The sequence below is a fragment of the Rhodamnia argentea genome, chromosome 11, assembly GCF_020921035.1.
Source record: "Rhodamnia argentea isolate NSW1041297 chromosome 11, ASM2092103v1, whole genome shotgun sequence".
NCBI lineage: Eukaryota > Viridiplantae > Streptophyta > Magnoliopsida > Myrtales > Myrtaceae > Rhodamnia > Rhodamnia argentea.
The window spans coordinates 803,831-944,451 of record NC_063160.1 but is presented as its reverse complement, the minus strand read 5'-3'; the positions used below and the strand labels follow the sequence as shown (position 1 = coordinate 944,451).

The 140,621-nt window shown below is 39.9% G+C and overlaps 12 protein-coding genes across 25 annotated transcripts; 6 read left to right on the top strand and 6 right to left on the bottom strand.

Annotated features, from left to right (window-relative positions):
- Positions 1-30,339: 30,339 nt before the first annotated feature.
- On the top strand, positions 30,340-34,236 carry LOC115755939 (farnesylcysteine lyase). Its single transcript, XM_048272035.1, has 6 exons — positions 30,340-30,401; positions 30,434-30,959; positions 31,141-31,314; positions 32,710-33,069; positions 33,202-33,377; positions 33,867-34,236. The coding sequence occupies exons 2-6, from the start codon at positions 30,438-30,440 to the stop codon at positions 34,129-34,131; spliced, it is 1,497 nt and encodes a 498-aa protein (XP_048127992.1). The 5' UTR covers positions 30,340-30,401; positions 30,434-30,437; the 3' UTR covers positions 34,132-34,236.
- Positions 34,237-34,965: 729 nt separating this feature from the next.
- Positions 34,966-36,912, top strand: LOC115755940 (RNA polymerase II transcriptional coactivator KIWI-like). Of its 3 annotated transcripts, XM_030695563.2 has the most exons (4): positions 34,971-35,200; positions 35,292-35,397; positions 36,394-36,416; positions 36,507-36,912. In XM_030695563.2, exons 1-4 carry the CDS (start codon positions 35,075-35,077, stop codon positions 36,561-36,563), a joined length of 312 nt encoding a protein of 103 aa, XP_030551423.2. In that variant the 5' UTR covers positions 34,971-35,074; the 3' UTR covers positions 36,564-36,912. The 3 variants fall into 3 exon arrangements, with proteins under 3 accessions (XP_030551424.2, XP_030551425.2, XP_030551423.2); XM_030695564.2 differs by lacking the exons at positions 36,394-36,416; positions 36,507-36,912 and adding an exon at positions 35,990-36,334 and having other exon boundaries at positions 34,966-35,200; XM_030695565.2 differs by lacking the exon at positions 36,394-36,416 and having other exon boundaries at positions 34,967-35,200.
- Positions 36,913-37,414: 502 nt separating this feature from the next.
- Positions 37,415-43,084, bottom strand: LOC115755891 (NAD-dependent protein deacylase SRT2). Of its 4 annotated transcripts, none has more exons than XR_004017163.2 (12): positions 42,993-43,084; positions 42,738-42,780; positions 42,408-42,633; positions 42,223-42,288; positions 41,705-41,750; positions 40,907-41,067; positions 40,694-40,823; positions 40,307-40,471; positions 39,450-39,577; positions 38,684-38,783; positions 38,475-38,593; positions 37,415-37,736 (listed from the first exon to the last, which is right to left on the bottom strand). XR_004017163.2 is itself a non-coding variant. In XM_030695474.2 (12 exons), exons 1-11 carry the CDS (start codon positions 43,038-43,040, stop codon positions 38,540-38,542), a joined length of 1,167 nt encoding a protein of 388 aa, XP_030551334.2. In that variant the 5' UTR covers positions 43,041-43,084; the 3' UTR covers positions 37,415-37,733; positions 38,530-38,539. The 4 variants fall into 4 exon arrangements, 3 of the variants coding, with proteins under 3 accessions (XP_030551334.2, XP_030551335.2, XP_030551333.2); XM_030695474.2 differs by having other exon boundaries at positions 37,415-37,733; positions 38,530-38,593; XM_030695475.2 differs by having other exon boundaries at positions 38,530-38,593; positions 42,750-42,780; positions 42,993-43,055.
- Positions 43,085-43,920: 836 nt separating this feature from the next.
- Positions 43,921-46,664, bottom strand: LOC115755890 (lipase-like PAD4). 3 transcript variants are annotated; one of them, XM_048272033.1, is made up of 5 exons: positions 46,540-46,574; positions 46,400-46,446; positions 46,107-46,354; positions 44,892-45,623; positions 43,921-44,743 (listed from the first exon to the last, which is right to left on the bottom strand). In XM_048272033.1, the coding sequence occupies exons 1-5, from the start codon at positions 46,557-46,559 to the stop codon at positions 43,922-43,924; spliced, it is 1,869 nt and encodes a 622-aa protein (XP_048127990.1). In that variant the 5' UTR covers positions 46,560-46,574; the 3' UTR covers position 43,921. The 3 variants fall into 3 exon arrangements, with proteins under 3 accessions (XP_048127990.1, XP_048127991.1, XP_030551330.2); XM_048272034.1 differs by having other exon boundaries at positions 46,107-46,340; positions 46,413-46,446; XM_030695470.2 differs by having other exon boundaries at positions 46,107-46,446; positions 46,540-46,664.
- A 12,801-nt stretch (positions 46,665-59,465) lies between these two features.
- Positions 59,466-67,439, top strand: LOC115755889 (auxilin-related protein 2-like). Of its 3 annotated transcripts, none has more exons than XM_048272249.1 (9): positions 59,466-59,585; positions 59,619-59,697; positions 60,552-62,031; positions 62,104-62,241; positions 62,331-62,429; positions 62,552-62,617; positions 63,448-63,537; positions 65,376-65,552; positions 66,550-67,439. In XM_048272249.1, exons 2-9 carry the CDS (start codon positions 59,639-59,641, stop codon positions 66,586-66,588), a joined length of 2,148 nt encoding a protein of 715 aa, XP_048128206.1. In that variant the 5' UTR covers positions 59,466-59,585; positions 59,619-59,638; the 3' UTR covers positions 66,589-67,439. The 3 variants fall into 3 exon arrangements, with proteins under 3 accessions (XP_048128206.1, XP_048128207.1, XP_048128208.1); XM_048272250.1 differs by having other exon boundaries at positions 59,498-59,697; positions 60,552-60,673; positions 60,866-62,031; XM_048272251.1 differs by having other exon boundaries at positions 59,573-59,697; positions 60,674-62,031.
- Positions 67,440-69,613: 2,174 nt separating this feature from the next.
- LOC115755910 (probable glucan 1,3-alpha-glucosidase) lies at positions 69,614-75,566 on the bottom strand. Of its 3 annotated transcripts, none has more exons than XR_004017166.2 (8): positions 73,818-75,566; positions 72,373-72,646; positions 72,149-72,284; positions 71,670-71,880; positions 71,358-71,564; positions 70,294-70,668; positions 69,915-69,973; positions 69,614-69,883 (listed from the first exon to the last, which is right to left on the bottom strand). XR_004017166.2 is itself a non-coding variant. In XM_030695508.2 (7 exons), the coding sequence occupies exons 1-6, from the start codon at positions 75,399-75,401 to the stop codon at positions 70,300-70,302; spliced, it is 2,781 nt and encodes a 926-aa protein (XP_030551368.2). In that variant the 5' UTR covers positions 75,402-75,565; the 3' UTR covers positions 69,614-69,853; positions 70,294-70,299. The 3 variants fall into 3 exon arrangements, 1 of the variants encoding a protein (XP_030551368.2); XR_004017167.2 differs by having other exon boundaries at positions 69,915-69,961; XM_030695508.2 differs by lacking the exon at positions 69,915-69,973 and having other exon boundaries at positions 69,614-69,853; positions 73,818-75,565.
- A 1,751-nt stretch (positions 75,567-77,317) lies between these two features.
- Positions 77,318-83,244, bottom strand: LOC115755938. Its single transcript, XM_030695559.2, has 10 exons — positions 82,718-83,244; positions 81,629-81,726; positions 81,492-81,537; positions 80,447-80,529; positions 80,295-80,359; positions 79,710-79,771; positions 79,414-79,473; positions 79,160-79,192; positions 77,926-77,991; positions 77,318-77,853 (listed from the first exon to the last, which is right to left on the bottom strand). Exons 1-10 carry the CDS (start codon positions 83,126-83,128, stop codon positions 77,809-77,811), a joined length of 969 nt encoding a protein of 322 aa, XP_030551419.2. The 5' UTR covers positions 83,129-83,244; the 3' UTR covers positions 77,318-77,808.
- A 1,003-nt stretch (positions 83,245-84,247) lies between these two features.
- LOC115755916 (beta-galactosidase 10) lies at positions 84,248-93,416 on the bottom strand. Of its 2 annotated transcripts, XM_048272320.1 has the most exons (19): positions 93,125-93,416; positions 92,608-92,703; positions 92,398-92,510; positions 92,183-92,249; positions 91,945-92,037; positions 91,629-91,772; positions 91,266-91,354; positions 89,943-90,048; positions 89,336-89,423; positions 89,109-89,227; positions 88,393-88,554; positions 88,006-88,214; positions 87,453-87,562; positions 86,938-87,047; positions 86,516-86,623; positions 86,058-86,162; positions 85,732-85,943; positions 85,213-85,555; positions 84,248-84,916 (listed from the first exon to the last, which is right to left on the bottom strand). In XM_048272320.1, exons 1-19 carry the CDS (start codon positions 93,356-93,358, stop codon positions 84,806-84,808), a joined length of 2,619 nt encoding a protein of 872 aa, XP_048128277.1. In that variant the 5' UTR covers positions 93,359-93,416; the 3' UTR covers positions 84,248-84,805. The 2 variants fall into 2 exon arrangements, with proteins under 2 accessions (XP_048128277.1, XP_048128278.1); XM_048272321.1 differs by lacking the exons at positions 84,248-84,916; positions 85,732-85,943 and having other exon boundaries at positions 85,236-85,555.
- Positions 93,417-97,659: 4,243 nt separating this feature from the next.
- Positions 97,660-101,205, bottom strand: LOC115755920. The gene is made up of 8 exons (XM_048272435.1): positions 101,118-101,205; positions 100,942-100,951; positions 99,903-100,176; positions 99,764-99,835; positions 99,307-99,490; positions 99,096-99,218; positions 98,689-98,755; positions 97,660-98,342 (listed from the first exon to the last, which is right to left on the bottom strand). The coding sequence occupies exons 1-8, from the start codon at positions 101,184-101,186 to the stop codon at positions 97,660-97,662; spliced, it is 1,482 nt and encodes a 493-aa protein (XP_048128392.1). The 5' UTR covers positions 101,187-101,205.
- A 4,002-nt stretch (positions 101,206-105,207) lies between these two features.
- LOC115755907 (NAC domain-containing protein 2-like) lies at positions 105,208-135,504 on the top strand. Its single transcript, XM_030695506.2, has 5 exons — positions 105,208-105,239; positions 111,005-111,220; positions 111,635-111,912; positions 112,026-112,487; positions 135,458-135,504. The coding sequence occupies exons 2-4, from the start codon at positions 111,058-111,060 to the stop codon at positions 112,467-112,469; spliced, it is 885 nt and encodes a 294-aa protein (XP_030551366.1). The 5' UTR covers positions 105,208-105,239; positions 111,005-111,057; the 3' UTR covers positions 112,470-112,487; positions 135,458-135,504.
- On the top strand, positions 105,246-106,645 carry LOC125312435 (NAC domain-containing protein 2-like). 2 transcript variants are annotated; one of them, XM_048271985.1, is made up of 4 exons: positions 105,246-105,449; positions 105,571-105,848; positions 105,962-106,419; positions 106,470-106,645. In XM_048271985.1, exons 1-3 carry the CDS (start codon positions 105,287-105,289, stop codon positions 106,403-106,405), a joined length of 885 nt encoding a protein of 294 aa, XP_048127942.1. In that variant the 5' UTR covers positions 105,246-105,286; the 3' UTR covers positions 106,406-106,419; positions 106,470-106,645. The 2 variants fall into 2 exon arrangements, with proteins under 2 accessions (XP_048127942.1, XP_048127941.1); XM_048271984.1 differs by having other exon boundaries at positions 105,962-106,645.
- On the top strand, positions 134,272-135,590 carry LOC115755908 (NAC domain-containing protein 2-like). The gene is made up of 3 exons (XM_030695507.2): positions 134,272-134,508; positions 134,630-134,907; positions 135,021-135,590. The coding sequence occupies exons 1-3, from the start codon at positions 134,346-134,348 to the stop codon at positions 135,453-135,455; spliced, it is 876 nt and encodes a 291-aa protein (XP_030551367.1). The 5' UTR covers positions 134,272-134,345; the 3' UTR covers positions 135,456-135,590.
- Positions 135,591-140,621: the final 5,031 nt, after the last annotated feature.

The following is a 140,621-nucleotide window of genomic DNA, read 5'->3' as shown; positions in this document are numbered from 1 at the left end:
TACACTTTGGGTTAGTACTTCTAAAATGGGCATCATCATCATCACAAGATGTGGCTTTCTTGTAAAGCTTCTCCCTTGTTCTCTTTGCCTTGGTATTCTCCTCCTATTCTATCCTCTGTTTTTTTAACAATTAACCATTGCTTGTTTGCAAACATTAGTAAATCATGATGACCCAACTTTCCATAGTCGACCAAAATATCTTTCTATGTGTTAGGGTAGATCGCTGTGATTTTGATTACGCGTTTTTTTTTTTCATTTATTGTCCTTTTCTCCATAAATTTTCTACCCGTTTTGTCCTTCTAATCGAACCCGAGGGGCATCATAGAAATTGAACGTAAACAATCGTGCGTGGGCAGGATTTTCTCTTTAGCTCGATCTCTCCAATCTCCATGTCTTGATTTCTCCTCTCGCCCATGAGAACCTCCGTTCTTATCGAGCAAACAAGTATGTTAACGTTAAGATCATTTTCGTGATTTGCTAATTTAGTCATAAACTTCTTAATTGTGTCAAATTTAGCATTAAACCTTTTGATAATTTGTCAATTTAGTCCTAAATCTTCTAAAAGTTTGCCAAAAATATAGTCGGTTCGATCAATTATCCAAATAATAGGTTTATTGACAAATTTTCAAAATGTTTATGACTAAATTGACATAATTAACAGGTATAGGACTAAATTGACATATTATCAAAAAGTTTAGGACTAAATTGGCACAATTGAAAGATAGAGGTAAGTCGTTTCAAGGTCGATGTTGGTTCCACCTAGAACTTACCCGTCGAAATCGGTTCCCTAGATTTTTTAAACTTGAAACCTACCATTCATACCTTAGGATCCGGAACCTACCTTGTCATAGGTTTTAGAGTCTATCTGTATTTTTAATTGAACAATTATAGTGAATCATCACCTTTGATGACTATCATTTGTTGCTACAACCCATTGATCACAACTCATATTTAAACACATGAAGAATGTAAAACATTAACAAAGTAAGAGTAGCGGACATGAATATCATCAAAAACAAAAGCTTAGACGAGTTATGTCATATTATACACTCATCATCAAATACCAAGGAATACTGCAAAATCGCATGAAGACATAGACAAGAAATACACAAAGAGACTTATTTCGGGTTTCGGGTTCAATGAACTTAGCATGGAACTTGGACCCTACCCGTTGGAATCGATTCTCCAAATTTTATAACTCGGAACCTACCATGTATATTCTGGCACCATGCTCGCCCGTATTAAAAGGTTTAGGACTGAATCGAGCGATGTACAATAGGTTTAGGACTTTTTAGACAATCAACCCTAAATCGAGTTGAATATTTGCAAAGACAAGGCCTCAAAGGTATACCCATTAACTATCAATGCATCTATAATCAATCTACAGCAGACCGCGTAAGCTTATCATGGCAGAAATGTCCAAAAAAGTAGGAAGCATTTTCCACCAAACTAAAGTTTTTTTTTATAAGAATTATTTTTTTTTCTCAGCATTGTTTTTGTACAGAATAGCTTAGCATTGGCATAGCCTATTACACACAATGGGTCATGAAAAATGTTCAAACCCACCTCGATCCTCTTACAACAACCTAGTTTTAGGAGTTTTTGCTCGATCCTTTTGTTTCATGTCGTTGACTATCCAAGTCAAATCAAAACAAACCGATATCCATTATCTCACTAATAAAGAGAAAAGATCACAACAACCTATATAAACTCGAAAATAAAAGGAAGACTACGAGCACAAGACGTAAGCCAAGGATTATCTTAAAGTCAACCGAGTACAGAGGCTTAGGGAAATCAAACCATTCGTATGTGTTCCCAGCCTCCACACTAATTTTATTTTTAAACGGGTATTACAAGATATATGTTCTCGACAAGCTTTGCCGGACCGAAATTTCCTGTCGATTCACGTTGCGGCGGGATGATTCACAAGTTAAATATGAAAGAAGTACGTATTGACTTTGAGATGATGCCGTCCTCAAATTGACCATCGAAAGATGGTAAGTGGCGTGGAATTTGGCCTCATGAAAGTGAAAGAACTAGTAATGTATTTATGCAGGTAATTCTTTTCTTGCTTTTTCTTGAAAATGTGAAAATTATATAGGCTGATTTGATTGTGATGAGAAGTGTCGAAAATTGGGCGGTTTGTCCGTTCGCGAGTTGCCGAATTGCCACGGCCAAACACACGTGTATGTGTGTGTGTGTGTGTGTGTTTTGCATGCTTGCTGACATGGTCTCTTCCTAGCAAGAAATTAAATAGATTTAAGTGTGATAAATTATGAACATTATTGCTCATCACGGGTCATCAGGATGATGTTGATTGAGATAGATTAACACTTTAATTAGGTAAGATCTCTTAAGCAAAGATTAACCAAGAAGTCCTACTCGATTACGCAAAGCGGGGGAGATGCATAGGAGATCCATTTTGTCATCATATTGATAGAGATGTCGCATGTTCAATAGCACTCTTAGCACGAGGGCTCATAATGTAGCTGTGGGTACAAAAGGATGAACTAGTTTAGGATGGTAGTTACGTTGGATTATAACAGTTTCTTTTCTTTGTTTTTTCCCCTTCCCGGCGAAAAGCAATAAAAATTTAAAAAATGAAAAAACAATAAAAAAAAAAGTGTTAAAAAAATGCACATCAACGCCGGTCATGCCACGTAAAACGGTCGATGTCCATGTTAGCAATTTTCAGCCGTAATTGATCGAATGGATTGAATTGAGACAATTCAATATTTTAAAACTCAAGTAGCACAAAAAAAAAAGGAGTTAAAACTGAATTAACACAATTACAATAGGTTTAGAATTTTTTTGATAATTTTTTCAAAAAAATAAGTGGGAATGATTGAAATATAAAATTATGGTCTCTAGTAATGATACTATGTTAGACAAACTTAAACTATCGAGAGAGGAATCGATAATGCTATTTTACCCTTATTCTCGGCGCTTACTCGAAATATATCACAAGTTTTCAAGCTTTTGTGTTGCGTTTGGTTGTTTGAACACGATCGGGATGGGATGGAGTAAGCAGAGATTAGAAATCTTCCCCATTTTGAAAAATTATGTAGTGCCTTAAGATAGGCCCGTGCTCGAGTCCATTGCGCGACATCCTCGTAACCACCACCCTCGACGCCTTCCGGAAGGTCGCTTCGATCTCTTGGGGCAATATGCGCCACGGCTGGGCGGCGGACTGAACGACGGCGTCGGGGTAGAGGCGAACAAGTAAGGAATGTGATTTTTATTCAATGAAACTCATAAATTATTTTTAAATATTTAATTTAACCCTAAATTTTCGATTTATTCGACTTTGACTCCTCAGCAAGGCAAGGGGAGCATCACATCGACTCACGCACAGGACAAGGCACTTTGCATGCGACACATGAAAGAAGGGCATCAATACAATTGTACAATATTCGTGGATGTCCTTTTTTTTTTGTCCAATCGTGGATGTCCTTTAGTTCATACTTTTAAGCATAAATTGAGGAACAATTTATTTACTAATTTTTATGTCCTTTATATTTCATATGATTAAGCTATGTCCCAAAATAATTTTCTTAAATGAAACTAATCTATTCCGGAATTTCGGGTGGCCAACACGTGTCTGTACCTGCCTTGTCGTCACCTAATGTGGGACAATTGAGTGCATGTGATATTTTAATTTAATTAGTGGTGCTAAAGAAGGTGATGGCACTTTCCAGAGATTAGAAAGATAACAAAAATAATAATAATTGTTGACACCTAAATTTTGGCTATTCTCTTTAGTCATGAAATTTTGCATAAAAATTAGGGACTAACTTTAGTCCCTAGAAAAAAAATATTCAAATCATTTTCATATAGTCTAGTTTAATTTAGCATAGGACTGGTAGCGGATATGCTTAAATGTTCAATTTAGAACCTATTTAATTTTGCTCGAGATCGATGCAGGAAATTGTTGAATGAAAGCAACCATAGGAAAAAGAACATTGAAAATCTAGTAAGATAGAGCATATCTTCGATATTCAAAATCAATGAGAATGCGGTTGGAGAAATATCAGCAAAAGATCAATTCTCGTGAATGGGCCAACGGTGATGAACGTAGACACGTTCGCGGCAATATGAGCGAAACAGAATAGATTGCGTTGAAAGAGCTCAAGTGGTCTTTGTCGAAATTCTCGGAAAATCTCCACGGATCAAAACAGCTCCAACAGCTCCGTACTTTCAAAAAAAGATACGAAGAGAGATTTGATTTGTTTTGAAGAAGCTCAAGCCGTCTTGGTCTATAAAAGGCATTCACGTTCTTCTTCAAAGGGGGCTCGACTACTGCACAAGCACAAAGAGAGAAAGGCGAGGGGTCTCGTCTAGGGTGAATAGGAAAAAAGGCGTGATGGTACAAAGAGAGCAGAAAAGTGAGGGGGAAGACTTCCTTAAAAAAAAAGTGAGTCTCGTCTAGGTAGAAAAAGAGAGAAGTGTCAGGGGGGAGGAGTCGTCCAAGCGAGGTTTATAGGGAAAGCTGGACGGTAACAGAGGGAGCAGAAAAAGTGAAGCCATGTTCAGAGAGTTTTTGATCTTAGAGGAAAAAGAAAAGAAAGCCTGAGAGGAGTCAGCCAATTGTTTTCTCCATAAACACCTCTATGGCTTCAACAGGATATGCATTCAACGCCAAAAAGGATCCATGCTGATAAAACCACGAAGCCTCTCGATTTCGCCCTGCACCGTCGCTACTTCTCTTACCCCGGCTTGTTCGAGTCAACAACCTAGCAGATCATTCATTGCGACCATTCAAGTGCCGAGCTCCCTATCCGAACCGGTCCAATCCGCAAATCCACCATGAGGAAGCCAAATTGAGTTGCGGTTCCAAAGCCGTACGAATCCTCACGAAAATCGGTTCCATCCGCGACGTATTGGGTTTAAGCGGGAGGCCACGAATCTGAAATTGCTTCAGATCAGGTAAAAATCCATTTCATTCATATTTTATTTCTCGTTTTTGAATTGATGCAAATATTGTGTTGATATTTCAGTTAGGCAAACTTTATCTGTTGATATCGCAATATATATTAGTTGCCTATTTGAGTTTTTCGATATCTCCGGCATCGTTAGCATGTATTATAGATTAGAAAACCGTTTCGAATTATAGGGGTGATTCCCTATTGACAACGTGCAAATTCGGACTAATCTCGACCCCGAGATTTGTCTCGATGGCACGGGGATCGAGATATCTAATCTTAACCACCAGATTTGATTCCTCGATCCAATCCGTTATCTAATTCGAATCGGAAGATATTTTCATAAATGATCATGCATGATTTGATTTGTCACGTAAAAAATAAAAAAATATTATAAAAAAAAATCATTCAAAACACCAAAAAATATCTCATTCATGTAGATTGCATATAGTTTAGAACATTCTATTCATGTAGATTGAACACATTCATTTTACATATGCACGTTGTTTAGGCCTAATCGCATAACTACTATGTCATCTTCATATCGCATTGATTAGTCATGTCATATATTTTGCCACGTCATTGAAGTTTGACATATCTTATAGTTCGGCATGTCATTTTGTCATATTATTTTTACGTGTCGCATTATTCGTCATGTCATAAATTTGATAAGTCATTGATGTCATGTCGCATTCACACGTCGTTTAGAATGAGGCTCGTTTTTTGCATAACATGTAGATTAGAAGTCATGTTGTTCTGCATGTCACTAGGATAAAAAAATCATGCATTCATGTCATATTAGAATAGTTGTCACTAGAATAATTGTATTCTCACAATACAATTATATTCATGCATTGCATCATTCATTTAAAATAATAAAAAATAAAAAATAATTACACTTTTGGAACTTTAAATCACAATCTTCAAAAGTTGCCGACTCAGATAATGGATTATTAAGCTAATTATCTAATTAACTTAACTCGGACTCTCCCAAGTCCATACCAAATCGCAACTTATGGTTCACTATTTAACCAGCAAAAAGATTTTCAAATTAGACTCGCCACTAATCATTTTATGGTAGGCTGATTAGTCACCTAAATAAAGTATCGGGAGAAATAGTTATTTCTCCCGATACTTTATTTAGTTAATTAGATAATTAGCTTAATAATCCATTAGCCTGGAAACCTGATTTTTTAGGTGGCAACAATAATAACAATAAAAAGAGAGTAAAGGTGATAATTGTGAATTAATTGACAGAGTCATGAAAGGTGCACATCTTCTTTTGCTAAAGCGACGAGCTCACGCAATTGAAATGGTTTTAAGAAACCAAGCCCGTGATATTAATTAAATAAAAGTTGTCGATTAGTACTCGAAATCCTCCGTATCGACTCAACCCGATCCAAATCCTTCTTGCCCTTGCATCGAGCTGTTCAATTTCAATAAGTGAATTCTCAAGTTCGACCACGAATGAATTTGACCTTATGGTGACAAGAGGAAAAGGGATTCTCAAGCTCGACCAACTCGTGTTCGACATGTCATGTGGGATGAGTAGAGATGTTGAGCTCGAGCAATCTGATTCGTGCGTCGTCCTAAACGATAATTTTAACTTTCCCTTGCCTACGAACTTTGAAGCGTAACTCAATGCTACTCATCAACTAAGTAAGCGGAGAAAGATTTTTCATCGCCGAATCAATCGCCGTAGTTGGTGACCACGACGTGTTTAATCAACACTCAAAAAATGAGATCGATTCTTATCGAGTATGCTTAATAAGTCCGCGAATGATACTTGCTAACGTGATCCCGATCTACAGATACATTACCTTGTATTCGGGTCATTGATTTATCGGCGATACATATGAGGAAATTATATGACTCGAAATCCGGTCTTTTGAGCATAAAAAGGGAAAAACAAAAGCACGCATAATACAGTTAGAAGAATAAATAGTCATAATCGGGTTAAATGAGGGTCGTTTTCAGCAAGAGTCATTTCGGACTTGACCGATTAGAGAACACACGTTCTCTCTTGAGGAACCGCACATGCTCTTCACATTAATCGCTCGATGCACGCCCCCACTATTCCCGCCGCCGCACGTGCTCGGCCATTTCCCGTGGCCCTACTTTCCGGGAAAGTGGAGGGATAGAAAAATACAGGACACATTTCTTCCCGCTTCTTTCTTTGTTAGAAAGATGGTATAAATGATCTATAAAGTTTGACGCAACATAACATAACGTAATTTATAAATTTTTAATTTATTCAATATGATTTTTGAATTTTTTATATAGGCACAATCTAATCCATAGACTGTACGAAAACATTCAATATTGTTTTCAAATTTGAATTAGTAGAAGGATAATATTGAACATTTTCATATGGTCAATATATTACATTGAACATGTAATTAAAGTTCGTGAACCATACTGGACAAATTAAAATTTTAAAGACTTTATTGCGAAAAAGAGCCAAAATTTAGAGACGATTTATGTCATTATCCCTTATTGTTGGAGAGCTGAATTCCAATAAGAGAAGTGACGTACAGTTCATAGTGCGTATAAACTGAAAATTTTAGCAATCTTCAGCTTTATATTTTTTTTTCTCTTATGGTTAACGACGCCGTCTTCTTTATGTTGGTAAGACAAGCCGATTTTCATGAGCAGGGTTCTTGCCAATTCTGGTTTTTTTATCCCACGAAATTGTTTAGATGAAAACATAAAACACAACCGTGGAAGTTTTCGTCACCAGCCTCGTGTTTTTGGTGAGGTTCAAATTCATCTCTATATGCATCCGGTATCCTTTTCAAGCGGGGGATGTAGAAATTGTAGCCCGTTCGCTTGTGACCAATATTCAATTTGATCTTTGAATTTTTACTTTTTCAATTTGATTACCATATCATTTGAATCGAGCTAATTTGTTATTTCACGTCGACTACGACGTGACAATCCCAATCACCTGTCGGCACCCATACTCGGATCAATAGCCATATTCATTTACACATTATCATTTGCTCACTCAACATAAATATCAATAAGGGTAATTCCATGTAAATCCATTTTCTCCGTTGATCCCATGTTAAACTCAATTTCTCCAATAACCCCCCTCTCTCTCTACACCTGTCCACGTTGCATCAATGAATTTCCTTTTTTTTTTTTTTTTTTTATCAAAGTGGGACCATCTCTCACTGCAGCCACCAGAGCCGACACTCTACCCCGAATAACGAACTGGAGGCGGCTAATCTCATCTAGGGAGTGCCCGGTCCACGTGATCGGTCGGCTATGATTACACTAATCTCCATCCAATGTCGTGGAGCACATCGTTGTCTTGCTGATATTAACTCCCCGCTGTGTCTTTGTCCTTGCCTAGCCTCATCCTAGACGGGGAACTCAAAAGGATCTTTGTTCATGCCGTTTATGTCATCGCGCGACTCGGGTCTAGGCCTCATAATTCATGCACGATTACCCAATTTCATATGTCGCACAATTTGGGTACCTAATTTCGAAATCCGTCCGGACTATGCGCAATGAGTGCGCATAGAAATAGCATTGGAGTTGATGGTTGATTCGTATTTTATCGATTTGGGGTTTGATAAGAGATCGAATCATCCGACCCCTAAATAGGTGTGGCAAGTTAGGGCCATCGAGCGATTTTCAGCTCGACGCTAGAGATCATTTTGGCTTAAATCTTGCCAACTGTTCTGCAAGTTGCAATTGATCAGGGATTGCTTGACGAGTAATTGCGTTTCTCGGTATAGCTACGACGCAATACGACTACGACAGGCTTACAATTATAGCAAGCATAAGCTCGAGTGTTAATTTTTTTTCAAGGAGGAGAAAGAGGGTCCTACTCTGGATATTGAAGTCTCCGATTGCATCCAATGCGCGGGAGGGGGTCCCACTTTGGAAAATTTGGAAAGTTGTGCCTGGACTCATGCGCACGGATTTTACGAGCTCCTTTCCCTCTCGACCGTCGGATGGCGTTTTGAGAGGATCTGATTTCCAGATTTTGCTGGCCATTAGCGCGGGTCCCGCCTTACTGCTCTCCCCACTATCTTCGTATCGCAGGCACGAGACTTTTGTATCCGGAAACAAACAAAGAAGTTTGTACTTAAAAGACAATAGCGAACATCTATTCAATAATCTTTCTTCCTTCGACCAAAAAAATAAATAAAATAAATAAAAACAATAATAATCTTTCTTTTTTTTTCGAAAAAGATAAATAATATTTTCCAATTCATCCTTGTCTGAAATTGGTTTTAGAATTGTCCTTATTTTTTTTAAATAAAAGCATGAAATGACCATATCAGTCTAAAAGAAAAGCATGACATCACCAACTAGTTAATGATATTTTCGTCATTTTTTTTTATTTTTTCATCTTTATTAATTAAATTAAATTAAAAAAAATAATTAAAAAAAAAACAGTTGAGGGCTATATGCCCTCATCGCCGCCGCTGCCCCAATTGTTAGGACCATCATCGAACGGTTCGACGATAGTGGGGAGAGAGTCGGCTTGGGTCACCGGGCCTTGGCTAGTGGTTAGTGACCCTCACCAAATCTGAATGAGGACCTTCCGGCGATGGTGGGAGGGAAGGCTTTTTTTTATTATTAATTTTTATTTCTCTAATTTAATTGAACTAGTAAAGTCGAAAAAAATTAAACGACGAAAATGCCCTTAACTAACTAGTGAGGTCAAGCCCTTTTTTGAGACTGGTATGGCCATTTTAGGCTTTTATTCGAGAAAATGATGACACTTTAGGCCGTTATTTGAAAAAATAATGACACTTTAGACCCTTATTTGAAATTTTCTCAAAAAATTAATTCTCGATTTTTTTTTTAAATTTTCGTATATAATTTCTTTTTATGAAAATATCCTAAATATCTATAGAACATATTTATTTTATTCACATGTATCAACGACAGTTAAATGGTCGAAATATCAATGAAAACATCTCACGGTATAAAATCCCAAATATTTCTTAAGTGGGACATCAAAATTTTTTATTCTGATTTTCAATAACAATTTTAATGCTATTCTATCCCGAGTGCTCAATGGTCATGACCATCAATAAATTTGATTATGAAATGGATGTAACAACTCGTGACATAGTTTCTTGTGCTTTCTGGCGCTTAGGATGCTCAAGCTTCTTTAGATACATAAAGAAAGCTTTAACCGTATGAGCGGCAAGAGAATCTCACATTCACAAGGACAAAGAAGGGTAAACCAAGAGCCTGTTTGGACATCGGACAAGCAATAACATGCGTTTCTAAGATGGTGCCATGCTTTGCACGCCAGCTTTCTAGGATGCACGCATGCCTCTCCATCTCGAGCGAGGTACTGCGATCGTGCCGTAACGCCTCGGTTCATTTTTTTTCACTCGACCCGGATGGTGAAGTGGACGTGTCTAAATCTTGTCCTCTCAAGCAAAAGAGCGTGGCTTGCAGCAAAGGTGTCTCGCGTTGCTTGAAAAGGAATTTGGAAGAAAGCGCTTGTGAAATTGCGTTTGGGGGGAGGAGGCAGAAGCCAAGATCCAACATGATGTTGACCAGAATCCCACTCCCGCCCCCCATGTTCATGTTCGTTTTCATGGTCATGCTCGTGAACATGTTCTTGCCTTGTTATTGTTTAGAGAACAAATCATGTGTTGGGGGTTGTGGGGCCCATTGAGGTTGTGGGGCTGTTCGGACGGTTGTGGCCCTTGTGGGGACGACGCCACCAACTTTTTTTTGCGCATCATGTGCTTTTGCCTGCCGATGTAAGATCGCGTATAACGAGGAAAATTGTTTAAAAAGTCACAAATTTATGAATTAATATGATTTAAAAAAAAATTGATATATTTATATTAAATTTATCTTAATTTAATTGTTTTGTCCAAAAAATCATAAATTAGTATCAACAAATTTACCCCATATCACTTTTTTATCACAAAAAATTTCAAACCGATATACCTTCGATAAATTTATTCTTCGTTAGTTTTCGTAAAATCGAGTTAATACCATGAAATATCACAATTAGTTCTCATGAAATTCTGAGTTTGGGGGAAGTTCCATTAGCAAGAGCAAGGCAATGGGAGCGTTGTTAAATTGAGTCTTGAAGTACGACTATTTACAACCTGAAATAATTTCTGTCATCTGTTCTTTGCTCATATCGAAGTAGTTTGCCCTACCTCTGAGATTAATGCGCATTTATGCTTGTGGCTCGTGAGATTGCTTCCATTGTAAGTTTTTTGTTGTTGTCGAAAATAGAGTGCATTAACGAAACATTAAAGGTTTTTTTTTTAATAAGAAAAGCCCAACGAAAAGGCATCAAAAGCAAAACAAATTCCGTAGGGCTGGGGTGGTTTAGAGACCTAAGAATCGTGACACAATTTGAGTGATGGGATTGTGCTAACCAATCAGCTACTTGGTTGGGCCCTACGATCATAGTGGGCCACGGAGACATTCGGGCCAGAAAGGATTGGGCTTCGTTGATATGGGCTTCGGCCTCCCAGCTTGACTCACCCACTTCATAGTTGTCAGTACTCAGTAATGCAACATCAGTCACTGGACATAGTGAAGAACCATTACCTTAAAACTAGCAGTGTGGCGATCCCCGCATCTGACAAGGCTAGAGAGTCCTGTTTTAAAAATACAGGAATTGAATTGTTTTGTAGATAGCCAAATGATTTAATCTTGCTTGATACTGTGATCATAAACAACAAAGAAATAACATTGCAAAGATGTATTGGGAACCCTATTTATACGAAGACTTCCTCGATTACAATCGCAGATCTCTCCTCATCAAACGGTGGAGGTTGCGCCTCCTTATGTACCGATTAGAGTACAACGCCAATTGGATTTACAATAACACTCTAGAATATGACACATTTACAATCTCATTCTTTCCTAAAAACATTCTAGGGAACTCGAGAGATATGTCTATTTGGATGGTTCACCGCCCCGTGACTAGTGGTTGTTGTTGCAGCTGTTTTGGACAGCAAGTGATGCTCGAACTCTGGTTTGCCGTCAATTTGATGGTTCAAATTTCAATTCTCTGGTTTCCCGTCAATTTGTTGGTTCAAATTTCAATTCTGAGCAGGTGCAATTGCTGGAAGTAGAAGAAGGAATCGCATGAATTTCTTTGTTCCCATGTCTGTTGATTACTTCTCTGTCCTATGTCCAAAGCTACTCTCTGCTACTCTAGGTGTTTGGGCAGACATCTTCCTTCATCCAAATTGTGGTGGAAATTTTAAAAAAATCACCACAAGCAATTCGTATGTGAATGGAATTTGTTTTCGCAACAATGTGTGGATGCACATTGTTACCTTTTGTCGATGATATGTGGGGACATTGTTACTCTTGTCCTTTGCAGCTTGCCCGTTTGGATATATCCCCTGTTCTCCGTTTATGTTCCTCTTGATGCAATTCTTTTTTTTTTTTCTAAGGAAATCCGCCAAGGGTCGCCGGTCGACCCTCGAGAATTCAGTAGTAACTACTCTCTAAACCCTGCACAACTTCAACGATTTAATCGCTGGGGCGACATGTATCTTCAGCCCGAGCGGGAATAGAACTCCCTCTAATTATGCTTCTGAGCGGTAAGTTCCAAGTCATGGATGTCGCCTACATGCAAACTCAACATGGTGGTGTTGATGCTTGTAACAGCTGATCAAAGGCATGACCTGGAAGAAGGTACAATACCACTGAACCTGTCGTCTGCTGAGTTCCTGCAAAGGTATGAGATAGAAAGGGTACAAAAATTCACTTTGGATAATGTAAATCCATGAAATAAAAAGGAGCGCTTCGGTTGAGACATCATCGACTCACATAAGTTGCAGACCGGGTAACATGCCGAGAAAATCAGGAATAGAGCCATCCAAGCTGTTGTTTTGCACGTTGCTGCCGTTTTGAAACCGAGAAAATCGAGTGTCCATGTTTAATATGGTCACCGGAAACTAAGTACTTCCATGTCACCGGGTCATGAACTTACATTGTTTGAAGTGCATCCATGACACTAAAGTCTGGAAGTGTACCGGCGAGGCCAAACCCACCAAGTGACCTGCGTGTAAGAGCAATTCCTTAACTTCGTTCTTTCGATATTATATAAGTTGTCATTCTCGAGAACTCGAAACACAAAGGCTTGTACTCACAATGCTGTTACATGAGGGCTGGCGTCGGTGCTGCAAATGACCCAATCCCGGGCATATGCCGACGGTAGACATGGGTCCCTGGTCCACTGCTGCAGTACACTGAATCGGCTTGGTAACGTAGATAATCCCTCCACTGCACAAGTAGAGAAAACTAGTCCATTAAAGACTTGGGTATGAGCTAGTTTATATGTCGCTGTCTCGGTTTGATCAAGCATTCGAGATGAAGCTTGTGTAACAAGTAACTGCAGAGCAGGGAAGATTCGTACTCATGAGGGGTTTGAAAACTACCATACCGTCTGTGGTGTTGGTTCCAGCAGCGAGCGGATCACTGACGGTGTAAATCTCAAACGTGTTGATCAGAGGGAAAAGCGACGAATCTGCAGTCGGCTGGAGAGTGAAGTTGGGGTTCAAGGATGCCGTTCTGTTAGCAAGATAGAATTCTGCTGTGCTTCCATAAGGCAGGATGATGGGATTCGAGACTGGGTTGTTGTTCATGTACATCTGAAAGGACCGTTTTTTATTCGAGCCGAGCAGAGCTACTTCGGAGAGTAGGTGGTCGTGTAGACGGGAGCCTCGGTGAGGCTGAGGCTAGAGGAGTCTTAACATTATGTTTGGCCTGAAGGGCACCACCAGTGGGCGTCGTTGTCGTCACTGCATTCCAAAAAACTGTCTCCGGCGGCATCAACTTAAGCAGCATAATTTGAAGTTACATTCAATCCTAAATGTAATGTTAGTGATCCGAGCTCAGGATTCCATACACGATCCTAAACATCATGCGGATACCCGAATCAAGTTCGAGCCGTTTGAGGCGCATCGGTCAACACTATTTGAGAGTTTGTCATGAATTTTGCCCGAAGTTTACAAGAACTAGACTGATCGAATAATGCTTACAAGTTACAACCATGAAGAGAACATAGACTGCACAAACAAACTGAAATGTCAATGATAATATAAAGTCGAAAGAAAAAATCTGAAAATCAATCTCGAGTAAATAATTGAGGAATTTATAGAAAACCGGTGTACCCGTCACCAGATCGGAGTATCATTCGCAGTAGCAGCGACTTGCTTAGCCAACAGCAAAGCTTGATCCGAATCAACATGGCTACACATGGAACTTGACAAGCTCCTTATCCGAGTACGGCCTCCGTGGTCGATGTATTGACGGTTGCCCACCGGTTCCCTTCGAGCAAAAGGTCGAAAGTAGTGATAGCACTTGTCGTGGTGTTACAAACTAGACGATCAAAAGTTAGTCTATAAGTATGTGTTTGTGGTGCAAAAGGAGCCTCATGTACCCTTAACCAAAAGTTGTGTTTGTGGTGCAAAAGGAGTTACATATACTCTTAACCAAAAGTTAACTTTGACGAATATGAATGGATTGCAATTTGCAGTACAATGGAATCTTGAATATTTTCAATTTATATGAAAAAATGAGGAAGAGCTAGGGGGAGCTCCCTACTACCTAATGAGCTCACCCGATCTGCATTAGGCGAGGGTTGTGGCGCCCTCCTTGGCCCTAAGCCCAGACAAAAAAACTTAACGGGGGAAAGAAGATGTGAATAAATTATAAAAAAAATAATTAAATGTCGTAGGGGGTGAATATGTTGCAGCCTTAGTATGTGAGGGTGTTGTAGTATGTAATTCATCTTTCAATCGAATGAGAGGCACGGAGTCCCTGTTGTGAACAGCTACTTCGGGTGTTGTGCCGTAACAATTCTATTCTGGATATAGTTTGGATCAGTATTTTATTGGTGGTTTCGGCTTAAGCACATAAATAGCTATTGAGTGGCCAATACATAATCTATTTCTCTTGTAATTGAGAGTTTTAATAGAGGGTGGACTGTTAATTATAATGGGATCGTCTGCTGGATATAGCTTTAGTTTAAGGTGCACCAGGATAATATTGTGTATCGATTTCTCTTTCTCGCCTTTACTCTATATTTCGTTGTGGTAGTACGCATAATTTTGACATGTATCGTGATGGCAAATCATATATCCCGATGGTGCTGAGCAATGCAATCTCGATTGGGTGGTCTCCGAAGGCTTCGCTCGCATCTAGGTATAATTTCTACCCCATCATGACATCTAGATCTTCGCTCGAAGTCAACCAAAGTAACACTTGATTTTCAATTATTAACTATGAAACTCCCAAAAATAATCTTTCGAGAGGATTATGCATGATTTACATGTAAATTCATTGAATCTTCGTACCACAAACATAAGCCTTTTCAATGCATGTAGACACCATGAAGGTTGCACGAAACACAAAGAAAGTCGAAGCATGTGCATATTCATGTTAACGAGATTGCCGGAAGTCTCATTCACCGCAATAGGATTTCGAAATATAGTCTAGTCAAAGAAGTGCGTGAGCAATAACAACCGCTACCATTTTTGTTGCTTGAAGCTAGAAATAGGTTTAACAAAGGTCCTCCCTTTTGACAATGGTGATTATGGACTCGATATGTAAGATTAAAGACAAAGAATTGAACTTCTTTGCTAACTTATTGTCCATGAATTAAGAGAAGCATCACAAGCCCCTAATGGTGCTTGGGGTAAAAAGATTTCTCCACAAGCAGATTCTCACCACCATTTTAAAAATACCTCTTGCGACGGAGATATCGGCCACTACATAAAAAAAAAAATTACTTGATGTAAGTGTTTCGCCGGAATTGTTCCGTGACAAAATATCCTTCATCGAAATGCATGCTTCGAATTTGAAATGTGATATGGGGTTTTGTGATGATTATGAACAGGAGAGTTCTAGATTGTGAGAGGAATGTACGCATGAAATTTTTACAGAATCCAATAGAACTACGCAAATATTGTCTTGACCACAGTTTAACTTGAAGGTAAGAGTACAAGTACAAAGCCAAGGGAATCGATACAGATGAAATTGAAAGAAAGTGCACAAACGTATAATCAAACTAAAGTTTGGCTTGATGGTACGGCCTGGCAAGCACAATTACTTTCAAGATTCCCAACGCACCCAGAACCTTGTCAAAGTTTGACTGAATGACAGAGCCTTAAATAAGCCTCGATAATACACCAGAGTTTGACTCGAGAGCATAGTATTTGGGATAAAGCTAGACGTTGGAGTTTGACTAGACGACGAGAATCTGAAAGCTGCAGCTAAGAAAAATAAATGGTGTAAGACAAGTAAAGATAAGATAAAAATTTTCATTTGTTTAGGGTGCTTTTCGCTATGGATGCTTCGTGATATTCATAATGGTTGGAGTGGAAAGTGCTCTTCGGCGGTTACAATATTAGAGCACCAACAATTGCTGCCTTCCGCAGTCCTTCCGAAATCTTTTAACCTAATCTTTGAGCAGTTATTTTATTACGCACAATTGATGTTGTTAGTGTCTTTCTTCGATTTCCATTTTTGTTAGTCGTGCCCATGTTTTTTGCATCTGCGAGCTCGGAAGTACGACAATCTAGTAAGTGTTGACAGGACTCTTACCAGCTCTCTCTCGATCGTGAGGGTTATGCTTAGGTGCTCCGCATTCTATGAATTCATTGGCCTGTTCCTCATGTCTACCCAAAACTTATTCGCCTCAAATCTATCCTCCCGCCATGGAAGTCGATGAGATATTTTTCATATTCTTTGGGGCTCCTAAAAAACCTTGAATTTGGTGGGATTGCTTATTGTTGATGCTCAATGTGCTAACTGGTTCGATGACATCTTCAAATGACGCATATTGAGCCTTCTTTATCCTCTACGAAATGTCTTCTCCACACGTGTTTATCACGTTTGTCGATTATTTACGTGTCCAGCTAAAATATCTACTCCTCACGAGCTTTGCACATGTATTGATTCCTAACTGATCCGCACATGTATCAATCTCTCACGTGTGCAGCACGTGTTTCTGCGGGAGATTTATTTTGGGTGGCAACAGTAAGACTTTGACAGTGTGAATACAAAAGAAAAATGACGTACACTATCTGAAATTAGGGAACAAATGCAACCTTATTTTTTGGGCCTCCATCAATAAAGTCATGGTTTCGTAAAATCAGTTCAATTTGGCCCTCGATGCATGTGATACAGTGTTCAAAGAATAAGACAATGTAGCAAGGACTCAAAAGCAAAAAAGAAAAGGAATAAAAAAAAACCTTTGTTTATTCGCTGAAGGGACTTCCTCAAGGCGATTTGCTGTGGACTAGAATCAAATAACTTGTCAGGGATTAAGTTGAATATTTTTAAGAAAACAAGGGTCCTTTAGAAAGAAACTTATTGATGAGATTAAATTTGACAGGTACTTGCATATAAGAGAAAAAATCTCACCAAACATGGCAACTTATCATCACCTTTTTATTGGACCCTAAAATTTGTTAAAATATCCACCGGATGGTATATCATCTGTATACTCATTAAATGTACATGATACCCTTTCTCCTCTTGATACCTTTATAATCATCTACTCATTCGGCAACTTGAATGGATCTTGAAGTATATAAAGGTGGTGCACTTGTTCATCTCAACACATCACTGCACTGGCTCACAAAGCTGTCAAGACTCATTGAGAAAGAGAGAGAGAGAGAGAGAGAGAGAGAGGCTACAAGCTGTTTACGCGGGAATAGCCATGGAAGTAATAGCCTCCAAGAGAATGGGGTCGATGATGTTCGTGGCGGCTCTGATACTGTGGTCTTCCATCGGCGCCCATGCGGGATCTACGTCATGCAAGGTGAAATGTGCATTGGGGTGTGCTCTCCACCACTTTCCAGTTCTATGTGTTATCAAATGCCTCAAGAACTGCTCCGAAGAGTCTTTGACGTCCTCGGTATCAGAGCACTGCGATGTCGGTTGTTTCTTGTCTACTTGCATTGACTACTATTCAGGTAAAAATCTTCGTATCAAGATCGAAGATTTGACGTAGCTTCTCATGAGATCTATAAAACCAAGATGCATAATCTTGTTACTTTAAGAGTTTTTCATTGGTATATTGTAATTATGAGATGAGGGTTGCAACTAAATCATTTCATTTCCTTGGACTTCGTCATGTGCTCTTTGATATGAGTGACATTTTCAATTTCATGTTTCATTTTTGAACTCATGTAGAGACCAAAAATGTTGGAGTGGACGTGAAGAAGGTTGGAGCTTGTGCAGATTCGTGCTCTCGGGATTGCCAGAAGACCTATCCATTGAACTGAAATTTCAAAATCTTCCTTTTTTATAATCAAACGAAGGCAATGGATGTGCACAATGTCTTTGTGATTTCATACCACCACTAATAAATATTGCCATTTCAATTATCTGATTGCCCAGGGGTGAAGTACATTTCCTTTATATTTGATTCGTGGTCAAATGAGTCCGTTCTCTATTACCCGAATTTAGATTATGAGATATCACTATAAAAGGAAATGTAACATTTGACGTTGGGTTTATCATGAAAATGTTTCACACAACCAAAATCCGGCGGTGTGAAAAAAAAATTGCTATGTGCAAAAGAATGTCAGTCACTTACATGACATGACGTGAGAGCACTTGTCTAGTGGTGTTACAAACTAGACGATCAAAAGTTAGTCTATAAGTATGTGTTTGTGGTGCAAAAGGAGCCACATATACCCTTAACCAAAAGTTAACTTTGACGAATATGAATGGATTGCAATTTGTAGTACAATGGAATCTTGAATATTTTCAATTTATATGAAAAAATGAGGAAGAGCTAGGGGGAGCTCCCTACCACCTAATGAGCTCACCTGATTTGCATTAGGCGAGGGTTGTGGCGCCCTTCGTAGCCCTAAGTCCAGACAAAAAAACTTAACGGGGGAAAAGAAGATGTGAAGAAATTATAAAAAATAATTATTAAATGTCGTAGGGGGTGAATATGTGGTAGCCCTAGTATGTGAGGGTGTTGTAGTACGTAATTCATACTTTCAATCGAATGAGAGGCACGGAGTCCCTATTGTGAACAGCTACTTCGGGTGTTGTGCCGTAACAATTCTGTTCTGGATATAGTTTGGATTAGTATTTTATTGGTGGTTTCGGCTTAAGCACATAAATAGCTATTGAGTGGCCAATACATAATCTATTTCTCTTGTAATTGAGAGTTTTAATAGAGGGTGGACTATTAATTATAATAGGATCGTTTGCTGGATATAACTCTAGTTTAAGGTGCACCAGGATAATATTGTGTATCGATTTCTCTTTCTCGCCTTTACTTTGTATTTCGTTGTGGTAGTACGCATAATTTTGACATGTATCGTGATGGCAAATCATATATCCCGATGGTGCTGAGCAATGCAATCTCGATTGTGTGGTGTCCGAAGGCTTCGCTCGCATCTAGGTATAATTTCTACCCCATCATGACATCTAGATCTTCGCTCGAAGTCAACCAAAGTAACACTTGATTTTCAATTATTAACTATGAAACTCCCAAAAATAATCTTTCGAGAGGATTATGCATGATTTACATGTAAATTCATTGAATCTTCATACCACAAACATAAGCCTTTTCAATGCATGTAGACACCATGAAGGTTGCACGAAACACAAAGAAAGTCGAAGCATGTGCATATTCATGTTAACGAGATTGCCGGAAGTCTCATTCACCGCAATAGGGTTTCGAAATATAGTCTAGTCAAAGAAGTGCGTGAGCAAATAACAACCGCAAGCATTTTTGTTGCTTGAAGCTAGAAATAGGTTTAACAAAGGTCCTCCCTTTCGACAATGGTGATTATGGACTCGATAAGTAAGGTTAAAGACAACGAATTGAACTTCTCCGCTAACTTATTGTCCATGAATTAAGAGAAGCACCACAAGCCCCTAATGGTGCTTGGGGTGAAAAGATTTCTCCACAGGCGGATTCTCACCGCCATTTTAAAAAGACCTCTTGCGACGGAGATACCGGCCACTACATAAAAAAAAATTACTTGATGTAAGTGTTTCGCCGGAATTGTTCCGTGACAAAATATCCTTCATCGAAATGCATGCTTCGAATTTGAAATGTGATAAGGGGTTATGTGATGATTATGGACAGGAGAGTTCTAGATTGTGAGAAGAATGTACGCATTAAATTTTTACAGAATCCAATAGAACTACACAAATATTGTCTCGACCACGGTTTAACTTGAAGGTAAGAGTACAAGTACAAAGCCAAGGGAATCGATACAGATGAAATTGAAAGAAAGTGCACAAACGTATAATCAAACTAGAGTTTGGCTTGATGGTACAGCCTGGCAAGCACAATTACTTTCAAGATTCCCAACGCACCCAGAATCTTGTCAAAGTTTGACTGAATGACAGAGCCTTAAATAAGCCTTGATAATACACCAGAGTTTGACTCGAGAGCATAGTATTTGGGATAAAGCTAGACGTTGGAGTTTGACTAGACGACGAGAATCCGAAAGCTGCAGCTAAGAAAAATAAATGGTGTAAGACAAGTAAAGATAAGATAAAAATTTTCATTTGTTTAGGGTGCTTTTCGCTATGGATGCTTCGTGATATTCATAATGGTTGGAGTGGAAAGTGCTCTTCGGCGGTTACAATATTAGAGCACTAACAATTGCCGCCTTCTGTAGTCCTTCCGAAATCTTTTAACCTAGTCTTTGAGCAGTTATTTTATTACGGACAATTGATGATGTTAGTGTCTTTCTTCGATTTCCATTTTTGTCGGTCGTGCCCATGTTTTTCGCATCTGCGAGCTTAGAAGTACGACAATCTAGTAAGTGTTGATAGGACTCTTACCAGCCGTCTCTCGATCGTGAGGGTTATGCTCGGGTGCTCCGCATTCTATGAATTCATTGGCCTGTTCCTCATGTCTACCCGAAACTTATTCGCCTCAAATCTATCCTCCCGCCATGGAAGACGATGAGATATTTTTCATATTCTTTGGGGTTCCTAAAAAACCTTGAATTTGGTGGGGTTGCTTATTGTTGATGCTCAATGTGCTAACTGGTTCGATGACATCTTCAAATGACGCCTATCGAGCCTTCTTTATCCTCTACGAAACGTCTTCTCCACACGTGTTTATCACGTTTGTCGACTGTTTACATGTCCAGCTGAAGTATCTACTCCTCACGAGCTTTGCACATGTATTGACTCCTAACTGATCCGCACATGTGTCAATCTCTCACGTGTGCAGCACGTGTTTCTGCGGGAGATTTATTTTGGGTGGCAAAAGTAAGACTTTGATAGTGTGAATACAAAAGAAAAATGACGTACGCTATTTGAAATTAGGGAACAAATGCAGCGTTATTTTTTGGGCCTCCATCAATAAAGTCATGGTTTCGTAAAATCAGTTCAATTTGGCCCTCGATGCATGTGATACAGTGTTCAAAGAATAAGACAATGTATCAAGGACTCAAAAGCAAAAAAGAAAAGGAATAAAAAAAAAACCTTTGTTTATTTGCTTAAGGGACTCACTCAAGGCGCTTTGCTGTGGACTAGAATCAAATAACTTGTCAGCGGTTAAGTTGAATATTTTTTAGAAAACAATGGTCCTTTAGAAAGAAACTTATTGATGAGATTAATTTTGACAGGTACTTGCATATAAGAGAAAAAATCTCACCAAACATGGCAACTTATCATCACCTTTTTATTGGACCCTAAAATTTGTTAAAATATCCACCGGAAGGTATATCATCGGTATACTCATTAAATGTACATGATACCCTTTCTCCTCTTGATACCTTTATAATCATCTACTCATTCGGCAACTTGAATGGATCTTGAAGTATATAAAGGTAGTGCATTTGTTCATCTCAACACATCACTGCACTGGCTCACAAAGCTGTCAAGACTCATTGAGAAAGAGAGAGAGAGAGAGAGAGAGAGAAGGCTAAAGCTGTTTACGCGGGAATAGCCATGGAAGTAATAGCCTCCAAGAGAATGGGGTCGATGATGTTCGTGGCGACTACGATCTTGTGGTCTTCCATCGGCGCCCATGCGGGATCTACGTCATGCAAGGTGAAATGTGCATTGGGGTGTGCTCTCCACCACTTTCCAGTTCTATGTGTTATCAAATGCCTCAAGAACTGCTCCGAAGAGTCTTTGACGTCCTCGGTATTAGAGCACTGCGATGTCGGTTGTTTCTTGTCTACTTGCATTGACTACTATTCAGGTAAAAATCTTCGTATCAAGATCGAAGATTTGACGTAGCTTCTCATGAGATCTATAAAACCAAGATGCATAATCTTGTTCCTTTAAGAGTTTTTCATTGGTATATTGTAATTATGAGATGAGGGTTGCAACTAAATCATTTCATTTCCTTGGACTTCGTCATGTGCTCTTTGATATGAGTGACATTTTCAATTTCATGTTTCATTTTTGAACTCATGTAGAGACCAAAAATGTTGGAGTGGACGTGAAGAAGGTTGGAGCTTGTGCAGATTCGTGCTCTCGGGATTGCCAGAAGACCTATCCACTGAACTGAAATTTCGAAATCTTCCTTTTTTATAATCAAATGAAGGCAACGGATGTGTGCAATGTCTTTGTGATTTCATACCGCCACTAATAAATATTGCCATTTCAATTATCGGATTGCCTAGGAGTGAAGTACATTTCCTTGAAATTTAATTTGTGATCAAATGAGTCCGTTCTCTATTACCCGAATTTAGATTATGAGATATCACTATAAAAGGAAATGTAACATTTGACGTTGGGTTTATCATGTAAATGTCGTAATCTCCATGGTAAAAGCTCGTGCGGACAAGGATTTTGTCGCCATTGTCGCCCTGGCGGGGAACGCGCGCAATGTGCCGAGGACCTCAGATGGCGGAACATAGGCTTCTTTGGGGTCGTACGGTCTGGATGTTGGCATCGTCACCAACCCATTGGATTGAATTCTCTGTCAATGTGCCGGTTGCACCACAGCTGATGCTGATGAACGCTGCACGTCCCATGCTTGCATCAATACCATTCTATGGTCAAACGAACTACACGCCACATATCACAAGATCATAACATTGAGTTAGGTTGTGAATGAGAATACATATTTCAGCTGTGATTTACCTGCGGAAATTGGGGTGATTGAACAAAATAGAGAGAGCATACCGGAAATTCAAAGTGTTCATCGTCATGATCGAGAGAGAGAACGACAAATGACGATGTTATTGGTACAGGATCCACTTGAATTTGTACGCTTTGAATGGTTGACTTTACCATCGAGTTCATGGTGGTGCATAACTCTTTTCAAATTGTTAATTAAGACTATAACAATCCAGTCTGACGAGGGTGGGCAATGGTTGTCGAGGTTAGGGGATTCGCACAAGGAGTGACTCCCGACAGGTTTTTAAAATGACGAATGAGACGAGAATGAACTGAATTGCACATCGAACATGAGGAGAGCATGCATTGGTGAAAATTAGAATCAACTCACAATGCGCCTTTTAACGTAATGACAAGTTTTGCTTTGGAGTATCAAAGTTAAGGGTGCTTAGGCTAGAGCATTATCATGATGGGTGATCTCCAGGAAAAGTTCTTGCCCGCACGCTAAAGAATAAAACCGTGAGACTCAAAATGAGACGACAAAAGCGGATAACACCTCGAACGAGTTAATTTGGGAACGTAACAAAGACGGTGATTAACTCCTTAAATTCCTGCCAATGGTAGCAAGGTGATCATTCTTAAGGAGGCGGACATTATATAGGACTTTTATGTTCCCAAGTCCCAGGTCACTAAATGTTGAAGGATATGTGCACTGAGGGTCCTAAAATTTGTCACGAAAGTGCAATAAAGTCCTAAAATTTATAAAAAATGCAATCAAATTCTAAAACTTGTCAAGTTAGTTCAATCCGAGTCCTTCCGTTAACTTTGATCATTTAGACTAACAAAAAATGATGACGTGACTTTCATTTTCATATTCTTTTTTCTCTTACGTGGCGATGACATGGCTAAAACATGTAACATGAAACTAAAATGACATTGTATTGGCTCAAATTTTAATTTTTTAAAACAAACTTAATTAAATAAAAATGATTATCAAGGAGAACCATCAAGTTCCACCCATCATACCTAATGCATAACAGACTCTCGAAGCTAAGCTGGACTAGAAATGCACAAAAGAGAAACCAAAAAAAAAAGGCAAGAGCAAGGTGGTAGGCCCTTGCCACCGTTGCCTCTGTGTGGAGAAAAAAAAAGGCAAGAGCAAGGTGATAGGCCCTTGCCACCGTAGCCTCTGTGTGGAGAAAGGCCGACGGGGGCTTGGCAAAGGCCAGTGGGGGATAGCAAGGGTCCACGACTACCGCCGATTGCAGGCGAGAGCTCGGCAACCTTCCACCTAGATCCGGGCGAGAGTCGTTGGCCCTCGTCCAGCTATGGTGGCCCTTGGCTAGCTCGTCCAGATCAGGGTTGAAGGTCACAACCCTCGTCAAGTCCTCCTCGATCCTTGCCTATCCTTGCCGATCCCTTGCTGGCCCTTTCAAACAACGGGCGCCACGACGAGGCCCTTGCCTTTGGTTTTTTTTTTTGTTGTCCTTTGTTATCTTTTTGTTAAAATACCTTTTTCAATGTTTTAAAGTTATTAAATTAAGATTTTGGTTAAAAAAATTAGAATTTAGGGCAAAAGACGTCATTTTAGCCTTATATTTCATATTTTAGTTACGTTATCATCACATAGAAGAGAGAAAATATTTAAAAAAACCCATGTTAACATTATCTATTACTCTAAATAGACAGAATTAACTGAAGGATTTGATTGTACAAACTTGATAAATTTTAAGACTTGATTACAATTTTTGTAAATTTTAGAATTCAATTGCACTTTCGTAATAAATTGCATAACTTTCGTTGCACGTGTCAAAACCATGCGCGAGTTTGGTAGGTACATGCCAAAAAGGTGGCGAGCATTTCGGGCACTTTGTTTTTAATTCACAAAACTATATTTATTTTCAGCTTAATACGAATAAATTCGACACCTGTCCGAAGGGCCGGCCGAAATATAAGTTTGAACAAACAGGTACCAAAGTCAAAACAATTGTAATGCTCTCGGCTTGAGGTTAATGGTAAACTGAAACTCGATCAATTGAACTCGGATGACAACAATTGTATGCGACAGTCCCATCTCTTTTTTGTTTGACTACTAGATATTGGGTACAAAAAAATTGTCTCTGCTCACAAAAACACATTAATGTCCGGAAGGTGTTGATTACACTTTTTATGGAGGAATTTTATTAGGTCCATTGTCGATATAATAAGGATCATTCTTTTAAAGGATTTGATAATGACGGATTTGGCTAACCAATGGATATGCACCACATGTCACCTTATAACGAAATGTTGTAGGTTTATACTCAACATTGTAATGAAAATGTGGAAAATTATCCAAAAAGCCATAAATTTATTACACTTTTGCCAATTTAAACCTTTTAATCTTGTCAATTGAGTCCTAAACATTTTTATATTTTACCAACTTAGTTTATCTGGCCAATTTTGAATGGAAATTGCTAAAGTGGATAATTTTTAATAATATTTTAATACTTTTGTTCGAATTTTTAATGATTTTTTTTGTTTTTATTTCTTTTTCCTTTTTTTATTTTCTTTTCTCTATTTTTCTTTACTTAGAGATCAACAAGGGTCACCGGGCCCTCACCAAGCACCAGTTGAGGATTGGTTGGCCCTCACCCACGGCTAGCGAGGACCAGGCTACCCTCACCGGCCATTGAGAAAAGAAAAGAAAATAAAAAAATAATGAAAATCCATATGTGCCACGTTAGTGATTTTCGGCTAAATTGGTCGGAAGGACTCAGTTGGTAAAAAATGAAAAGGCTTATGACTCAATTGATAAATCTAAAATGTTTATGATGGAATCGGTAAAAGTATAATAAATTTAGGAGTTTCTAGACAATTTTCTCAATCAAAATGAACTTCTCTTGAAGTTGTCAATCCTCGATTGACTGATTTCCCGACAGAATCTCCACTCAAAGCCCACCCATCGTGGATGAAACCACCAAGCGCAACACTTGTTGGGTCGTAAGTTGGGCTTTGTTTTGGAAGCAACACACCGTCGCGCAAGACTACGCCGAGGATATTGAAAAAGAAAGCGGTAAAATGTCGCCAAGAGTCCTAAAAGTCATGTACCCGCTCATTTTAGTACCAATAATTTTTTCTAGATCACTTAAGGCATATATGGCAACCATTTTGATTCAAAAAAGTGATTTTAATTAAAATGACTTTTTTTATTCTAATCTATGAATGAGTTTTAGAGAATCGGAATGCGTTTGATAGCTGCATAAAATTTCTATTCTTGAAATAAAAACACGTTTGGTAATTACGCATAATTTTTGTTCCCGAGAATAATTGCTCTTCCCAATTTTTGTCATTTAAGTCAAATAATTACGTAATTATTTTGTGAAATTTCATCCTACATTTCGAATTAATCGAAGATCTATTCATATTGATTCCCTTATATAACAAATTGCATATTAACATGTAAAAATAAATATCAAGAATCATCATCACAAGTCATTTTCGCCATTTATTGTGGGGTTTCATCCAACTTTTGTGAGCGAGCGAACGACCGACACAAGTGACACCCTCGTTTGTGCAAGGAAAGTGCACTGCACTACCCTACATTAGCGTGCATTTTTTGTTCTAGGAAATCAAATCTCAGTCTTAATTCATCCAAAACTTAAGAACGAAAGTTTGTTAAGTGTTCAAGCTGGTGATTTTTGTCTTTTTCCTAAATTTTCTAAAACTAGACTAAGTCTAAAGTACATAAACCAATGCAAATCACAACCAATGAAATCAAGTGCACAATCAAGTAATCATGGCATTGAATTGCATTGTAAAACCCTAACGAAGCACTAAGGGCTTAGAGAAATGTGGTTCGGGTTTAATTTCAACGGTGTTTGTGATTTTCCGAAAAAAGAACAAAATCTATGAAATCTAGGCCTAAATTTATGAAAATGAGGTCAAACTAGCATAATCTAAGCTTCTTCTATTTTTAAGGATTTTTCTGAAATTTTTCTGATTTTTGAGAATTTTTCCAATTTTTTCAATTTTTTATTTTTATTATCTTCTATATTTTTCTTTGAAAATGAGACCTCGTTTTGTTTTAGGTGGAGAGAAAAGTGATGAGAAAACTAAAAGAGAAAAGTGAGAGATGTGCGATTTCATTTTGTTTTGTTTTTCTCAAAAGTGATTTTTTTTTTCCGTAATCAACTTTTTTTTTGTTCTTGTTTTTGCTCCAAAACTTTTTTCAAAAACAAAATCAGAATTAGAATCATTTATGTTATCAAACATGATTCTCATCTTTTTTGTTCGGGGAAACAGAATCAAAGAACCAGAATGGTTGCCATAGAGGCCCTTATGTATCAATTTTTTTTAAACGTTTACTTAAATGCTAACACCGATCTACTTGGCTGGAAATCCTATGAGGCCTTATTTATTTATTTATTTATTTATTAATATCTAAAATCGACGTGGCTCACTGGACGTCCAGTTAATATCTATCTAAGGCATAAAACGACGTCATTTTCCCAGCCTTTTTTATTTTATTTTCATTTTATCTTCTTTTTTTTCTCCGTCGTCCGACCGGCCTTGGAGAGGGCGAGGTCGGCCTCGCCTAGCCATGATGAGGTTGACCTCACCCTTGCCGACCCTCCGCCCTTGCTCTGGCTTGTTGCCGAACCGGCGACTAATAAGATGAAGAAGATAAGAAAAACAAAAGATAACTGACATGTCACTTAAAAAAATTAAAATTCCATGTTACTCAAAAAAAAAAAAAATTGCATCTCACTTAAAAAAATAATTACGAATGCCACATTTTTTGGCCGGAATTTCTCGCCGTATGCACTTACATGATCATTTTTTTTTTTGATTTGACACTTTAGTAAGCTAACAAAAATTTTTGGTACTAAATTGAGCGCCGTACATAATTTTTCTCACTTCTGGTGTCCATCCGCCAAAAGTAAACACAGCATCTTTATGAACTCAATGACAAAGTAGACCGACTGCAGTGTTTGGAAGGAGGCGATCCGGACCGACTGGGGCGCTTACCCCCATTACAAGGCTCCTGTAGCGTTTGTCCCCTTCATTTTGGATGGATAGCATTTATACTACTTCAATGGCTTTGAGAACGCCGCGGCCACGGCGGAGACGGGCATGGTTGCAGCCCAAAACGTCTCGCGCCTCATCCTGTCGAGACATTTCGGGCTCGGAGACGAGCATGGTTGCAGAACGGTCGACACGAGTTTGCATTTGGAACTTTTGACGAGGGTTCACATACACTGATGATTTGTGTAAATTCTGTAGCATGCAAACTCATGCTTAAAGTGCCATGACTCAAGGAGCACTGGAATGCGAAATATATTCCGTGATGGATAGCCGGGTGTTTTCATTTTCCGAGACACTTTCGAAAATGTCTAATGGATAAATATTATTTTGTAATTGAGAATTGATTAAATAACAGTTTTTGAGTGATTGTTATGCTAACATTCTGTTTTGAATCGCAAAAAATAAAATTTAATTAATTAATAACTATTAGGATCCACTCTTTTAAGAATTTGTGGTTCACAACATATTGTTATTCTGACAATTATGTAAAGACCGTTATGCTAGTAAAGTCCTTTCATAATTAGATGATTGCATTATCCGGATGAAAACAGAAGCTTCTAAATTTGCCCATGTGTCTTTGTTTCGAAAAAAATTTCATGATAAAACAAAATATATTTTCTAAAAGTCATTTTTAAGAAAAATACTTTCGCCATTTTAGGTCAATGGACTTATTTTTTTATTTTAAGTATAGATATATTTTTATGATTTTCATAGATTAATTGCTTTCAGCAAATCAAGCTAGTGAAAGTCTGAAAAATTATTTGCAAAAAATTCTTTTACTAAAATAAACACACCCTAAATTGGCCGTGCTATCCACTAAATCATCCATATGTGAAAAGAGGAAAATCATTTTTTGGCTAGCTCGATTTGGGTGCTAATTGATCCTTTGAATTGTGTGTTTTTAACGCAAGTGTTAACATTTTTGGAAATGAATTTTCTGCTCCGAAGTGCTTCTAGAAAAGAAATTCGTCTAGTAATGCAACTTTTAAAGCAGAAATCCGTTTGATAACAAAACATTACATTTCTACATTTGAAGTTATTTTTGAGCCAATTCTAAAAGCTAAAAAAAGTTATTTCACTTTCACTAGTAAAAATTTCTTAATATCAATATCTGTCTCACTTTGACTTCATTTTATTTTCAACGCCTTTCTCTCTCTCTCAATCATACCTCCGCCGTTGCTACCAATTGCCGCCCCTCGTGCCCACCGCTGACCTTTGTCGACCGCCGTTGCCCACCGTCGCCCGCCGACCTTTGTCGCGACAACCACCGACTACTACCCACTGCTAACCGCTTACCACCGCCCACCGTCGACCTCCACCGTGACCACCATTGGTGCCCACCACCGCCGACCACCGCATTCTACGGGCGTGACCACCACTAGCTGCCATCGCCCACCTTCATCGCTAGATTGCCATCTCCGGTGGCCGGACTAAAAAATAAATACTAATTTTTTAAAAAGTACATAATATTTTTTACTAATAAAAATTATTTTTTTTTAAAGAAACTTAAAAAAATAAATAAAAATGAAGTAGAGATTTTTGGGTCGCCGACAATAATTTTCGTAAAGGATTATGTGTTAATAATGTTATAGAAGTAGAAATTTTCAATCGTTACCAAACGAATTTGTGTTCCAAAAGCAGAATTTTCTCATATTATCAAATGTTTTTCTCTGATAAGAAATTAACTTGTGGAGCAAAACTAAAAAAAATCAACCTTTACTCAAAGGTAGAAAGAGAAAAATCAATTTCCGATCAGAAGTTGATTTACGAAACAAAAGTGTTGTCATGCGCGCCCTAAAGCATCAAACGAGCTTACAAAAAAATCTCATCAAAAGCGGATAACTCATGAATGAATAGTGATGGTATCTTTAATTTTAGGTAAATAACACAAATGATATTTGAATTTTGCTTCAATATATAATGTGGTTCATGAACTTTAACCTAATGTTTAATATTGTTTTTGAAATTTTAATTTATTTAATGTGGCCTTTAGATATTTTGTACATGTTCAATTTAATCTATGAATCAAATTTATAATATTTAAGGATTAAATTGAATATCTATCAATAGTCTAAAGATCATATTAAAGAAATTAAAAATTCAAGGATGGTACGGCTTATAGTCCAATGGACCATCCATTTGCTGTGATTATCCTTAATCTTGCCGTGGACGAAGACTAGTTCAAACCTTACGGCAGCCCGTAAAACACTGCAAAACCACGGCGGAGTCAACGGATTTCGTAGTAGACATTCTTCGACCCACGATGTCAGTGTGACCCCTCAACAACCCACGAGCCTCTTCCTTCGCTTCTTCCAAAGATTCTGATCACGAAAGCTCAAACCAAACTTGAGGAAGAAGAAGAAGAAGAAGAAGCGAGAACAAGAGAGAGTGAAACTCGACAAGCAGCCAAAAATGGTGGCCCGCACCGCCGCACTCTTCATCCTACTCGTTTCGCTCCCTATCATCACGTCGTCGTCGTCGTCGTCGTCCTCCCTCTCGGTCTGCATTGTCGGAAGCGGAATCGGCGGCTCCTCGGTGGCCCACTTCCTCCGCGAGTACTCCGCCCCGTCCGCCTCCATCTCCATCCGCGTCTTCGAGCGGCACGGCGTCGTTGGGGGCCGCATGGCGAGGGTCAACGTCGGTGGCGACAGCTTCGAGGCCGGCGGGTCGATTCTCCACCCCAAGAACTACCACGCCTTGAATTACACCAAATTGATCGGCTTGAAGATCAGATGGCCCAATGCCACGCGGGATAGCGACGGCCGTGACGATGATAGCGATTTTGGGATTTGGGATGGGAAGGGCTTCGTCTTCAAGACGTGGAGGGTCAACTCCAAGCTTCCGTTCGTTGACAAGATTGTGTCGTTCGCCAACACGGCGCTCTTGTTCTGGCGTTACGGGTTTTCTCTCATTCGCATGGACAACTTCGTTCAGGTTTTTCTCTGTCAATCAATTTTGTCCATCCCCATTCTGAACAGAGCGTTTGAATGCAGAAGTGGAGTGAAATTGAATGATGCGTTGATTTTTCTAGAGTGTCTGTCTGGTTTAGTCAATTTGCATAATGGATGTTGATTTCCTTTTGACAAATGAAATTGGCTACATCTCCACGTTGCAGAGGACTGTGAATAACTTCTTGAAGTACTATGAAAGCACCGACTCAAGACCCGTTTTTGAGACGGTGGATGAGATGCTCAAATGGGCAGGGCTCTACAAACTCACCGGGCATACTTTAGAGGAAGAATTAATCAGTATTGGGTTGTCTCCCTTGCTGATAAGGGAACTCATCACTGTAAGAATTCTCATAAATTTCACAATTGATATATATTGATAGTACAGCACTTTTCCCTCTATAGTGTGGATCTGCTCGAGATCTATTTAGCGACTTACTTCAAATTTTGTACGTCATATGGATGCCTTTACTTGAATGAAATGCAAGTTCTAACTGCCAACTCTTAGTGGCAAAGGCTTTGTGAAGTGACTGCAGCCTAAGTCTGTGCGGAGAACTTCGCTAACAGGTGCATCTGGGATTGAGATAGTGTGAATTGAAATAGTATGTCTTTCAGGGATAGGCATAAATTGTACTTGTCCAAGAGGTTGAGCGACTGCTAGGTAGACTGACTTCAATTATAGTGATTTTATGAAGCGAGATTCGACGTGGCTCTTACTTGATGCAGCTCTACTTTAGCAGTGGTCTGCTAGAAGCATGTTTTGGAGCATCCCTGCAGGTCTAAGTACACTGATTTGTGGGCACAATTCTTTCAATGCTAATTTATGTTATGTGCACCGGATGTTCCAGACATTATGTTCTGATTGAACGGCTAATATATGCCTGCTTGTAGCATTTATCAGTCTATTTACCTTGTCATGCACTTACTGGAGTATATTAAACTCTCCAACCCGAGGCTCACGCGAATGATGGTTCTGAGTGTCTGATTATATGACTTTTAACCTTTTTCAACTGTCTCATTCCAACTTTCATGTATAAAAGAAATATGGTTTCCTGCATGACCTGTCCATTTTGCTTTTTGTGGAATTTCAAATTTCCATTTCGAAATTTTCACGAATATAGCCTTTCTGTTAATTATGTGTGAAACTTGACATACATATTTTCATTGGCGAAAGAATACGTAGCTGTTTATATCAGTTGGGTTTTGGAAGCTATGAGGAAATTGGCCAAATATCATCTGATTTTTGGTTTTGGTTCGAGGTTTTTATTAGTAGCATTGCTAAAGTCCCTTGCTTCTCTTGCTATAGTCTTCATCAATTGCCAATATGACAATGATATTGTGGCATGTAGTCTTTGATCAATCTTTAAATTTGAAGCAGAGAGGGGTCAATTGAACTAGAAAAGAAAGAAAAATGTAAAATTTTCAGTTTAGCATAGCCAACAGTACATTGCTTGAAGATCTTAAACGATCTGTTCAAGCTTTGTGTGGATATGTGTTGGATGCTTCAATTAATTCCCATAGCAATCGACACGTAGTAGAACATGGTGATCTTATAGATGAAATGAACTCAGGGAGGAGATGGAGATGTAATATCGAGTTTGCTCTTCATGAAGTGAAGAACTTGTCTATGATTGAAACTCGACATGTCAAACTTAGTATCCTAGCGGACCATCTATTTTGTTCTTCATAATTTGTTATTATTTGTACTTTGAAACATCTAGCTTGGTATGCTGTAGGTCATCACAAGGGTTAATTATGGTCAGAGTGTAAGCATCAGCGGACTTGCTGGCGCTGTTTCCTTGGCAGGATCAGGGGGTGATTTATGGTCCGTCCAAGGAGGAAACTGGCAGATGGCTGCTGGTTTACTCAATCATTCGAATGTCGCTCTGCACCTTCGTGAGGAGATAGAGTCTATTTCTAATCTTGGAAACTATTATGAGCTCAACTCCTCCCAAGGCAACAGTTATGAGTGCGAGGTTGCAGTTGTCGCCACACCTTTGGATGAGGTGGACATACGCTTTGACCCTTCAGTTTCAATTCCTCCAAGGAAGCTACAGCATACACATGCGACTTTCGTGAGGGGTCTTTTAAATCCTGTGAGCATTTTGCTTGTTACTGTCTCAATCATCTACCTATATCTTTTTTCTTGTGTCTTTGATCCAGTTATTTATCAAGTTTCATCTTTCCTTTTTTTGTCTTTTAAATGGGAATGCCATCGTGTGCAAAAGGCATACTTTGGGTTCGGCTCTGTGGAAGAAATTCCAGAACTGGTTGGTACAATCGAGGATCCTGGAATTCCATTCTCGAGCATTTCAGTTCTCAAGCGACACAACGCAAAGGAGGCGACTTATAAGGTTTTCTCCCGCGAAGCCATGTTAGACACGTTGCTGGATCAGATATTCAGGTAACACTTCAAAGTTTTTTTGCCCAAGTTATCATGGTTTGTTTCGATGGGCAGGCACATGCTATTTCATGGTCTGGCTAGCTTTATATTTTTTGTTCCACTTAAAGGATGTGTTCACTCCGTCTGCTGAGAGATAGCAGGATCTGTCATCTATGCATAGATCCTCACCAGGCGATAAAATCTTGAGGTTGTCTACATCTATGATCTCATGTTTGACAGTTTAAGAGGTTAGGAGTATCCTCACAGCTACAAAAAGTTCCTGATCATTGCTCGGATGGAGTATGATTGGGCCCTTTGGTCAGAAATGACTTATCGAAAGGCCTAGGAAGTGCTCGAAAAGAGTGTCTGACGCACTGCCTTGTTTTGGAAGTAATACACTGTCCCGAGACCACGCCATAGATAGTGAAGAAGACGACACGGCGTCTTTATGAACTCAACGACAAAGTGAACCGATGGGCGAATGCTAATTGTCGCTATTGCTGTTTGCAGTGCGCGGAAGGAGACGATCCGCATCAACTGGGGGGCTTACCCCCATTACAAGGCTCCCGAAGTGTTCGCTCCCTTCATTTTGGATGGACAGCATTTGTACTATGTCAATGCCTTTGAGAATGCCGCGAGCACGATGGAGATGAGCGCGGTTGCAGCCGAGAACGTCGCGCGCCTCATCCTGTCAAGGCATTTCGGCCACGTGCGCTTGAAGCTTTCGGGCTCGGAGGACTCCACGGACGACATGGGTTTGCATTTGGAACTTTAAGGAGGGGTCAGATACATAGCTGATTTGTGTAAATTCTGTACGATGTAACTCATACTTAAGTGCCATGACTCAAGGAGCACTGGAATGTGAAGTATATTTTGTTATGGATAGCTGGGAGATATGAACGCATTATCCGGATAAAAAGAGAAGTTTTTGAATTTGCTTGGATGTTTTTATTTTAGAAACAGAGAATATATTTTATAAAAATCGTTTAAAAAACCATTTTCACCTTTTTAGATTGGGAATTTCGCCTTTTCAGATGAGGGAATTCATTCTCTTTATTTCAAGTGAGGTAAATTTCAAATAAGGGCCACTCATTTTCTAAAAACGGTCTAGAGTTGATTTTGTCTCAAATTTTTCATTTTATGAGACACCTTCAAAAATGTTTAATGAATAATACTAATTAATAATTTGATAATCACATTATCCCGATAAAAAAAAAGCGTCTAAATTTGCTCTAAAATGTACCCAATTTTGCTAGACAAAATCTTAGTCTTATTTTTTTTTGGACAAAATCATAGTCTTGCATAACATTTTTTGATGGCTCGAAACCGCGAGCCATCTGCTAAACCAATCGATGCATGGAACGTGTGGAAGCGGGAAATCATCTTTCGGTCTAGCTCGATTAGGTCAACATCAAAGATAGTTTTTTTACATAAAAGTCCAATTAAAACTTAGGAGAATTACATAAATAATTTTAAACCTGTTGAGAGATGAGTATTTACATAAGTATGACTAATTGGGTAAAAAAAATTCCTTATATTAATATTTTGTGTGAAAAAAACATAAAGACCCAAAAGAAAAAAACAAAAAGAAATGGAGGAACTCTCGATAGACTCACAGGCTACTTCGCAGCTCCCAGGATGTCGAGAGACTGCGAGTAGAATTCTCTCTCTCTCTCTCTCTCTGTGGCGTTGTTTTGGCGTAGTGAAAGTGAAGAAGGATGTCGCAGAAAGGGAAGAGGAAGGACGAACCTTACGCCTCCGACGGCGACTCCGACGGCCAGGCTCCTCCCAAGAAGGCTCCGAGGCAGGATTCCGATGATTCCGACGACATCGTCGCCTGCGAGGTTTCCATGTTGTGGTTTGCGCGAGTACGTGCGTGTTGTGGGCTTGTGCGATCCTAGGGTTTTTATTGTCTTTTTTTATTTTTGGGTGTAGCTGTCGAAGAACAGGAGAGTCACCGTCAGGAACTGGAATGGTAAAGTCGTCGTCGACATTCGCGAGTTTTACGTCAAGGACGGCAAGACACTTCCTGGCAAAAAGGGTCTCTCTCTCTCTCTCTCTCTCTCTCTCTCTCTAGACTTTGTGTTTGGTGTCTTAAGCGACTTCTTTTGTTACATGTAATCTTTCTGGAGTTGGATGTTCTCATGTTATGTACATTCCTGATATCCTTGGCTGATAGGAGTCTATTTGTCGTTGGGATTCGTGGGTGAGCTTGTCTGTCGAGCTTTGGAGGTGTAGACAGGTGAAAGCATTGCGATTTTTATGTAAGAGAGTATGGGGAATCGAGTTAGTTTTCTGGTTCCAATTCCATCTTCAATTGGATTTTAGAACAATTTCACTGGCACCCTTTGGAGGGGCCTTTGATCTGTATGAAATATTGGAAGCATTGCAACTGGGCTGAGTGTATTGAGCTTTATTAGCAGTATAATGGTGAGTACTGCAGGTTAGATGAATGGTTTGAACTCCACAATGATTTTGGGAGCATCATGGTAAATTTTGAAGTCTCGGCGTGCTTTTTCTTTTTGGTAATCTCAGCCCGCCTCTGTTACTATGTGCCTGAAATACTGAAATTAATCGAACTGAAAATCCAATCTTTTAGAGTGCATACTTGTTCAAATTGTATATTTGATTAAGTTGTCGCTCCCTTGCCATTCTGGCCTTCCTTCATGGACCTGAGGAAGCTCAGTGAATGGTAGACTGCGTTTTGGAAGTTGCTACTTTATGTGCTTTGCTTGTTTCTCGTGAAATCGTTATCTCAGTAAAGATTAGCATCTTTGATTTCATTAGTTGAAGAGAACTTTGTCTTCCAATGTCACCGACAGTTTCTGTAATGTTGCTCTGTTCTCGCACATGTATTCAACTGGCCATGTCAACCATTACTGTTCTGTTACTAACTTAGCATTCCAAGTGATTGTTGCATTTGGTGTTGTGCTATTGTACTATTGCCATGGCATCATACTCTGCCAGAACTTTTACTTGTTTCTTCAATTAATATGATCCCTCTTAATGGTTTCTATCTGTTGATTTGGTTGTCCAGGTATTGCTCTCCCCATGGATCAGGTAAACCGTTGGTTCTGCGTGCTACTAGTACTTGAAATTTGAACAGTTGGTTCAAACCAATGGCATCACATTGGTTTAATGCTTGTGCAGTGGAATAAACTTGTGAAGTACATGCCTGAAATCGATAAGGCATTGGCGGACACATAGGAGCTAGTGACCACTCTTGTTGGCTGCTGTTTTTGCTGAATTAACCAGCAGCTCATTTTGGTTTGTGGCTGGAGTGATCTGGGATTGGCCAGTAGGTGCTGACATGTACAATGTTTTGTATGTAGTTGCGACTCTTGTGGCTCTATATGTAGAACTCTGGTAATTGAGTCTATGTACTCGAAGCTTCCTGAAAAGAGCATGATTAACACCTACCAGCAAATATGTATTTTGGTTAAAAGGAATTCTTTCTTACTCTGACTTAGTTGAAGGATTGTGGGGGAAATGGGTCTTCCCTCATGCATCTGTTGTGACTTTTCCGCGGAAATGAATTGCCCGACAAGCTTGCTCTTGTTGTTGCCCCTCTATTGCTGTCATTACACGATGCTAAGTTCCTGGTCTGAAATTTGCACCTTCATTGCTTGAACAGCTCATGTATCTGGTAGGATCTCTTATGCAATGGAAACTAATTTTACTGTATGTTTTACTTGTTTTTAAGCTTCTTCTACCTCTCCATGCGGAAAAGCAAGCTACAAAATCAAACATCTAAGAGGCTTCCCTTCAAAACAGGCATTAAGTTTTATCCAGAAAGGACGGTCATCTCTGTATCTCCGTACTAGTGAGCGATGCAACGGAGGCTTAATTTATTTTCTTGGGTGGGAAGAGACAGTTTGCGAGAGTTTCGAGCGTCAAAATCTACGATATGCGCCTTGCTCCAGTGGTCTGAAGCAAGGCGATTTTGCGGCGTATGATCCAATGGCTGATACTGGCAAAGTTTTGATGGATGGCTCGAGAAACACATCAATCTGACAGCTGATGAGAGACGCATCAAAATTGACATGCCGCCCAATTGGAGAACCATTGCTAAGATATGTAATTAGAAATACATGTTAAAGAGATATTTCACCCTGTTGAGACCCCATTGAGTTTCACCATCTCCATGAGCTTCAAACTATTTGTTAGCAAGAAACACAATTCAGTGTATCGCTACGATTTACATTAACATCTACACAACGGTATTGAATTTCACCATTCGATGAGACAGATGAATGGCATCTGAGCTTTATGTGTCCTTACATAGGAGCGACTTGACTTCAAAGAATCATCATACTGGGCACTCATAACAAAACATACGAAGACGCTGCCTTGCGGCTTTGCACTTCCCTTGTTGGCCTCCTGCAAAATAGTCATTGACGAGGTCACAGAACGTCAGAACACGAATACCATCGAAAAAGAATGAACTTCAGGCAATGCTTCTGTTTCATCCGGGCATTCAAGTTTATCAAATTCACTTTTAGTAGTAGGCCTAGAGGGTTCATAAGATCGAAGGGGCTCTCTTTACACGTTAGCATGTGTACTTCTCTTCCAAAAGGCCTTTGTTTTCCCCCATGCCGACACCAACATTCTTATAAGGAAAAAAAAGACAATCTATGAGGTCTGCTCATCTTTAACGAATATTCGCGTTCACAACCTGTCAGTGATAACACAATTACTCTAGGGACTTCGATTTTGAATGCATTTTTAGTTGTTTCACGACTTTCACTTTAAGCTTGTACAAGTCTAAACATTGACTGTTGATGTCAATAACATTGCATGTATCATGACACTATTTTACTTTACTGCCTTCGAGATATGTCAAGACACCATCTCTTCATAGCATTCATCTAAGATGAGAGGCAACTTCTCTCCACATTATCGTGATCCATGAATAATAGTACAGCAAAGATAGGCATAGGTAAAGCTGTCTTCACTATTTTATACATCACTTCATAGATTCCTACAGGCAACTTCAAACCCAGGTAAATCTCACTTTTAAGGGAAGATTGGTTTCACGGGGCTTAATAACTGAGGCAACACTAAAGATTTGCAAGTGTAGCTTCATTTTTGTAATGGGCTCCAATAACAAAACTATATCAGATTCAGCAAAGGCATGGTCCTTTCTATTAGCTGAGCATTAGCTGAGCAATACCTTCTTCTTGTCACTGAACAGCAGGGATGCTGAGAGATCCTGTATGAAGCACTCTGGGGAGTATCTGCGAGAAAAAAACGTATGCAAACATCAGCAAAATCGGCATAGTAATGTCATGAAGTGCTAGATTTGTAACACTTACAAAATTGCTTACCTCTCCCAATCGAGCATTAATTTTCAAAGGAACCATATCATCTGCCCGTGACATGCCTATATTAACAATTGCAGTGGCAGCTCCTGCCTCATGAGCAGCTCTGTCACACAAATTTGAAGATATAAATTACTACTTGAACATTTCACATTGGATGATAACACCACAACTATAACAATAACTTCTTGCTTTCTTTTGTTTATCAACAGAAGGGAACGGGAACCTTCGAATAGCCAAAGAAGCAAACTCTGCTTAAGCCACATAACTAGGAAATAATCCAATTGGATCTTTCCTATTGACAGGCACAAAACTGAAAAAGAAGCAAGATTCTTGACAAAACATGCATATCAGGCGGAAAACACAGCCCAAATACACCTCGTAAGGAGGGGAAAAGGAAAATAAGCAAGCATCGCAGGATGCATGCCCATAAAAAGAACAAGAAAAGCCCCAAAATAAAAGGCTATACAGGGAAAATAACATGACACGTTGGGTTAGTCAGTATCCACACAATCCACAACAAGAATTATCAGCACTATTAGGCCTGAATATAAAATCATCTGCACAATTCAGTCAAGTAACAGCAATGACAAAGTGCGATTAGATTCATCACCAGATTCACGAATGCACAACATCTTCAGCAATATCTAATAACTAGATAAAGCAAGAAGACCATTTATGGTGTTCTTCACTACTCAATCATCAAAATGTACTGCCTGGGAAAAGGTAATTATCTGCATCATGGAATATAGGCGCAAGATGAAAAACATACTTAATGAGGCGGTAAGCAGACATTGTCATCAAAGATGATCCTAAGACCAGAAAAGCATCACAGTCTCTAGCAGCTTCCATGGCTCTGTCAGCCCTATCTTTTGGCACGTTATCACCAAAAAATACAACCTTCAAGGAAAAGCAAGCAAATAAGACCATAGATGAAGTAATAATGAGAATTTAAACAGGAGTTTTCTCCTCTGAGCAGCAAACATGGGAATAATATAGAGTTCCTGAATCCTACTCTCTCTCAGAATACCAGATCAATGTATGATGCAGGTCCCGATTAAGTACTGCTAAGTATCAGATAGACATTATAATCCAACTACAAAGTGTGTCCAAACTTCTCATAGATGATCCTACCATAGCACACTGATAGCTCCAAGATGCCACAGAAACTTAACTTCTCTTCTTACTCCTTCTTTTGAAAAAATAGAAGAGGTCCATCCACACATTGTATTCCAATAATCATCTTGAAAATGGCGAAACAAGAACTTTTAATAATCTCTTTTTGGTTTTTTTTTTTTTTTTGGTGGTGCAAAGTAAACCTTAGTAAAGAAGTTAAACCTACAAAGGGACAAGAAATGAGAATAAACATCAAAAGAATGACTATTCCGTATTAAATGCTTCTACACCTAGATATGATCCCAAGAGGCATTTTTTAAGTAAAAGTGGAAAAGAGCATATTAATTTGCTTTTGCAAATACTTGGTTCATGGTGATAGACAGTCAATTTCCTTTTCCAAATAGTATATCCGTGAGTAAGAAGACAACTTGACCTTCAATTAAACATTAAGGAGCTAAATACCTCATAAATACCACAAAAGAAAAATGTAAAATGTAGACGAAAGATTCTTACATCTGGTTTAAGCACCCCACCACATTTTTGGCAAGTAGGGATGCTGAAATCCTCCTCCCAGAATTTCTCATCTATCTCAATGTCACCATCAGGCCTCTGTTTCATACCAAAGCTCTTGTCTGAACCAGGGTTTCCATAATCCAAACTTTCTATTGCAGCTGCCCACTACAAGAAAACAATCACCTCAGTTAAGTTACTGACCCTTTGAATTAACAACTACGGTACAATTTTCACATAGTCATCATTAACCTCCTTGCAAACATACTGGATAAAAAGAAAAGAGAAATCACATATTCATGGTGGAACCTTTTGCATGTGCTGGGAGTGAATTCAGTAGAAAGGAAGAAAATGGAAAAGCACTAGAAAAAGTAAGTTCTAAGAGCCAACCTTTGGGTTGAGAGCCTTGACCTCTTCTTGGAACAAATTCCGGCAAAAAGAATATCCACAATCTATACATATTACAGTATACACAGTCCCATGTATTTCCACTGGATTGCTACCAGCACGATGGTGCAATCTGAAATGATTCAAAAAAATTATTAATATCCAACTTTATCCTTCAATTTCTAAAAATGTCATAAAAGTTCCACATCCAGTTACCTGTCAACATTTTGGGTAATCATAAAATTTATTCGACCAGCCTTTTCTAGCGATGCAAGGGCATAATGAGCTGCACTAGGCTGTGCTGCGGTAAACCTTCTCCATCCAGCATAGCTCCTTGCCCAATATCGCCTACGGGCCCGTTTAGAACGAACAAACTCCTAATGAATTGTCATGGAATTAAAGTAAAAAAATGAGAGGCACTAAAGGAAGATGCATGGTTAGACACTTACAAAAATGAAAACAACACTGAAACCCCAAGAAGAAACTGAACAAACATATCTTATTTAAGAAAGAACCAACAACAAATTTTCTCCATATGCAGAGTCCACTAATTACAACACATTATTGCATTTTCGATAGTATCATATCATTTATAAAAACCACAAATCCCACATACTTCCTTGAATGTCATCCCTTAGTTTCCTAGGCATGGCCCTAACCCTGATTTTATGCTACTTCCATAGAAAATTTCTAATTGAAGTATCCCAAAGACATTCACATGTAAATGTTCCCTATGTAAAATGCTCTTTCAATTAAATGAGTTGGCTTCCAATTCTCACCACCTATTTCATTTCTGCCTCTCCCTTATCCAAAAATTTTATATATATACTAGAGTGCCCTTCAAATTCAAATTTATCCTTCATAACTTGCTTTCTGATTGAACTGTCCCTGCATATTCGCTTAATTAGCAGAGTGTTGTCACTTTACATAATTAAATCAGCAAACCAAAAAAGAGGAAAAAAAAAAAACAGAGATCAGGGAAGCTGCAAATCCCAGCACGTGCCTTCAGATCACCTGATGGGTAATTGGTCTGAAACCTGTGCTATAAGCCCCATTTGGACTGCATAAAACTAATAAAAGTTAGAAGGGTCTGTCTTAGCTATGAAAGAACCAGTCAATCATACATACGTGGAGAAGAAATTACAAATTGTCACATTGGGCATGAAAGCTTCACATGATAGTGCACTCATACAAACTTGATAACTATGCTGACAACATATATATACTAAGGCTATGCAAAGTGCATAGCTTGAAGATTAGTGTTAGGCATGAAATAATATGCAGCATCATATCAAGATCTCTCTTCCAGTCCTTACGCGTCACTTTAATTATCCAAACTAAAAGATACAGAACAGCTATGAAAGTATACTCAAACCCCTATCTGATATAATTAATTCCGAACAAATTCACGAGACGAGTGGCTGTTATCTCTCAGATCATCTCCATAATGAGATATTTCCACCCATCAGTGATGTCTATCCATTGAAACGTCTGCTAAATGTAAAATATCATTCAAAATATAAATAAGGAACCTTCTATAATCGGGAATACCACACTCCGTGCTCATTCCAGCTCCAGTCAAAACCACAAGCTTCGAACTGCAGGCCAATTTAGACAAACGTGGGTCAGCGCAACATGAATTAAACCTTGGGATTGGGTACATAACTACAGAGTAAGAAGTTATAGCAGGCAAAGGGTAAAAAAATCAAGATCAGACCTTGATTCAAAGAACTGATGCAAACGATCAGTATCCTTAAGGCTTGGAGGATCTGAATCAGGCACCATCTTCTTGCCCCTCAAGAATTTGGGAGGTTCTTTCTCCGGATTCCTGGAAGAAATCCCGGGGACCGATATGCGGGCATTTATACGAACAGACCTCGCGAAAATGACTCTGCCAGCTCTCACACAAAGGTTCGAAACCTTATTATAATCACATAGAGCCTCTACAAAAACCCGAAACTGCTCATGAGCGCAACAGCGTCAATCAAATGCCATCGATTCCACGACAAATGACTCAAAACTGGTCCGAAACACGAAAAACACTTGCCGGCAATCCTACCTCCCAGCATTTGCCCCAAGCCAGCAAAAGTCTGCACGTACAAAACGCGAATGATCAATCAAAGGACCTTCAAACGATGCCGAAACGCGCATCCACAGCTAAAAAGCAGAGATTTTTCCACGAAGGCGAAGACAATACACCGAAAACAGAGGACCCCAAAGAAGCCCAGATGATCCGTTGAACTAAGTATACTCTCCATTCAGAGAGAGAGAGAGAGAGAGAGAGAGAGAGAGAGAGAGTTACGTGAAGGAACGACGAAGGAGAAGGTGAACGGAGGAGCGTTATCGCCATTAGAGAGATTAACGGAGGTTGTCTGCGAAGAAGAAGAGAGAGAGAGAGAGAGAGAGGGGGGCACCGCGGTTCAATATAAGCCATTCAGTGCATTCACAAACTATTAAGGCCACGTTCCATAGCTTTCCATCCTTGAAAATTCAGAACTAGCTCTATATTATAAAAATAATCTGAAAATTTTCCATCTATTTCTCTATCTATATCTATTATCTACACAACATTACGCAATTCCCTCACTTTCGTTTGCCCCAAAATGAACAAATGATGTAGACCATGAGTTAGGCGCCTAAAGACAAATGGCGATTGGCGATCGCATATATTCCCACATGGTCGATAAGTCGCTCTTAATTTCGAATAAATGAGAGTCGGCAAAGTTCGAAGTATTAGTTAGTTATGCGATAAAAAATGGCAAGTTAGCATTAAAATCGGTTGGTTGCAAAATTATCAAACAAAGTAGGTAAGCTTATAAAATTTTGTTAGTAAGTTTCCAACAAGTTATTTAAAAAAAAAAAATTCACGGGTTAATTTTTTTCTTACCAACAGTAATTTTGTCACTCGTTAACGCTTATTGAAATTTACCAACTCAACCAATAGAATTTCACCATTTGGCTAAGCCCAGTAGAATAAAATTCAACTGGTGTGTTGCTGCAATAGATGGAACTTCCCCATTTGACATTTCCTTATTCTCCAGGTTATTACAAGGCATTTTACTACAAAACAATCAAAATGATGTTTCTCTTCCCCCGTGTCTCGTTTGTGTACAAACAGGAGTACCTGAGGTGTCTTGAGCAAGTGCTACAGTTTGGTCTACATGAAGTATTGTCTGCATTGAACACAGTTACAGTTATTACACCAGAGACGAAGAATGTAGTGATTCTTCTTCAATCACAATCCATTCCATTCAGAGCAGGATCAGAAGGTGGCTGCTGGAACTCCAACTTCAAAGCTTTCCAATCCTCGGCCCATAAGCTGTAACTGGAGTTCTTAGCCAGAACATCTATGGACACCTCCTTCCTTGCAATTAGCTCATTCGCATACTTCTCGAAATCCTTCATGTTCGCCAAAAGCGATCCCAACTTATTCGAGTCCCTTTCCTTTCTCACGTGCTTGAGCCAGTCCTTCGCTTCCTCCACCTTTGCCCAAAACAAAGAATCTTGAGTAAAGCTTGTGTGCCTGCTCCGACTACGCTTGTTGTTAATTTGTTGTGGTTCTTGCGCCGCAACAGCAATCCTTCGATTCCACCATCTGTCCAAAATCTGGAATCTCCTGTCCCTTCCATGCTTGATGTAGTGTCCCTTCTGTCGGTGCATGCCACGACGGTAATAGCGAGCGATTTCCAAGGGCTCGGCGAGGAGCCTATAGAAGTGGGCTGCATTGTTCCACTTGGACCTGCGGTGGAAATCGTACGAGAGTTCATTCCGTTCTACCATGCCTACGACATCATTCCAGAATGCGGCAAGTCTGAACAGGTTCATGTCGATCGTGGACTCCCTCCTGGATGCTCCATATTCCTTGAATGTGTCGTAATAGCCAAGTTGATCCTCGGACTCGTCGCAGCGTGCCTTATACCACTCGAGCTGTGCTCTGCAGGGCGTTATCTTAGATAGTCTTATAGCTAGATGAGCATTGTTCAGGTTCGGTGCACGTCCCATGTGCCGAGCCATCTGGAGGCAATCTTTAGCTGGTTTTGAAATATTGTCATCCTGCACAGTGATTAAAGAAACAACCCACAAAGTGAAGACTAAGAACTTAAGGATGTCCTAGTACAAGATTTGATAGACTCTACTTTTGAGTCGGTTTAGGATGCCTAGAAGATAGCGTTTCGTGCGGATTTGAGAAGCATTTAATTACCTGTGGATTTATTCCTGAGGATTGTAATGCTAAGAAGACGCCAGCTTCGTAGCTTGACGCGGAGAGGCCGCTGGTGTTTATCCTTTTCAGGAATTGCAAAGAAAGTAGTCCTGTATAATAACCATACTTCAGATGATCCTCAAAACACTTCAGATGATTCTCAAAACTGGAAGCTGGAGAGACTGTCTCGAGCATCAAATGCATCATCTTAATAACAGAAGTTGCATTATCCAGACAGATCGCTCCCTCTTCTGAACAGAATAGGTAGCTTCCCAAGGGCCAAAACAAACTGTTGTTAGCCCCTCCTCCTGATTGTGCGGCATCTTTAGCACAATCCATGACGTTGCTGAAGAATTCATTGAAATTCTGTTTTCGCAGTTCTCCAACAAGCTGTTCTAAACTGGGAGAAGCAGCAGCGACTTGCCAAAACTGAAGCAGCAAGTGCAGTTGAGGAGCCAAGGAGGCTAGCGGAGCGAAGAACAGTCTCGGCACCACATCGAGCTTCGAGACGACGTTACAGAAGCTCCCGCCCCATCTTTCTCGGAGAATGGCTCGGGAAAGGGACTTGTTGCCGAGCAAGGGAGTGCCGAAGGTGAGGCAGAGGACTGAGATGGGAGATGCCGTGGGCTGTAGATGGGAGAGGAGCCAGAGAGCAGTGAGAGAGGCGGTTGTCGCTCCAAAGGAATGGCCTGTGAGGATAATCATCTTAACATTTCCCAGTAATTCCTGAATCTGCACACAAAAAGCAGCTCAATGCCTGAAGGAGAAGGATCACAAAAGCAAGAATTGCAGAAAACTTTATACATGCCTAATCATCTTTTTTCTTCTTTTTCCTGGTTAGCATCCAAACATCGTTAGTTGCCATACAAAAAAACTTTTTGTCATTCTCAATTTCCGGGTCAAAAACTATTAGGCAGAAACAGAAATCAGATCATATTAGATTAAATAAACTTTAATTAAGTCTTCCATACAAATGTTTATCCATTTTCCTACCAACCGCCATTTTCTTGGTTCTTTTCTGCTTTGAAAATCGAGCTAAACTGCGACGTTTTGGGCTCTTGAAATGTCGTATTCATATACACTAGGTACGAACTTGACTGACATAAAATATGCTGAACCGTAATTTCGTGGAAGTTGATGATGTTCGGCAGACGAAGATGTACTGTAATTACCCAAAAAAGAACAAAGACAAACAAGTTAAGGACTTATCTGTACCTGGTTCTGCAAATCCCGTCGCTGGTAGAATCCCAGGAAGAGACGGAGGAATCCGGCGTCCACCTTGACCGTCTCTTCGGCCTCGCCGTCGCCGTCGAACGTCAACGGCGAGAACAGATCCCTGCACCCACACTCGCCCAGCGCCATCAGGGTCCCGCAAGTCGGCTCGGACCGGTCGATCGCCTGGACGCCCGAGAACGCCAGGTACCCGACCTCACCACGAAGCTCCGCCACGAAGCTCCTCGGAGCTTCGGAGTTGGCGAAGCTACACGCTCTCCACGACTCCGCCAGGAACGGCGTCGACGCCAAGAAGCTCGCCAGCATCTCGCTGCTCTCGAACCTGCATCAAACAACGCGAATCGGGTGAGAAAAGGGAGACACTTTGACGCTGGGCGATGAAAGGGCAGTAGGGAGTTGGGGCGCCACGACGCACGGTGATGATTCGGCTTCCATTGGAGCGCTCGCTCGTGTCTCTCAGCCTGTGCCTTGGACGTGTCTGAGTGGGAAGTGGAGGGCTTTGGAGAGATGGAGAGTGGGGTTATATGGAGGGTTGTCGGGCGGTGAACCGCCTCGTGAGAAGGGGGGTTGCTCGGTGGTGGTGCCGCGTTGGTTCGACGGAGTTGCGGGGAATCCTCTGGGAGAAGAAGACGAAGGACGTCAACGGTCAATTCCTATATATATATATATATACGACGTAACTTCTCCGTTCTTTGGTGGGTTTTTTCCGAAGGAATAGTACGCAAGTTGTCATTTGTTATTTTTTTTTTTTTCCAGACGGAAATGTTCCTTTCATATGATAAAAATAGTACACAACTTTAAGATAAACATGAAGCAAGTAAAATAAGAAAATTTGAAAAGTGAATCAATTTAGTATTGTTTATAAAGATTGGCCCTGGCCCATTCTCTAAAGACAGATCTGTTGTTAGGAGTGATCAATTCCCGATCCGATCCGGTTCCCTTCAAGAATCGAGAACCGGACCGGTGGTCCCGATTCCCATTTTTCAAAATCGGGGATTGGACCGTCGGTCCGGTCCGGTTCCTAAACAATTCTAAGGAACTAGTAACATGAAGCTTCTCTCTCGAAAATCATCGTTGTGTGAAACTATCTTTTCTATGAGTTCATTCAGCTATCAAGGTCGGATCGCTCATAAACCGATTTATATTCTCAACTACTGATGCATCAACCATCAAAATTCCCACTTCGATGTCTGTTCAACTTCAACCTAATATGGCACCTTTCGTCATTGGTTTATGTCTCTCGATCTGCACTTCAACTTCTCAACCTGCAGCTCAGGTTTTGCTGCTTCCACTTGGTTGAGTAACGCCAACTTTTCCTGTACAAGGTCAACTTTGCCAAGTGATAACTTTATGCCGAGGCAAAGCCATATAACATGGATTTTGGTCTAAAGAAGAACATGGACTGGTAATGAATTAGTGGTGAAGAGCATCCAGAAATTTCATAAGGGAGTTAATTATGTGCACAATCAAAGTCAAGTGCACAGAATTAACAAGATCTTATCTCCCAGAATATGTTTTAATCTATAGTATGGGAATGGTTCATTCCTACTAGAAAATGTCTACAAACTATGGACACTTCGAGAATTGATTGCTGGAGTCGTCGCAAACCTCTATATGAGAAAAAAAAAAATATGTTCAGAGGGGGATGTATAACAGAGGATAGAGAAGAGATATGAAGAAATGCGCCCGTAACCGGTCTTAATCTGTTTAGGGTTAATTTAAAAAAAAAAAAATCAACCGGTATGGTCCGGTTTTATGCCCTTAGAATCGGGAACCAGTCCGCCGCCTTCTAGAACCGAGAACTAGACAGCCGGTTTCGGTCCGGTTCGGGTGGTCCCGGTTCGGGTGATCCGATTTGCTCACCTCTATCTGTTGTAGCATCAAAGCTCATACGACGGCCGATCACCGAATCTCGTGTCATCATCAGTAATGAGCACACGCCGAGAAGTTCCTCTCCAAGAACTAGAGTTTTGTCAAAAGGCGGTGCGCGTCTAATTTCGGCGTCTCTAAGAGTGAGTTTATTGAGGGCCAATTTTTTTTTTTTTTCAAGAGCAGTTGAAAAATAATTATCAATTTGTTTCTTTTAAATCAACAAAACCGAACAATTTAATATTTTTATATATATAACAGAAACAACAATCCTTTACTTATTTCCTTTATATCAGGAAAGCTGAAATTGCATACATATTAGGACAAGGATGAACAGGAAAAGAAAAATAATGAAAAGTACGACTATACACTAAATCAAATTGCATCAATGAAAAGAAAAACGGATACCTGTTGAAAAAAAACAGTATATAAATCACATATGATCTCTCTCTCTCTCTCTCTTTTATGCCAGCCTTGTTGAACTTCAATATTGAGGACCACCTCGTTGTTTGTAAGAGATAGCTCACTGGCCAAGTTGACAATTTTGACAGGGTAGCGAAGAATTTTTAATCAATTCGTTTGTTTCGCGAGAATAAATAATTTGAAAAATATTATCTTAGAAATTACTGTTTGTATCGCCTACAAAATGAATGGACGCAAATACTTTCACCATTCATGAAAAAGGTTTAGACATCAGTTGTTGTCGATAGTAGAAATTTTTTTCATTGGTCTGATTATTTCAAGCAATTATTTTTAAGAAAATATTTTTCAAGCCATTCATTTTTTGGAAACAAACGGAGCCAAAATCGACCAGCAGAAGAGAAAGTCGAAAAGAATTGGAAAAAAAGAGTTGCAAGGATCAAAGGAAATACCAAAATCCAAGCACGTATAGAATTTTATTATTTGAGCATTAGGACTTCTCCTTATTCATTATGCCTATCCATAAATTGATTATGAAATGACGTTGGATTATATGTAATTCAAAAGTCTGTTTCACAAGGTAGTATAGATACCATCGACTCTTGATGAATGCTGAAGAATCATTGTCATCTCTTCCTCTTGCTCGACTTCTATCCTCAAAGTTTGATCATCTCCAACTCGATTGCCGGCATCGATGTTTTTGCATAGGGAGAGACCATCCCGACTATCATTCGATGTACTAGAAACTTCTTAGAGCAATTGGGGTGATCTTCTTGCTTCCAAAGCATGGCTGATTTCATTAGTTTCTGTCGCTATAATATCGTCCCTTCCTTTTCGATGCAATCCCGCTGCCGATCATGTCACATAGGATGCCTGCCGATCATGCCACATAAGAATCATACTCTGTAATTTTTATGCTTGAATTTTATAGAGTTCCCTTTTGATAAAACATGACATTCACAAGTTAAACGCTATCGTTTGTTCATGATTTCACTGTTCAAAACGTCATGTTAAAGAATTAACGGCAAAGCGATACGAAAAGAAACTCATGTCTTTTTATCGGGGGATGACAGTTGGTATTAGTAGTTTGCAACCGCAAATGTCCTATTCGAGTTGAAATGCAGTCGAAGCCGAACCACAAGCACACGTAATACAACTGAGCCGGAGGGATTTTGATTTTTGTCTTGATTTCCCTTTTACTATCCCCGTCACCCGAGTTATTTGAATACTTACAAGCACACCACGTACCCTTTTGAAGTGAAAAATCGATCAATCTAACAACATGCCCCACAGAAGCAGCAGCGTAATTCAAACCGTGAATAGTCTGGTCTTAGAGAAGCCGAAAAATGCTTATGGTGGCGTCAAGTCAAGTGCATACATACATGGCAAACGGATTCCCGAAGACTGCTCCAAAAGTAGAAAAATGAAGTTGCCTAAATAAATAAATTTTTGCTCCAAAATTGCGTTACCAAACGGATTTCTATTCAGTAGTGCACCAAAACTATGTCTAGAGAAAAAAAAAATGCCCCAGAAGAAAATAAAGTTGCGTAAATTGCGTTATCAAACGGATTTATGCTCTCCAGAAGTACTTTAATAGCATAAATTCTATTACAGAAGTGTTACCATGCGTGCTCTAAATCGATACGAAAATAACAATTTAAACAAATTGTATGCGTCATTTTACAAAATTAGGATTGTCTAATCTCTTTATAATTTTATCTATATAAGCTACCCGCATAAAGTCATTTGCATTTAAACCAATGCTTCAAATCAAATCACATGAAATTTATTTGTATCAATTTTAAAAGGCATAAGAACACCTCAAATGTCAATATTTATGTACGGTGCTCACTTTGAAGTCAATATTTTGTTTGGGATCACTTAAGTGCCAAATTGGAGAAAAAACGATCACTATAGTGCCAACGGCAAGAAATTCCGGCGACTTCATCGGAGTTTGCACTTAAATAAACATTTTAAAAAAAAAATTGGCACTTACATGATCCAAAAAAAGATCACTTTAGTGCCAAATTAGAGAAAAAATGATCACTTTAGTGCCGACGGTAATAAATTCCGGCAACCTCGCCGGAGTTGGTACTTAAATAATAGTTTTTCAAAAAATTGGCATTTAAGTGATTCAAAAAAATATTGGCACCAAAATAAGGGCCGTGCACAAATATTGCACTTTTGCCAATTGCCAATTCAGTCATCGACCTTTTAATTCTCCTAATTCAATCTTAAACTTTTTGCATTTGTGCTAATTCGGTCTTAAATTTTTTTTTTGTGTGTCAATTCAGTCCTAAACCTCTTGCATTTAATGTCAATTTAGTCCATTCGGCCAACTTTGATCGGTCAGTGCTGACGTGGATTCCGACCGGTGTTGACGTGGACTCCGACCAGCGCTGACATGATAATTTTTAATAATATTTTAATATTTTTTTCAACTTTGATTGGCACTTTTGTTCATCTTTTTCTTCTAGCCGGTTGTCGGATCAGCCATCGGCCGACCTCGTCGGCCACTAGCGCCATCGAGTGAGCTCGATTTAGCCCAAATCTGGCAAGGCCGGGCCACCACATGGCTGGTTGAGGTCGACCTTGTGCAGCCATGGCGTTGTTGGGTCTAGGCGATGGCAAGGCTCGGTCGTCGCCGTAGCCGGGTGAGGTCAACCTCACCCAGATCCGGAGAGGCTAGGCCAAGCCTCGCCTCCAGCCAATCGCTAGATCGGTGACCGTGCAGGTAGAAGATAAATCCAAAAAAAAAAAAAAAGGAAAAAGAATAAAAAATTTGAAAAAATATTAAAGTTCTATTAAAAATTGTCTTGTTAGCATCGAGTAGCGGCCCATCGGCTCCAACTAGGCAAAGTTAGCTAGATGGACGAGGTTGAAGACTATATTAGCACAAATACAAAAGCTTAATGACTGAATTGGTAAAATTAAAAGATTTATGACTAAATTAATAAAAGTGCAATAGATTCAGGACCTTTTTCGGCAAATTTTTTCGTTTGTTCATGATTCCATTGTTTGGGCATTACAGTAATTAAATAAAGTCGAAAAATTTTAAAATTCTGGTTCAGAGTTGAAGTGTAGTTCATTCTGAAGCACAAGTAGGCCTAATTGAGCACGAGGGTGACCCTTTTTCGACGGACGACAATCAAAATAGCTGGGATGAAGGAAGCATAGCGATAATAAAATTTCAACCTAAATAAATAGGAGTGTTTTGAATTTTTGGTCTTGATTTGTTTTTATTATCCCGTCATAAAATCATTTAGCTAAACATAAGCACAACATAGTGTACAGTCCGAATATCTCATTCTAAACATAAGCACAACATAGTGGCCGGCGGTGGGCAGCGGTGGTCAGCAGAGGTCGGAGGTGGACAGCAACAGCATAGGCATAGTTGAGAGAGATATGAAAATGAAGAAAAGGTCGAAGTGAGAGACACATTGATGTTGAGAGATTTTTATTTCTGAAAGAGAAATAGCTTTCTTTTAACTTTCGGAATTGGCTAAAAAATAACTTTGGAAGTAAAAATAGCTTCTCTCTAATTCAGGCGAGTGATCCTAAGAAAAGCTTAGCTTTAAACGCTCTAACGATCCAAGGAAGTTTAAATCACCGCACAATTTGATCTTCAAAAGTTGGCCCATGACACACGTCTAAACTCATATCGGTGCTATCTACTGTGGATACACCGTCGTCTCTTCTCTATGATGTCGCCATTAGTTCTTCATCATGAATCGTCGTCTTCCTTCGATCATCATCACGACCACGAGTGATTTCTTTCCTCTTGTCCGGCGTCTTTCCTCGCAATCGGACCATTTCCAACTTGATTGCCGGCATCAATGTTTGGCATGGAGGGGAATGCATTTCGGCCATGACTTGGTGTCGCGACCTAAAAACAGGTTTCTAGGCTAATGGATTATCAAGCTAATTATCTAATTAACTTAACCCGGACTCTCGCAAGTCCATACCAAATTGTAACTTATGGTTCACTATTTAACAAGTAAAAAGATTTTCAAATTGGAGTCGCCACTAATCATTTTATGGTAGGCTGATTAGACACCTAAATAAAGTATCGGGAGAAATACTTTATTTCTACGAACCGGAGATTCATTGAGCTCGAGAACCTGGTTATGCTAATATTTCTATTAACGCCCTTTCGGTACCTTTCATTTCAATGAAAATTATCCGAGTTGGCAACTTTCGAGGATTGTGATTTAAAGTTCCAAAGGTGTAATTATTTATTTATTTATTTTTATTTAAGTGAATGATGCAATGCACGAATGTAAATGTATTGTGAGAACACAATTATTCTAATGAGATGAAAAAGTGACGACTATTCTAATATGACATGAATGCAGGATGGTTTTTGTTTTTTGTTTTTTTTTTTTTTAATTTTGAATCCTAATGACATGCAAAGCAATATAAATTCTCACCTACATGACATGAATTTAATCTAAATGACATGTTGTGTTAGCCTAGACTAATCTACTAATTCAAAATGAATGAGCCTTATTCTAAATGACGTATGAATGTGACATGACATCAATGACTTATCAAATTTATGACACGACGAATAATACGACATATAATAAATAATATAACAAAATGACATGCCAAACTATCTGATATGACGACTATATAATATGACGGACTTTAATGACATAGCAAAACTATATGACAGGGCTAATCAATGCAGCATGAAAATGATATAATGGCTATGTGACTACACCTATATGAAATGCATATGTAAAATAATATATTCTATAAAATGTTCTAAGCTATACGCAATTTTTACGGATGAGATATTTTTGGTTTTTTTTTATTTTTTTATTTTTTTTATTTTTCTTACGTAACAAATCAAATCATGCATGATTTTTTTTATGAAAATATCTTCCAATTCGAATTAGATAACGGATTGGATCGAGGAATCAAATCTAATGGTTAAGATTAGATATCTCGATCCCCGTGCCATCAAGACAAATCTCGGGGTTGAGATTAGTCTGAGTTTGCACGTTGTCGATAGGGAATCACCCCTTAATTCGAAGTGGTTTTCTAAGCCTAATAAAATATGCAAAGCTCTAAAACATTTAAAATAGGCAGCGAGAATACATCAAAATACTCATAAAAAAAAATTACCCGATTTGAACATATTCGAGAGCCATGCAAATTCAAAATTAGGAAATAGAATCAAGCAAATCGAATTAAGATTAGACTTTTTACCCGATCTGAATTGCCCCCAATGTTGTTTCCTTTCGAACTCGGTTGACCGGGACAACTCACGGATCACGCTCGCCAGAGAGACTGGCTGAACAAAGACAGTGAAGGACTTCGCGGCTGACTTTGGGGGTGCTCACGATGGACACTGGAAATCTAATGACAACCCGATACACTTCGGCTTATGCCTTGGGCGCGCGCGTGAGAGGACGCCAGGGTGCAGGATTTTTCTTGGATGCCGTACAATGAAAATTGAATTGCCCAGACCACATCTTTGTTTCTTTATGGGGCTGCACTTGAGGAATATTGCAAAGCAACAAAATGAAAAGAAGGCAAGTTAAGTATATCAGACCCTTCAAACTTACGTGGAACCTCCCCCTGCAGGATTGTCTCAAATCTTGGCTTTTTTCCAATTCCACGATCGGATTAGGCTTCGGTTTTCACAAGGAGTGAGTGATAAATCACCGAAGGAATCATCAATATCTGGCGTGGTTCTCAGCGAGAGCGAAGACTCGTTGAATGACCGACAAGCGCCGGAACTTCGTTGGACCGAAGAGCATCAACTTCAAACCACCGCAAATGCCGTCGAGCAGCACGAAGGATACCAACGTCAGATTTTTAGCCGAGGATGGGTGCCCAGCCAAGTGTAATTCTCTCCCTCACGTGTATCTCTCAATTTTTCCTCCGAATTCAAGTCCCTCTCACTCTAAACCTCACTCTTCTTGGACGAAACCCCTGACCCTTCTACCCAATCGTACTGTGGAGCTCCCACAACTTCTCACTTTTTCTGCTCCCTTTGGTACCATCATTCCCTTTTTCTCTTCACACTAGACGAAGCCTCTCCCCTCCCACTCTTCTCTCTCGCTCTGCCGTCTCTTTTTTTCAACGAAGCCTCCCTTTTCTCTGTGCGAGCATCACCTCATATAGGCTCGCTCACTAACCGTCCACTAGAAGGAACGGCATATTCTCCTCCTCTTTTCATGTGATTGTGCGAATAAGATCCCCCAAACATCTCAATCAAATTTTTTTATTTTCCTGCTTTGCTCCCCCAAGTAAACGGTCATGCACGAATATCGCGGGGCTATGCCGATTCCCTCAACAAACTAAAGGCTTCAAAAATTCAACTTCCACGTTTGATTTAAGCCACCTAAATGAATTATGGGCTTATTCCAATTAATCAAATTCTAAGCCATTCAATTAAACCCATCAATCGTCGACCCGATAAATATGCAAAATGTATGGGGCCATGTTCACACAACTAGCTCAAGTCCGTTTCTATTTTCGATTCAATTAAATGCAAAATGCAATGCCCGAATGACAAAATTAAATATGAATAATGACTTAATTATTATTATTTTATTTTTTTGGGAACTAAAAGTAATTCCTGATTTTTGATTTTTTTTATGCAAATTAATGACGGAAAAATTTAGTCAAAAATTAGGTGTCAACACTTGGTGAACTGGAAACTTCTTCGGGCAATTCTAACGACATTCTCGCTTTCGACAAGCCGCTGATTATGATAATTTCGCCTACGACAGCGTCATTGCTTTCCCTTGGATGTGATCCCTCTGTCGATTCTGGATCTTCGACCCGCACCATTTGACCATTGGGAACGACGACCCCTTCGATCATCACCAATTTCATGGTCAGTTTCCCTTCGACCTTGTTGCTTGATCATCTCGAGCAGCATTACTTCTTTCTCCACACTCGTTGCCATCACCGCTCATATCTTGCGAATCTTCTGTCTGTTCCATCAGACGAGAGAGAAGAGAAATCTCTCGGTTCTCTTGGAACAAAAACATGCGTAGCTTCAATGGAAAACTCGATCTTGGAGTGGTGATTTCTCTCGGAAAAAATATACGATGTTGGAATGGCTCGTATATGGAGGTTTAATTTGTAAGTACCGATCTCTTATATGAAGCGTGAACTGAGCGCCGGGTGCTTGAATAGCGGTTGAAAATTGAGTATTCGGATTTTCACAGTTGTATTATCATACATTCAAGAAAGCTACGTACCATCCTACACAAATTAGCCGAAAATCTATCTATCCAAATGCACGGAATTATGTTTGTGGTTACTTTGTGGGAATAAGAATAACAATATGAAGAGACTTAATATCTTTGTAGAGTTAAAGTTATTTGATCATGCATGGTTTAATATTTAATTACTCTAACACGGCTTATCCATAATGTTCATAGAATCGTCCAAACTTTCCAAGAAAATCTAGGCGGATTTCAATTTTTCATGGCCAAAGCTTTTTCCGCGAGAAAAATGAATACTACTCGTTGGTTCTTGCCAAGATTACTCATGATAATGACCTCCTTGTTCCACTACTTCTTCTTCTCTTGTTCCACCGCATGACCGAACCACAGCGACAGCTCCATTGTTGTTGACCCAATTGCTAATTTTGCTTGCAACACCTTCCGTCCCATGTGATCTCTCCAGCGATTTTTTATCATCGATTGCCGCCATTCGATCATCATCACTTCCCCGGACATTCTCTTCCTGTTGTTCGCTTTCAAGGTCTGTACGTAGTTCGATCATTTCCAACATCATTGACACGGCCCCCTCTCGTTGCGCTGGCAGTCTTCTTGCTTTGAATGCAGCATCATTGACGGCCTCGTGCAACTCCACTCCACAGAACTCAGCTGGCGACCGAGTGAATGGGGCCTCAATGGACAAGTAATTCCGAGTGACGATTGGATTTCGTTGATCACGAAGTGTCGCTGTTTGATCGTCATCGCAATCAGAACATTTCCCTTCCTCTTGTTCGTCTCCAGGGAAGTTCGCAGTTTGGTCACCTCCAAGTTCATCGACAGTGGCATCATTATCATTCACTTTCGCTCATTGCGATCGCAATCCTCTTGCTTTGAATTCGACGTTGATGCCTCGTACAACTCCAGCCCACAGAGCTTGGCTAGCAACTGAGTGAACAGGGCTTCAATGGACAAGTCGTATTGCATGAGGATCGACTCTGGAGATTCTGAATCTGATGCTCGTTCCGTTAAATGTACATATCGAAATCCTTCATGTCCTCTAAAGACAATGTCCCGTTAGTGGAAGCGTATCCAAAAACGATCTGCCCACTACTCCCTCTTCATCAAGTTATCACTCAATTTACTCTTGTTTAACAATTCCTCACGGCTTCAAATCTTTTGGATTTCCAGTGCATAGGATGCAAAGTTCTAGTGCAATTGCACATCAAAGTCCATGCCCATTTATACCAGCTCAGCATTAGGCGAGAGCAACAATGGAAATAATTCGATTGTTAGAGCTCACCAGCTATAGAGTCGCGCGACAAAATTACACAGATGCGACGACCTTCCAGTATCTATCAAAGATAATGAGATAATAAATTCTTCACGAGCGGTCTCAATAAGCACTTGTATCTTGTTGTTAGTAGATTAGATGGTCACAACTAATTTACAGAACGTGATTATGAGAATTTGTGATGTCTAGGAACAGATCCTTAGGGATATAACCAAGGATTATATGTCAAAATCGTAGGGAATTCATTTGGATGGGCATTTTCAGCAGTCGGTTCGAATTGGCTTCAAGTGGTCGTAGTTTAGTGGCCTTTCCAAGTATTGCTACAGTCACATGAGCAAATCAACTGTGCTTAAATGGGGAAGTGTTTTTGTTAGGATATTCATGTGAGTTGTGTTAGAGAAGTCTCATATCGAAGAATTGATATGGTGTTGAGAAGTTAATATATTCTAATTGGCCCATAACTCATTAGCTTAAGCTTTTGAATGATGGTAGGTCCAACTGGTGATCTCCTTGGATGAAGGATGAAGGTATCGATGTTCCAGAATCTACCCATTTCCAATCCGCAACTCGGGTCCGAGTTCACTCGAGAATCTGGTGACTAGCCCGTGGTCTGATGGGTGGCATTGATGTAAATTCAAGTTGAGATTGAGATATTGTAGAAAGATATTTGAATTGAGGAGCTCACACCGACCCAGCACTTTTCAAACAAAAGAAAAATGGGATGTGTTTAAATTCAAAAGTATGAGTGTGACCCTTTGTCTTGTTCCCTAACCTTTTGTGAACCATTAATTTTTGGTAGACAAGATAAAAGATGGAACTGAGATTTCAATGAAAATTTCTAATTTCCAGTATAGTTATTTGTTTGTAGGCAAAGGTCAACTTTCAAAGAATGAGACGCGGTTGGGTAACGGAAAATACTAGAAAGGCAAAATGTGCATTCACCCGTTAACAATATAGTTTTCGCGGTCGATCTATTCTATGGAAAACCATTCATGAGAAACTATTTCTCGACTTTTTTTAGGGTTTGGATTACGGAAAACTAATTGATCGATGATGGAAAAGAGTTTTTCATGGACTAAAACAGCAAGTTTAAATTGTGACAAGAAGAAAGTACTTCGCAATCGAAGTGAAATGATTAGGTTCCTTCATGTCTATTTCCTATCTCTCATCGATTTTTTTTTTAATATGTTTTTACAGATATGTTCTTCTATCTTGAAAATATACTTCATTAATATCCATGTTCTTCTACGTTCGCAAAAAACACCATCACACATAATACTTTACCAACACAATTCCATAATGTCTTTCCTATTTTCTTTGTAATCAATGTCATTTCGATGGATTACAGAAAGAACAAAAAAGGTTTTGATTCCATTACTCATTGCTTGTCATTTTTAACAATATAAATTGCGGATTTTCTTTGCAATCGCAACTAATGTTGATTCTTTTAGTTGAGCCACCTTTGACCCCTATATTTTCACGTTTGTTTCTTGAAAGAAAAACCGAAGTTGACTTCTTGAACATGAACTTCAAATAATTTTTCTTTTGTTCAAATTCATCCAAAGCAAAATTGGAAAAGGTACACGTCGCTCTTTATTAGAGGGCAAACAATTATTTTTACATTGATTGATAGAATCAAATTCGAACAGGACATGAATTGATACTGAGTTTATATAATCGGGTTTTAACTTGTTCTGTAATAAGGTACAAATATTTCTTTCTTTCTTTCTTTTTATCAAGCTTCCCAAGAATTCATACTCCGAATTTCAATTAAAGAGATGCAACGTTTCTCATAATTTTCGAGATAAACGTATTTATGAATCGGATCATAACTTTTAAAGATGAATTATCATCCCCAATTAATTTATCTAATTTACTATTAATCTTGGCCAATTTATTTTTATTATTCATGTAACAGTATTTTTGTAAACCTTATTTCAATTCAAATATATAAATAAGGAATGCATAGACCGCTATGAATCTTGGCCGATATACGAAGTCATTAATTGGCCAGGGAAAAAGTTCCAAAGTACTCTCTCTCTCTCTCTAAATCTTTTAAACAGGCAAGATGAAGGAGATGGAAGAGGAGGCAATTCACGATTAATTCAAACGATCTGCCCAAGAAATGGTCAGATTCGACGCCCCATTTCTTGAAATTTTCCTCTCGGATTGCCCCGAAAACGTGTTCCGTCTCTTCTCAATCCTCAAATTTTGTTCTTGATTCTGAGATTCGGGCTTCCTTCCCTTGTCCCGATTCCGTGAAGCCTGCATGATTGATTTCTTGCACATTCTTCTCGTCGCCGCCGCTTCGCAATGAACGACCTCGATGGTCTGTTCGCCGCCGATTTCGGCCTCAAATCGCAGGTCAAATCGGCCCCAATGTCCGCCTCCAAGCCCTCTTCCGATTCTCGATCCTTTCCCGCTGACCCTGATCCTGTTTTGAGCTCCAAGGGCGCTCAGAGATCCGAGGGAACTTCGACAGTTACGGCGTGTTCAACCATACGAGGCGATCCAGAAAATCCGATTTCAGTTCCGTGCCCATCTCGGGCTCGAACTCGTCTTCGAGCCTGCCGGTTTACGATAAGCCCGTTTATGATGAAGACAATGATGGGTTTGATCGCGTGCTCGGATCGAAGGGCTCTTCTAGTGGGAGTGGCGGTGGCCACTTTGACGATCTTTTAGCTGGAGTTGGGAAGAAGGATGACGGTTCTAAGAGTAAAGATGCAAGGAACGGCGATAAGGGTATGCAGCATTTCGATGTTTTGATGCCTGGATTTGGTAGGAAGTCTCCTCCGATTGGAAGGTACTATGAGACATCTCGATTTCAACTAGTGAACTCTTGTATTGTTGTGTGCCTGTATGGTCGATGTTTTGTGCATACACTAGTGAACATGCTTGGTCTATGGTGGATGTGAAGGGCCGGCATAATCCCACGTAGTGTGAATTCCTGGCCAGTAGTTAGTTCTTGCTCATGTCCACTTGCAAGCTTGGAATTCTTGGTACAACAAATGGTGCCTTTATGCACCTGGCCTGGGCAATCACATTCTCAATGTTGGTGAATGGTTCGGTGTGTCTGACTCTGCTGTGATATTGTCTTGAGTTTACTAAATCTCTATGGACGTGTCTTGTGTCTTTTTAAGTTGCAAAATGAGTTTGTCTTGCTCTCAGGATTTGACACTATATATGTGATATGCAATGCTGAGTATGTGAGCCTTTACTCCAAGAGTAAGGCGCATCTAGAATGTCCATTGCTCCCTCGCCTCTTTCTTGTTGACCGATGAGTTAAGATCAGTGGTCTGGTGGGCTGGTGGTGCTTTGCTAGGGGTGTTGTTATCCTTTTAGTACTTTTAAGATGTCATTGTTATACTTGGTAAATACTCTTTGCTGTAAATGGTTTGCTATATGGATGGTATTCACTTGGGACTGATCTGATGAGAGGCATCTGTGCTACATCTCATTAATTCATAGGGGAGTGTGCAAATAATGTTCACTATTCCACGCCAGGAGATAAAAATTAAATTAAGGCATGACAGCATTTATTCTTTGCTATTATTTCTATTTTAGTTTCTTTTTTCTTTTTCTTTTATTTTTCTTTTTGTACTATATGCTCGATATGAAAAAGTTGGTTACTTCAAGTTTTATCTTTCTCCTCTTCAGACCAAATCCTGAGTCAAGTTGGTCATCTAGGCCTAGGGCTCACACTAGTAAAATGACAGAAGACCCCTTTGTGGTATTGGGATCTGCCTCACCCCATGTTGCCTCATCTTCTAATAAGACAGGTAAAGCTGCAAGCATGGCAACTGATGGTTCGTCTGCTTCCGCCAGCAAAATCGATGATGATTTGGAAATGCTTAATAGTATTAGAAAATCTGCACCATCCTTTTCATTCAATAAGAATGACCAGTCAAGGAGGGCAATGAATGTGGAGAAGGGCATCAAATTTCATCATACATCTTTTGATGTAGCTTCAGGCTTGAACAACTCCCGTAAATCTACTGGCCAGACTGCTTCTTCACCAATAAATGGCAAGGGTAGTATGCACGACACAAAGACCCAGGGCGATACTTCCCCTTGGTCTGAACAGAATGTGGGATCATCTGATGAAGTTTGGCTAAGTGTGTCCGAGATTCCTCTTTTTACACAACCAACGAATGCGCCTCCACCATCTAGACCCCCGCCCCCTATGCCAGCCCGAATTCCAAAGACAGGAAGTAGATTTTTTGGATCAAAAAGTGCAAAGCAGAAGACCAATGAATCCTCTTCATTGCCAAATCCCACTCAACGCAACCACAGTTCCAAGTCAATCCCTTCGATGACTAAGGTCTCATCTCCATCAGCTGTGGATGAACTCGAAAAGTTTGCCAGGGGCAGTAGCCCTAATAATCCTGATGATCTCGCAAATGGTCTTTCTGGGGAGGAACAGGCTAGGAATTCAGACGCTGCTGCATCATCTGCAGCTATGAAAGCGGCTATGGATAGAGCTGAGGCAAAGTTCAGGCATGCAAGGGAAGTAAGGGGTAGAGAGAGTACTAAAGCTGCCAGAAGTAAAGATGCACAACTGGAAAAGGATGAGAATGTACATGACTCTCAAGAGCAAGCTTTCAAAGAAAAACAAAGGGAAGAGGAAGAGAGGGAGCAAAGGAGACTTGAGAAGGAGAGGGAGAGAGCCAGAGAGCTTGAGAGGGAAAGGGCTCGACAGGCTGTGGAAAGGGCTACAAGGGAAGCTCGTGAGAGAGCTGCTGCTGAGGCTCGCCTTAGAGCTGAAAGGGCTGCTCTTGAGAAAGCTAATACTGAAGTCAGAGAACGAGCAGAACGGGCTGCTGTCCAGAGAGCACAAGCAGAAGCCCGTGAAAGGGCTGCTAATGAGGCCAAGGAAAGAGCTGAGAAGGCTGCTGCTGAAGCAAGGGAGAGAGAAGCACGTGAGAAGGCTGCAGAAGCTCGGGTAAGAGCAGAAAGAGCAGCTGTACAAAGGGCCGCTGCAGATGTTAGGCAAAGGGCTACTGCAGAGGCTCGTCAAAAAGAAGCTGCTGCTGGGGCTTCGAGGGCTAGTCAACACAGTAATGATAATGATCTCGATGCCTTCTTCAAAATGGGTTCTCATGCCTCCACAGCTCCGAGGCCAAGAGCAAGTTCATTGGTATGGATGTGAAGGTCTTTCTTCTCATGCATTGCTCATTCTGTTGCTAAACTCTTGGAACATATGCCTCAGGATCCTGAATTTGATACAAAAACTGAGAGAAGGCAAGGGCCTGAAGCGGCAAAGACATCTGCTGCAACATCATTTAACGTAAGAAAAGCGTCTTCAACGGCCAATCTTGCTGATGATCTTTCCTCTCTTTTTGGTGGTACTATTCTACAAAGATGGTTTTCTTTCAATTTCATGGTCGTCATTTATGTTGATTGCTTGCTGAATTTTCTTAATTTGTTTGGGCACAAGGTCCTGCACCATCCGGAGAATTCCAGGAAGTTAAAGGAGAAAGTGAAGAAAGAAGGAGAGCTAGACTGGAACGCCATCAGAGAACACAAGAAAGAACAGTAGGTTTTCATTTTGGCAATTTCATTTTTAATTTTCTGCGACTCCGAATGGAGTGCTTTTTCAGCTGAGGCATCTCCAATGTTGAGTGTATTAAGTGTCACTCTTTGCATGTTTTATTCAGGCCAAAGCACTTGCTGAGAAAAATCAGCGTGATCTTCAGACTCTAAAGGAACAGGAAGAGAGACATGTAAGAAGCTTGAGTTTCCCAATCTAATTGTATAATTTCACTAAGATGCCATAGTTTTTTTATCATACTTATTTCATTGTTGTGGCTGTGAAATAAGTGAGAAAGGTGGAGTCATCAATGTAGCCACTCAAAGTGGAATTGATATGACCCATTTGATACATTCTGCTACAATTTCTATCTAATGTTTGAGGAAAGTGATGAGTAGGAGGTGTACTTGCTGTAGTGTGGAATATAATGGGTGTTAGAATTTGAGAGCAACACAGGCACTTGAGTGCATATACTGAACTTTCCCTCCTCTTCGCCCTCACAACAATCCACCCTGGGGGCTGTCTCAATTTGTTTGGGATATGAAGCCTCATAATACTACATACGCCTAACAAACAATAGATGCACGCCCCCCAACCCCCCCCACCCCCCCTTCTCTGTGTGTGTGTGTGTGTGTGTCTGTTTGGGATATCAAGACTCAATACTACACTACGCCTAAGAAACGATAGATGCATGGCCCCTGGTTGACCAAGGGAAAAAGCAAGTGATCTCACTCTCTCTCTCTCTCTCACACACAATTTGTTTGGGATATCACGATGCATAATACTGCACTACCTAAGAAACGATAGATGCATGGCCCATGGTTGACCAAGGGGAAAAGCAAGTGACTGACTGTTTGAAATGTGTACCTTGCAAGTAAGATTTGGAAATTTTGAAAAAAGTTGTCTTCGTGGTGCCCATAAATGCTTGGAGTTGCATATTTTTACTTGTAACTAATTCCTCTTACTCCTGCTATTAAGTTTTCCTTAGTTAACATTAACCGCTTATCTGACAAATTCCTTCAGAGGATTGCTGAAACACTGGATGTTGAGATAATGCGCTGGGCTGCTGGAAAAGAGGGGAACTTGCGTGCTCTGCTATCCACTTTGCAATATGTAAGTTAGATGTTTTCCTCCATGTTCTTTTCCCTGTCGTGCATTGCTTGCAAAAATACGGGGTGCATCTTGTGGTACTTATCCTCTGGGACGTCAGTAGGTCCTCCCATTAGCGTAGCTAACGCATGCTTTTAGGTAAATGATGCTTTGGACATGGCCCGAGTACTTTAGGCTTTTTTTTTTTTTTTTTTACTGATAATGGCATTGGATGGGTGCAAAAACAAGAGTAAGGCAAATACCTATGTGTTACTTTTTTTGTCATGCAATCTTCTGTTTCTCATCCTTTGGGATGTCAATAAAAATCATATGACTTCTATCAGTGAAGCTGTTGTATTAATGCGCATGCAATTAGGTAAAATGATGCTGTGGATGTGGCCTGAGTACTTTAAAGTGTTCAGATTAAGTGATGTTGGCATTTGACGGGATGCAACAAGAGAAGAAAAATACAGGGGAGAGAGAATAGGCACCCATTATCTGCCTTGAAGCTGTTACTATCTCCTGTCTTAGTTTAATTCTAGAATAGATTAGTCAAAAGAGTGCATGTTTTATTCAGACGCGATTTTTTGGTATAAAAGGAATGGAGCATTAAGTATATATATTTTCCTCACCAGAGCCAAAAACTGATGTTCCCTGTTTGCAAGGCTCGCCACAGGGGGTAAGGAGCATTAAATATTTTCCTCACCAGAGACTGTTCCCGTTTTTAGGGCAAAAAAGAGGGGATTTTATGTGGTCCAATATTGAAATTTGCGTTGGCAAATTCGACTGAATATGGGATGGCCATTCTTCTATAGCATTTCACGCATGACGGGTTCTTGAGATCCTTGAAATCAGTATGTATATCATGGGAATATTGGATAATTATAGCAGGATCTTAAAAGTTGACTCAATAATGCACTTGAGTCCTACAATTCTCACTTCTTGCATTTAAATCATAAAACTTGTCACAGTCGTTCATTTTAATCCTTCTTTTAACTCAGTTAGGCTTTAGTGGATGGAACATCTACGTGGCTTTCTTTTTCCCTTAACGGCCACATAAGAAGTGGCATTTGTAGGACCCAAGTGCATCTGAGTTGCAAGTTTTAGGATTTAAGTTAGATGCACTAAATTGAAGTTTTAGGACTTAAGTGCATTATCATAACAGATTTTAAGACTTGCCCTGTAATTGTTCCTAGGAACACAATACGGAGATGTCTGAGTTTTCCTCTTGAATGGTGGTTGTGGGCCTGTGGCACTCTCTCATAGTAAACAAATGCTTTTCATTTTTGAAGCAGTACATGGGAAGCAGTTTTACATGAAAAAGATATAGGTGCAAACTTTGTGTCACATCACAATGCCTACAATAAACACAGCAAACCCAGAAGATATAAAGCTGTTGGAAGTGATATGATGCATTTACCCTAATTCCTCATTGGTCTACTTGATAGAGAAAGTAGCTACTTTCTTGCTTCGTGCGTATGAGTTCAGATGTTTCTTGCTTTAAAAAAATTGTGCTGGACACATTGAGGTTTCCTATTAAAGGGAGGAAGATGCTCCAAAGAAATACTCTGATTGTGAGCCATGTTAAACTAATAAACATTGGTGAATTTTGCTGACTTGATCTGGATGTACTTCTGCATAGGACTGTTTTACATACTTTTAAGCTACCGACTTGTTTTTAAGCTACCCTGTGTTTATCAGCATATATTACCCAAAGTTATTAATTTGACTTTTTGCTCAAATCTCATATCAACCTTTTATAGATTGTATCCTCGTGCCATTCACTTCACTTTTCTATCTGTTTGAAGAATACCTTTCTAGTGGTTTGGCTAAGCAATTTCTGTTAATCATTTTGTTGTTAGGTGCTCTGGCCTGATTGTGGTTGGGAACCTGTTTCTCTGACGGATTTGATCACTGCTGCTTCAGTTAAAAAGGTCTACAGGAAGGCAACTTTGTGTATTCATCCTGACAAGGTGCAGCAAAAAGGTGCCAATCTTCAGCAGAAATATATTGCTGAGAAGGTTTTTGACCTCCTTAAGGTACTTAACAACCCAAGAGCTTAGAAATTGTCATCTTATTTGTTCGGCGAACTGAGCATTAGGACAGTTTCACAAAAATAGCATTGCTAACATTGGAAAATATAAAATGGCTCTAGTCATACACCCATTCTTTGGCATACCATAAGCTGCATCCATGTTGCAGTAGATTGCACGTCTTGATCTTGATGTTATGCTTTTGTTTGTATTCTTTGGTTGAAGAGTAGGTTAAGTCTCATTTTATCAGGTTTAAATGGAGGGTAGGTCCTCCATTTGCATCTGATTCAACATGCATGTGGAGATCAGGTCAAATAACGTTATTGGGTTTGGCAAACTTTTGTTTTGCCATTTTTTAGGAAATACCGGCTACACAAGCTGGTCTGCTTATTTTCTCATTAGATTTGAGAATTTTGTCAGATGGCGGGCACCAAGACATTTGGAAAAGAGCTCATATAAAGAAAATGCTCATTTGCATGATTGAGAAGTTATTCCGAGAGTACATTTTTTATGCTTTATTTAATGTTCTAAATCGTTTCAAAGATTATTAAAAGAAGATCCATCCTCTTCAAAGACGTTTTGTTTTTTCCCTTTCTGTACTTGCAAAGTGAGGAATAACGCTGAGAATTTTCTCCAAAAGAAAAAGAATTGGTTAGAAGTTTCTTCATCTTTTGGCATGTGAATACCCGCCCGCCATTCTTGTTCCCTGATCTTGCAGCGGTGCCTCTTTATGAGCTTTGCACTTCCGGTAGTCCCCTTTTTCTTTGTTGGTCTTCTGTAAACTTAATAAATCGCTAACATTTTTTTTTTTGGAGGGTAAATGACCCTTCTGAAGATTCTGTATCAGCGCTCTCTGCTTTTGGTAATGTTTCCTCCATGTGATTATGCAGGGAAAGAACTTTACTAACTACTTTTATGAGTGCCATTTAGTTCTTGTTTCACGATTTTAGTAATATGACATTCCAATGTCAGCATTCATTATGAATCGTCCTTGTTATTACAGGAAGCTTGGAACAAATTTAATTCAGAGGAGCTCTTCTGAATTCTTGAAACAACCTTTCAGCTTCTAGCTATTTTAAGCAAGCGTACCATTTTTTTCCTTGGCGGATGCACCTGGAGGACAAGGAATGTCTCTGAGGAATATAATCCTGCCAATATTGCACCCATTTTGAAATACAGCATATTTAAGGAAGCTTATCCTCAGGGGCTGCTGAAACTGTTCTCGTCGTAGCCAATGATTTACTCAGAGTTACCAAACAAGTACATTCTCTCGGGGATCTGGCCTATAAGGACCTTGGTGTTCCTTTTGTTGTAGGTAATGGAAGATCCGGTGGTCGTGCCTACAATGAATTCCCTCGCATTGTCTGAGTGAGGAGGCTCAAAAGCATTGCCTTTTGCAACCCCCACCTAACAAATATGATAGCATTGAGTATACATCTCATGGGTTTGGAACATTAACAATTGTTCCAGTTTGCTGGTATAGTGGTAAGAGATTGTTAGCGAGGGGAAATTGTTGATATTCGCCTCCAAGCTTTTTAGCAAGTGAACCCCTTCCACTTTGAAAACCGTGAAAGCAGTCCCTATGCTTTTATTGGTGATAGAAGTCCCTCTGTACCCTTTCCCTTAGGGCTCCTCGCAGGACATTTATGCGGTAGCATTTGATATTGCTACTTCACCAGACTCCTCACTACAATAGAATTCTTGTCAAAAGTGGGATGAAGGTCTCGTCAGTATCCAAAGCGCAAGGACTAACTATACTACTTTTAGACTATTGGGATCGCTGGCTAAAATTGCCAAAGTAGCGGGGGTGTCTCGATGATTAAGGCCTTGGTTTTGTTTGTATTCAGATTATTGTCTATAAAGAAGTGACGGGTATTTCCCTTTGATTTGTTTCTTTTCCTCTCTTTGTAAACAGGGATTCTACAAACTCTCAGCCCAGTTATTATTTTTCGGATATGTTAGAAGTGAAGTTACTTTCCGGGGAAATGTGTAGTGCAATAATATATGATTTCAATTGGGTCTGAATGCAATGGAACAGTGAAAAGTTCTAAGTGTCTTTTGGCCCTTTTTGCTCCTTTTGGGCGCTGGATTGTTTAGAACAGAAATACTAAACTAAAACTGTCTAAAACCTATTAAGAATACTTCTTGTGGGTGGTTCAAATCGTTGTTTCGAACCTGCCCACTGGCTTTTCTGACAGCACCAGTGCGCAATTTTGCTGGGTATACCACTCGTAGGGTATGTGGAAGTATTGGAACAAAAAGGATAAAGAAAGCTTCGGAGGTTTGGTGACAGGAAAACACAAATACACAAATGAGATCATTTCTTACAAACTTTGTTGCTAACTCCCAACACACTATATATCCTCCACGCCTCTCACTCTTGTGCGTCTCAAACATGTTTATGAGAAGCCGTGACCATAGTTCCCCGCCTCTAGAAATTGCCAACAATAGTGTGAAGGTGAGTTGGCATAGCCTTATCCAAGACTAGTCCAAGCAAAGGCTTCTTTAATTTTGCTGATTTCAATAGTCAACAATTGTGGGCTTTCTTCATGCAAGTAGTCAAAAGGCAATCAAAGTCGGTCATGAGTAAAGGTCCAATTATGAGCAAAAGTCCAATTTGAACTTTACCTCTTAGTTTCTCATATTAGGTGTTGATTCCGACAGGTGGTAACATACAAATTAGTGATTTCTGCTAGACATCAAGTAAATCTTACTAAGCATTGAGCAATCCAGACAAGAGCAGCTTAATTACTTCCTGGCCTAATATGGGTGGCCCAGTCCTGATGAGTCTAATAGAACTGGTTGTGTCCACTATTGGGATTGTCATAGATCTGTTTCGCCTAAAGCTGCTCAATCGTGTGAGTTCAGCACTGAATTTAAGGTTGAGTGGAGTGAGAGATAAGATGATTGCAATTAAGTATACAAGTAATAAAATCCACAAGTCGAGTAGCTGAGCTGGTTGAATATCATTAAATAAGACTGGTTTTGAGAGTTGACTAAGACAGCATTCTGTTCAAATCTCCTGAGCCAATTTCATCCTCCTTTAGTCCACGATCCTTTCATATTGATCCTGACTCATTTTCTGCGCCAAGGGAACTCAAAGGTCGAAGAATACAGACAGCTGGAGTGAATTTAAAGTACACGAAGCAATCGGAGAAACCCCAAGTCACGGTTCAATTCGACTCTTGATTTCCTGTTCGATTCGGGCTCCAACTCAGTGTCAAGCTTCTGTGATGATCATAATGTACTTGATCGCATGCTGAGATCGAAGAGTTCTATCCTGAGTTTTTTTTGGGGGTCAAGTTCTATTCTGAGTACGAAGTGATCATTTTCATTATTATTTACCTGGATTTTGGGTAAAGGAGAGGTGGTTGAAGGTGTTGAGAGGTGAATGGCAATGGGCGTAGCAGCATTTTGTCGAATTGATACCTGGATCTGGTCGAATTTCTTCTTCCATATAAAGGTCGTTCTTAGTTTCCCTTCGACTTCCATGCTCAATTTACCTACTATGTTTCCCATAGCCGGATGATCGAAGTTAAATGCCAACTTGGTGAGCATTTCCAATTTTGGGAGATTTTCATGTCAGCGATATATACTAAGCGTTACTTGCAGGCCAGTACCTCTTCTTGATGTTGCAACTGCAAGGTCAGAATTCAAAGTTCGACAAACGATACCACCATGCAGCAAGCCTGATCAAAAATATTGGTAATTCATACGCGTTTAGTTTAGTTATCCATGATTGTGTCTCTGACAGGAATCTCTAGAACAAACTGAGGGCCTCTGTCCTGGACATCAGGTATGTCGGACATGACTTTTCCTAATTCAAATTAGTAATCACTTATAAAAATATTGGGACGATGCCATATGAAGTCCTCAAACTTGTACTAAGTGCAATTGAACCCTAAAATTTTCGAATGGTGCAATAAAACCCTAAATCTTGCACAAGAAATGCAATGGAGGGCTACTTCTGCTTAACAACTAAAGTCCCCAAAATGAAATTCTGCTAGCAACTTCCCAACTACTTAGAAATCGTGTAACCATCTCTCTAACGCTTCTGTTACAGTAATCTGATAACTGAACGGTTAATCTAGTATAATCCTCTAATTGCAAATTCACATCAACATTCCTCACTGTCATCTCTTCAAAGAGCGAATGAGTAAGCGGTACAAAAATTGACTGAAAAATAACCGAACAGATGACTTTCCGTTGCATAGTGTTTCAGGCCATCTTCAAGCAATCCAGTGGTTCTTACTTCTCAGTAACAAAACCGACCAAGTTTTTAGTTCCATTTGCCCAATTTCCGAACTCTGCAAAAGGAAAGGGAGAGTTCTCGTTGTGAAATCCTGAGCATAAATTCCAAAGGACAGAAACCCAGCATTTATAGCTGAACATAGAAAGGACTAGAGTCTACAGGTCTGCAAAGAAATCTAGCATCAGTTAAGAGCATTGATTCATCACTACACAATACCGGCGAAAACAGGAAAAAAATAATATTTTCCTGAACATCAGAATTCCTATGCCTGTGATTCACCAATTGTTGGTCCCGCCATACAATCGTTAACAAGAGGGTGAGGCGTGATGAATGATTCCATAACGCAAATATGGGCCATATACAAGCATTTATGAGATGGCTACCCAAAGTTGATCAAGAAAGCATGAAATCCACCTGTGCTGTTGACAAGGTGGACCCAATGATTGCCAATGCTTTCAGATATGTAACTGAAATAAGATATTTGGGAAAACTCACATGTTCTTACAGAACTTTTATTGTCCAATCATCTGCAATTCGGATTCCAGGCTTCCTTATAGTCAAAACACCAGAGCTCCTCCTTCCTTGAAGCAGAAGGGGCCCGAATTCAATCTGGGCCTTCAGATTACCTGGCTCAATGAGAGCATTCTTTGGCCCGCCAGCATGTCCAAGAAGTATGATCCGCTCGATTATGCACTCAGACTTAAATGGAAGATTACCAGAGGTAGCAGCTGCCATGTTCAATGATGTAAGTTTGCCCTCTTTGAAAACAAATCGCCGGTGAATGTATGCACCATGCTTGAATTCAAAGCTTTTCCCATCATCAATATAGAGCTCGCCTTCAGCTGCTTGGGAACTATTCAGCGCTATTACCTGAAATGAGATAGGAATGCTGTAAGCAACACTTACATGTCATCAGTAACAGCACTCACGGGAGGGAAAAATGAGCCTTCATAATGTCTGCATTAGGAAAAGAATCACAGGCACAAGCAACACTGAAAGAAGCGTAAAAGCATCTAGGCATCAAAGGAAAAATCTTATGAATCTAGACATATAATAGGTGAATGAAATAAATGAATAACAGTACCCACAGAGAACAGTACTGAGAAAGAACACTAAGACAGCAATTAGGCCATCTTGGAGGTTATTGCGAAGTGTCATTTCCAGGAAGCATTTTATTAGATGGTCTTTTCTCTTTAAATGCTAATAATCATAATAACAATAAGCCACCAGTATGATTCCAACATAATCATTGGTTATTTCTAGACATTACTTCATATTGCAGAAGTGCTGGCTCATCAGGCCATTGGCGGATCGGATACGTGCATCAAGAATTCTTCATCTCCAATATCATATCAGAACCATGTAATAGGAATAATTTGACCATTCATAGGTCACATGATTCCCAGTTACATGCTGATGCCATGACTGAATATTACAAGGAGGCCCAGAGGCTTTCAGAGAAAATAAGCATTAGGAGCATATATAAATTGCTGTGTATTTAGTAAGCTTGGAGTATAACAACTTGAGCCTAAAAATGACAACATATGGTCAATACATACCAGAGTGTAAGGGTCATTCACCATCTGTGTGGTGCTACGACGAATCCGATCTCTTCGTGGTAGGATGGTTCCAGCCCTCTGGAAAGCTGGAACATGGTCTTCTGGAGCATCCAGCTTGTGAGTTTTACCGCCCAGGTATGCTGTCCCAGTTCTTAGGTCATACCAAGACTCTTTCCCCGGCAAATATACTGATACATGTTTGGCACGCTGGTCCAGAAGAGTAAAAGTATGCATGATATTGCTACTAAAAGAGACAACAAAAGAACGACAACTGAGGTTTCAAAGAGGAACAAAAAAGCGATAATAAAGCACCTCAGTGAAGATGCCTTGGACCAGCAGACTATTTCCCACCATGAATGCCTCATCCTTGTCAAAAGTAGCTTCATCAAAAGGGAACTCCATCCACAGAGGGCGTACTACTGGAACACCAGTGACATTTGCTTCTCTGAACAATGTGTAAAATAATGGGAGCAACATGTAGCGTGTGCGTATGGCATCTCTCATCAGTTCAGTATTGCGCTCTCTGTAACATCATAAATAAAAAATGCGAACCGAGATCAGTATCAGAAGGGGTTGAAAGGGTTGACAGTGAAGTATTATATCGATGGTCACCCTTGATGAGGGACAACCACAAGCGCGCTGTCCAAGACCTATTTTGTGGACATGCTAATTTAAATCATTGTGTTGATTTACAGACCCACATGCCTCCTATTAATTAGGGAAACCATGACATCTTTCCCACAGAAGCATGCTATAATCAATTCACAACTTAAATATTAAGGACAACCTACCCAAATAACCAAGGTTCCCGTCTCTTTGTGTCATGATGGGCATGCCCCCTGAAGAAAGGATAGTATGCACCAATTTGATACCAGCGGACTAATAACTCAGGTTCAGGGTTGCCAAAAAAACCACCAACATCCGCACCTACAAACAATGTAAAGTTACATTGCGAAGAAAAAACTAAAAAGAAAAAAACCACGTCAATTATTAATTTTGATCAATCAAAACTAACCAGAGAATGAGATTCCAGTCAGACCAAGAGTCAAAACCATGGGAACTGAAACCCTGAGGTGATCCCAATCTGCTGAATTATCTCCAGTCCAGACTGCTCCATACCTTTGACTACCAGCAAAAAGAGCTCTGGAAAGAACAAAAGGCCTGTCATTTCCATTTCCTCGCTTTATGAGCCCATCAGATGTTGCCATGTGGAAATAATAGCCATAGGCATTATGTAGTTCTCGATGTTCGACACCTCCATAGTGTAAAGCATCTCTTGGCATCGTCAGCTGATTGAAAAAAAGAAAATTCAATCCACCAAGGTCTGTTATTCATACAAACCCAGATCAATAAATTAGCTATAAGCTACTGTTAGTTTGACGAATTATGCACTCTCAATTCATGTTTTTCTTCCACACTATATAGGAGTGGGAGAACAAATTCCCCTCACCAAATATAACTGGCAGGGTGCTTGTTACATGGTTCCAAGAACAAGATTTTTTGGATGGTACAACTTTTAACCTTCTGCATAAAATGATTAGTCACAAAACGTCTTAAAGAAACCAAGATAAAGTTACGCAGCTTGAGATAAGTTCAAATTAGACAAATACGTCAGTCTGCCATTTTAAAAACTTCAAAGCTTATTCAACTCTTTTTCCTGTCAATCTACATCTTGTATGTCAAGTAAACACTATAATTGTTCCCAGTCCAACAGTCAAGTCACTAGATTTCGAGACAGATGGTGTGTAATACATTGAGAACTAGCAAGTCGTGATTTGCACAAGCCTAACTGAGAAATTTAATTCGTGTATTAAGTTACCATGGGACAGTAGAGTACATAGGTTTCATGAATAAAATTTAAACACCACCTTCCCCCAAATTGAAAAGAGAAAAGTCTGTAACTCCTAGTGCTGCCACTGAATATAAACCAGAATGCACAAGCATCAGTCAGAAAATAAAACTTAAAATTAAATTTTCTTCAATGGAAAAGATAACACAGCATAAAACCCCAATGTTGATGTTTCTCCAAGATACAGACAAAATGATAAAGACCTGCTTATTTAACCTTGTTAAGGATATCGAGTTCTTTAAGTATTTTTCTTTTCTGGTGAAGCTAAGACACTTCACATAAAATTTACAAAAGAAATGCAGAGATATGATTAATGACTTCCACAAGCATTAAAAAATTACTATCATAAGACGACTTCTCAACTCTCATCCAAACAGCAGGGCTTATATGCTCTTCATGGTCTGCAATAGTTCTAGTTCTTCGCACTAGCACCAACATAACGTCCTATGAGCATTCCCTACAGAGTGATTGTGGCCCAGGTACACTATAAGAAATAATATGTGTACGCTGCAAACAAGTGAAAGTGTATCATGCATAGTAGCAAAATAAAATCTAATCTCAGCAAGTATGTGGACTTTAAGAGCCAAAGAAAAGGACACAAGCACAAATACCTCAGGACCATTAAAAACAGAAGGCTCATTCATGTCATTCCATATGTACAGTGAAGGTGTCGAGCCGACATAGTTTTCAAATGAGAACTTGTCACCCCACCAGGATCTGATTTCTGGATTTAACATGTCAGTGTATGAGGATGAGCCGGGCCAACACCAACCATCATAATCGTTTCCAGAAGCATCCTTGACATAATAACCTTTCATGGAGGCCTCCTTGTGTATGTGGTATGACTCATCACGCTTGATGTGAGGATCCACAATTGTCACCATGTGCCTACCCTTTGCAGCTAGCTTCCGTTGCATCTCCTCAGGATGAGGGAAAAGCACCCTATCCCAGGTAAAGTACCTCTTGCCGTCTGTGTGCTCAATATCAAGCCAAAGAACATCATAAGGGATGTCATGCTCATCAAATTTGGAATCCACGTTCTCAACATCCTCCTCATCCCTGTAGTTCCATCTGCACTGGTGATAAGCTGTGGCAAAGAGCTGAGGCATTGCAGGGGGACCCGTTACACTGATATATTGCTTGACAACATCCTTTGGCCCCGGACCAATGAAAAAGAAAGCATCCACAATCCCAGCCTCGCTCATCCAAAAAGTATCCACCCGCTTCTGGGAGGAAGGAAGCAAAATTCCAGAATCGGCATCCCACCCTTCACCAAGAACATCAATCTGCATCTCAGCCGCGTTCAACCAAAAGAACCCAGAAGTCCCTCTTGCCTTCCCATGGGAAATCATGAAGGGAATTGACCCATAAATCCCAAAGGGAGACTCAGGTATGTACTCGAAGACATCCAAATTAAACAACCTATATGGTTCCGAGTGATCGATCCCGGGTCCCCTGGTGGGTTTCAGGGCTAGACTAGTGGCGTGCTCGGGAATACCGTAAACGAAGTCAGCCCCATAAAATGAAACATCAAAGCTAATGGATTGAGGACCATAAGGCCTACTATCTGTATGGCTCTTAAACCTCTCTTCCCATTCATCCCCTTCTTTCTTCGTCCTCAACTGCTCAAAGTCAAGCAAACCATGGGAATTCATAGACAACACACGATCCCCACTCAATCTCTCGCGAACATAAACCTCGAAAGGATCGTGACGAACCACCCCCTCATAATCATCAGACAAGTACACAATCGACGAGAAATGCTCGTCGCTACCAACCTTTTCGGTGGAGAGCCTCTGCAACCAGAGCTTCTTAGATTCGAACCCGTCGACGATCACATCGGGGACCTGGAACCGTCTCTTGGGGGATTCAAGAGATTGGTCCTCGTCAATCTTGAGCCTCATTATGCCATCCCCATAGACGGAGAGGGTGAGAGCGAGTGGCTTGACCGGTTCTTGATCGTCGTGATCTGGGTCCGGTTCTTTGGGGACGAGCTTGGCGACGAGATCGCCGTCGGAGACGGAGACGTCGGTGGCGACGAGGGAGCAGGAACCGGGCTTCCGGCCCCGGGCACGCTTGCAAAATGGGGTTTGGTTACAGTTCCTGAACTCGTCCTTCTTCCATGAGTGAACGGTGCTAGGACTGAAGAGGAGGAGGAGGAGGAGAGAGAGAAGGAAAAGTGACAGAGTCCTCATGAGGGGTGATCGAGCATAGTAAGGGGGAACCCTAGATACACAAGATGAAGAGGAGGGAGAGAGCTAGAGAGAGAGAGAGAGAGGCTACAATGGAGTCTTGGCCTGCGAAGTCATTTACTGCAAAAGCTGGAGTTGAGGGGAGACGGTACCGGGCGGAGAGAAGACTACTCCTATTCCTCCCAAACGCAGCGCCGTTTTGACAAAACGAATCAGTGCTTTAGAACGGTACGACGTCGTTGCTTCCCTCTAATTTATTAGTGTTTTTTTGGTTTTCCAGGGTATACTTTCTAAAAATACTTAACTTTTCTCCATATCCAGGGTCCATAATGATATATAGTTTTCAAATTTTCTTGACCCAATTTCTTCCTAACGTTTTTGGATGTTTCATCTCGGTTGAGATTCTTCACATAATGTAAATTTTGCTTTTATTTTAATTTTTGTAAAAGTTGATTAAAAATAACGTAATTTTAATATTGTCGTTCACTAGTTTTCAATCAGTCTCTGAAGTTGAAAAGTAAAAGCACTGTAATTTTCCTACGTCATTGAATAATTTTTCACTTTGAAATGCATTTTGATTTTGAAATCGCACTTTAAAATACGCCACTAAAATTTTCTCAAGATCCAACAAGTAGCCCCAATGGGTAGATGCATTCACCATTTTTGATATTATGCGGGTAAAAGCCATATCTCGATTGAAAAGGTAAGATGCACAAATGCTTCTTCACCTGATGACAATTTATTCCGGGGACATGTGGTCATATTAACTTGTGCAAAGATAGGGAGCTCCATCTAAAATCACTTAACCATTTGCCAAAGGTCCATTTGTTGAAGGAAAACTATTTTGGAAAAATTAATTTCCGACGTTTCCAGTAAATGATGAAAAGCTAATTGATTTACGAAAAGAATTTTTCAATCAAAAATAACACGCTTAGATTAAGGGTAACGACTTCCTTTTCTAGAAAAAAATATCACTTTTCCTCAACTATCAAATAAATGAAAATTAATAATCATCTTTGTAAACGATTTCCACGAAAAGTATTCTCATCTCTCATGAACTCTTCAGTGAAACGAACGCAACCTAAATGTCAATCACAATCCCATACTGAAACAATGTTTGAACCGAATGCCCTCTGTCCTTTGGCATTGAGTTGATTCAATCATGTTGTATATAAAATGTCATGAAATAGAGCCCGACCCTCCTCACAATCAACCACGATAAGTTAATGACTTCGCCAATGCAGCTCAGGAGTTTTTGCTCCTCCATGGAAATTTTGATTACCAATACCTTGGTAATATAAGTATCATGGAAAATCGCTTAAAGTATCCTCCCAGCATACTAAACAGAAAATGTACGGCACACAGCGTAAAGAGAACAAGGATACATGGACGATCACATCGTCATCTAAATCTCAAAAAAAAAAAAAAAAGGTGTGATTCCAGCTTCGCCTTATGCTGTAGAATGAGAATGCAGGCCAATGATTAAACTAGCAATAGGATTCAGTCGCCTTGTTGGCTTCACAGAGCTACACCTTATTCTCACCAGAAGGGTGAGAAAGCATGAGGAGGTTGGCATTTGCATGTAGAGAAAATTAGGCTTACATGACCGGGTCGACCGATCACTCGTCTCGTGGTAGGTTTGCGACCATCGCCAGGAACATGAACGAGTATAACCAATTTCTTGCAAATCAAGAGAGAAAAGTCTTCTTATACAACTGAAAATTTGAGAGCAGCTATCTTCACAGTCGATAAGAGATCTGAAACAAAACACTACTAAGACCAGAACCTGTCAGCAACAAGAAGTGCACGAGGCAAGAAAGCTATGTAGTTCTCAATGGACTAACAAATGTCTAAAGACCTGTACCTCAGTGTTTTTTAGCCGAATAATCTCCAGAAGAGAAACATCTTAAAAACAATCATCCGAGCAAGCCATCTCATCATAAAAGATGATAAAACTTGCATTTCCACAGCCCAAATTTTACATCAGTAGCAGGATCTCCAATATACTGAAAAGAAAAAGGGGGAAAAAAAGGACTGATAGCTAAATGCTTTGTGGATTAGAAACGTCCATAATGTACAGTGTCCATGTCTTTCCCAGAACAAGCATCTCCTCAACTTCTTTATTGGAGACAGACCAATCCAAATGATGTGAAGCAAGCTTTCTTCATCAGAAACCATTGGTCAAAGGGGCCAATAAAGAGGGATAGAAAGCATTAACGCAAACAATGACTACTTGCAGTTTTGCACCTTAATGCAGAGAGATTTTACCATTTACAATAAGACGGGCATAAGGGCAAAAGCCACAACAAGTTAAAGGCCTTTCTTTTGCATTGCTTCTTTAGCCAGACTGGTCTTTCAAGACAGCCCCCTCTAAAACACCCCTATATTTTGTGTCAGCCAAGCTCCCTTGTCATCTTTCTCCCATCAGTGATTCAAGCAGGGCAGCTTCTTCCTCCTGAGAGAGAGAGAGAATGTCATTATTTTCTTTACCAGCACACATCCGCTATCAGCAAAAGATGATCCTTACCACTAAGGCATTGAACTCAGTCTCTTCATCTATGGCACTTATTATGCAAGGGTCCTCCAACAGGTCCTATCAATTCAAATAACAAAGAATTGTTTCAAAAATACTCCATATATCTGCATATTAATGTGGATTCAGTATTATGAAGCATATGCCGTTGACCCATCTCAGTCCATCACTTAGCCTCTTAATATAGGAAATTAGAATCATAAATAATTGAATTCAATAATCTCTAGATTGATCCAGAAGATCCTTTCAATTGGCTTCTGCCCTTCACATGAGCCGTTAGATCATGTGGGACCATGGCTCTCTGGAAGGACCCTAGCATTCATACTGAGTTTTCACCCACAGAGTACAAAGTAGATTGTTCAATGACAGACTTAAATACCATATACAACAGTTGTTGTCGGAATGGCATGAGTAAATAAGTCGCAATGCTAAAATGCACTCTAGGTCCTAAAATTCTCCAGTACAGGATTAACTCACGGTGAGCCAGTGCATAAACATAACCAAGAATCCACTTGCATGTATTCCAGCATATACACAACATCATGCTACATTACAATTTCAAACCAATAACCCAGTAAGTACATCCACTGTGAAGTATCACCTAAACAACTAAAACACCTTCAAGATCCCGCTAGTATCTAATTCCCAAAGAATTTGCAAAGCACAGCTTATCATGCCAGAGCACAACTATGTTTCCTTTAAATAGTTTTATAAAGTAAAACATGTCACGTAATAGAAAATCAAACAATCCTACATGATTTTCAAAGAGAAGTTTGTCTGTGCTCAATCAGAAACAGGTACAAAACAGCATGTGCAAACACATTAGGAATATGTCCACAATAAACATCAAGCTATCAGTCAGTCATCATATCATATTCCCAGTCTACAGTACTTCAATAACGCCCAAAAGCAGAAAATGAGTCAAGCAACTCAAAACAGAAAGCACCAATCAATTGGAGATCTATCAACTTCAACTCACATTTGCACTCACAAACTTATTGCAAAATCAAGATGACATTACTTTTTAATGGGGTAATTTGAACTGCTACAAAATGGCATATAAGCCACCACTGCAATCTATAGGCAATGCATCCGTCAAAGCACAAAAAATCAATGAGAAAGTAAAATGCTATTTAAATCTAGCTACAAGGAACTGCTAAAGCAGAGAAACAACATCATATTTCAGCCAACCAAAATCAGAATTTCAATCAGGAAAAGAACTGCTTACATCGTCAGCAATCTGCAACTGCCCATTGTGATCCTGCAGGACAAAATCCAGCTTGAGAGGTCATGGTTAACTCTAGCAAGCACATTTTTTCTACTCAGCTAATGGGCATCTGAAAACCTACAACATCACAGGTAATGTTCTTTCTTCTACCTTTTCTGTGTATTGAAAAGCATATGCATAGAGGAATAAATTCAATCACTTGATTTGGTGAGAGCACAAATTTTTTCATTTATGGCTCAGTAGCAGGAACTTACCTTTACAGCAACAAAAAGAAGCGGATCGGAGGGTGTATAAATCATGTAATGTGCACCATCCTACAACCACAAAGCAACAAAAAGAGAGCATAAGAGAATTGGAATCAATAGTTTCATCTAAAATGCCTAATTCCTTATCAGTACAGGAGCTATTATTTTTGGAAACCAATATCTAACACTATTGATTGGTGTTTCAGGATCATACTATTCAACACAACAGGTATAATAAGACAAATGGAAAAAAATTGAAAGGAAAGGGAAAACCATTTCTATTGAGAAAATGATCATTGCATTACCATATGGAAGCATGTAATTTCCACTCCTTCAGTGGGTAAGCCATCAACGTCTTGACCATCATCTGCAAGATAATAAGTATCTGATTCTCTGAGAAAGGATCTAGTATCAGAAAACTCCCACAAACAAGAGAATTCATGTTAAAAATCCAATAACACGCAGAAGAAGATGCCGAATGCATTCACTGAGGAAAGCCCAACCAGCTGTTATTTACCTTCCAGAATTATAACTTTTATACTTGGAGAAAGAGAGAGATTATCTTCCAATTACAGAAGGAACGAAATCAGATGCCAAACCCTACTGAAGTCTTGACTCGTATATACAGGCATGCATTTCGCACCTGCTATATCAGTAGCCCATCATGTGACAAAAGGGGCCAGTGATGCATAAGCAACATATTGACAAGCATGGATTGCAGGGGAGGCAGGCACTTGCATCAGCATTATCTTTTAAGCATTTGTATGAGCTAAGTATACCAGTCTATATGTGAATATGCATACACCACAATTGGCACAAGTGTGTAAATGCAGTAAATAAGTATTTCAAGAGTCAGAAGAAACATTTAACTCAGAAGATAAGGGCATTGCCTGTTCGAAAATCAAATATATCATCTTCCGAGTAGCAAAACCCTCCCCGAGCAGTATAACAGAATCTGTTGGGAAAAATCAAGAAAATTAATCCAGCAAAAACACATTTGCAGGGATGAAAAGATAAAGTTCTTATATCAGAGAGTACTCACCCGCTATATACCAAGTGCATGTGTATCTTTGCAAGAGCATAAGCTGCAGTAGGAAGTATAGATTCAACTTCTTCATCACTTACCTAATAAAACAAACTTAGTGAATCTCAACGAACAAAATATGGACACCACAGCAACAATAGTTCAAGACATTTTGTAGCTTTAGAAACCAATGCCCATTACAACAAAGGAGAATCTTCCCGATAAAGAGCTTCATAGCTACCATTAGCCATCATTCTTAGATGAATGTATAGCTATAAGAGAAAGACTAACAACTGAGGGAAGAACATGGAGCTTCTCCAGTCCATTCTCACCCAGCCTTTCACACATCCCGTTCTTCTTCCTCCCTACTCTTTCCCATCTTAGCTAATTTAGTTAAAATTTTTCAGAAATAATCTCAGATACCATTGAAAGAAACAAATCCTCCTCAGAAGCCACTGAGCCTAAGGAAAGAAAAACTTATAGCCATTCGAGAATTGCGAACCAGCTTATAGATATGTGTCAAGCAGATAAGACTGTGCCAGTGCTTCATATCAATATTCAAAAACCACAAATATAAAACTGGAAAGATCTGCCTTAACTTACACCATCTCTTCATAAAAATAGTTTGCACTTTACAGTACTATTACCATCAGAATGTTTAAAACACTAAAGAATGATCTTCCTAGCATAAGTGCTTGAACGATGCACAAGCATGCCACGATTTATAAGAAAACTACATCGCAAATGGATTTAGCTCCGTGCCTGGTGCATAAAACTGTATAATGCATCCTACTAGTACCTTGGCTGGAAAACAATGGGATATTGACATCTCCAACGCTAAGGGAGATTGTAGGAGAGGCTAGAGAGAATCAACAAGGGGAAATAGGTATTCACACAACAACAAAAGAAAAAGCAAATCAAACAAAAGAAAATGTAAAGTCCGAAAATTCCATATACATCAATAAGACACCAAATCACAATAATCAAGAGATTTGTCAACAACAAAAACAGACCTGAATAACTTCAATACTAAAGTATTTTAAATTAGGGACATTGAACATACAGCTGACCAGCCATCAATATTGGTGCTCTTCAATATCTGGACGGGCCTGCTCAAAAAACAAATCCATATTATAGACAGTATTTGAGGGGAAAACTCTATACTTTATAGCCTAGTGTTGCAATGAAACCATAGCTTACGTGTCTGCAGGGCAAAGCAGCATACATTCATCACCACTTGAACTTCTGAAAATTCTCCTTATAGCACACTCCAAGGGAAAGTTGTTAGTGGGATCGACCTGTCAATGAACACTTCAAAAGTCATGAACGCTTAAACTTATCATGAAAAGAACTCTTTATAAAGAGAGACATAAGACTGCAATATAATATGTTTAAAGAAAAGTGCATTTGTTAAATATCCATTATAACCAGAGCCAATCATCATATGCCTGAGCCAGAAGTGTGCCACAGTTTGTATAGATAAAACAGCACAAAATTGTGGATATTACTGCGGCCAGGTAGTGCATGAAAATACAAATCCAGGGTGTGATAATTCTAAAAAACTAGCATACCAGCACCACAGCATACAACACTCAAAGAATCTAATAGCGAAATTATTCACAGAGAAAAATCTTGTGTATTTAGTACGAATGCTGCCATCAAAAAGGTCTACTCCTTCAATCACTTTTCAAATTTAGGAACTGTCTAGTCCGCTACATAAGTTAAAGTTCCCTTATATTCCTATTTCATTTCATCATTGAAATGGTACCAAGGGGGTGCCGACCCCTGTGGAAAATCATTTACGAGGTATGAGTGTTCAACATATGTAATTGTAAAACATCAAGACCCGTCAATCTAGTGTGATAATTAAGGGAAAAGTTAATGCAAAAGAGCAAGGAGTCATTTTTATTACCTTACATTCCTATTTCACTTTATCCCCTCAACCTCCATTTTTTGTGTTCTACGGGAAAACTAAGAAAAAACTATACAAGGAGCGGATTTGAACTGAGATTGGAGCCTAACACATAGTATTCTCGGTCTATTCTTAGCTTTGAAAGAACACATCCATCCATGTTGCCCACCACTCAGCTTTCAGCCCAATAATAGACCTAAATGCACAGACACATATTGCAGAATCCGGAAAAAAGAAGACCATAAACGAGTTCAAACTTCAAAAACTGATGAACAAATAAAGGTCTGCGAGCAGAATCCCAAAATTACACAATACCCACTAAGAGAATCACCAACCAACCACGCGAACAGCAGAAAGATAGTAGAAACCCAACTCACAATTGTAACCAGACGCTTGTCCGAAGCCATAACGACTCTGCCCTGATCATCCACGATGAATCCGGCGGGCGGATTAGGCAAAGGCGTGGGATGATACCCCGCCGCATTCGCACCCGATCCGGAACGCTCTCCCTCATCCTCGCCGATAACAAAGTCATCGACGACCTCGACATCCCTCACGCCCTTCGACTTCTTCTTCCTCTTGTCGGCGCTGGAAGGTTGGCGCTTCTTCACCGGGTTACTCTGCGACTTCGAAGCGCGACAAAGGAGGAGAGTAGAAGCATCAGGCCTCGGGTTCGAGGCCGCGAGCGAACAGAGCGAAGGTTGTTTGGGGCACCGATGGCGGAGAGAGAAGGATAGGTTATGGAGCGAGGCGAGAGTAGGGGGAGTAGAGGTCGAGACGAAGGACATTCTGTTGATTTGTGCCAAAACGGCGACGTGTCTCACTCGCAGAAGGGTCGAGCTTCGACGGTCGTGGTGAGCCTGCAATGGCGGAAAGGAGAAGAAGAAGAAGAATCTCAGGAGGTTGATGGTTTTGGATTTGGAGAAATGACACAATGGTCCTTGACGTGCAATGTAACGTGAAACGAGGTCTTTTAAATTTTTAATTTATTTAACGTGATTTATAAATTATATAATATTATCACTGAACTTAAATTAATAAAAAAAATAATATTGAATATTATAATATAATTTAGGGACCAAATTAAATATATACCAAACATATAAAGATCATATTGAATAAATTAAAAGTTTAGGGATCACATTAAATATTAGGAAAAAATTTAGGGATCATATTAAATCAATTAAAAACTCAAAGATCACATTACATATTGAGTGAAATAATAATAACTTTGAATAATTTCATATAGGGTACCAAACAAAATATGTACTAAAAGTATATGGATCATATTGAACAAATTAAAAACTTAAGGATTTTATTTTGCATATTGAAGAAAAATTCGAAGATCATATTGAATAAATTAAAAATTCAAAGACCACACTATATATTATGTCAAAAATTCATGAATCGATTATGTCGTAATCCTTTTGGATTTCTCGCAGCAAAGAGAGCAAATTGAAGTGGCATGTTTCCCCTAAAGCTGAAATATATTTAGGATTCTTTTGCTTCTTTTTATAGTAATTAGTAGTTGTTGTGTTTTTTGGTCAAATAGTAATTAGTAGTTAAAACAAAAAAAATAATTAATAAGAATAATAATAGAGCCATTTTTGAAAAATTAAAAATTTTTATTGTTGAAAACAATTGTCATAGACTAATTATCTGAAATGATAGATATTATCATTTTTAAGAAAATATTTTTCAAACCTTTCATTTTCCATGAAACAAACGCATCAAGCAAATATTTGAGCTTGGAATACGTGTCATACTTAAATTTGCACTTACGAATTCACTGTGGTGATTGTAACTTCCCCTGCAATTGAGTATATGCCAAATGAAGTTCATAAATCTCCAAAAGTTATCATAAAAGTTCCTAACTTATCGATAACGCGTCATAACCCAAGTTTAAAAAAAAATATTCTCATTTTTCCGCCCTTGCCGGATTTTCACTACCAAATTAAGAATTTTTCTGCTGGCAAAACAGGCAAGGAGGGAATAAAGTGAAAGCAAAGCAGTCAAGAAGAGACTTGGCATCTAAGATTTGCATTAGGTAGGTCCATTCTAGGACAAGGGAAGAGATGATTGAAGATAAAACCAACAGTGTACCTCATGACAATACTGCTACAATGTATCTCAAAAGAAGAAATTGGTAACTGAGATCTACGTTGATTCAAAGATCTGACGTTACTTTTCGGGTATCCATGTTGCGGAACTCGCATTTATTCATAGACATGTGCCGTAGGTAAACTTCAGAGAGCACTGTTTGGTGCCTTCTGATATAGTAAAGCCCATTGATATCACAAACTAGCATGTCCTCTGCACTGCTTTTTCTGTTAAAAAAGAAAAAGAACCTAAAGCTAACGAATTATATGCCGTTCCGAATACCTTTTTTCGCAGAAAAGAAAGGGAAAAAACCAATCATGGGATGGAAACTCCGGCTTCTGATCTACTCTGTACTAAGTCCAATATCACCTGCAGACTGCTTCCACGGCTAGTTTCCTCATCGAACCGGGACACAGGTCCTTACTGAAGTTCCCTTCGGTTAGCTCTATAGTACATTTGTTTCTGTTTAGGCAGGCCTGCAGCGATGAAAGCGTGCCAGTGAGGTTATAATGCTATGAAAATGATCATTCCCACCATAACATAGAAGCTACATGTCTGAATATGAAATGAATCCTAGAAATTGGCAAGGCAGCATGGGGTAAAAGCAATAATAATGTCTAAGTAAACGAATTTGTTTTGTTGTTAAACGCATTTCACTTATAGGTTGGAAAAGTTCTTCAACCTCTGCTCATAGATGGATGACATGGCATCAGCAACATGTTTAATTCAGATAATGTTGGCCCTCATAAGAAGCCAATAGCGCTGTCCTCACCTTTTCAACCACGGATTTGGACAAGGGATCATGGCAGTCACCCAAGCTGTAAGATCCACATGATCCTGCCGGATTCCCGAAGCTAGCAAAATTAACAGCAGATATTTGTGTGGAGTCGGGGCATTTCAAGTGAGCTCTGGGTGCTTTATCTTGACTGCTATCGTCATCTATATCCGGCTTCCAAGTTTCTAAGTCGATGGCTGGGTAATCTTCTCCAACAGAGCTGCAAACAGTTGACATTTTCCGCTTTGACAAGGTGACTTTTGTTGGATCGCCTCCTACCTCCTCCAAGATAACCAAGACATTTCCAGATGGCTTGAACCAGGAACGTGGGACGTGGTACCTGTTCCAGGTAGCAGAACAAACAACAGATATAACATGAATCAAGTTTGAGAAAGTTGATCCACTAGGCATCACTTAAATTGTCAGAGAGTACGTTCTTCCAGATAATCTTTGGAAGAAAACTAGGGAGTTGCAGTATCACTTCGTTGTCTAATTTCTAAAGTATGAGTTCTGTACCATCTCTGGCTAGGCTCTCCGCATCCAGTGACGCATTTGTCTGGCTTGAAGGTGCCTCTGTAGTTGCACTCCTTGACACACGGGTTCTCATACGAGACTAACCTGGGCCAGTAAATTCCTATTGGCTCTCCGTTTAACCAGGCTAGTCCTTTACCCATATGGATCATATCCAGCCCAACAGGTTCATTACCAGGTGGAGGGTCCACAATAGCCTGCAATATATCAATTTAATTATGACAGATGGCATATTTAACCAATAGTTCACTCTTCGGACCAACAAAAACAATTCCAACGAATGCAGGGGCCATTGTCCAAGCACTCTTTACCTTGTACCATGTCAGTGGCTGATTCTTTGGTGGTTCTGTTGTCGAAACCCAGTTTACGCTCTTCATACCATATGGCGCCCCCAACTGTTCTCCCTCCAATCCAATCTGACAAGGGAGCAAAGAACAGGTATTTAACCATTAAGATGACTTTCGACCAAAAAAAACTATTAAGATGACTAAACACTTTTTCAAAGAACATTGCTTATATTAATATTTCTTCTTTCGATAGTTTCTTATGTTGATATTTCAAGTTATTACTAGGTTCTTAGCCCTTCTCCTCAGTTAGAATAACTTGATTCCCAAAAGAATAGCTGCTCTATACTGCAGGCAGAGATGGCATTTATAACCGTACTGATGTTTAAGCATCATATGACATGATGTTGCTCTTGAAAGAAGATTCATAATTTCAAAAACGTAAAAAGATAAATTACAGAAAAAGAAGAAGAAAAAGATAATACCTTGTAGGTCCACTTATATCCAGATATGTCCAATATCCCCTTGTTCAATCCCTTAATCTTCACATTAGTCAATCCAGCTGGCACCCATTCATAATGAGGCCCTGCATTCTGAAATCATCCCAAAAAAACAAGGACAACATGCAATTAATGAAGGGTGCTAAGGAGGAAGGACCTTATAAGCTAAGTCTATATAAGAAAGCTCCTGCTAAATTTTCCATCATCATCACGAAGAACAGTTTCATCATCGTCAGACTCTCTTAAATGTCCTGAACAAGTTTACTATACAGAACTGCACACGGTAGCTTTCAAAGTTGGCCACCCTTTTAAGATGCATTTGCTAAGCAAAAGTTTTAATGACTAGGGGCCAAAAGGAAGTCAATTCTCCATAAACCAAAGACCAGGAACATGAACATGGGGCTCACTTGAATTCCGACTGTCACGCTCAATATAGCAATGTCATTCTTTCCAGCCTTGAGAGAAATGGGAGCAGAGAAGTTGAAAGGTACGTTCGTTCCATTTCCATAACCACTACCTGAACATTGACAGTGCAATAATCAAACATCAAAGTCTGAACTGCAACCGCCCATTATGAGCTGATGACTGAATAGAACATCTTTATCCAACATCTAACATGACAAGAGCTCGCCTTAAAAACAATATGCCACTAAAAGTAGGGCATGGAAGTAAGAAAACATTACATGATGAAAAATCATGATTGTTAACTCTCGAGCAAAGATCAATTTGCACCACACATGGCATGATAACCACACAGGTGAAATGGAGGCATAATTTCCGACCCAAAAAAAAAAAAAAAAGAAATGGAGGCATCCTTGAAAGCAAAATGTAAGGCCACAAGTTGAGGGACAAGTGGAAGAAGCTCCCTATAGAAAGAAGTTCCCTATAGAAAGAAATCTCAGAGGAGACACACAACACTAACCTTGAAGTTTCTGATTCACAAAAGCATGGAGACCATGACCCTTCGATTCAACCAGAAGGGAAGGCCGGCTTCCTCCCTTTAAGCAATTCTCATTTTCAGCAACATTTATGCTAGAATATGCAAACCAAAAGCATTCATCAGAAGTTGCTCAATCAACATCGGTCCATCATCCAGATGCATAAATCAAGGGTGAAATTTTGAGATGAGAGTGCTTGTTTGTAATATAATTAAGTGCACGCTCGCTAGTAAGCTAATCTGACTGTGCAGAAAGTGAAGAATCCAAGAAGGCCGTTTGTCAAATAAATGTTTAAAGAAGTGCAGAAGAATTAGAAAGGGAGAAAAGAGGAATGGAAACACCGACAATATTATACAGACATATGCAGAAACAATGGGCCTCCTCAACTGTGAAGGTTGAACCTTATCTTTGCTTTTTATATAGTTCCACTTCAATATAGGACATGCAAAACCATATGTATATTTTTGGCAGGAATAATAAGTTAAGAATTATGTCAGTGATTTTGTACTAGTGAATAAGAACAAGAACAAGAACAACCTTGTTGTATACCAAAGGTAGTCTGTTGTATACTTTGTGGTGTTGAGGTGATCTACAAAACCATTCAGACTGAAGTCTTCCTTTCCCCATAGTCCAGGTTTCTCAGTGAATATTTCCCATTTAAGAACTTTCAGATCCCCATCCAATGATGAGGCAGATGGTATCAAAGATTCCGGTACCATATCTACCACAGAGCTCTGGGAGCGAACCTGTTCAAGTTATGCTGTCAACACTGAGGCAATCCTATAGAGGACTTGTAACAAAACCGAATGCATGCACACCAAATAGAAAAAATACAGGTCCAACCCCAAGCTTTTGGTTAAGAATGTGATGCATCACTAAGGAAAAATGCTTATTAGAGAAAGGCAAAAGAGTTCAAAGTGCTACCTTTGCAGAGTTAAATACTACATTTTTGCAGTCAGGAAGAATGCTGACTGACCATGCAGGCAGATGATAAGACATGTTTCGGAATTGTACTGTCTTGTCTTCTTTGTCATCAATGTTTGCCAGAAAGGCAACACAAAATCCTGAAGAAGTGTAGACATCGGCCTGCACAAATTTTTTGGTCGGGGAATGACAAGTCAATAACTTTAATTGGCATTGCGAAAAAAGATTTGTATCAAAAGTGGTCCCACATGAAAATCGTAAAATATATCATAGAGGAATATAAACAGTAAAAATCGGAATATACTTCATCGCAACTACTAAGTGTGTCACTTTGTCCATTTGTAGTAGACATTACTAAAACTGTCAAGAGATCTTTTAAAAAGGAAATAAGTTTTTAACCGGAAAAAAAATTCCAAGGTACCATTCAACTTGCACAAATGAACACAATTTCCAATATTAATCCCTCATGTTCATCTAGTTTGATCCTATATCATCTTGGCTCTTCCACCAGGCTCTTAAACAGGATTCCAAGTGACAAGTGCCAAATAAAATTCAAAAATGACGGTCTGAAGAAGAGGAAGTAAACAGGTGATTACGTAAATAGGCGATGCTATGTTGATGTTAATATTTGATAAAAGTACAGTTAGCATCAGAAAGAAGTCGTAACATTGAGAAGTGAAAGAAAAAAAAAACTAAAGCAAGAAAGAATCGATCACCTCAGCATTGGGACCTAATGATAGAGTAGTTGGCTCACTGTTCAACAGTGCATGCTCACATAACATTATGGATTTGTGAAGCTCCTTGAGATGTCCCCACTTAGGGAACCTTGGTAAGCCTGAAAGCAAGCAGTCAAATTAGTAGCCAAAATCTACTCAAACTTTAAAACCATTCATGGTTACCAAATTTAAACATGTGGATGTACATGCGAACAAATTTTGCCTACCATATTCATCAATTGGTGCCTCATAGTCATAACTTGTGGTGATGAATGGCCCGCCATTAGTACGACCAAAATTTGTTCCTCCGTGATACTAAACAAGACAAAGCATAACATTAGGTAATTAGTATGTGAAAGGATCAGTCATATTCAAGGTCAATTACCAACCAAGCACTAGATAGAGGATGAGATACATCTCCAAATCTATCTGTACATCAATTCATATCATAAGGCTGACTTCCATCACAAGTGAGGTTCTTTAATGATGGGTGACCTCCTTCAACATTAAAAGAAGCATATCCCCAAAGTTCTGCAACTGATAGAAAACTCAACTTGTAGCATATCCACCTACTTTATTAACCAGTAAAAGGATGAGGGATTATTTTCTTTCTTCTGGAAAACTAAAATCAGTATTATAAAATAGGATCTGGAGAGAAAAGAAATAGAAACATAGTTCTCCTAGGGAAGATATGGCTTCGCAGAAAAGTTATCAATTGCAACCCTGACATCAAATGTTCCAATTCCTTTAACGTAGGAAATTATATACAGGTAATGGACAGGTCAATTGGCCAGTGCAAAGGTAAGAGTATGATTTTAAAAGAAGCAAGTTTACCATGTAATAGTTTTGCAGACACCCGCCTTTCTGGAAGAACCGCGCAACTGAAAATGCAACATCTTCTGGGGGCCGGTGTGGATCTCTCGCTCCAAAAGTTTTAAACCTGAAAATGGAGGGTCATCATAATTAATAAGGATCACATGATTCAAACGGAACCGCCTGTATTATTTTAGCTGCATGCTCAGTGTATATTTAACAAATAGAACTAACTCTACTGACAAGATCTAAAAAAGCTGATACTGTGTCATGAGACAATAAAGTTATGTGGGCTTTTTTCCTAAGTTTAAAACTAGTCCCTGCAATTAAGGTTCTTTCACCTAAGAAAACCAATCAAGCAACTCATTAGTCAATTGTCGCTTGAAATGCCAACTTAAGTTAAAAAGTTTTTGGTTCCACAAAGCTACAATTCTCTGCACCACAACTACAGCACAGCACAGATGTTTTACAGCAACAGCAATACCAAATGGACTATATGCATATAAGGCCGTTATAGACCTGATACGCAAGCAGTGTGGAATATTTTAGCCCAAGAGAAGGCTTGTCTTTACAATGCTCTCTTGCTAAAAACATTACGTTTAAGTACAGTTTTTAGAAAAACAAATGAACGAATTCAAAGTTTCTTTAATAAATCATGTTCACCTGCCTATCCTAAAGAAAAACAGCAGTAATGACTTTACCCAGGAAAAGCCTAATTACTTGAGTAATTCTTAAGACAGTCCCACAAAAAATCAATTTGTAAGATACTTTAAAGATTATTAAACCAGACAGGAGGTAATCTCCGGAGAAGGTAATATTACAAATCAAATCTGTAATATAACAGATGGGACCCCCATGATCCTAGGGATCACATGCGCCGGGCCTAATGCACGGGGCATATGCAATATGAGCTCGTAACAAAACAAATGCCATAGTGAATCTGCCACCAAATCAGAATTTAACTCAAGCCATAATGTAGCACAATATACAATTCTTCTGGAAGGTCCATAGAGACAACCAGCTTCTGCAAACAACACATTTCAAGTACTTTCAAAAATTACTAAAAGCATGGTGCAACTTAAACTCTCTTCATTCTTCATTCCACATACTCAGTCAACATTAGATGCAGGTTCTATCGTGATTTAAGTAAGGCAGACATACCATAGAAAGGCAGGTATAGCTAAAAAGAACCAAATGTAATGGAAATGGTAAAGTATGTCTTCATTAAGAAAGAATGGAAGAACTTAAAGAGAAGTGTCCCGCCATCAAAATTCTCTAAAACACAGAGAAAGTGCTATCAGAAAGAGTAGGAATCGACATAAGCATCCTGAAAAAAGCGATTACCATCCAGGCCAATTTTCAGTCCACATTTTGGGCTTATTTGGAGAATTGGGAGCATATTGATCACAATAGAAGCCATTGCAAGTATCTATCTGCAGAGCACAAGAAACTCCAGTTAAAGATGATCGTCAATAAAATAAGCCTTTCTTTCACCATGCCAAAAACAGGTAATAAGGCTACTTCAAGTACTATTTAGTCTTGATAATGCAACCCCTCAAAATCAGAAAACATCAGAGAGCAGATTTCAGAAGTATCCTCGTCAAAAGCAAATATATAGTGAGCATTTTCCTGCACACAAATGCTACAGTGCACAAATATCTACCCTTGATGCATTGTGGATGAGGTAAATTATGATGAAACTCTTACGATATACTCAGGAGCATCCCACTGCTGGCACATAATCCAAGGAACACCCGTATTTTGAGAAACTGCCATATTAGCAGCCCACATGATATATGGCTTCGCCCCCTTACCGTAATATTGTTCGTTGTACCCATATTCATTTTCTACCTGCAGTGAGAGATACATGTCTCACCCACTATTTAGAGGCTGATCAGACTTATGAAGATAAAAAGAAGCGCGGTGAATTTTAAAAACAAGAAAGACACAAATAGACGTTCTAAAACCATCAAAACTTTGAAACCCTTCTCATTATCAATATACTCATATCAAAGTGACCTGCCTGGGCTAAGATGATAGGGCCTCCTTGTGAAGCAAAAAGCTTTTCCTTCTTCATCAGATTCACTATGAACGTCACAAATTTCTGCATGTGATACTGAAAAAAACGAACAGTGACGTCACGAAATATTATGTCAGACCCATGTCAGGAAGTATGAATTCTTAATTGACATTTATTTATTGGCAGAGAACATTTTTCAAGTTCCTCCAAACTGGATTTGTTGTTATTCCATTTAACACACCTTGAAGGGCTCGTTATTAGTGCGGAAGACTGTCCCTGGGACATAATGCAGCCAGATTGGCACCCCTCTGTATCAAACAGGAGCATGTATAACCACGCCAAAGCAATCATTGCATTCTTTTATGAAGTAAGCATGTCATAATGTAAGGAAATTTCATGCTCAGTAGCTTGTTTCTATGTCAGTCTTATGATCCTTATTATCGGTGAAGAACATACCCATAGCTCCATTCAGCTGCGACAAAGGGGCCGATTCGGAGAATCATATACATCCCTGCATTCTGGATTATCTTGACGAACTTGACAAGATCATATCTATCCCCGAAGTAATACTACACTCACCCAAAACCGAAAGGAGTCACTACCTACAAAAATCGCTATACCCAACAAAGGAGAGAAACACGTCACAGCTTCTTGAGGAGAACTCACATTGCCTTGAGAAGGTTCATGACCATTCCAAAACACATACGATTCGATCGTATTGGCTCCACCATCTTTGGCCGTCTGAACCAGTCCGGGCCACATCTAACACATTCCAGATTATGCACTTGAGCACAATCTCAATTAAAAGTCACATATTTCACCAACACAACAGTGCCAACAGATGACAATACGTAGATTGAACCCAAAAAAAAAAAAAAAATCAACCCGCATGTAGACATATAGAACAACTGATGAAACAAGAAATTAAAAATCAAGAAACATGGGCTCGAGCACACGACCAATCCATGACACAAGCCGATTACATGGGCTTCATTTTTCGTGGAAGACAAACAGCTGGGTCAACAAAAAACGAAACATTTCATTCTTCAAATGATCAAAAAACGAGCATTGCAGACACTAATATCGAAAAATGCAGCTCTCCCGACCGTCATTTCTCTTTCTTTCTTAGTTTGTTTCTTCCGTTGGCGCTTTCAGAACCCAGAAAAGTGGATCAATCGCTCACCCCAGGAACACTGCGAGGATAATGGATCGAAGCAGAGATGAAGAGCTTCCTCTGCCCATCGATGATGAGCGACCGACGGTCGTACGTCACATTCGCCGCGAAACAGGACGCGAGCGACGAAAGTAGGACGAGAACCAAAATGGGTGTCGCTCTCGAGAGGGAAAGCTCCATTTTTTCCTTCGGTGGGGCTGATGTTGCAGAGAGCGAGGGAGCAGTATATAAGCTCTCGCTCATGTGAGAGCGAGGAAGAAGCAGAAGTAAAAGCAGAGCCAGCTGAAACAGAAAATGGCGTGTCTCAGTATAAAACAGAAGACACGACCGAAGCCTCTTTGTTAAGCAAGGATTAAAATTTGGATTTGACGGGAGACCGTGACTGATCATCATCAGCTTGGACTCGTTTTTACTTATTTTGACTAATTCAGTTCAGTTAATTGGGGTTTTAAATTGTAAAATTTAATTTCGTAAAATAAAAAAAAAATTACAACAATTTATAAAATGGGTCCAAATTAGATCGGTCGAGTGCCCGACGCCTTTAATTCTTATCGAGGCAATTTGATCTACTAATATGCCCAATATAGAAATTAACCAACAAGTTTTCTTACTTTAATACGAACGAGTTAGAATAACATCTCATCCCGTGATCCGAACAAAATCATACGTACATTTGTACTTCTCGAGATCCGCTTTTATTCTATCTCGATGTCTCCTCTTCAGGATCGTTTTAAAAAATATGTGTTGGTTGTAGAATTTTCCACCGAAATGAGATTTTAAAAATACTATATTTGATTAATTCGATCCATGAATTAGGTTCCAAAATTTTGAATAAATTAAGCCAACATTGTTTGTGGTTTTAATGGGTGGGAAAAGGAAGAAGTGCCAGCAATGTTTTTTTTGGCGAGGATGGGGATTGTCCGAAAGACAAATATTGCAATTTACTGGTAAATTTTTAATATTTTTTTTTTTTTTTTTTTTTTTTTTTTTGGGTTAAGCAATTTCCAGAGAGACACAAAAAGGACAAGTCAATTGTTTTTTTTTTTTTTTGTTACATCAGTAGGATCGGATACTGGATAACAACTGTCAATTGGTAAGCAAAATGATTTGCTGCTGGCAGTCTTCTGTCAGAGAATTTGGCGGTCTCCTCCTGCCCGATATCAGTGTTTTCTCAATTAATATAGTATTGCATTGGAAATAATTTTCTATTTCCTTGGTTTTTTTTTTTTTTTTTGGTCATTACGGTGTACTCGGGCCGAATTTTGCGCACCTCGACTAGTCCGCTTCTTGACGATCTTAAGAACACGCTTTGCCTGTATTGACATATCGGAGCACAAGATCATGGAGAAAGACGAGAAAACTTTTTTCTAGTTCGAGCCAATTTTCAAACTATGATTATCGTCATACATTTACCTTCCGTTAAGGTTTTGTCAATGGATTTTTCAGCCAAATCAAAGCGGTTGCCAAGTGTCTTTTTGTGTCCATGAAGGCAGATTTTTTTGCGGTGCTCATTGTTGAAATTTTGATAGAGGGTAATTGTGTCCTATGAGTATTAATTTGGGATTTTTGATATCACGAGAAAAAAAGTTTGGGATAAATGTATCGTGGATCAATAGATTTTTCCCATCAAAATATAATAAGTTTGGCTATTTATAATGGGAAAAAAAAGGGGGGAAATGTCTTTGGTTGGACCCAAAAGATGGGACATGCAATCTATGGTGGAGCAAAAGTCAAAAAAGGAGACGGTCGTGAGAGTGTCACCCAAAGTTGAATAGATAGCTGGAGAGAAAGGCTGTTTGCGCATACATCGCTTTCGCTTGGGTTTCCTTTGCTTCTAGGTTTTGTGGAAGTTGTCCTTTTGCTATTGCTACACCAAAATAAGACCACCATTTAAATTTCCAAGATGGAACATCCATGGGCCTTATCATTACCCGAAAAGATAAACTACTTTATAAAATTATTTTCCTGAGATAAACGGAGAGTAAAAAAAAAGTTAATAAAAAAAATCTCAAATTGATGCACATGTGATAAATTTATCCAAAATTAATATTTTTGATCATCAAAATAATAAAATATATCCATAACAAATTTATTATCCGTTAATTTTTACCGTCAAATTAATGAGTTTCATGATATGTGACAGTTGATCGGTATATCAATTTGAGGTTTTTACTTTTTGTTTGTTATAGGTGTACTTGTTTATAATTTTTTATGGTATTAACTCAATTTAACGAAAATTAATAAAAAGTAAATTTATCACGGATGTGTCAGTATTATATGTGTAATAATTTGAGACTCTTTGACGGTGGGCAAGCCAACAATAGTGTTAGGGAAAAGAGACAATGATACCCGGTCACGCGGAAACATGGTCCCCGACCATAATCTTCGTTGGGATGCTAACATAACATATTTTAATTACACTGAATACCCATGCCAGAAAGATTTTTAAAACAAAAAGAAAAGAAAAACGAGAAAAATTAAATATATTGGCCTCTTGATCTATCCACGCGCCAACTTCCGAGCGTGATCAACACAATTTGAAGAAAATTGGAAAAAAAAGAAAAAAAGAGAGATGTCAGTTCCAGTCTGCCCTGCCCTGGATGGCTTGGAACATGATCATTTGATTCCATATCGTATTAAGGGACCGATTCATTCCCTTATCAGTTTTGACAGGGTAGGTTCAAGAACATTGGTTTGGAACATATTCATCTAATAAATATTAGTGCTCTTTTCTTCTTTAACAATATTGCGCATATTACTATTATTTCATTGTCTCATTCGTAATTCCTCAATTAACAAATATTTTTTGCTTTTATATTCTTTTGTATGCAAAATTTATACACGACTGAGGAAATGGAAATGTACTCCGACATTAACATCGATCCAGTTTACGTAGCTTTTAGTCCTGGGAAAGGAAAATAAGGCGAAATCCCGTTCGCCGAAGAGGTAGCATCCGGACGTGAAGGACCACGAGCCCGGATCGGCTCTCGATAAAAAAAAATCTCCACAAGGTATAAGTAGTATGAACAAACATTTAATATTCATAGACAGATTTAAGGTTCTTATTACAGATGCACTTTATAATTCTTAGCCCTAAATTTTTCCATAATTTGAGAATTAAGGTAGAATTCAGGGTCCAGTGAGGTGGGTGAAGAGCACGCTCCAAAGACCGCGAGTAGGCTTCTAGGATGAGGCTGTCGGCGGTGTGAACGCACTAGTAGAGCACACGTGTAAGTGTCGAGAGCAGGACACGTGGGGCTGTTTTTGGTGAGGTGGATCCAGCAACATCCAGCTAATCCCCAGCCTGTCAATTACTTGTTCGGGCCCTTCGCCGCACCAAATCTAAAGCCCCATTCCACTGTGCTTGTCCTCAATGATTCATCCCTTTCAGCCTACCCGGGGAAAATTATCCGATCAGTCTTAATTGCATTGCGCTGATGCCAATTTAATACGATATTTTTCAATTTTTTCAATTTCGTCCTAAATATTCACGCAAAATCCTAATACAGTTGTTCCAACCAATTTTTGCTAAAGATGCTGATGTGATGACGTGCCACGAAGGAAAAACGAATTGCCTCTCGGATCACATTTGGGAAGGGATGAAAGGAAGAGTTGGGGCTCTAGGAGGCAGATTCCTTAAAACCGGATCATGCATCAATATAGTTTGACGCCATCCCGTAGGAAGAGCGCAATTGGTCGTGTCGTTCTCACCATCTTGAATCCTCAAAATGGATAACCAAATTGATTACTAGTTTTAATTACTCCTTATATGCATGTTGTTTCCCTTCTAACGATTTTACCATGTAAAGGTACTCTTTAGATCAAAATACTCATATGCTTGAACGATTTTACCACAAACACCGGTAAGAAAAGCGCAATTAGTGATGAAATCATCCTAGGAATTACTAAAAACCTAAACACTATCCTTGATCCTCGAAATGGATAACCAATTCAGTCGCCCATATTCTACCCAACACGTGTATATCGAGCGCTTTACACACCAGTTATTAAAGTATCATTCCACATCACTTGATTACTAGGTCTAATTTCGCCTTATATGCATGTTGTTTCCCTTCCAACGATTTTACCCTGTAAGGGTACTCCTTTAGATCAAAATACACCTATGTTTGAATGATTTTAGCACAAACGCCGGTAAGCCGCCCCAAACATCCTCCTTTGACATGCCGCCGGAGACAACCTTGACCACCTGCTGCCGCCACCTTCTCGCAACCGTTGCGGTCGAGCACTGTTTGATGTGGCTTTGCTGGTGCAAGGAGGAGGGCAGTTTTGTTCACACTGTGCATAAACATGTTGGCACTGCAAAATTTAAATTCTGATAACTTAGCCTATGAGATATAAACCTACGGACCAATACAAGATCCTAGAAAAGCAACCAAAACGCTTATCATCTTCATCAAGTGATGGGAAAATTCTTGATCCCTGAACTGCAAAAGCACTAAAGCTAAATCAAGATTTCATTGCTCAACGAGCATCATCTCGGATATTGCTATTCTGGATTGATGCTGGTTCCCTCAGTTACTGATTTAAGCTTCGCTTGAACTGTCTTTGGACTTGCCGTCCGGGGAAGGACGAGTCCGTGAGTCAGGTTTCCAGGCACGTCTTGAGCTTGGGGAGATGATGCTTGGTCTCCGAAACTGCGGAGTTGATACTTGTCCCTGATTGGGCAAGCTAGCATTCGCTGTGTTGGACACCGAAGATGTACCCGTGCTGCTAATGTTTACACTCCTCACCGCGTGGTGTGTGATGGATACACCAACGAGGCGGGGCGGCGCTTTATCTCCATCCGATGGAGGCGTACCAATGGGCGGACGTGGCAAGCGGGGAGGCACAGTTCCTTGGTGTCTCTCGGCTTGGGAAGAATTTGAGCAATCTCCACTGTTGGGATGTTTGGAACATGCCGAAGGACTCGGAGATGGAGTACTGTTGGGCATATTGACTGTTCCTTCGCATATTGAAGCAGACTGACCTCCGGTCCCAGTACCGATGGAGTCGGGCATACCTGGCATACTATTCTGTGTTCCATGAGGTGTCGGTTCCCTCCTCTCGATCCTTCGTGGAGATGGAGTGCTGTTGGGCATATTGACTGTTCCTTCGCATGTCGAAGCAGACTGACCTCCAGTCCCAGTTCCGATGGAGTTAGGCATGCCCGGCATAATATCCGGCGTTCCGTGAGGTGTCGTTTCCCTCCTCTCTATCCTTCGTTCTGCTGCTTTGGAGTTCATGTCCCAAGTAAGAATATGTATGGGTAAGAATTAGACTTTCTTAATGTGACAGAACAGAAACAGAATTCAAGCAGGATATATGAAGAAGAATGCAATCTGTTATTGGTTTTTTGTGTTATTAGGCAGAAGCATCGACGTGCTAATTGGTAAATGATCTTATGATGCCAATGCACAGTGTCCTAAGGGAAGGAAATCAGAATGTGCTTGATCGAAGGATGCTTGATTCACATCAGGAGGAGCGAAATGTTGCTTCGGTTTGTGTTCATGCCAAGAGCGTTTTCGGTCTATACAGAGATCTATCGGAATAATAGCCACAACTGTGCCGCTCACCTGATTTTGGGCGATAAGGGTTCCAGCAATTTTCGCAGTTGCATTCATCGGAACATCCAACCTCGGCCTTGCAGCAGGGAAAAATATAGTGTTCAGTAAGGTTGTTAGAGAACTATTTGAAAATCCGTGCGATGCACCGGCTCAGAAATCGATTGTCTTAAGAGTTTGTCTTGCCATCGTGATGTTATGAATCCACTTAAAATAGGCGACATTGCGTTCGTACGACATTTATCTAGACCAGTGCATATTCTTCAGGCAGAAATCCGTAGCTTGAACAGGTTTTACTGAGTAATGTAACAGTTCCTTCTGACTAATATACCAAATCATCTATAACAGCTAACTCCAAATGTTTCCATGTACGAATTGATTATCGAATCTCTTTTTGATAGATTAAATTAGCTGCGAACCTGAAAGCAATCGCAGTATCTTTTCACGCAATGGGACTTCCTGCAATTACATCCGCGTATGTGCCTCACGGATGATGTGGACGCCCTCACGGATGATGTGGGCGCCTCGCTCCCACCGCCTTCCTGTTGAATTGCCACTCAAATTCAGATTTCCCTTCATGCTCATCGACTAAAGAATGACATCAAACTTCCCGCATAGAAGGATGGTTACCGCTTTATCTGGAGGAGAGTTGTTGCCATTCTGAACAATCTTCGGAGCGAATGCGAGAGGATTACGAGATTCAATCTGCCTCCGCGTTTCAAGAACTGTGTCCTCGAAGTCGAGGCTGTTGTAGCAGTCTTCGCATGTACAAGAGTCGATACAGTAGAGTCCTGCCGCAAAGCATTCACAGTATCTGCCAACATGAGAGTTTCAACATCATCTTCCAGAGAACTTTCAGATGAGAACAGAAATCTATCAGAACCTGCTCATCGTTCCGAGCAAGGACATAATCGAAAAACAGTGAATCAGCTATCTATATCTAAGTAGACAGGCTATGCCGATAGTCAGGAGCTGCATAACACAGCAACTAGCATCACTTGGCACGCCCAAAATTGGAACTTTTGACGCATGAAAACTGGACAGAACAAGAAGTAGAAAAAACCTGGCAAACCACAGTAGTGCTTACAGTTTCAAGCATTTGGATCTCCTGCAATTGCATCTTTTGCAGCCTCCATTCTCTATGGCTTCTGCTTTCCTCCTAAATCAAACCAAAAATAAGTAACTAAGCTAGTTCAGCAACTAGTAAGTATGTCATCATGGTGTACAAACAGTCATATGTGTACTTGCTTCCCCTCCTAGGAGTGACCGAGTTTGGTTCCGCAACCCTCTCTTGATCTTGTGATTTAGAACCGTTTCCGGGGCTCGATCTTTTCCGAGCTTTAGTCGCTCCATCTCCATTTTGGCCATAGACAACAAGATCGGAGAATTCCCCGGTTGGACTGCTGAAAACAAAGCTACTTTTCCAGTCCTCTGGCATCTGAATCAGCTTCTCCTGATCACATGGGTACTGGAATGGCATATTGCTTGCATCTGAATCCACGGATATCGATATATCAAGGTTACGAAGAAACAAGACGTGCAGCTGACTCACAGAAACAGGTTGGCCATTTAGTCTTTAAATCGTAACCACTAGACTGACCGATGATTTGTTGCCAACTACTGGATTCTTGCTGTCCGCCGTTGCTCAAAAGTGAATGGCCCAAGTTCGGGAGGCTAGGAGGAGGTTCTCCCCAACTATACCCGGCATGATCGTGGCTTGCGTATGGATCGTGGCTCCCAGGAATGTAACCGTGGCAGGGCATTTGAACATCGAAGTTGAGATGCCGACGAGTAGCATGGTGCGCTTCCTGAATTGAAAATTGATTATCCTAGGACATGATTTCTCCGACGACAGACGATTAAAACTGAGTCATTATCATCAAAGGTAACATCTTTTATTTTCAAATTCTGGGTTTCAAAACTGATCCAGAATTAAATATGAAAGAATCAGTCAATAACATCAAGGCTGTCGGTGTATCCTACCACCGTGAAACAATACTACGAAAAACCGGAGATACCTGGTTGTGAAAGAAACTTGTCTGGCGATGCCAATATGGGTATACATCAGGAGAGACGTTAAATCTCTGAACCACATTATGCAGACCGAAATGATGCTCTTCTGGCGCTTGTTCTGCCCATGTCGAACTCCACAGCAGTTCGGCATTGCCAACTGTCAGGGCTGCTTCCTCGGGGCCAGGTTCCCGGCTTGTAAGCAAGACTCTACGGAATTCAGAGGATAAAGATTGCTGAAGTCACCGAAGACAGTGGATGATTCCTGCAGACGCCAAAACGCATCAGAGGACTCAAGAATTAGGCTGGTGGATCCCCGCAGAGGAAGAAGAATGCAAAGCCCAAGTCGGATCACGTCTGAACCGACTAAAACCCGAGAAGAACCAACCCCAAAGAGATCAGAATGCTAGAAGTAGAATTTAAACCATAACCTGGTGCTGAGGGGCTGCCAGACATCCTCCGCCGCCACTGCCGCTGCGGTCCTCCTTGGGAGTGTCCATGTGAGATGGAGCCCACAAGTTTGCCAAAAGAACAAAGAAGGTACAAAAAGAAAAAAAAGACAGAACTCGATTTGAAATAGAAGAGAAAGAAGATGAAGGAGGAGATGAGATAACGCGGACTGGAGTAGAGATAGAATCTTTCGTTCTTGTTTCTGTTAAATCGTTCAAATCCGATCGCGAGTGAGCGGGAACGAGACGTCATCTCCCGGATCTTTGCTTCCACGAACTGGGCCTCCCGCGAAAAGCCCATTAGATAATACTGAGCCCAATAAATTGGGCCTCAGGCCCATTTTGCATTTACTGAATGTGAGCAGTCACGGCCCAATCGTATATAACCCCCCTTTAGCCCATTTTCAAGGTAGTCAAACATGCCGGCTCGAATATGAAATTGGAATTTGGTGCGAACCTTCCGAGGAACGTAGGACACTTCCCAAAAAAGGAAAATTAATCAATTAATTAAAATAAAGCACGTGGTTCATTTCACCTGGACTACCACCACACTTTCATCATCCAAACCAAGACAAAGTGATTTTTCCACCTTGCATGGACTCATGCATTGGACAAAGAAAGGTCATTATTAGAAAGAGGCCATCTTTAATTTGGATTATCATGTGTTAAAAAGCTCAGGACAAGGGTTTTTTTTTGCCTGCAAGGTACGTGAATTGTCTCAATTTGTCCCCTTACATATTACATCAGCTTCAAGCATCTCCATCCGTGAAATTCTCATTTTATTTTAGACTTTATTGATATAGTTTGGCACGTCGATTTTGTCAAGCACTTCCACATCCCATCATCATGCAACATCAGCGAAAAGCACAATTGGCATTAAGGAAGGCCCACCGGTTAAGGTCAGTTGAAAAGTTCGAGGGTAGCAAAAAAAAAAAAAAAAAACCGATAATCCGATTGCTTATTTCTACGAGAAATAGAATAAAAATGTATTTTTGAATAAATTGTTAGTGCAATTCGAAATCTGACATGACTGCTTAAAATTGATTTTTGTGGGGGTCCCATGATCATGAAACAATTCGTGCAAGTAATAGGAATGGAAATGCGAGGATTACTTGCTTGACTAATTTAGCCGTGGAAGGAGATTCGGATCCAATTCAACAAGTCCAATGTTCTTGTTTTGGATTGAGGTCATGCATGACGTCACGTGCATGGCTAATTAAGTCTTGAGTTCATCACGACCTTATCTAATTAATGTTGTTGTTACCTGCCCTGTCCTTCTGAATAGACCGAGTCTTATCCATACGCCACACGTGTTGAACCAACATGTCTTCACTCTTCATTGACTAATAATTTTTACTTTTAACCAAAATCTTACGTTTTCAAACAACAACCAAAAAAAAAAAAAAAAACGCAAAATCTTACATTTACTTAATCCAAAACACCTAAGTCTTCACAAATCGCAAATGTTGATAAGCAGGTTCATGCATAATTTTGTCATTACTTTTTAGAAATTTAAATAATATCCTTAATTTTGGCAGGATAAAAAAGCGTGCTGTATTTTGCTTTCACTCAATCCTAAACAAAGAGGGCAATTATTCCTTTTTTTCAGTTGGACGAAAAATTAGCAATAATCTCACTAATTCCTTTGTGACTTCGAATTTGATGTGCTCGATTTAGTTATTTGAGGTCCTAATATGTTAGTACTATTCGTGCACCTCGCACATATAAAAACAGTTGTGGCTCTCCCTTGGTTCCGATGGCAATTACAATTGCGGGAAAGGGCAGATCAATTAGCCAAACTTCAGAAGTTTGTACCTTCCGAGTTCGTGAATCAATCCGATAATCTGTTCTTAAGGGACGATAATGTGTTTTTAGTTGTAGAGTGTGCATTGTCATATGCTTTTTGATATTTGCTTTCTTCTATAGTTATTTGAGATTTGCCAGGCTTGAAATCCTTCTATGTATCTCTTAAGTGTTATTCTATTTAATGAATGGAAATCTTCTTTCGACCAAAAACAAGAAAGACCGAAATCACATGGCAAATGAGATTAGTTATCGGTTTACGAAGCTCTAAGGTACGTATTCTTTTCCTCTTAAATGACATAACAACAATACCAATCGATGGAGAAGCAATTTCGAATGTGACAAATTTGTCTCTTAATCAGCCCTCCCCCCGTTTTGGCCGCCAAGGAGAATGTCGTATTTGTTTACTCATCTTACCACTCCGACCGGTCGTTTCGCAAGCGATAGAGGTAACCTAAATTTTGGCCCAAAACGGCTTGCCGCTTCATTATGATGATGTTCATTCAGCCTACTGCTTTGAATGTTTCCAACGAATGTCTAGCTAGGATTTGTGCACAGCTTTATAAAAAAAAACATCTGGTAGCAACTTGATGAATAATTTCACACACGTTGATGACCCAACTGGAGACTAATGAAATGCCCTTCAACCTCTCCGTACCGATTAAATCTAAGCTTTCGATCTGTGCAGATGACTCGATTCAAAACAACCTGCAGGCAAATGGCGAGACATGAGCGGGCATCTCTAGTTCATGAACTAGAAATCGCCTGACAACCCACATTAAGCATGCAAATCCCAAATGGTTCGGTCGATACACCAATTTTGCTTAAAATGATAAGTGTGCTTGCCGTTCTTGTTCAACATATGGGTTCGTATCACCTCATTTGTGTATTTTCTTAGAGCCATCTGTAGGAGCACAGACTTGTATGTCTTTGATAATTGCTCAATGTGAGGGGCTAAATTGTCAGTCGATGAGAATTGTTTGGGTGCTTAAAGAGCTCTAGACATCCATAGTTTGATAGAGAAAAAAAAAAAACACTAAGGCTTCGATCATTTCTCGAAAAAAAAATTAAAAAAAAACCCTTCTAGAAGAATATTTTTCGGATTTTCTGGCGTACGATTCGCGGAAGCCAAATGAGTCAAGGAAAACATTTTCTATCCATGAAAAAATCATCTTCAAAAGTGAGAAAAATGATTTCGTAAGCCTCTAATGTCCGGAAATAAAATGGGCAAGATCTAAGTAGATTCCTCTAATGTTTGTCCTCACTATATTCGCACCTTCCCATGTATGCTTATCTCATGGAACACGTCACTCACGCCAACCTTCTGTCCTAATCAGACCATGAATTTCCTTTATGTTTTTTCTAGCATTGACAAGCAACTGGTCAAAGGAGAAACTTCTAGAATACTATTTTCCCCCTATTTCTCTGCTCGCCTACGTTGGATATAGTCAAATATTCATTGACATCATAAAATGATACCCTTCTTGGTTATATAAAAGCCAACCATGCATTCTTATAATTGAGTAAGCCTCAAGCAAAGCAGCTCCATTGCCGTCTCCACCTCACTAAATGTCACTCTTAACAATCGCTCATGATCGGAGCGAATCTCCTCTAACTAATTTTCCGATTAAACGAGTTACGATACATTACTTCGGTGCATTTTTAATCAAAATCGCATGGGGGTGACATTAATATTTAAAACCCACTGGTTAAAAGCTCGGTACGAGAAATTCCACCGATCAATGATAAAAGATCAAAACACGGGATTCCCAAGAATCGAGGAATCGATGACTTGAATGTGTTTCAGACATGTGGATCTTTTCTTACCTCTTTAATATCGCAAGGAAGGCTTGTGCATTATGATTGCCAAAAGAAGGAGGGTTTTTGACTCGATGAAGGGGCAAAAGGGCAAGGAGAGCAACGGTCAAGGAGTCCCAGGAGATGGGATTAATTACTGTTATTGCCACTCCCTGGCTATCTAACCCATTTGCTTAGTAAAGACAAATTAGCTGACGGACGCCATGACCAAACGAAAAGAGTCCTGCCACACGTGTCGGCCTGTGATTGAATGATCGGCCGACACAATTGTCTTGCTGCCGTCGCCACATGTTGGCAGTTGCTGAAGAAGCTTCAGGTGGTTGCCTTTCCTGCCCTCCTCCCACCTACGTTTTCGATCCAGATACAAAACGACCCGTCGTTGAAAAAGGAAATTTAGAGAGTTCGTGCCTGTATATAAGCCCCCTGGTCGTCTCATTTCTCTGTGTGTGGATTCCACGAAGTTCAAAGCTTGGAAGTGGAAAAGCAGAGAGTTGCAGAAGAACAGGAACAGAGTTGACAAGAGTGAGAAGATGAAGAAGGCTCGATTGGAGTTGCCAGCGGGGTTCAGGTTCCACCCCACGGACGACGAGTTGGTGAACCATTACTTGATTCCCAAGTGCGCTTCTCACCCCGTCTCCGCCCCCATCATTGCCGAGATCGATCTCTACAAGTTCGACCCTTGGGAACTTCCAGGTACTTTGAGACAGCTTCCTCTGCTTCTCCAGGCTCTGTTCCTCAACGCTCGCTGTTTCTGCTCGAGTTCATTTTGATGAATCTTCCTTAATTTCTGATGGGGTTTGGCTTCGAATTGCAGAAATGGCTCTGCACGGCGAAAAAGAATGGTACTTCTTTTCCCACAGGGACCGCAAGTACCCCAACGGGTCACGGCCGAATCGGGCAGCCGGAAATGGGTATTGGAAGGCGACCGGGGCTGATAAGCCGATCGGCTGCCCAAAGACGCTGGGCATAAAAAAGGCGCTAGTGTTTTATGCTGGAAAAGCTATGAGAGGAGTGAAGACCAATTGGATCATGCACGAGTATCGCATCGCCAATGTCGATCGATCCGCCAGCAAGAAGAAGAACAGCTCGAGGGTAATTGCTCTAATTTCTCTTCTTGTCACTGTTTTTGGTGTTGCAGCACATGTAATTGGACGAGTTCATAAAGAAAACTCAATGGTTAACATCGATCCTTACTATTATGGCAGCTTGATGATTGGGTTCTATGCCGGATATACAACAAGAAGGGCACCATAGAGAAGCATTTCCCCACCACGCACAATAAATCGGCAGAGTTCCCAGAAATGGAGACCAAGCCGCAGATTGTTATGCCGGCAGCGCCAAACCCGTGCTCTCCTCCCCAATATGGGCATTCGCCAATGACTGCGGATCACATGTACATGGACTCGTCGGAGTCGATGCCGAGGCTGCACACGGATTCTAGCTGCTCGGAGCACGCGGTGTCCCCGGGCTTGGCATGCGAGAAGGAAGTGCAGAGCGAGGCGAAGTGGGACGATTGGGACAAGGCCCTCGATTTCCAGTTCGGTTCAATGGAGAACTTCTTGGACGATGCTTTCGCGCAAGGAGAGTATCAGTTGGATCTGTTCTCGCCTCTTCAGGACATGTCCATGTACTTGCAGAAGCCATTTTGAACGAGTCCGTCGAAGAACACGGAAGTCGGATTTCCTTGTATAGTGGGCCTGAAACATTCCATTCGTGTTGATCAATCAAGCCAATGTCTTGGACAAATTGCTCATAGGGGGGGGCCTACAGACCAGAGTTAGTCCTAGGATTCTGCTTTGCTGGGTTTTGCCAGAGAGAGAAGCAGAGCATTGAGGTGCATCCAGTCGCACAATGAAAGGAGTCTGTCGGGCTCTAAATCTCGGCTGAAAGGCAGACGCGGCGGACATGCCGGATCTCGAGGGGTTTGCGGTGATGATCGGCACAGTTGGTGTTTAGAATGGTGATACCTCCAGTTTATGAAAAGTTTCTAGGAGAACTTTTTGCTGTAAGATTGTAGCAAATTGCTTCAAAATTTTTGATTTAGTGAAAGATTATTTCGCCTTTCATTCTTGTCGTTAGTTCAACTGAACGGAGTTATAAAAAACGACCATTCTCTGGCCTATCGAGAGCCGGATCTTCAAGTTATAATAAGTCATAAACTTTTTTCATATTTTCTCGCAATTCCTGTACAAAATATCATAACACACATAATTTAAAAGCTTTTATGATCAGAGGGAGAGATTTGATTTGTACTTTTGATTCGACAATTATCAAGTGATTTGGGTACTGTTTTATAAGGATTCTTCGGAATAATTTTTCATAAGTGGAGAAACCAGTTAAATTTACAAGTCAAAAGCTGTAAAAATGGGATATATCATGGCCAAGATCATTATGCCTCTGTCATTTCGACTTTCTGTGCAACTTTTTTGTTGCCCATGCATCAAGAGATTGTATGATGATTCAAAAGGGTAAAAGACTGTCTGACCAAAGCAAAAAAAAAAACAAAAAGGGTAAAGACCGTAAATATCCCTATATTCACTCATTGGGATGCTATCCACTTTGGCCCGTTCCATCCCCGGACCTCATGACTTTGTCATTTGGGATACGGGTAGGTACCTTCCCACGAGCTCTTTCATTCTGCTAGAACTCCCTCCCGAACACTCTTAACTCTGTAATTAAGCATCAGAATTATATCAAAAGACGTTTCCGTGAGTTAATTTTGATTTTTTATATAGACGAATTACAATCTCCCGATGGGTAATTAAAATTCGAAAAAAAAAAAAAGAGGATAAGGAAGGGAGGGGGGGGATAATGTAAGAAAAGAAAAGAAATAAATAACATAAATAAAAGCACATGGTTCATTTCACTTGGACCAAACCACACTTTCCATATAAAGAAGGCGACTTTCATCAACGACGGCCGACACGAAACAAGTGATTTTTCCACCGTGCATAGACTCAATGTGTTGTTGATGGAGTCACGTTGGTACCAATTGGACAAAGAAAGGTCAATAGGATGAACCTCATCTTTCGATTTGGATCATCACCATGTCAAAAAGATAAGGATAGGGATCCCTTGGTACAAATTTGTCCCGATTCGTCCCTTTACTCTCTCAAGACTTTATTGACGTCAAGTAACACGTGCAAAGGCCCAAAAAATCTCAAGTCTATTACACTTTTACCTATTCGATCTTAAATCTTTTAATATGTCAATCAAGTCATAAAAATTTTCATGCTTTGCCAATTAAATTCATCCGACCAATTTTGATAGGAAATTATTGACGTGGATGCCGGCCGTTCTACGTGACATGTTCGGCGTTGACGCGGACAATTTTTGTAATATTTCATATTTTTTTGAATTTTTGAATTATGTTTTATTTATTTTTCTCTTTTCTTTTCTTTTCTTTCATTCTCGACAAATAATTTGACATACGTGGAAGACCGGACTAGAGACTTATGGAAAGAAAATAAAATGAAAAATAAAATAAAAATAAAAATGTCAAAATATTAACAAAATTACCTATATCAATACCGGTCATGTCACGTGAGACGGTCGATAACCACATCGCTGATTTTTCCTTCAACATTGGTCGGATGGACTCAATTGACAAAATTTAAAAAGTTTTTAGAACTCAATTGACACAATTAAAAGGTTTAAAATTGAATTGGCAAAAGTATAATAAATTTGAGATATTTTGGACAAGTTTCTCTCCTTTTCTTTAAGCACATTTGCATTCTATCGTTCGTATCGCGTAAATTAACAATTAGCGACGAGAACAATAAGATAACACCAAATTGCTTAAATTAAGCACTCGACCGGTTAGAATTAACATAAGGGCTTATCCAGCTGAAAGTTGAAACAACGTTATAGAATCTATCAACAGAAAAAGTTAATAATGCATGCAAAAGAATGACGAGGTTATTGTGTTGCGGGGGGCAGCATCGACGCAGCTTCCGAACCCTGAAGGGAGTGCGTGCCCACGTCACGTGCGTAGATGATCGACGTCACGCACGACGTCACTCCGACAAGACCAAAAAGGTCGCTATTCCTAGCAGAAGCCGTAGCTTCCATGGCTATCTCTCTAATCGGGGGCTTGTTTGTTGTCAGACATGACGGGAGGGTCAACCTTCAACGAACCTTTAGCTAGGATTTGTGCAACTTGACAAATAATTTAACGCACGTCGGAAATCAAACTAGAGACTTATGAAATGCCCTTCAACCTCTCGATGTCGGTTAATTCTAAGCTTTTGATATGTGCAAATGACTCAATTTAAAATAATTTGCATGCAAATAGGAAGACACAAATAGATATCTCCAGTTTTTTTTTTAGGTTTTTGGATCTGAAGATACCTCTAGTTCAAGAGCTAGAAATCGCTTAGACAACCCAACTCAAATATGCAAATCCCAAGGGATTTGGTTAATGCACACTTTTTGCTTTTAATGGTAAGTGTGCTCATCGTTCTTGTTTGACGTCTAGGTTCGTATCATCATATTTGTGCATTCTCTTACAGCTCTCGGTGGGAGCACTGACATATGTGTCTTCGATAATTACTCAATGCGTGGGGGCCAAAGCGATGGCAATTGTTTGGGTACTTAAAGAGCTATAAAACCCGATAGTGGTATAGAAAAAACATTGAGTTAAATATGCTATGCTATTTTTGAAACTGAATATGCTGAGCTAAAGAACTACTTTGGTCCCACGTAATGATAATCACAAATGGCCATGGGCAAAGATTAAATTAATACAAATGCTTGAGAGGTGCCCAAAATAAATATATAGAATGAGATTTCATTGGCCGGCGAAATAAGGTTTTACCTAAGGACGGTTCTTTTCTGCGAAGTGAGGAAGGGTTCGATTCCTTTTTTCTTCTTTACGTAATACCGGAGGCGATATAGTGTAGGAAAATAAAATAGGAAAGATCTAAGTAAGATAAGATGTGCCTCTAACATTTATCCTCACTAAAATTGCACAAATCCATGAATGCTTATCTCATGGAACACGTCACTCACATCAACATGCTGTCATAATCAGACAATCAATTCCTTTGCGTTTTTTGTAGCATTGACAAGCAAACTGGTCAAAGGAGAAGCTTCTAGAATATTATTTACCCCTATTTCTATAGTTATCTACTCCCCTACATAGGATATTTTTTAATATTTATTGACGTAATAAATGATCCATTTCTTGATTATATAAAAGCCGCTATGAATCATGCTTAATTATAATTTTTGTCTTGGCCAAACATGCTTAATTATAATTGAGTAAGCCCCAAGCAAGCAACCCCATTAATATCTTCTTTTTTTTTTTTACCTCTTTAATATCTCAAGAAGGATGAGGTGTTATCAAGTTCCAATATATCTTTGACAAATGAAAAGATGAGAAAGGAATAAATAAAGCATATGCAAATGCACTTCTTGCTTTTGAGTTTTGCTGCAAAATAGTTTTGATTGTCTCGGCCGTCGATTTGAGTGAGCGTGATTTTTCTATCTCGAAATTTGCGATTTAGGTGTGTTAGTGCCGACATAGTACGAGAATACAAGATGTCCCACAAGGTGAATTCGTTTTTTTTTTTTTTTAATTTTGAAAATAAGAGTTCACTTTAATAATAAGCTTTTCAATTGTCGCTCCACGGATCTTGTGTATTAGAAATTTTTTGAGATCTGAGAGCTTTAAGTTATAGGTTTATGTTGTTTAGAAACTAAAATAGAATCACTTGAAAAGATTGAGATTAAGAACATATTGGGAGATAGGTATATCTATTTAGGATTTTATTGTGGGGGTAACATGGCTGCACGATATTTTCGCCAAAGGGGGGAGGGTTTTGACTCAATGAAAGGGTAAAAGGGCACGGAGACCAACGGTCAAGGCGTCCCAAAAGATCGTTGAATTACTGTTTCTGCCATTCGCCGAGTAAAGACAAATTAGCTGACGGACGCCATGACACAACCACGATTCCTCCCACACGTGTCGACCTGTGATTGACCCAATCGACTCGATTGTCTGGGCAGCCGTCGCCAGTTGTTGCTGAAGAAGCTTCAGGTAGCTTGCCTCGTGTGTCCTCCCCCCACCCACGTTTTCGATCCAGATACACTCCGACGACCTGTCGTTACGTGGGATCTGTCCACCTCACGTGTCTGAATTACCCCAGCTAGCAGTGTTCGTGTCTGTATATAAACCCCCTGGTCGTCTCGTGTCTCCGTGTGGATTTCCGTTGTAAAGTTCGAAGCTTGGAATTGAAAAAGCACGGACCAGAGAGTTGCGGAAGAACACAGGGTCGACAGAGTTGAGCAGAGGGAGAAGATGAAGAAGGCTCAATTGGAGTTGCCAGCGGGGTTCAGGTTCCACCCCACGGACGACGAGTTGGTGAACCATTACTTGATCCGCAAGTGTGCTTCTCACCCCATCTCCGCCCCCATCATTGCCGAGATCGATCTCTACAAGTTCGACCCTTGGGACCTTCCAGGTACTTTGAGACAGCTTCCTCTGCTTCTCCAGGCTCTGTTCCTCAAGACTTTCTGTTTCTGCTTGGGTTAATTTTGGCGAATCATTCCATTTTGGAAAAAGGGTCGGCGAGTTTTGTTTCTTCTGGGTGATTTTGTTGTGAAAAATTCGTTCTTTATTTGGATCTGTCACAGAATGATGAAATGTATTTCTCTAGTCCCTAATCTGATGCATTTTGGGAGGTTCAATGTTCGACAGTTTGAAATTTTCATTTTTTGAGATGTGGATCAAGAAAAGGGGTGGTTTCTTCATTTGCTTTCTCCTTGTCAAGCATCAAGCATGGTGGTTTTCATTTTCGTTTTAGTCTTCAATTTGAAACAATTTGTTTGTCCGCTGAAGATCGTGATTTCTGATGGAATTTGGCTTGGAATTGCAGAAATGGCTCTCTACGGCGAAAAAGAATGGTACTTCTTTTCCCACAGGGACCGCAAGTACCCCAACGGGTCACGGCCGAATCGGGCAGCCGGAAATGGGTATTGGAAGGCGACCGGGGCCGATAAGCCGATCGGCCGCCCAAAGACGCTCGGAATAAAGAAGGCGCTAGTGTTTTATGCTGGGAAAGCTCCGAGAGGAGTGAAGACCAATTGGATCATGCACGAGTATCGCCTCGCCAATGTTGATCGATCTGCCGCCAAGAAGAAGAACAACTGGAGGGTAATTACTCTCTTTCCCTTCTTGTAACTGCTTTTGGTGTTACCGCACATGTAATTGGACAAGGTCATAAGGAAAACTCACTGATTAACATCGATCCTTGCTGTTTATTACAGCTTGATGATTGGGTTCTATGCCGGATATACAACAAGAAGGGCACCATAGAGAAGCATTTCCCCTCCACGCAAAATAAACTGGCAGAGTTCCCGGAAATGGAGACAAAGCCGCAGATTGTTATGCCGGTGGCGCTGAATCCATACACACCTCCCCAATACGGGCATTCGCCAATGACTACGGATCACATGTACATGGACTCGTCGGAGTCGATGCCAAGGCTGCACACGGATTCTAGCTGCTCGGAGCACGTGGCGTCTCCGGACTTGGCATCCGAGAAGGAAGTGCAGAGCGAGGCGAAATGGGACGATTGGGAGAGGACGCTCGGTTTCCAGTTCGGTTCAATGGATAACTTCTTGGACGATGCGCTCGCGCAAGGAGAGTATCAGCTGGATCAGTTCTCGCCCCTTCAGGACATGTCCATGTACTTGCAGGAACCATTTTGAACTGGTCCGTTGAGGAACATTCCATTCGTGTTGATCAATCGAGGCAATGTCTCGGACCAATTGCTCATGTGGGGGGGGGGCTACAGACCTGAGTTGGTCCTGGGGATTCTGCTTTGCTGGGTTTTTACCAGAGAGAGAAGCAGAGCATTGAGGTGCATCCAGTCTCACAATGAAACCAATCGGTCGGGGCTCTAAATCGGCTGAAAGGCGGATGCGGCGGACGTGCCGCGATCTCGAGGGGTCTGCGGCGATCGGCACAGTTGGTGTTTAGAGTGGTGATACCTCCCGTCCTAACTTGTAAATATCTGATGAAAGTCCCTAGGGAAATTGTATGCTATAAGATTGTGGCGGAATCGTTTCAATATTTCATTTAGTGAAAGTTCATTTCAAACTTTTGTTCTTGTGGTTAATTGAACTAAACAGAGTTCAATAACGATTAGTTCTACGGTTCACTGAGAGACGGATCTTCAGGTGGCAACAAGCAATAATTTTTTCATATTTTTCCGTAACTCCTGTACAATTTGTGATAGCACACAGAATTTTAGACCTTTTATGACAAAACCGCGAGATTTAAATTTTATTTTTGATGCGACAATGATCAAGTGGTTGGGGATCTGTTTTCTAAGGATTCTTCAGAATGCATGTTCATAAGTGGGGAAACCAGTTAAATTTGCCAGTCGAAAGTTGTAAAAATGGGATGTATCTTGGCCAAGATCGGTATGCCTTTGCCTCTCTCATTTCGACTTTCTGGGGAACTGTATCATGCCCATGCATCAATGGGTTGCTCATAAACACGCTTAACTTTGAAGTTCCAGAAAAAAGTATTAGCGTTACGTCAAAATGCGCTTCCGTAAGTTAATTATACTTACATATATTTCGATGCACAATTCAATTCATCCATGCTCCCATCATTATTCTAGAGGTCTGCCAAGAGTTGCTCTTTATTTAGACTTTCCGGCCTGGACTACCACTCCTCGCCTTCATTGGACTGGTTTATTACAGACTCACCAGATTTCGCATAGTTTGTCATACTTATGAGAAGGTCCCTGTTCGATACGAATTTGTGACATCTCTGTTATCTGCTTTGATCCGTCCTACACCGAACTTTATTGTTTGATCGCTATCGGGATGGGTAACCTCTTGAAAAAATGCTTGAACATGTACCATAGGACCAACAAAAAAAAAAAAACTATTGGTAATCTCCCATTGGATAGCCAAAATACTAAAAAAAAAAGGGATAAGGTGGAACTATGTAATGAAAGAAAATAAGTAAATAAATAAACATAATACAGCACATGGTTCATTTCACTTGGACCAAACCACACTTCCCATTCAAAGGAGAAATATATTCGTACGTGATGCGATGCTTGGAGGCAACTTTTCATCGTCCAACACGAAAAACGACAGCGGCGGCCGACATTTGAACGAGGGATTTTCTTCCATCGTGCACGGATTCAAATGTTGTTGACTGAGTCACGTACGAACCTATCGGACAAAGAAAGGGAATTAATTAGAATGGACCCCATCTTTGATTTGGATCATCATCATGTCAAAGATATAAGGATAGGGATCTATCTCTTGGTACAGATTTGTCTCGACAAGTCCCTTACAAATCACGTTGATGCTCGATTTATTTTCTTTCAAGGCTTTATCGACGTGGCATAATACGTACCTTTCAGAAAAATCATCCAAAAAATTATAAACCAATTACATTTTTATATCTTTAATCTTAAACATTTTCATCTTCTACCGATTGAGTCGATTTGATCAATTTTTGATTGGAAATTGTTCACCGGAATCCTACCTTTCTTACGTGGCATAATAAACGCTAATACGGCTGAATCCTTTGGATTTTTAATTATATTTTACTTCTTGTCTTCTTTTTTTTCTTCTTTTTTATTGTGGCCGGCGAAAGCCTCACCTAGGGCGATGGCCGGGTCAAGCAATGTTTGGCCATGCTCCTGTCGACCTAGTCCACGAGCTTTCGAGTTGGGTCGTTGCCCTCCAGCACCTCCCCGATCTCGTCCATCGAACCCTTGGCAACGTGTTGAACCAGATTTGGCCTCGAGCTCCTTGCCGTGGCTGAGCTCGAGCCTTCTAGATCTAGGGGCTCGAGCTCGGGGTTCCCTCGCCGAGACCTGCCTCTCCATGTATGGCCTCACCCAGATCCATGCTCGCGCTCTTCTCTCCCACCTCCACGACGGCCCCCATGGTCCTTGCCAAGATCCTCTGCTTTGTAGCTATCTCGCCCTCCGATGACTTGTGGTAAGTGCACTGCCCGTTCGACCAAATTTCTCAACCGAACATGATCTTCCACAACCTCCTCGCTCGTGGGTACTCCAGTAGCTCCCTCCTCGTGTCTCCATCGTTATGTTCAATCATATGAGGTGAAATGCATATGAGTGTTCCTTCATGTTCCTGATGAAAATCGCGATCTTGGCGAGGTCGGCCTCACCCACAGCCGGCAAGACTGGACTTTGCCTAGAACATCTTGGCCGCTAGCGAGGGCACTCCGACCCTTGCCAGCCACAATAAGGACAAGATGAGAAAAGGGAAAAAAAAAGGAAAAAAGAAAAGAACAATTAGCAAAAAAAATTAGAAAAAAATATTATACGAAATGTCGTAACACGCAAATAAGTTTCGAGGGTTTTGTGATAAGCAATCGAGATTTACACTTTATTTGATTCGGTAATTATTATGGGATTGTGGATCTTTTCTTCAAAGATCCATTCGATGTCTCCGTGTTATAGACTCATTTCTTAATCCTTAGAGACACCCGTTCGAATTTGATTTATTCAAAATGCTAGAGATACGGTTGATAAAAATAGGTCTATCGAATATTACAACAATCTCCAATTGGGTAATTAAAAAAATTGAAAAAAGGAAATAGTTAAGGAAGGAATAATGAGAAAACAAAAAATAACTACCCAAACCACAAACCACTTATGATGGCGAGCTCGGCGACGACGTGGACATGTCGATGGGCTGAGTCGAGAAGGGGAGAGTGATGGTAAGCAGTGCATTAGCGAGCGGGATCACCGTGTCGGTCGTCACGATGCCTCTAGTATTATTGGGATGTGAGTTGCTTGTCGTGAATCCGTTCAATATCCCATTCTATTATGGACCACTTGTTGTGGCAGAGGAGGGTGCGAAGTGAAGAAGAAAAAGAAGAAGAAGAAGAAGCAAAAGGAATTGAAGAAGAAGAGGAAATCCGAATCGAATCGTATTTTCACTTGGGGTCATATACGGTTCGGTTCGCGATTCACATCAAAATATGCATGCATCTCACATGGTTCGGTTTGATTTCAGGTATTATAGAAATCTGCACCAAATCAAATCGAACCATTGACATCCCTAATTCAAGCATTTTAATTAATCTCTGATTTACTTATATTTTTAGATTGCATTGACGTGGCGTAACAAGTCGGCTCTATTAAGCAACACCGCCTTCTACTGCTCCTGCCACGTCAGCGAAGAACCAGAACACTTAGCCGCGATCGCTTCAATCAGATCAGCGAAAAGGGTGGAGAGGACCGGAAAAGAATAGAGAGACTTGATCGGGTGTTTCGTCAGAAGCAAAATGAAAAGCGTTATGTGACCGATAGCTAAAATAAGTTTATAGAATCGGGGTAACTCCACGCAAAGCAGCAGAAACATCCGAACGTCATGCACGACGTCACTCAGGCGAGACAGAATCTGGTACGTCGGACGATCAACGTCATGCAAGACGACACCTAGACAAGACAAAAGGGGCTTCACTCCATTTACTATTTTATCTTTCTTTCTTCTTCTGTTTTTCTTTCGAAAAGGAAAAAAATGGTTTTTTTTTGGTAGAAAAATTATTGATAAATATCTAATAAATGGTTCTTGTTGTTAGTGACGATGATGTCAGTCATTTTGACCAGGACTCGACCGGGCCGCTCCCTGTTGGGTCACCGTAAATAGACTAATCTTATGCTCACACCATATAGACATGGCCAAAATAAATCGTGGACTCAAAATCGGCCCGTTGACCAGCCTGTTGACCGGGTCCACGGTTCCAACCCAGGACCGGAACCGGCTCTCAAGGGCCGGTTCCAGCTCCATAATTGTCGAAACCGGCCCGGAACCGCCGGTTTCGGGCTGGTTCCGATCCCGATTTTTTATTAAAAAAAAAAAGGAGGAGGCCTGGAGAAAAATAACCATTGGGCCTAGGAACCGACGGTTCCAAACCCGTAACCGGAACCGGCCACCTCTAACACCATATGCATAGAACCACGCAGTTTTATTCTCTTTTACTTTTCCTTTTTTCATTAATCATAATCTTTCCATCCGCACATTTTTGCGCTTTATATTCACACTACATATACTTTTTTTTTTCATAATTTTTGGAGATTCAAGCAATATTTTCGATTTTGGCGCGAAAGCAAAAAGTAATCTTGACTTTATATGAGGTTGAAAAGAATAATTAGGATTTTTAAATTATTCTTCATTTTTTTAAAATTTTTCTTCTACATCGCTGGTCTCCAAGCCAAGGCGAGGCTCGAGTTCACCGTCTTTTGCTGAGGGAAAGAAAAGAAAAGAAATAAAATAAAATACATCAAGTAGAATATTAAAAAATTTGAGAGGAGTAATTCAATAAAGTATTGTCACCTCTTCATATTAGGGAATTTTTTTTTTTTTTTTTGCTTAGAGAGATTAGGAAATTCACTTTTGTGAATTTATGCATGAATATTTTCGTTGACCGGAAAGAATTTTCGATTGATTTATCATTTTCGGCAAATCAAACAGTGAAAGTTCAAAAAACGGATATTCAGAAAATACTTTCACCCAAACAAACACACCCATAAAATGAGATTCCATTGCATCACATAATGCAAAAACTAAAATGGGCACAATCTAAATTGTTTCTCTTTATGTCTAACCTACCCACGTATGCTTCTCTCATGGAATACGTGACACACATCAGCCTACCTGTCCTTATTTCTTACATTGGATATATTTAATGTCGATTGAATTGACAAAATGATACATTGCTTGAGTATATAAAAGCCACCCTGGATCATGCTTAATTATAAAATTATGTTTTTGGCCAAACATACTCAATTGTTATTAAGCCCCAAGCAAACCACCCCATTGTCTTCACCATCTTGTTAAGTGTCACTTTGACTAGGCCCCGTCCCATATGCGTTAAACTTAGAAGACCCAATAATCATTTCGACTAAATTGTGGTCCCTTGATTCATTTTATGAAAATGAATAATTTTAAGAAAAAATTCTGTTCATTTAGAATTTGTGGATATTAGACCGACACTCACTCTGCTTGTAGATTTGTTTTGGCATAAGTGCATCTTCAAAGAGTGTGTTTGTTTCACGAAAAATCTAAAATTTTAAAAATATTTTTCGAAAAATAATTGGTTATATTGCTTAGAAAAATTAATAATAAAAAAATTTCAATTATCGACCACAATTTATGCCTAACTATTTTCGTAGATGATAAAAATATTTTTCATTCATTTATTTCGATTAACGATATAAGCTATCATATTTCAGAAAATGTTTATTAAATTTTGAGTCTTTCGCGAAAAAAACGTGCCCAATGTGGCTTTATTTTGTTATAGAGTTCGATTCTTTCTTAGGTTAGGCCGGATTACATAAACTTCTTAACTCTGTGAAGTGTTTCATGATGACAACATTGAATCCTCAAGAAAACCATATTTTCCTCCGTCCCTATTGGAGAAAGTCATCTCAAAACAATTGTCTAATTGAGTGGGCTACAAGAAATCACTTTATTCATATTTAGTTAAATTTGCATGAGGGTAATATCAATCTTTATAACCCCTAAGAGATTTGGTAAAAGGAATTTCTTCTACAGTAGATGGTGGAAAACACAGACCATATAAACAATCGAGGAATGGATGACTTTGTTTATATGTCCTAACATGTCGGACATGTCCATCTTATATTACCTCGTTAATATCATAGAAAATGATGCGGTGTTACCAATTACCAATATATAGGTGACTTTACATTACATATAGCTCCTGACATAAATCGTTCTTAGGACAATTTTTTTTTCCTTCTCGAGGGACTTAGGATCCCCAATATATCATTTATGTATATTTTCCCATTTTGAAACAGTTCATTCATTCCCACATAAATATAAGGGAGGAACAAGGTAGTCTAACCGCAGATCAAGACAAATCTCAGACAAATTTAAAACAAAATAAAGTTTGGATAACAAGATGAATTATCAGAATGAGGTTAGGGGTCACATGCTCAAAGAGCATATGTGACTTCTTCAAAATCAAAATCTACAGTTGATCACTAAATCTGTCTTTAGTAATGTGCACACACCATGATCTCTAACTATTACTATGGCTTTACCTTTTGACGGTGCGCACCTAAGTTCGGCATCCCCAACGCTATTATTTTCAAAATGGCAAGGTTAAACGAGCATAGATCTAACATCGGTGAAATCGAAATTTTCACAAAACTCCTCCATTTATCTTCAAAACTCAACTTGTAGACAAACGAAACTCGTGGGAAGCGAAACCTCGTACATGCAAAAATCCATAAATCTAGATTAAATCGGGATAAAAACTTCCTCGAAACCGGAGAGCAAAGCGTCTAGGTTTAGAATGGATCAGAAGAGAAAAGCTCCTTAAAAGGGAAAAAGTTGCATAGGGCCTCGCGGCCTGATGAAAGTAAACTATTTTCACTACCTTCTAGTGTTCCTTGACCTTCAAAGGGAAGCCTGGCGAAGGTCATCAAACCAACCCCAGTTAATTCTCGGGTGAGACTAGAATTCCTACCTTCTTTGACTTCTTTGCCATCCATTGGGGTAGTGTTGACGCCTAAATTTTGATTAATCTATTTTTTGCATAAAAATTATAAAAAATCATCTCACATATTTATTTTTAGCGTACATTGCATTGGCATATAATCGGGCAAGCGGAACACTTAATTTAGCATGCGTCTAGACTAGGCACGGGATGGAAAAATACACCGAGAAGATTTGAAACTTCAAGGACTGTATTGCAAATACTTAAAATTTCGGGGACCGTATTGCAAATACTTGAAACTTCGGGGACTGTATTGCAAATACCAAAAGAAGATAAAGAAGGGAAGATGATGAAGGGAAGATAATGAAAAGAAGATGAAGAAGGGAAGATGATGAAGGGAAGATAATGAAGGGAAGATGAAAATGGAAGGTGAAGAAATGAAGATGAAGAAGGGAAGATGAAAATGGAAGGTGAAGAAATGAAGATGAAGAAGAGAAGATGAAGATGGAAGGTGAAGAAATGAAGGTGAAGAATGAAGGATGAAGAACTTTGCCTATAAAAGAGAGAGCTCTTGAGAAGAGTTTTAGAAGGGGGAAGTGGAAGAGAATTGAGAGAGAGAGTAGAAGAGAATTGAGAGAGTTTTTTAGGAAGAGTGGAAGAGAATTGAGAGAGCTTTTGAGAGGAATTTTTAGAGAGGAAAAAGAGAGTTCTTGAGAAAAATTAGAAGAGAAAATTCGAGAGTGAAGAAAAGAGTTTTAGTCGAGCATCATCTTCGACGAGTCTCGACAAATATTTCGCCTCTCGCCACCCAACAACGCCATTGCTTGCCATTTTCGACGACAGCCGCGTTCTTCCCGCTCCGAGATCTTGAAGGGAACTATAACGTGTATGTGAGTAAGTTTTTGTGTAATAGAAGGTAATCCTTTCCATCTCGATCTACAAAAATGTAATCGTTTGGTTTGAACATTTGTTTGTTTATTTTAGACATGCTACGTGTTCCAAATTTTAGCATTATTACATGTTAATTTATTTCTGTAAATACTCGTGCTTGGCTGCGTTTTCTTTCTTTCTAAATCATCCATGGTGTATATCGCACAAAGTTCAATGTTTTACATTCTCATAAAAAAGAAGATAAAAAACCAAAAAATTGCATCTTTGAATTTCAAGTAAAATCCATCAAAATTGCCAAATCAAATATTTTTCATGAAAATGGTACCGAAAGGGCGTTAGAGTAATCTAGCGTAACCAAATCCCCGAATTCAAAATCTCCGGTTCGCGGAAATAAGATAGTTTTCTCCCGCTATTTTATTTAGGTTTCTAATCAACCTACCGAAAATGATTAGTGGCGACTCCAAATTCAAAACACGTTGCATGTTAATTATTTAAACCTTAAGTTGCGATTTGGTATGGACTTGGGAGAGTCCGAGTTAGGTTAATTAATTAACCTGATAATCCATTAGCCCGAAAACAAACTCGTCTATTTTTTTTTAGGCCGCGACAGCTTGGCGACTCAGCTGGGGACCCAAAGAGGACTTAGGCCAGATAATTTCATGAAAAGAAATCACTTGATTTGGTAAACTTTGGTTGAATTCTCATTCTTAGGTGTTAAATGTTTTTGCGAGTTGGGAGTTATAAGGGGAGGAGTGATTGGCTAACCCTTTGTTTTGCAGGCTTGGTGAATTGGAATTGTGATTTAACTTTTGAATCATTGAAGCGGTGTTTGCCTTTAATTGTTGTGCATGATTTATCGTATTTGCACTACACCGCACACTACCCGTGACCGGACCCGGGTCACACTAATAGTTTTAAGATGGTATTTAGATGGTTCTTTAACCTTGGCGATAAGGTTTCGCTAAAGGTTATCCCATCTGGATCCCGAAAATTTTTCCAAAAAATGGCTCAAGGGTCGTTCTCATACACGTGAGGCTACGATGCATGAGAATTGCCCTTGTCGACCGAACCAAGCCGATGTGATTGGACCCGACTAGTCATGACTATTGTACGCGAGGTTGCGACTAGTCATGATGACTGTGCGCGAGGCTGCGACATGTCGTTTCGTTCATCATTTCACTTTGCAAAAGCCTTTTGGATAGATAGAATAAGATTTAAACTCACAATTCATGCGCATGTCTTTGTGATTGGCATTTTCTTCGTATGAGAGGTAATTTCTTGTCTCTTGTACCATGTTATCTCATTTTTATTTTGGGCGGGTCCATGGTTTAGGTTGATTGTTTAGAAGTTTCATTGTCTTATTTCCAATTTCGCACTTTGCTTCCGTAGCTTTTACAATTTCATCAGTTGTCCTCAATTCTGATTTGGCTTATTCCTGTTGTGCGATTTTTACTAAATTCTACGATCGAGCTTTGAGTAAGTGCCAAACACGAAAGTTGTAGACCTATGTTTCAACTAATATCTTGCAAAATTTCAGAATTAAATTCATAATTTAAGATGGCCCTTCGTTTTTTCAACAACATGCGGTTATAACAGTTTTCTGAACGTGATTTTTTTGGAAAGACACATTAAACTGATTTGATCCGTGCATTTCTAGTCTGATTGGCCAACATAAAAGTTGTTCATCATCTTCTCAACTACAAGCTCGTAAAATTTGGACATGTTTTGATCAACGTACGAATTAATACGAATTTTTTCGTAAAAGCGGACAAACTGAAAATTACATGTTTCAATCCTTTGGTCATAATCACTTTGTTCATTTGAGTCTAGAGGGATGCCATGGGCCGGCTCGCTATTCTTGCTCCCCGTACTAATTTTGGGTTTGTTACTGTGTACAGGTAATTTATCACGGATCCTCCACATATTACTCGATCGGTCGCAAAGAGGATGGCCGACATTAACGATGCCGTTAGTGCTGCCCTAGACGAGAAACTTGGCTCCTTGACCGAGCGCTTTGAAGGGATGATGTCCCGAAAGATGAAAGAAATGATGGCCGCCTTCACCGCCAAATTTCAATCATCCGCCAGCCCCGCCGCTTCCTGCCCTAGTTCCCCCTACGGACAACTTCGGTCACAAAGGCCGGAGAAGTTCAAGATGCCCGACTTCGAGAAGTATGATGGGACTTCCAACCCGGTTCAGCATGTCCGAAGCTGTCACAAATGTCGATTCATGGTAACAAGATTAATGTCCCTCCAAACGAGTTGCATCGCTTATCCGAACCATGGCCGTTTTCTATGTGGGGCATTGATGTTATCGGCCCTATCAACCCTAAAGCATCCAATGGCCATCGATTCATCTTGGTGGCGATTGACTATTTCTCCAAATGGATCGAAGCCGCATCCTATTTAGCGGTCACGGCACGAAATATCGTGAATTTTATCCGCCGGGATATCATTGCTCGATACGGTTCACCCGAAGCTATAATCACCGACAATGGCTCGAACTTAAACAACAAGCTAATGGACGAATTGTTCAAGATCAAGCATCCGAACTCTTCCCTATATCGTCCTCGGATGAATGGAGCAAGAGAAGCCGCCAATAAGAACATCAAGAAAATCTTAGCGAAGACGGCTGAAAATTATCGCGATTGGTATGAGAGGTTGCCATTTGCACTTATGGCGTATCGGACCTCGATCCGGACATCTACTGGGGCAACCCCGTATTCTCTTGTATATGGAATGGAGGCTGTTCTACCGGTTGAAGTGGAAATTCCTTCCTTACGTATACTGTCTCAAGCTATCTTGACGGAAGCTGAATGGATCCAACAGAAGGCGAGCCAATTGAATCCGATCGATGAAAAGAGACTTAAGGTTATATGTCATGGCCGGTGTTATCGGCAGAGGGTTGCTAATTCATTCAACAAAAAGTTCGGCCTCGATATTTTCGGATCAATAACCTGGTCTTGCGAAAATTGTTGCCAATGGTCCCACTCCCGGAAGGGAAGTTCGCTCCAAACTATGGTGGTCCATATATAGTAAAGAAGGTGCTCCCTGGTGGTGCTTTAATTCTAGCCGAGATGGATGGTCGTGTCTTTACCAATCCAATTAATTCGATGCTGTAAAAAAATATTATACTTGATTTACTCTCATGTTTTCATAATCGAGTTATAATATTAAGACAGATTCGCGAGTTGTTCACATTCGGGCATTCGTTTGTTGAGAGATTATTTCAAATGGGGGTTTCTCGGCCCAATTGAATTGATCATCGGGAGCGTGAGATTTACATATCCACAAAGTAAAGGGGTTATCTTGCAAAAAAATATGACGACCAAGATAAAATCTGTCAAACATGGAAGAAGGAATAATGCGAAAGCGAAATGCAAATCATAAAAACTTGCATTTATTCCATCCATCGGGAAACCTTACAAACGGATCATCGGGGTGGGAACGTAAAGCCAAACCGAGCCCTAATGAGCATCACAAAGGAGTTTAACCCGACTCTCCATACAGTTGATGCTCCGCCTACACCGATCGCTTCGAGAATCGAGATCCGCCGACTTAAAGAGGAGGAGCTCACATTTCTCTTTAAGCTTGGCCACCCCCGTCCTCGTGATACTCGGCAGCAGATTCCAAGTCATGGATCAGCATTCTTCCGCGGGCTATATCCAGGGTCAGATCGTCCAGCCTTTCTTCCAGCCATGTGCATTGGAATTTCAAAACGATATCGAGCGGATCGCGCTCGAAGATGGTCTGGGACATGGCCAAACGTTCCACCAAGTTCCCCCTCTCACGAATCAGCAGCGAGACTTGTTCATTACCATAGTCAAGGGCCTTCTTATGATTGTCGGCTACAAGACCGGCCAACACCAAGTCGTCCGACCGATCCCGATAGCGAGCTCTCACAAGATGAGCCAAAGTAACATCTTGATGAGCAAGATGGTAAGCCTCCGGGAAGTTAGTGAAGAGGGTAGGGAAGATCCTATATTCCTTTTCTAACTCGGTACCTTGAATAGAAACGGTGTCCATATCCGTAAACATGAGACGGATTTCGGTTTCGACCTCCGGATGGTTGGCTATATAAGAGTAGCCCCGGCCTAAGAGATTATAAAGTTTCTCCCATTTGGCCAAAACTTCAGCCGAGAAGACGCGTGCGGGGAGGGAGGCCATTGTTGCTGAAGCTGCTAAAAAAGAGTGGATGCGAAAGAGTGCTTAGAAGGTTGGAGATGAAGATATGAAAGCGATAATCGTCTCGGCGTTAAATCCTAATTTAAAGGGCAGAAAAAGTTATAGCAATAATTATTGTGGGGGCCGAGTTAATTATCCGGGCAAAACTACGGACGTTTCGTCCGTGAATCACGGATCTACCATCCGAGGCTCACCAATTCGAAAAAGTTGCGAAATGACTTAAAGGTCTCGCCATATTAAAAGAGGGACAAGCATACCGCAGAAAAGATTTGAGGGTCCCAAGATGTCAGAAGGAAATGAAGAAGACAGAGCGGGAAACATGAAATCTTAGGAGAAGCACTAGCTTGGTGGTTTTCATCCACGTTAAAAGGGAGACTACGGAACATGCATGTTTACTCGGAAGAATTTGGAGAGAGTAAGCATACAATGGGAGAGTAGAGTGAACAAAAGGAAGTAAGAAGTATTTCAATCCAACATGTTTGGAGGCTACCAAGACTTACTTGGAGGCAACCAACCTAGACATCCCCGAGAATGAACCGTTGAATTTCGAGGCCGGATCCAGCCCATGAAGCCGTAAAACCCAACTCCCTTGGCGGTGAAGTTCAAGATCTCGATAACAAAGAACAACAATAGCAAGCAGCAACAGTCGTAGTCAACCCCGAAAAGAAAACATCAAATCAAAGAGCTCGAAGCTGCCTTCAAGGAGTGCCCTTACGTGAACGGGAAACGAAAAAATGAGTTGAGCCGGAAGCTAGGAATGGAGCCCTTGAAGGTCGGTTTTGGTTTCAAAACAAGCGGGCCCGAGTGAAAGTTCGAGTGAAAGTCATGAACTTGCGTCTCTAAAGGAAGAAAATGAAGAGCTTCGAGCGAGAGATCAAGAGGTATAGGGATGCTCTTAACATCGCTATTTGCCATGTCTGCAGCAACCCCATCACCTTTAGTGGCATGTTCCTTGATGAGCCACATCCGAGCATTGAAAATGCTCATTTATCGATTCATCCTCCCGAGCAAGTTCTCGCACAATCGGATTTCGTTGGGGATACATCCCGCAAAGTCGGCCTTGCGGAGGCGGAACCGATGCCTTTCGAGGGAAGTGACATGCATCACTACAATTGGAGTTTCCCTGATGTCACAATCGGCCAATTCAACACCGATGAAACTCCGAATCAGTAGCCTACATGAAGCTTGAGTTTTTATTATGGGCTTTCAAAATATCACTCTTTTGAGCATTACTAGCTAGCCCTTATGAATTCTCAAGAGAAGTAGAGACATGCGTGAATGAATGTACTGTTTGTTACAAAGTCCCCATGCGAGACATTCTTCCTTTTACGCCTAGAGATAATCAAGGGGCAAAGAACAAGTTACTATCCGCAAATATCGTCATGCTTAAATGCGTGAATTCTTTGTCAGATTTGACTGAACGCCGAAAGAAAAAGCATTAAAAGCCTTCACATAGGTAGATGCAAAAAGATTTGAGGAGGGAAATAACTGCCTCGTTCGTAGGAGAAAGCGGAAAGATTTGAAGAGGGAAATAATCGCCTCGCTCGTAGGAGGGAGCGAAAAGATTTGAGGAGGGAAGTAACCGCCTCGTTTGTAGAGAAAGTGAAAAGATTTGAGGGCTCCTCCATATCGAAAAAGGAAGAAGATGATAGATGGAGTGAGAGATGAGAGTTATTACGAAACGGATCCAAGGCACTAAGACCGAAAAGGAGAGAAAAAGCTGTCCTCTTTCGTAGAGAAAGCGAAAACCCGTCTGGAAGACTAATAAAAAAAGAGAGAGGAAGTTTATAAAGAACTTGAAGTCTCCATACACCTAGCGACCTTCGGAATCCGTCACGAAAGGCCATCATCGCTTTTGTGATTTTCGGGCAATTTGTTTTTGCAAGTCCAAGAACATCTAAAGCTCATTCTCTAGTCGAAACAGACCATTTTCGGTCTACATATGGAAGGTTTTAAAAGAAAAACACGTTCATTCCAAGCGGAAGTATGGGAACCTTCCTATCCCGAGGATCTGCGAGTCATGGCCATTGATGGCAACCCCGTTTCCCTCTCAATCCTCGTTGCTATGCTGAGAAGTTGCATGTACGGGGTTTTTGCTTATGCGAAGGCAACGGATGCCTTAGAAGTGCTGAGGCAGTACAAAGAAGAGTTTGACATCGTCGTCACAGCCGTGGTAGGGATCAATATGGACGGTTTCAGTCTCTTAAAGATCATTGATTCCGAGTTAGACATACAGAGTCATCGTAGTATCGCAAGTAATGATCGCCAGCTTCATAACGAGGGCCACATTGCATGGTGCTCGAGACGTCCTACGAGGCTGGTCTGCGTTCGAATGCTCCAAAACATTTGGCAGCATGCTGTAAGGAAGCAATTACTCGAATAAAAAAACTACGACCAAGCTGATGACGACGATTTTGTCCAAAAGAAAAGGCCCCTTTGGTCCGCCAAGCTTCATTCTATATTCATTGAGGCGATTCGACGACTAGGAATCAATTCGAGACGACCAATGGCTGTACACGTAATAATGAATATAGACGGACTCACCATGCAAAGTGTCACGAATCACCTTCAAAGGGTTAGAGATAAGCTGAGGAAGCACGATGCAGGTTGGGACCAACACGACAGGACCAAAGTTGATTGGAAGATCAATACCGGGAAAATCTACCGAGCAAAAGGTACTCGGCCACTTCCCAATCAAGAATACATGTCATACCAACCTTCCGCTGGTGGTTCTAGCAGCAGACCGGTTGATCATCCCTACAAGTTTCCGAGCAACGGCGGAAGTTCAAGCTCAAGGGGTCGATCGCTCACGGTGAAAACAAAGTGGGAAATCCGTCGCTAGTGTTAGCAAGTAACACTACCCAATTCGAGTATCAATCGAAGATTACTTTGATGATGAGCTCACCACATTGATCAGCCGGTTCGGAGTCGAAGGACCTCCCGAGTTGTGATCCGAAGCAAGTGATTATGGATCCTTGAACAACGATCGTTGGTGTATAATCCAAGACAAAATCGATCGATCATTGGAATGGCCAGCAAGAGAGGTGGAACCAATCTCGCATGAATACTTCTTTGATTCCATGTATAGTTCCCCTGCGTGGGATATTTTTTTTTACTTTCTAGCTGTCTAGAATTTGCCTAGAGTTAAAGGGCGAATTTTCTCCTCCCTTATCAAATGCGTGAGTTCCTTGTTAAGCTAGGCCTGTAGAAAATCAATTTGTGGACGACGCCCCTGAACGCCCGTAAAGAGAGATTCCGAATAGCCTTACTTGGGAGAATACGAGTAAAAGGCCAAGCGGACTCAAAGATGGGTAACTCCGTATCGTCCCAATTGGCTCTCAATCATTTCAAATTCTGATTTAAGCTTATTTCATTCTCGACAGGAGATTGCCAACTGTTTTGAGAACAATATAGCAAAAAGCGAACCAACCGTGGACGCCAACATCACCACAGCCTAGTGGTTGGGGGAATGACAATGGTCCGAGGCGTCCCAGGTTCGATCCTAGGATTTAGCGTCAATGTACAAAGATTAATAAAAATCTTTTTACTTCGCAGTTCAATGCCGATTGAAGCTCAGCCCAAATGGTTACAAAACCGGAGAGATAACATCACAAACATACAATCCGATCCAGATGAATCGATCTTTTCAAATTCAAAATTTACAAGGAATACGTACAAGGGTAAAGCGGTATCGTTTCAACTCGTTTAGAACATGAGAACGTACATTGATGCTTTCCCTTTTGATTTTTACAGGGGTCACTGCCTTTCCAGATAGGGAAGTATCCCTTCTCCCTAAAATTAATGAAATGAGAAATTCCTGGAGCCTTTGACAATCTCATGTCTCGAACCAGATAATGAAGTTTTGCAACTTATTTGCATGAGCGGGGGCAACTCACGATCCACGCCCTAAGAAGTTTCTTATGTACTTGCGAATTCCGTCCACCAAGATAAAAAGTTGCTGCATTTTACATGCTCAAAAACACTTATACAATGCATAGTTTGCGCATGACTGTTCCTCATGTTTAATTTACCAACTCTGAATAAGGAACATGAACCGCATAAGATACATCGAATGTATGGAATGTGGCGGGACAGGATGATGAAAGGCAATCTTTTTCCAAACACGTCCCATTTTTTCAAAGAGATGAACGGTGGCCAAATTCCGCATTCCCCGAGGTAAAGAGTTTTCTCGCAAAAGGTACGATAACCGAAGTAACGGAGGCGTTCATTTCTCTATCCTAAACACTACAGGTTATCCATTGATTACCCCTTTTGAGCGGTGGTTTCATTTCTTTACCCCTGTCAAGAACCACCCTACATCGGGGTCCAGACGAGTTAATTCTAACAAAGAACACGAGGTAAATGGTTAGAAATTTTCTTGCTCGGACTAACATTAATCTGCGGGTGTTTCTTTGCATTTATACTCGAATTTTAATTCAAGTGCCTTAGGATGATGAAGAGCATTCACTTCTCTATCCTATACACTTCATTCTTTGCATAGCCCACTTGAGCCCGCAAATTCATTTCTTAAACCCATGTTGGTGATCATTTGCTCATTCCAAAGGCGAAGATAGCATTTTCCCAAGGATTAGAATTGGAGATGGTCGAGTCAACAGAGAATTCCCGAATGATCATTATGCTTGTTGTAATTCCTGGTTCAAAGTCATGGGATTGTAAAAAAAAGGAGAGGCAAACTCAACTTAAAGGAGAAGGGCCCGCTCTAAAAAAAATAAAAAAATAAAAAAATTAAAAAAAAGCAAAATAAAGAGATGTCGAAGGGCTCTCAAAGAAAAAGGAAAAGAAATCTTTTCTCGAAAAAAAAGAAGAAAAAAAGAAAAATGAGAGTCGGGAGTAAGAAAAGCAAAGGCCGATCTCATATGAAAATTTCAAGCATATGAAAAGCAAAGTGCCTACCAAAAGTAAGGCCAATGCACATTCATTTGTAAAGTACTTCTGAATTTTGAATGTACATTTTTGCATGTTAAGTTGTAAATTCCATGTACATGTTTGCATTGTGTCTCTTGCAAATCCTTGACAGACACTTGTTGTGAAGAAGACTCCCCAAGAAATCGGTTTGTAAAGTGCAATTTTCAGTAGAAAACTACCATCCCTCATTCAATAATGGTATTCTTTCCAAGACATTTCCAGAAAGACCAAGATCGGTGACTAGTCGGCGATGATCACCAACGTCAAGCCCCTTCTCATTTAATTTCCGAGCCAAAACGAGCCTTTTCGTTCCTCGGTCCCCAATCCTAGCCTACGTTATAACCCTCCAAAGTCTCTTCCGATTAGGGCACTTGAGTTAACGTAGAGTTAAATGATTTTAAGCATCACTCGAAGAAGTTCGAGCAAGATTATTTCTCTCTCATTTTTGCAGGATTCTTGACTTGTAAATCCGGAGCAAATGATGAAGAAATTCATTTCAAGCAGACCTTGACTCAACTGGAGTCCCCTTTGTAAACCTTTGACCTAGCTCTCATTACGGTCCTAATCAAGACCTCCGGATCGACTCGGTCGTATCAATTGCGAGATTACTTGGATCCTTATCGAATGCGATGATGGAAAGATTGAGTGATTTCTCTTGAATCCCGCGAGACAGGGATAAATAGCTTTTCACGAGAGTGAGAGAAAGCCCTTTCGGACTGAAGTCCCCCATTCAGCTCACATTCGAGGTATTCGTAATGTGAGAACCTCCCTGGACAAAATTGGTAATGCAAACTTGACAGAATGGTTATGCATGAACCATAGTATGAGTGATTGCATTATACTCATTATTGAATATGTTTGTGTGTGTTACCTCGACATTCTATGATAGGTAATACATTCCCGATGTTCGAGTTCTCTCCCAAGGTCTCGAAATTCATCCAAGGATTATTGAATGAGCAAGTTTTGCTGGCAAATGCCTACCAGGTACGATACGACAATACGCTCGTTCCTTGATTAATCGTTTGGAGAACCCGGGTAAGTTTTCCGAACCCCTTTTCAAATTAACAACTCTTCTCATGATAGTTGTTATGATTCAATTCGTGCAATATGCCCCTTTTGTACTTATCGATTCCATTCGATGGTGCTCCTATCAAATACTTGTTCAATTCGGGCAATATGCCTCTTCCGTCAAGTCGTGTAGACATATGTACTCGGCGATCTTGACATCTTATCAAATCATAACGACGTAGCTCTTATGGTTTCAATCTCGGGACGTGAAGACATATGCACTTGGCGATCTTGACATCTTATCAAATCATAACGACGTAGCTCTTATGGTTTCAATCTCGGGACGTGAAGACATATGCACTGGCGATCTTGACATCTCTTCAAATCATAACGACGTAGCTCTTATGATTTCGAATCGAATCACGAAGACGTATGCACCGGTGATCTTGACCTTTAGTCGGCTCATAATGACATAGCTCTTATGATTTTCGGCTCCTTTATCAAATCATGAAGACATAAGCACCCATATTTTTGATCCAAACCAAATCATAACGACGTAGCTCTTATGATTTTGGTTCCCCTTTATCGAATCGTGAAGACATATGCACCGGCAATTTCGACATTTAATCAACTCACAACGACGTAGCTCTTGTGAACTTGATCCCACTTCTTTCGACTCACAACGACGTAGCTCTTGTGATCTCAAACGACACACATATCTTGCGCTGTCTTGCATTAGGGAGAAGTCTCCGATAACGGATAGGCCAAATACCTTAAAATCCTTGCATCTCAAAAAAGAAGCTTGGAAATTAAGAGAACCATTAGCTTACGAGAAATTTGGTAAAACATGTATTCTTGTATGCGATCCATGTGCAGGTTTCTCTAACATGAAAAAGGGAAATTATGACACGTGTTATTTACGAGTCTTGCATATCATGCATCACTTCATTACATAAAAAATGGGATTAAAACTCCCGCCAAAAAGTTCATCCATAATTTGCACTTGTCAAAATTTAGGATTCAATTTTGTCTTTGAGCGGAACCTCTACGAGCCTCCACTCAAAGAGGGGCAGCTGTTGACGCCTAAATTTTGATTAATCTATTTTTTGCATAAAAATTATAAAAAATCATCTCACATATTTATTTTTAGCGTACATTGCATTGGCATATAATCGGGCAAGCAGAACACTTAATTTAGCATGCGTCTAGACTAGGCACGGGATGGAAAAATACACCGAGAAGATTTGAAACTTCAAGGACTGTATTGCAAATACTTAAAATTTCAGGGACTGTATTGCAAATACTTGAAACTTCGGGGACCGTATTGCAAATACCAAAAGAAGATGAAGAAGGGAAGATGATGAAGGGAAGATAATGAAAAGAAGATGAAGAAGGGAAGATGATGAAGGGAAGATAATGAAGGGAAGATGAAAATGGAAGGTGAAGAAATGAAGATGAAGAAGGGAAGATGAAAATGGAAGGTGAAGAAATGAAGATGAAGAAGAGAAGATGAAGATGGAAGGTGAAGAAATGAAGGTGAAGAATGAAGGATGAAGAACTTTGCCTATAAAAGAGAGAGCTCTTGAGAAGAGTTTTAGAAGGGGGAAGTGGAAGAGAATTGAGAGAGAGAGTAGAAGAGAATTGAGAGAGTTTTTTTAGGAAGAGTGGAAGAGAATTGAGAGAGCTTTTGAGAGGAATTTTTAGAGAGGAAAAAGAGAGTTCTTGAGAAAAATTAGAAGAGAAAATTCGAGAGTGAAGAAAAGAGTTTTAGTCGAGCATCATCTTCGACGAGTCTCGACAAATATTTCGCCTCTCGCCACCCAACAACGCCATTGCTTGCCATTTTCGACGACAGCCGCGTTCTTCCCGCTCCGAGATCTTGAAGGGAACTATAACGTGTATGTGAGTAAGTTTTTGTGTAATAGAAGGTAATCCTTTCCATCTCGATCTACAAAAATGTAATCGTTTGGTTTGAACATTTGTTTGTTTATTTTAGACATGCTACGTGTTCCAAATTTTAGCATTATTACATGTTAATTTATTTCTGTAAATACTCGTGCTTGGCTGCGTTTTCTTTCTTTCTAAATCATCCATGGTGTATATCGCACAAAGTTCAATGTTTTACATTCTCATAAAAAAGAAGATAAAAAAACCAAAAAATTGCATCTTTGAATTTCAAGTAAAATCCATCAAAATTGCCAAATCAAATATTTTTCATGAAAATGGTACCGAAAGGGCGTTAGAGTAATCTAGCGTAACCAAATCCCCGAATTCAAAATCTCCGGTTCGCGGAAATAAGATAGTTTTCTCCCGCTATTTTATTTAGGTTTCTAATCAACCTACCGAAAATGATTAGTGGCGACTCCAAATTCAAAACACGTTGCATGTTAATTATTTAAACCTTAAGTTGCGATTTGGTATGGACTTGGGAGAGTCCGAGTTAGGTTAATTAATTAACCCGATAATCCATTAGCCCGAAAATTAACTCGTTATTTTTTGAAGGTCGCGACAGGTAGGTCATATAGCCACATGTGCTTTGATGATGATCCATAACCTATGCTCATATAGCTGATTAGGCAAGACCTATTGAAATGATTGGCCGAAAGACTAAATTAAGATACTAAGCCACAAGTATTTTGTTCACGTTTTCGTGTAACACTATTATCATCGCATCATTATATGAAACTCAATGCGATTTTCTTTCGAACTCTACAACTGGGTATATTAGTACATACATGAATACAAGGTATCCGATAAGATGAATGGATTTTCCCGATACGCTCTTCACTTGTCATTCCATATATCCTATGAATGAGAAAGTTTGAGAAACCTGAGAGCCTTAAAAAAATAGATTGATGTGGTCTACAAGCTAAAGGACAATTGCTTGAAAAGTCAAGATTAAGGGTGCATTTAGTTGGAGGAAAACTCCATGAAAAAGGAAAGTGATTTTACGGACATCATTTTTCAGGAAAACGGTTTTTTTTTTTTTTTTTGGTGACATGTTACTGAATATGTTTTCTGGTGTTTATTTCTCATTTGCAAAGTAATTTCAATCTCAATACTTCAATTTTAGATATATTTTTATTTTTATATTGCATTGTTCATTTATAATATGTTTATGTTTATTTATATATATTTTAATCATTTTCTTCTTCCTCCGCTAGCCGCCGAGCCTCGGAGAGATTGAGCTCACCATGTGGCTAGTTGTTGAGGCCAGTGACCTGCGGTGGAAGAAGAAGAAGAAAAAAGTAAAACAACAATAAAAAGAGTTAAAATATTGAAATTTAAAAATAAAAATATTAAAAAATATTAAAAATTTGAGAGGAGCAATGCGGGGAAAGTGTTTTCATGTATTTAGATTGGGAAAATCAGTTTCCTAAATTTATACATAGATGTTTCGTTGATCGGAAAGTATTTTTCATTGTCTAAATCGTTTTCGACAAACCAAACAGGCGAACGTTCAGACAATTAATTTCTAAAAAATTAATTTTTGAAAAATACTTTTACTCAAATAAACGCACTCTAAGATAGTATTATGGAATAATATCTATCTCGAATTTCATTGTCTAAATCGTTTTTGCCAAAAGGAAAGAGGGTTTTGACTCGAAGAAGGGGCAAAAGGGCAAGGAGAGCAACGGTCAAAGAGTCCCAAGAGGTGGGATTAATTACTGTTATTGCCACTCCCAGGCTATCTTGCCCATTCACCAAGCAAAGACAAATTAGCTGACGGACGCCATGACACAGCCCAAGAGTCCTCTCACACGTGTCGGCCTGTGATTGAATAGACTCAACTGTTTCGGATGCGGTCGCCACCTGTCGCTGAAGAAGAAGCTCAGGCGGTCTCAGGCGGTTGCCCTTTTCGATCCAGACACACTCCGACATATCGTCGGCTGGAGGTGGCTCTAACCCCACGTGCCTGAATCCACGCCAAATTAAAGAAAAATAAGAAGGGAAAAAGGAAATTTAGAGAGTCCGTGCTTGTATGTATATAAACCCCCTGGTCGTCTCATTTCTCTGTGTGTGGATTCCACGAAGTTCAAAGCTTGGAAGTGAAAAAGCAGAGAGTTGCAGAAGAACACGAACAGAGTTGAGAGGAGTAAAAAAATGAAGAAGGCGCAATTGGAATTGCCAGCAGGGTTCAGGTTCCACCCGACGGACGACGAGTTGGTGAACCATTACTTGATCCGCAAGTGCGCTTCCCAACCCGTCTCTGCCCCCATCATCGCGGAGATCGATCTCTACAAGTTCGACCCTTGGGACCTTCCAGGTACTTTGACACAGCTTCCTCTGCTTCTCCAGGCTCTGTTCCTCAACACTTTCTGTTTCTGCTCGTGTTCATTTTGGTGAATCTTCCTTTATTTCTGATGGAGTTTGGCTTCGAATTGCAGAAATGGCTCTGTACGGCGAAAAAGAATGGTACTTCTTTTCTCCGAGGGACCGCAAGTACCCCAACGGGTCACGTCCGAACCGGGCAGCCAGAACTGGGTATTGGAAGGCGACCGGGGCCGATAAGCGGATCGGCCGCCCAAAGACGCTTGGCATAAAGAAGGCGCTAGTGTTTTACGTGGGGAAAGCTCCGAGAGGAGTCAAGACCAATTGGATCATGCACGAGTATCGTCTCGCCAATGTCGATCGATCCGCCGGCAAGAAGAAGAACAACCGGAGGGTAATTACGCTCTTTCGATTCTTGTCCCTGTTTTTGGTGTTACAGCACATGTAATTGGAAGAGTTCATATAGAAAATTCAATGATTAACATGGATCCTTGCTATTTATTGCAGCTTGATGATTGGGTTCTATGCCGAATATACAACAAGAAGGGCACTATAGAGAAGCATTTCCCCTCAGCCCAAAATAACCAGGCAGAGTTCCCGGAAATGGAGACAGAGCCGCAGATTGTTATGCCGGCGGCGCTAAACCCATACACACCTCCGCAACACTCGCCAATGACAACGGATCACATGTACATGGACTCGTCGGAGTCGATGCCGAAGCTGCACCCGGATTCTAGCGCCTCGGAGCACGTGGTGTCCCCGGACTTGGCGCACCAGAAGGAAGTGCAGAGCGAGGAGAAATGGGACGATTGGGAGAAGGCCCTCGATCTCCAGTTGGGTGCAATGGATAACTTCTTGGACGATTCATTCGCGCAGGGACAGTTTCAGCTGGATCAGGTCTCCCTTCAGGACATGTCCATGTACTTGCAGAGGCCATTTTGAACACAGAAGTCGGACTTTCTTTCACAGGGGCCTGAACCATTCAGCTCTTACTGGTTCTCGTTGAAGCTGCACCATCCACAGGTATGGTGATGGTGATCAATCAAAGACAAAACCTGTCCTGGACAAATTGCTGACGTGGGGCTACCGACCAGAGTTAGTGCTAGGATTCTGCTTCTCTGGGTTTTGCCAGAGACAGAAGAAGCAAGGGTTGATTGAGGTGCATCCAGCCGCACAGTGAAAAACAAAAGCTGTCCGGCTCTAAATTGGCCGGGTGGAGGACGCGGCGGAGGAGTTTAGAACGATGATACCTCCCGTCCTAACCTCTAAATATTTGTAGCAATATTTGATTTAGTGAAAGATTATTTCAATTTTTATTCTTGTGGTTAATTTAATTGAATCGAATTAAAAAAAAAAAAAAAACAGTTCTACGGTCCACTGAGAAATGAATCTTCAGATCGTAACAAGTCATAATTTTTTTTACGTATTTTCTCGTAATTCCTATACAAAATGTCATAACACACGTAGTTAACTTTGAATATTTCACGATCAAAGGGCAACACTTAATTTTAGTTTTTTATTCGACAATCCGGGGAACTGTTTTCTAAGTATTCTTAAGAACACGTGTTCACAAGCGGAGAAACCAGTTAAATTTACAAGTCGAAAGCCGCGAAAATGGGATATATCTCAAACAAGATCATTCTATTTGCCTCTCTTCTTTCGACTTTCTGTGCAACCGTTTCATGCCCGTGCATCAACAGATTGCTCAAAAACATGAACATTTGAAATGCTAAAGATACGTTGTTGATTTACAAAATCGGGTTGTCGATTTACAAGATCGGTTTATCAAGTATTATCGATAATCTCCCATTGACCCGTTGGGTAATTAAAATATGAAAGAGAAGAAGAAGAAAATGGATAAGGAAGGTGGAACTATGTAAGGAAAGAAAATAAATAAATAAATAAAAAAGCATAATACAGCACATGGTTCATTTCACTTGGACCAAACCACAATTTCCATTCAAAGGAGAAATATATTCGTACGTGATGCGATGCTATGGAGGCAACTTTCATCATCCACCACAAGAACAACGAAGACGGCCGACATGAACAGGTGATTTTTCCACCGCGCATGGGACTCGTCTGTTGTTGACCAAGTCACGCTCGTACCAATTGGACAAAGAAAGGGCATTAATTAGAATGAACCCCATCTTTGATTTGGATCATCATCATGTCAAAATATAAGGATAGGAATCTATCTCTTGGTACAAATTTGTCTCGATTCGTCCCTAACAAATCACGTTGATGCTTGATTTATTGTCTTTCAAGACTTTATTGACGTGGCATAACACGTCGTTTTCAGAAAAATTATCCAAATTCTTTCTTTTGGAATCTTAAGATATATGTCAGAGCCCAGGCATTCACCTCGTATGATAAGGGTATCAATATGATTATAATGCTGTATATTGAATCATTCAAGAATCTTTTTAATATAAGACTCTTGAGATATAATAACAAGGTTTCTTGAACGATTTCTTTCTATCTTAACTCTCAATATGTAAAAAGCTTCTCCTATGTCTTCATTTCAAAATTAGAAGACATCCATTCTTTTATGGTGATAACCAAATCCTTATTATTCCCGGCTAACAGAATATCATCCACATAGGGTGATGATGTCACAAATTTATCCTCAAACCGTTTGACATACACGCAGTGATCTTGTTCGATCATCATAAATCTAAAAAAAGTTATTGCTCGATGAAAGCGAAGGTACCACTGTATAGATTATTGCTTAAAGCCGCATATTTGAATGATAAAACTTGCAAACTTTCGTGATTGACTTTTAGCTATAAAACCTATTAGTTGCTTCATATAGATTTTCTCGTCCAGTTCTCTATTGAGAAATATCACCTTTACATCCATTTGATGTAATTGTAAGTCCGCATTTGTGATTATAGCTAGGATAAGGCGTATAGAGAGAAACCTTACAATTGGTGAAAATGTTTCCTCATAATTTATGCCCTCTTGTTGAGTATAGCTTTTCGCCACAATGTGAGCCTTATACTATTCAACGGATTCTTCCGTCCTACATTTGATCTTGACAATCCATTTATTTCCAATCGCCCTGCATCCGGATGGTAGATCAACCAAGTCCCAGACATGGTTTGCTTTCATAGACTCCATTTCATCTTCAAAGCATTTCCCCATTCTTCATTGTTAGGGGATGAGGGAGCCTACTCAATTGTCTTAGGCTCCGATCGTCTTAAATAGCAATAATAAATCCTTCTTCGTCAATCTCAAAGCGACGATGGGGATGCTTGTATGATTACTCTTATGTAACTAATTTCCTTTGGATTCAATTCATTAGACGATATAACACTCCAACTAGGTCTAATATGTTGAGGTAAATCATTATTTTCCTCAATAATATTAGTGGATGTGTTATTAGGATTTCCCATCCTATATAACTGAAAATCCTTATCAATCTCACCTCTACTAGGAAAATCGTTCTAAAAAAATGTCATATCTCGTGACTCCATTTCAGTCACACTTTCACAAGTTGTTCACATATAAACACATATCTTTTGGAGTGTTTAGAGTAACTAGTGAAAATACATTTATTCTCTCTAGGACCTAATTTTTCATATTTATAAGAAGTATCGTGAACATATTTTGTATACCCCCAAGGTCCCAGATTGCTTAAATGTGATTTTCTGCCAGTTCATAAATCATAAGGAATGGAAGTGACTAACTTAGAGGGCATAAGGTTAAGTATATAGGCGACAATCAATAAGGCATCTCTCCAGTATGAGATCAATAGATTTGCCTATGCCATCATAAATCTAACCATATTCAATATGGTTCTATTCCTTCTCTCAATAACCCCATTTTGTTATGAGGTACTAGGAATAGTCACATGTCTTATAATACCATTTTCATCACAAAGAGACTTAAATTACTCAAATTGAGACTAAAGTCCGCGATCGGTTCTTAATGTCGTTATTGTTTTGTTTAATTGATTATCTACCAAACTCATATATAGTCCAAAGCAATCCCCTACTTCTGACTTATGGGAGATCAGAAAAATGTAACCAAAATGCGTGAAATCTTCTATAAAAGTTATGAAATATGAGGCTCTATGCCTCGGCCTCATATTCAATGGACCACAAATGTCAAAATGTACAAGTTGTAATGGAAGCTCAACTCTAGTTTCTTTACAAAATGATTTTCTAGTTATGTTTTTAGCTAGATAACGTTCACACATGGATAGACTGATATTAACAAGTGGCCCTAAAATGGTTTTTTCTAGCTAATCTTTTCATTCTTTCTAACCTAAAGTGACTCGATCTAGCATGCCAAACATTTGTATCAATATTCACATTACTAAAAGATGTAATTAAAGAAAAACAACCATCACAATTGACATTAAACACATCAACGTCAATGTATAAAATCATAAAATCATTCAATACATAACCAGAATCATAATGAACTGTTCCAAACATATATCAACACAATCACCATGAAAATTCAAAACACAACCCAAGCACAAAAGAACAACAACAAAGACCAAGTTCCGCCGACTATCATTAGCATAGAAAACATCATCTACCACCAAGTAATTTTAATTTACAAGTACCGACACCCTTCACTTCAATTCTAGAGTTATTTTCAACATATGCCCGTCTATTTCCAAGTGGTATCCGATGATACTCCACAAATGCTTCTCGGTCTCTAGTTACATGGTTTGGTGCTCCTAAGTCTATAGTCCACATAGGATGTGATTCAGCAAGCATTATAGTGTTAGAAACAAAAGCATTAATTAAAGTAATAGAGTATATTTAGGTACCTCTTTTGCCTCAACGCATCCACAAGCGAAATGAAAGAATTTGCCACATTTGTGGGATTTCATCTTAGGCTTGTCCTTCTTCCCACCACGCTTCTTACATAGGATGGTTTTCACTTTCTTAGGTGCCTAACCAGTCTCACTCCCGTTGTTGTTGAATTTTTATAGTTTCTCTTGCACTTAAAGCCCAAAACTTTATGCGAACTAGTTTTAGCAACATAAGCATGTGTAGAAGATCTAGCAACCTCTAAGTGCTTATCCTCTAACTTCAATTGACACGTTATACCATCAAATGTAATGAAATTCTCATTTTGCCTCATGTTTATTTTCATATACTCCCGACTTTCGGGAAAAGACCCGATAATAGCCTGAACTTGATGTTTCATTAGTTAGGGTATGACCAGATATCTGGAGCTCTTGTATCATGTTTGACATTTTCAAAGATGCTGCCTCATAGTTTGGCGCTTTTGGAATGTGTCAAACGTAGTGGTGAGCCTCCTTAATTTAGTAGCAGACGTACCCTCAAACTTATCTTTCAAGGCAGCCCATATTCTTGAGCGTTAATGAAAATTTTAAATTCACACGTGAGATCATCTTACAAACAACTCAATAACGTGACGCGAGTAATGCTATTTTTTTTTTTCAAGCTAGATAAGCTTCTTGATCCCTTCTGTGCTAAGCAGAAGTTCCATGCTCAAGTTCATCCATAGTGTGACTGAGGGTCTCCAAGACCTCCAACCCTTCAAGATGTACTGAACCTTTTAGTGCCGAATATCATAAATGTCACCATTAAGTTTTTCACCTTGTTGAGGTTAGCCAATACCTTTGTCAACGACAACTATGTATGGACCGAATAAGTGTAGAATTAATACTGGCCCATTTTTCTCATTAACACACATATTTATTTTTTAGCAAAAAACAACCTAAAGAAAAGATAATTCGACAAAAGACACTGAAACGAAAGTTCACTATGTTCCTAATCAATTCTGCGTTACAATTGTCTCACTATCATGCATTTAGTTCTAAGAGTGAGCAAAAAAATCGGGATCCACCCAAACCAAGTGGACCATATCCAATTAGTTAATTTTGGGTGGTTCCCACTTGGGTTTCTGTCCGGCTTCCGATTCCAATATGTTGGTACCGGCGAATACCGGTCCGGTTCCCAATTCCATGTGGGAACCACCCACCCGAACTAACCAAACTGGATCTATTTATATAATATATAAATATGTGTGTGTGTGGAACCAACCCATCTCCACCTTAGAAACCTTGTATGTAATTCTCGTTATCGACGATCTTTTCTTTCTTTCTTTGTGTTTTGA

Coding starts and splice junctions, on each gene's coding strand:
- LOC115755939 (XM_048272035.1), top strand. CDS start 30,438: ATGGTGGCCCGCACCGCCGCACTCTTCATCCTACTCGTTTCGCTCCCT. Junction 30,960..31,140: donor GCATGGACAACTTCGTTCAG/GTTTTTCTCTGT, acceptor TCCACGTTGCAG/AGGACTGTGAATAACTTCTT. Junction 33,378..33,866: donor TTGCTGGATCAGATATTCAG/GTAACACTTCAA, acceptor TGCTGTTTGCAG/TGCGCGGAAGGAGACGATCC.
- LOC115755940 (XM_030695563.2), top strand. CDS start 35,075: ATGTCGCAGAAAGGGAAGAGGAAGGACGAACCTTACGCCTCCGACGGC. Junction 35,201..35,291: donor ACGACATCGTCGCCTGCGAG/GTTTCCATGTTG, acceptor TTTTGGGTGTAG/CTGTCGAAGAACAGGAGAGT. Junction 35,398..36,393: donor GACACTTCCTGGCAAAAAGG/GTCTCTCTCTCT, acceptor TTGGTTGTCCAG/GTATTGCTCTCCCCATGGAT.
- LOC115755891 (XM_030695474.2), bottom strand. CDS start 43,040: ATGGCGATAACGCTCCTCCGTTCACCTTCTCCTTCGTCGTTCCTTCAC. Junction 41,068..41,704: donor TCAGACCAATTACCCATCAG/GTGATCTGAAGG, acceptor ACAATTCATTAG/GAGTTTGTTCGTTCTAAACG. Junction 38,784..39,449: donor TCTGCTTACCGCCTCATTAA/GTATGTTTTTCA, acceptor TTTGTGTGACAG/AGCTGCTCATGAGGCAGGAG.
- LOC115755890 (XM_030695470.2), bottom strand. CDS start 46,559: ATGGAAGCCGAATCATCACC. Junction 46,447..46,539: donor ATGGAAGCCGAATCATCACC/GTGCGTCGTGGC, acceptor TGTTTGATGCAG/GTTCGAGAGCAGCGAGATGC. Junction 45,624..46,106: donor GACGGGATTTGCAGAACCAG/GTACAGATAAGT, acceptor TTTTGTGTGCAG/ATTCAGGAATTACTGGGAAA.
- LOC115755889 (XM_048272249.1), top strand. CDS start 59,639: ATGCAGCATTTCGATGTTTTGATGCCTGGATTTGGTAGGAAGTCTCCT. Junction 59,698..60,551: donor AAGTCTCCTCCGATTGGAAG/GTACTATGAGAC, acceptor TCTCCTCTTCAG/ACCAAATCCTGAGTCAAGTT. Junction 62,430..62,551: donor AGAGAACACAAGAAAGAACA/GTAGGTTTTCAT, acceptor TGTTTTATTCAG/GCCAAAGCACTTGCTGAGAA.
- LOC115755910 (XM_030695508.2), bottom strand. CDS start 75,401: ATGAGGACTCTGTCACTTTTCCTTCTCTCTCTCCTCCTCCTCCTCCTC. Junction 72,285..72,372: donor GACTGGAATCTCATTCTCTG/GTTAGTTTTGAT, acceptor CATTGTTTGTAG/GTGCGGATGTTGGTGGTTTT. Junction 71,565..71,669: donor TCCAAGGCATCTTCACTGAG/GTGCTTTATTAT, acceptor CTTCTGGACCAG/CGTGCCAAACATGTATCAGT.
- LOC115755938 (XM_030695559.2), bottom strand. CDS start 83,128: ATGTCCTTCGTCTCGACCTCTACTCCCCCTACTCTCGCCTCGCTCCAT. Junction 81,727..82,717: donor ACAAGCGTCTGGTTACAATT/GTGAGTTGGGTT, acceptor GTTCATTGACAG/GTCGATCCCACTAACAACTT. Junction 79,474..79,709: donor AAATTACATGCTTCCATATG/GTAATGCAATGA, acceptor TTGTGGTTGTAG/GATGGTGCACATTACATGAT.
- LOC115755916 (XM_048272320.1), bottom strand. CDS start 93,358: ATGAGCGAGAGCTTATATACTGCTCCCTCGCTCTCTGCAACATCAGCC. Junction 92,704..93,124: donor ATCCTCGCAGTGTTCCTGGG/GTGAGCGATTGA, acceptor GGAATGTGTTAG/ATGTGGCCCGGACTGGTTCA. Junction 91,355..91,628: donor GGGATGCTCCTGAGTATATC/GTAAGAGTTTCA, acceptor TGTGCTCTGCAG/ATAGATACTTGCAATGGCTT.
- LOC115755920 (XM_048272435.1), bottom strand. CDS start 101,186: ATGGACACTCCCAAGGAGGACCGCAGCGGCAGTGGCGGCGGAGGATGT. Junction 99,491..99,763: donor AGATCCAAATGCTTGAAACT/GTAAGCACTACT, acceptor TCATGTTGGCAG/ATACTGTGAATGCTTTGCGG. Junction 99,219..99,306: donor ACTCTCCTCCAGATAAAGCG/GTAACCATCCTT, acceptor GCAATTCAACAG/GAAGGCGGTGGGAGCGAGGC.
- LOC125312435 (XM_048271985.1), top strand. CDS start 105,287: ATGAAGAAGGCTCGATTGGAGTTGCCAGCGGGGTTCAGGTTCCACCCC. Junction 105,450..105,570: donor CGACCCTTGGGAACTTCCAG/GTACTTTGAGAC, acceptor TTCGAATTGCAG/AAATGGCTCTGCACGGCGAA. Junction 105,849..105,961: donor AGAAGAAGAACAGCTCGAGG/GTAATTGCTCTA, acceptor CTATTATGGCAG/CTTGATGATTGGGTTCTATG.
- LOC115755907 (XM_030695506.2), top strand. CDS start 111,058: ATGAAGAAGGCTCAATTGGAGTTGCCAGCGGGGTTCAGGTTCCACCCC. Junction 111,221..111,634: donor CGACCCTTGGGACCTTCCAG/GTACTTTGAGAC, acceptor TTGGAATTGCAG/AAATGGCTCTCTACGGCGAA. Junction 111,913..112,025: donor AGAAGAAGAACAACTGGAGG/GTAATTACTCTC, acceptor TGTTTATTACAG/CTTGATGATTGGGTTCTATG.
- LOC115755908 (XM_030695507.2), top strand. CDS start 134,346: ATGAAGAAGGCGCAATTGGAATTGCCAGCAGGGTTCAGGTTCCACCCG. Junction 134,509..134,629: donor CGACCCTTGGGACCTTCCAG/GTACTTTGACAC, acceptor TTCGAATTGCAG/AAATGGCTCTGTACGGCGAA. Junction 134,908..135,020: donor AGAAGAAGAACAACCGGAGG/GTAATTACGCTC, acceptor TATTTATTGCAG/CTTGATGATTGGGTTCTATG.